Source organism: Aquarana catesbeiana, linkage group LG03 (genome assembly GCF_042186555.1).
Source record: "Aquarana catesbeiana isolate 2022-GZ linkage group LG03, ASM4218655v1, whole genome shotgun sequence".
NCBI lineage: Eukaryota > Metazoa > Chordata > Amphibia > Anura > Ranidae > Aquarana > Aquarana catesbeiana.
The window spans coordinates 495,988,043-496,132,221 of NC_133326.1; the positions used below are offsets into that span (position 1 = coordinate 495,988,043).

Consider the following 144,179-nt stretch of genomic DNA (forward strand, 5'->3'; position numbering starts at 1 on the left):
GGATGAAATTTAAAGAGTGCACACAGGAGGGAAGCCACCCCTTTTTCGCTCTTGGCTCATGCCTGATGGCTCTTTGGGCCTCATGGCTCTCTCTCTACCATTTTTGAGCCCAGCTGAGGAGACAATATCTAGAGCACAGCCTTAGCATTTTACTCTTTTCCTGGGAAATAAATAAGACGTCGTTTTACTAAGCAGTGTGTTTGTTTTCATAGCTAACCTTATATTATTGTGTTATCAAAAGTAACTATCAGAACTAGCTAACTATAGGAATAGACAAATTAATACATATATGGAATAAATAGAGGGTATCCGTAATCACATTCGGATAATATTTATTTTAGAATTTATTCCAATTCCAGATTTTATTTCAGTACATAAATAGATAAAGCAGCTAACTACTAAGAAATATATCAGCCAATTAGAATTTACTATTGTCACTCTAGAAGAAAATATTTTAACATTAGTTTATAAGTTTACTACACTGTGCACTTGTTGTGTTCTTGTTTTAGTGACCAAGTTCAATAGTTGAGTGTCAGCTTGCTTTGAAACGAGGCAAGCCAGTTTTCACCCTTTAACAGAATAAACAGCTTGTGGAGGGAGCTAAAGGCACCCCAGTGGGGACACTGTGGAACTGCATGCCTGAATCACAGGCAGGAGCTGCGGCCATGCAATATCAACCTGGAGAACCTGGCCAGCAGCGTTAACCCTTCCCTCTCAGACACCACTAGCTCACCAGGTCAACAGTGCAATATTAAGACATTGGGGTTGATTTACTAAAACGGTGCAAAATCTTGTGCAGCTGTGCATATTAACCAATCAGCTTCTAACTTAAGCTTGTTCAATTAACCTTTGACAAAAACCTGGAAGCTGATTGGTTTCCATGCAGAGCTTTTACAGATTTTGCACTCTACAGTTTTAGTAAATCAACCCCATTGCAACAATTTGCACCTGGCTGACCTAATTACCTTGAGGGCATGAACACAGCATGAGAAAAACTGTTAACTCCTCTGAACCTCTTGGAAGCACCTTTGTACAAGCTGAATGAACAAACAGGGAGTAACTGCTTCTTGCAGTTTACTAAACAGGTTCAAAGTTAGAAGCTATCAGTGGCGGCCTTTCCATTAGGGGCACAGGGTCTCCCTTCCCCCCAATCCATGTGCCCAGCCTCTAATCTACATGCAGGGCCCCGGACGCATGGATTTCCCAAAGGTGATCTGTCAGGTTGAGGTCAGGACACTATGCAGGCCAGTCAAGTTCCTCCACCCCAAACTCGCTCATGTCTTTTTGGACCCTGCTTTGTGCACTGGTCAAAATCATTTGGTGGAGGGGGGGTTATGGTGTGGGGTTGTTTTTCAGGGGTTGGGCTTGGCTTCTTAGTTCCAGTGAAGGAAACGCTTAAGGTGTCAGCATACCAATACATTTTGGACAATTTCATGCTCCCACTTTGTGGGAACAGTTTTGGGATGCCCCCTTCCTGTTCCAACATGACTGTACACCAGTGCACAAAGCAAGGTCCATAAAGACATGGATGAGCGAGTTTGAGGTGGAGGAACTTGACTGGCCTACACAGAGTCCTGACCTCAACCCAAAAGAACACCTTTGGGATGAATTAGAGCGGAGACTGAGAGCCAGGCCTTCTTGTCCACATCAGTGCCTGACCTCACAATTCCCTTAGACACACTCCTAAACCTTGTGGACAGCCTTCTCAGAAGAGATGAAGCTGTTATAGCTGCAAAGGGTGGGCCAAACAAAATATTGAACCCTACAGACTAAAGCTGGAATGCCATTAAAGTTCATGTGCGTGTAAAGGCAGGTGTCCCATTACTTTTGGTCATATAGTATATATTCACAGGGTGGTGTTATATATGGAGGTTAGATGCATTGGGGGTGATTTACTAAACCTGGTGCACACAGAATCTGGTGCAGCTGTGCATAGTAACCAATCAGCTTCTAACTTCAGCTTGTTTAAAGGGGTTGTAAAGGTACAAGTTTTTTCACCTTAATGCATTCTATGCATAAGGTGAAAAAACATCCGACAATACCGCCCCCCCAGCCCCCAGTTTTACTTACCTGACCCCTTGAAAGTCCCGCGCTCGCTCCCGACATCCTCTTCGCCGCTCAGCCTGACCGTTGATTGGCTAGAGTGGATGGATTGAAAGCAGCGCAGCCATTGGTTTGCGCTGCTGTCAATCACATCCAATGACGTGGCGCGCTGGGGGCGGGGACGAGTGATACAGTGAGCGGCTATGGCCGCCGGCTGTATCACGGGAGCGTGCCCACAAGCACTCAACACCATGCGAGGGAGCTCGCATAAAGGTGTTGAGTCCTTGCGGGGGGGAGCCGAGGCAGAGGGACCCCAGAAGACCAGGTTCGGGACACTCTGTGCAAAACGAGCTGCACAGTGGAGGTAAGTATAACATGTTTGTTATTTAAAACAAAAATAGCTTTAGTGATCCTTTAATTAAAGTGTTTGATACCCCAACATTTCATATTCCTGATATGTGGCTGCTGAACCATGTACTTGTGTGAAAAAGTATCCTGTTCTCTTTGTATTGCTTCCTTTGTGTGAAATCCCTGGTGTTCCTGCCAGTGCTTTTGCTTTCCTATTAAAAAAGCTGACCACACTAAGCAAGAGAGCACACCGTGATCAGTTCTCTAGCTATGCTGGGAACTCAGCCTGCTCTCCTCCAATGGTCAAACATGTCTTCTCCCCACAGCTCTTATGCAGCTGAGAACAGAGGGAATATGATCAGTTATAAAAAAGGGGGAAAAAGGTATTTATAATGTTTTTTTTAAATGTATACACAAATATTTTGCCTTTCATTTCCAATTTAAACCGAAAAGCTTGTTTTAATTGTTTAACAAGGTGATCGTTTCCAATCACTTTAAAGCTGAGTTCCACCCAAAAGTGGAACATCCCCTCATTTGTCTCCTCCCCTCTCCGGAGCCACATTTGGCACCTTTTGAGTTGGAGCGGATACTTGTGTTTGACAGGTATCCTGTCCCCACTTTCAGGAGACCGGGCCTCGGAGCATTACATCAGGTGCTCGGCTCCCTTCTCCTCCCTCCTCCTTTCCCCCGCCACCGGGCCAGTAGGAGAGCGCATGTGCAGTAGGGATGTGATGTGAAGCCGTAATGCTTCAGTACCGGGTTCCCTTACCAGCAATGGTGGCGGCAGCACCCGACAGCTGATGGAAACATCATCTGTGATGCCGACATTGCTGGACCCAGGATAGGTAAGTGTCCTATTATTAAAAGTCAGCAGTTGCAGTATGTGTAGCTGCTGGCTTTTAATTTTTGCAGGGGGGGGGCGGACCTCTGCTTTAAGCTTTGACAATAAAACCTGAAAGCTGATTGGTCTGTATGCAAAGCTGGCGCAGATTCTGTGTGCACCAGTTTTAGTAAATCTAGATTAGTAGATTCGTTTTGTATATGATTTTTAATTTTTTATGTATTTTTTGGGGGGACTGGGAGTGTAATTTTAGTATAAAGTTGGGTATTTGCAGCTCTACAACTAGGTTGTATATACATGGCAGTATTTTATTAAAAAGATACCTATGGCAGTTGTTAATGATACATAGGGGTTATTTACGAAAGGCAAATCCACTTTTCACTACAAGTGCAAACTACAAGTGCAAAATGCACTTGAAATTGCACTGAAAGTACACTTGGAAGTGCAGTCACTGTAAATCTGAGAGGTAGATCTGAGATGAGGGGAAGCTCTGCTGATTTTATTATCCAATCATGTGCAAGCTAAAATGCTGTTTTTTATTTTCCTTGCATGTCCCCCTCAGATCTACGGCATCTGAACTTCCAAGTGAACTTTCAGTGCAATTTCAAGTGCACTTTGCACTTGTAGTTTGCACTTGTAGTGCAAAGTGGATTTGCCTTTAGTAAAGAACCCCCATTGTTCTTTAGTCAAAAAAATAATCTAGTTAGAATTTATATTTACTTTAATATAAGCTATAGCATGCATTTTGTGTTTTATTTTAAGCTAGTGTGCTGCAATGGCAATACATTTTACAAATCTCCTCTCCACAGCTGAGATCAAGTCCCTATGAAAAAATGATGGGGATTAACTTGTGCTCCCTGCTGGGTTTAACTGCATTGTTTGTAATGGCTTTCTTGTTATTTAGATACCAAAGGAGATGATTGTGTAAGTCAGATTTCCTTCTACTGTACATCTTGTATGTATTCCTGAATTATTTTTCCTTCCTGATAGAAAAGATACAAAAGAGTCCGGGTATATAAATCCTGTATAATAATATAATAAAAATTAAAAATAATATAAAGATATAAAGCTTATGAATGGATTTCGTTTTTTACCCTAAAGCTGCTGTCCTTTATCTCTATTCCGTCATAACACACTTCATTTCATTTTTTTTCTCCTGACTCTTCTTTTGGCAATCCCTCTCTTTCAATCCTTCTAAATAAATGTGACTGCAGGGAGCAGACAGAATTTTTAGCACGACTTTGGAGAGTGTGAAATGAGCTGTGCTGCTTGGGGGGCCCCTTACTGTGCTCAATCTATAATACGCCTTCCCTCCAAGGCTTCATTGCTTATTCCATTATTTCCACACCTGTCAACCACTGCAAATCTAGAGGGTGACAATGGAGAGAAGTATTTAAATGTGTTCCCTAGAGGATAAAACCCATGGTGTGGCTGTACTGTGTGCTGGCAGCATCACCAGAAAGTCCACCTCCCTCTCAATTATGTTCTCTCTCTCGAAGCATCTATACATGCATTCGTCTGTTGGAGTGCACTTCTGTTGGACAGCTGGAGCCAAAGTATTCTTCACTGTGGTCCAGGGAGACAAGGATGTGAATTTCTACAGGTAACAGTCTGCTTTCATTCTTTTTTTTCTCATACACTTTTATACAGACAGATCTTTCCTGGAATCTCTAAACTGCAACCTCTTGACACATATGGATGAAGATGCTCTGTGATCAGAGAATACAGTAACCCTCTTATAGTCAACCATTTGTGTTTTCTTTTTTTTTTCTTTCTTTCTTTCTTTCTTTCCTTTTTTTTCTTTTAATCATTCTTTCTTTCTTTTTTTTTTTTTGAACCAAAAAGAGTCACAGATAGCCTCAGGCTAAATTATGTTTCTTGTATAAAGTCTTTACATATAGGCTTACATTTTTGTAGAATGTATTTCAGAGTGTTTGATTGCTATGTATCTGTGTGTTTCAAGAATCAGATCACAGTAGGGTAATTTTTTTTTTAAGTTGTACACATTCATTTATACTTGTAGCAATGTTGCTCAGTTTTAGGGATCAGTTCACAGTAGGATCATTTTATTTTATTTTTTTAAAGTTGTACACATTCATTTATACTTGTAGCAATGTTGCTCAGTTGTAGGGATGCACATGCTGGAGAACATGCATGTACGGAGGCAGTGGGTAAAGGATTGTTAATATTTTTAGGGACACAATGCAAAGTAAAGAGGCTGTATAGAGATTGCAGTATCTAATAAGCTTTAGGCATTCTGATTGAAATACTATAAACTGTAATATGATTGCTAGGGGTTACAGCACTTTGTAAAGCTTTATTACATGAGACTACATTTATGTATCTGCATCTGCTAAATTCATTAGGAAACGTTTGATTTCCATTGTATGGGTGCATTACTTACAAATAGTTTCTTCATGTTTTCTCAGTACGTACAATAGTGCACTATGATTTTATTACTGCCTTCATTTTCTACTGTAGCAGTCATATGGAGGAGAACAGGTGATATAGTAAAACTTACCTTGGATGAACGTAAAAGGGGTTACTATAATTTAATAGCAGAATTGTTGATGTCACTGGTGAAAATGCAGAAGATAAAGCTGTGCCACTCACCATATGAACAGTTTAGTGGCTTTTGATAGCATATGTCATTTATGACATGTAATCCACAGTGCAGTTGATTAACTCTTTGTGGACTAGAAAGTCTGTGGCTGATGCAAATTTGATTTCCATTGCTGTAAATTTCCAGGGTTTTTGCATTTGGCCAAAGCTGTCCTTAAGGTTAAGAAAACCTGTCATTATAGGAACATGTATGAAGATAAGGAAAATCAGAAGGGCATACTAATTCCACGTCAGTGACCTAAAGCTAAACTCTAGTCAGCCAATTAAAAATATATATTGTGCATTCTCCACCTCCCTTACCCCAGGTAATAAGGGTAAAAAGCTTAAAGCAGAACTTCACCCAAAAGAGGAAGTTTCATTTGTTTTCCTCCTCCCCACCTCTTCTTTAACATTTGGCACAGTTTTTTATTTTGGGGGGGGGGGGGGTGGATACCCGGTTTTGACAGTGGTACAACTTCCACTTCCGCCCAGATCACCTAGGTGATCCAAGCAGAAGTCTTGCTCCCCCCCCCCCTCCCACACCCTTTGCCTGCAGGTTTTTGGGACACATCATAGACCCAAGAAGACTGCGGGACCATTCACAAAGTGCAGTGTGGCTCTTGCATGAACAGTGGGAAGCCGGCTGTGAAACTTCAAGGGTTCACAGCCAGTTTCTCTTAGTTAAGATGCCGGTGCTAAGGACCCGCAGAACTGGCTCGGGTGGGGACAGGGCTGGACCCCTGGACAGATAATCGTCATATTAAAAGTCAGCAGCTACCGTATTTGTAGCTGCTGACTTTTAATTTGTTGGGGGGAGACTGAAGTGCCTCTTTAACATAGTCTAAGCTGGTGTGCAAAGTATAAGAATATTTACCTTATTCTTCTGGCCATGCGGCTTTCTCCTTGTCAGCATCATTACATATAATGGAGGACCAGCACTGTATGAGAGAATGTTGAGGGTCCACCCAAATTCTGGGAATGAAGAAGAATGCTGAATGCCAGGTGAGCAAGGAATAAGGTAAGTATCCTTTACTACACCCTCCCTAAGGCCCCATTAACACCTCTGCTTCTTACTCATGCACATTTTTTCGCCCTTATTTTGCATGCTTTTCACATGGCAGTTTAGGGCAGCTAAATCACTTTAATGGGGCTGCCCTACTGCGACTAATTCACCAAAGAAACCCCTACATCTTTCTTGGGTGCAGAGCTTGGCATGTTTTTTACTGCATGCTTTGGCGCATTTTTTATGTGTTCAGTTGCACTACAAAATACGCGCATGTTAGCCATGTTTGAGGTGCCATTAAGAATGTATGGCACAGCAAGCGTGATGCACGTTTTTCACGCGTTTTTAGGAACACGCGTTTCTGTATGCATTTATGCAACACTCAGGTGTGAAGGGGGCCTTAACTAAACAAGCATTTAACCCTTACTATTTTGAGAAGGAGGGAAACATACAATACCTTTTTTTAACCACTTGCCGACCGGCTCACGCCGATATACGACGGCCAAGTAGCACGGGTGTGCAAAACGACGTACCTGTACATCACTCCGTCATCGCGGCTAGTGGGTCCCGCAGACTCGATGTCTGCTGGTGGCCCGTGATCCTGGCACGGAGAGGCAGAACGGGGAGATGCCTATGTAAACAAGGCATTTCCCTGTTCTGCCTAGCAACATGACAGGAATCTACTGCTACCAGTGATTGGGAGCAGTGATCTCTGTCATGTTCTAGTGAGTCCATCCCCCCTACAGATAGAACATGCTAAGGGAACACACTTAACCCCTTGATCGTCCCCTAGTGTTTAACCCCTTCCCTGCCAGTGACATTTACACAGTAATCAGTGCATTTTTATAGCACTGATCGCTGTATAAATGTCAATGGTCCCAAGATAGTGTCAAAAGTGTCCGATCTGTCCCCTGCAATGTCGCAGTCACAATAAAAATGATAGAATCACCGCCATTACTAATAAAAAAAAATGAATAATAAAAATGCCATAAATCTATCCCCTATTTTGTAGATGCTATAACTTTTGCGCACACCAATCAATATATGCTTATATACATATTGGCCTAAACTGAGGAAGAAATTAGTTTTTTTATATATATTTTTGGGATATTTATTATAGCAAAAAGTATATTGCTTTTTTTTCAAAATTGTTGCTCTTTTTTTGTTTATAGCGCAAACAATAAAAACCGCAGAGGTGATCAAATAACACCTAAGGAAAGCTCTATTTGTGGGGAAAAAAGGACATCACTTTTGTTTGGGTACAACGTTGCACGACTGCACAATTGTCAGTTAAAGAGACGCAGTATCGTAAAAAAGGGCCTGGTCAGGAAGGGGGTAAATCCTTCCGGGGCTGAAGTGGTTAAAGGCTGACCAGAATTCAGATTTGAAACACTGAAGCCTATTGCTAAATCTTAGAGCCAGGCAGCTAGCATTTTTAGAAGGAGAGGTCTGCAATGGCAGTCGTATGTTTCTATCCTGACAATTTATTGGTACAAAAGGGAGGTGGGACATGACCACCTAGTGACATGTCTATTGCTTGTCTGTCATGTATGATTGTATACTCAGCTCATTAGAACATAGGAGGCAAGAGCCTGATACTAGGTCATCTCTGGAGAAACAATAGCATTTGGAGATGTTTTTAAACCTGTCAAATTGATTTTCTCCCCCAGAGAATAGTCAGCCAGGGGGCGCCAGTTGTTATCTAATGTAGAAAGATGTTCTGATTGAACAGCGATTACCTTATGTCTTTTGCAGCTTTAGCATTGCAAATCTATTTGTTTGATTACATCTTAAGAGCTAAACTACTTGAACGCTTTTGATATCATGCTACTGAGCTACTTAACCTCTACTTGGCTGTGATTTCATTAGCAACACACTGAAATCAGTCACCGTGAGGTTAAAGTGGTGTTCCGGATGAAATTATACTTTTTAAATAAAAATACCCCTATAATACACAAGCTTAATGTATTCTAGTAAAGTTAGTCTGTAAACTAAGGTCTGTTTTGTTAGTTTATAGCAGTAGTTTGTTATTTTATAAACTTACAGCAGGCCGTGGCCATCTTAAGTCTGGGCATCTGAAGCCAGACTGTATTTCTTCCTGGATCTCATCCTTGCAGATCTCGCACATGCTCAGTGCAGCACAAGCAGTGTAATAGGTTTCAGGTCAGGTTTCCATAGCAACGGCAGTGTCAGAGGAAGTTGCGGCCCCTTCCCAGAAGGCATTGCAAACAGGAAATGATGCAATGGGCCGCGGCCAGGGAGGAGGAAGCGAAAAATGAATACAGCAGATATACAGCAAGTGCTGAGAAAAAAAATAAAAAAATATCCAATTCGTTTACAGTGCACAGTTTAGTGAGGGATGCTGAAGAGTTGTAAAAGTGGGTGGAAGTCCACTTTAAAGTGGAACTAAAGACAGGACTATTTACCTCTGCTTCAAAAGGCCAACATCCATGAGGTCTCACCAGTACCTCCTTTTTTTCTTCAGCTTTTTCCAGGTGTCAGTCTTCACCCGTCTTGATTGGCTGGTGCGGGATGACGTTATTGCTGCAAATGCATGGTATCCTGCCTGTTTGGCAATTTTTATATTTAATGTAGTTTTACTTTAAATAATTCAGTAGCATATGATAAAAATTACCCATGTAGTTTATCCTTGAGGCTACAGTAAACTTGCACTCTTGCATTTAGCTTTTCCAAAAGCAGGAAAAGATATCTGGGAGGTATAAACAGACTTTTCCCAGCATTTAGATGTTTCTACTTTAAATGCAGGTTTAGCTGCTCTTAGAGTTTCTAATTGGTTCCTGTACTCACAAAATTCTATTTACCCTAAACACTGCTAAACTGATGGCACTTAAAAGCAGTAAAAAATAATTACATGCATATACAGTATATTGTATGCATTTAGACATGCCCTCCAAATGCATATGAATTACAGTTTTACACTGCCAATGTACCATACATTAGGCCTAACAAGGGATATATATATACTGTAGTGCAAACAAAGTGTACTATGTGTCTGTAAAGTTTTTTTTTTTTTACTTCTGCTGGTACATATGTTAAAGTATAGAGAAGATAATGGATTGTGTCCAGCAAGTAAAACATTTTCTCACATTGGCATGGAATTATTGTTATTATTCTTATATTTAGTCTTAGCAACAGCTGATTATTACTGTCATTGAGTTAAACATGTTAAAGCATAACTCAGGGTCCAAATTCCCCACTTGTCTTCCCTTTTCTCTGAAGCTCCCCAGCATGCTTAAAAAAACTAAATCATATAGAATGTATACTTTTTACAATAGGTCACTAGTTTGATTGTGTGACATCACAGGTCCTCTTTGTCCTCAGCGATGAGGAGGTCCTGGATGCTGCTCAACAGTAGGCAGCGCTGTTTTAGAAAATGGACTGGGTGACAGTAGGTGTCATTTACCAGGGAACATGGTGAATATCGCAGCGATTTTCAATACTACAGCAGGTCATTTGTATATTAACTACCTCCTGTCCAGGCCAATTCTGACATTTCTCTTACACATGTAAAAATCCTGCATTTTGTTGCTAGAAAATTACTTAGAACCCCCAAACATGATAGATTTTTTTTGAGGCCCTGCTGTTTATCAAACGCAATTTTTTAAGGAAAAACACACTTTAAAGAATTTTAGTGCATACAAACACAATATAATACCTTTTTTTGATAAAATATACAGTAAAATATGGTATTACACTGGGTAAATACCCAGCATGTCACGCTGTAAAATTGCGCACGCCCCTGGATTGGCAGCAAACTACGTTACATTAAATTATCAGCCTCTTGCATCTACTATACAGTCTGTACAACAGAACTCAGAAAGGGGAGAGAAAAGCAGCACAAGGAAATGGTCAGATGTGATTCAGTGCAAGGAGTCATACTGATAGGAGAGTAGAGCAGAGTGACATAGAGATAAGCTCATCAGTCTGCTGCTTATCCTTTTATTGTCCAGTCACAGGTTTGGGGAGGGGATGGGACTCCTAAAGCCTGGTACGCACTAATGCCCCGTACACACGGTCGGATTTTCCGATGGAAAATGTCCGATCGGAGCGTGTTGTCGGAAATTCCGACCGTGTGTGGGCTCCATTGGACATTTTCCATCAGATTTTCCGACACACAAAGTTTGAGAGCAGGCTATAAAATTTTCCGACAACAAAATCCGATCGCGTCAATTCCGACCGTGTGTGGCCAGTTCCGACGCACAAAGTGCCACGCATGCTCAGAAGAAATTCCAAGACGGGACAGCTCGGTCTGGTAAACTTAGCATTTGCAATGGATACAACACTTTCGTCATGGTGCAATGTTAAAAATGGTTTAATACAGCGCACTCTCTTCTTCTTTATAATGTGAGAAGAATTAAGTAGTTTTGCTGCTCATATTCACACAGACTTCTCACAAACTTCTTTCTTTATTCTGTATCGGGATTCCCTCAATATATTTTGATTTGTCACATCTGACAACATAATTTTTGTGTTGTTTAATTTTTTTATTTTTTTTTTCAGGCAGATTATTATTTTTTTTTTTAGGTTTGTATTTTTTTCAAGGCTGATCTTTGTTTTATTTTATTTTTAGTTTTACTCCAGAATATTTTTGTGTGTGTTTTGTGTGTCAAGTTACTACAACACCATTGATATCTTTTATTATTTAATCTGTAGGAGATTGTTTGGTGTTGGTGTCCCTTGTTAATTTCACATTGTATTTTGAAATGTACCTGAATCCTCAGAAACAAACTGTCCTTTTTGAATGAAAACACACATAGGCGAGTATAATTGAAAAAAAAATTAATTTATTAAGGGCTCACAACTAAACAAAGAGGGAGGCAACGCTGGAGAAACAGCAGAAATGGGTGAAGCCTTGGACCCCCAGGGCAGACATCAATTATTTTCAAACAAAATTGGGGGCCTGAGGAGTCCTTATATAAGGGAGTGCAGTCTGGTCCAGATGTCCCAGAGATCCGGAAAGCAGCAGATGACCAGGCTGTGGTCATACAAGAGACTGCATCTTTTGTCAGACCAGACTGAACCCAGGGCCATCACTCTCTGGTCTTCCTTCCACGCTGTGGCTCTGGTGGTGGAGTTGTGGAAGCAGGAGGAGGAGGAGGGGCCAACTCACTCAGGTGGGTATTGGGTGTTAGTTCCCCACTCACCCCCTTACTTAGGACTTTATACAGAAGGTCCTCACATAGTTTGCGTTGACCCTCCTGCATGCCCTGCAGTTTTGTGGCAGCCATGCAGGCAAAGGCCTCTTCAGGAGTGGGTAAGGCTCTGAGGGACGCAGAAGCCTCCTGAATGAGCCAGAGCGTAAATCCTGCATGTGAGTCGCCTTCCTCGCTCTTTTGTATGGAAGGCGGAGGGGAGAACCTGCAAATCTGTCAGGCTTCGACTTGTCCCAGGCTTCTCCTGGCTGACACTTAGCCCCGCCTCCTTCTGGCTGCCACATTCCACAGCCTCCTCCTGGCTGAGGTCTTCCTGTATATAAAAAAGGGACATAGTTTGAGTTTTTGATTCATCAATCACACACAATTGTCACTTCATGATTGTTGCAAATTGAATGTTAACAAATCTAACAGACTATCCTTCTGAGCCCAGCATTTTTCATCCTTGTCCCAATTTTTGGTGCCCACTACTGTCTATTGATATGTAAAACACTTTTTGCAATCAGCAATTAGAGATCAATAATGACATCTAGTAAACGTCATTTATTTATTGACCAGAAATCTGTAGAAGAATGCTATACCTGACTCCAGCTGGGCTCCTCCACTTCTTCCTGGCTGGAAGGCCCAGGTTGGACATCGGAAGCCTCAGCTGGGGTGGAAGGAAGAGTGGAAGGAAGGGTTGAGAGGGATTCCCTGACTTCAGTGTGGTCTGACAGAAATCGCAGTCTCTCATAGTACCATAGCCTGGGGACATAAATGTCATCTGCTGCAACTCCGGATCTCTGGGAATCTGTGACCTTCTTGCGCTCCCTAAGATAAGTGCTCCTCAGGCCACCAATTTTGGTCTTTAAATAGGGGATGGTTGCTGTGGGGACCACCGGAGCCACCAAATCCAGCAGTTTTTCCAGCGCTGCCTGCCTCTTTTGTTTATTGTTGTAATGGGGGTGTCTCACCTGCCACAGACAGGGCAGCTCCCTGTATTTGTCTATGAACAGGGGGTGGAAATTGTGGTCGTTGAAGCCATCCATTTTCTCTGCAAGACACAACACAAGACAAACCCTAATGTCAGGCCAAACTCTTCGAATCTTGTTACAATATAGGCTTCAATTTAGAAGCAGTATAGGCCCAAGTTTGTCTCTTACCTTTGTTATCACGATCGGCGCCTCCGATACTCCTTCCTCCGCTCACAGATCGTGCGTGTTACGCTTTATACACACTGCGCATGCGTGTAACTCCGCCCGCCCCTGAGATCTTTCTAGTCTATTCCCCGCCCCTTTTCGTTCGGCGCAGTGGGGGAAGAGCACATGGCACAGACACAGCAGGTGCGTGCTAATTATAGCAACGAGGAGGAGGAGGAGGAAAGCCCGGATCCGGAAACATCCCGATCCAGAAGGAGAAGATTTAAGGCCTCAAATATGTCCTTTGGGGAGATGTTGGAGATAGTGGACATCCTGAAGAAGGCCGACTATGATGGAAAGTATGGACCTTACCCCAACCCCAATGTCAGAAAGGCCAAGATAATGGCGAAAGTGGTCAGGAGTCTGCACCGGAATTTTTGGGTACGTTGATCGAAAGATCAGCTCAGGAAGCGGTGGTTGGACCTAAAATTAAGAGAACACGAGCTGTACAGAAAGATCCGGAGAGTGCTGCAAAAAAGTAAGTAGTTGTGCTGTGTTCCTATTCTTTTTGTCTTGATTACGTTCGTGCTGCTCCATGTGCTTTTCTTAAAAGTTTTGTACAGTTTAAAATGTCAACTTTCATGTTCATTGGCACATTATTCGTTCGTATCAAACATTTTTCTTTCGGCCTCTAAAACACCATTGTTTTGGCCATATGCATTTGCCCACATTTTTTAGGGCCTACTTGTATGAAACTAATTTGGTTGTGCAGATGGGTTTGTTACTAGAATGAAATGCAAACTAGATTCTGTGTAAGGAGAGGACACTCAGCAGCTGTTTTCACATCTGGATACTGGAGCACTAGTGTGGGACACAAGAACACCATTTTTATTTGGGGGGCCACACAGGTGCTCCAGTGTATACTATAGGGGGGGATACATCTGTGAAGCTTGTACAAAACAGGTAAAGTATTTAAGCTTGACAAAGGACACTCAAAATTCTACATCTTGGAACTCTGCCAAAATAGACAATTGTACCCCACTTCCAAGCAATGTTTCATCTTTAAAGTTCTGCCATCAAATATGTGTATGCTAAGTATACCATTTTTGTTTTACATAGGGGAGAAAAGACTCGGAGAACACCCCTCATCCAAGGAGACCAGAGCCCCCCCCCCTGGAAGAAGGGGAAATACCCCCAACACAAGAAGAGCAGGAGGAAGGAGACATGGTGGAAATTGTCACCACAACAGGTGAGTGTCTGTGACCACAGGCTCAGGTAAGAGATGGATGCCGGCATATTTATAATACCTGCTTTTTTTTTGTTTCTCTCTTTTTAGGTGATCGTAATGTTGTGGATCCTGATCCTTTCACCTCGGAAAGTGCCCAGATCCTGATTGGGGAGATCATGGGGTGTAATTTAGCATTGGAAAACCTCAAGAAAAACATCAATGATGTTATTCAAAAAAATAAGAACATCATTGATCTTTTGGGGAGAGTTTAAAACCCCTCCAAATCCCTTTGTTTTTTTGTGTGCTACAATGTTCAAAATGTTTTAGCGATTTTTAGAAAAGCCAAATTTGGAGGATGCACACAGTGTGTCAACATGTGCTATCTGCCATCACGGGAGATCAATGGAAGCGTTTTGGGGGTGCAACCCCTTCCTCAATAATAAAGTAGCTGTGAGGAAGGGGTTGCTCCCCCAAAACACGTCCCTTGATCCCCCGTGATGGCAGCTAGCACATGTTGACATTCGTAAATTGGTGTGCATCTTCCAAATTTGGCTTTTCCTGGGGTGACTTCACCCCAACTGAACGCAATATCAAACACAGTTCCTAAATACTCATGTCTGAGATTGCCTTCAAATTCTACCAAATGTGAACTTTGTAAGTTCAAGATTTGTGTCTTTCTTGTTGTTTGTTTTATTTTAAATGGACATTTCTATTTTTGATAATGCCACCCCAAAAATTGTTATACAACAAACATGTTGGTTTGTTTTAAAAACCTTTTCTAAATGCACATGTGATTGTGCAGCTATTACAAATATTGTTAATCAAGAATGTGTGGATTATTGTCTCAACGCTACACCACTTTTGTGGTGATGTAATTGCTGCTTTCTGTGAAAATGGGGGTTATTTCCTAAGGGCAAATCCACTTTGCACTACAAGTGCAGTTTCAGTGCATTTTCAAGTGCACTTGTAGTGCAAAGTGTCTTTGTCTTTAGTAAATAACACCCAACAGTGCTTTGTATAAGGTTACACAATCACGCCATTTTCAGGACTCACCACATTTCTGTCAGGGTCAGCTAAAACAAACACAAGCAGTAAATGTCACCAAAGATTTGCTTAATTTTTTTTTTTTATTTGATCAAGGTTTCACAAATTGTCTGGCATATTGATGGCCCCCCTACCCGCAAAGAACTCAAGGTATCTTAGCCGGACATCACGGGCACTCAGGGAGGGCAAGCCAGGACGGCCACTTTCTTAACTGTAGAGAATGCTGGCAGCGCTCTCCCAGGAGACTGGAGGGGGAGGGGGAGGGGAGCTGTGTATTGGAGTGGGGGCTGTGTACTGGATGGGGGGCTGTATACTGGATAGGGGCTGTGTACTGGATGGGGGGTTGTATACTGGATGGTGGGCTGTATACTGGATGGGGGGGTCTGTGTACTGGAAAGGGGGCTGTGAAAACATTTTTTCCTTAAACTTCCCTCTTAAAATTGGGGTGCGTGTTATACACCTGTGTAAGTTATACGCCGATAAATATGGTCGTTTTCAGAAATGAAATTCTGTGTATTTAGCTGTATGCTTGGCTTTGAACTTTGTTTGTTTCAGTTTATAAAGCAAGAAGAAAATAGAACCCTAGATTCTTAAAGAACACGACGGACTTTGTAGGCACAACATGAGGCAATGTATTTAAAATATATATCAATCTTTATTCCAAAAATTTGTTAAAAATGAGTGAACATAAAATCATTGCAGCACCCTCCACATTCAATAGGTTAACAATACCCAATGCCAAACGTGGAGATATAGATCCAGCCAAACAGTGAGTATAGTAGATGAAAGTTCATCAATGGAAAATGTATATATATGATGTCAGCATGGATATCATAGATCAACTTTGCAGTTCCTACATACTCACGGTATTGTACATACTCATTTTCTCTGTGACAAGGGGAAATATTGGTGTAGATGTATTGACTAGAGTGCAAAGATCAGCACTGATAGTGCAGTTACCCACAGCTGCCAAAAAACTAACACTATATTAATAAAACAAAAAAATCTCACACTTTAAACATCACAAAGGAAAAATGAGCCCTGAACTTCTTAACTTCTTTGGGTACTTCATTTTTTAATTTTGACTGTTATATACTTTTAAAGGATACATTGGCACTAGGGATGAGCGAATGGTTCGGCCCGAGCATGAGTTCGGCTGAACATTTGCCTGTTCGGCCGTCCGCCGAACACCCAAATTTGCAAAGTATTCGCCCGCCCCAACGAACACCTTGCAATGCACTGAGCGTTGCACAGTACATTCTGCACCCTGATTGGGCAAAGCTTGGGCCAATCAGGGCGCAGTGTAAGCTGGTTGTTAAGGAGCAAGGCCTGGAAGACGGCCGCGGAGTCCTTAACAACTGATGAGTCATCAGCTGTGAATGGCTTTCCCCGCTGACAGCTGAATTTAAAAAAAAAGTGCTGGTAAAAAAATAAAGGAAAAAACGGCATTGGGTTCCCCCCATCCCATGCCCTGTCCACCCCTACCATTCACCAAAAAGTGTCAAATAGTAATAAACACAAGAGACAAGTCCTTTATTAAAAAATAAAAAGACAGTGTCCCTCAATGTAAATCCACCGTCAATCACTCCTTCCACTGGACCCGAAAAAATAAAAAAAAAAATAAAAATTGCTTCCGCCTCCTGGGAGGTCTCCCACTGAATGCCTCCTCTGTGCTTTGCCTTATATAGGTAAGGGGCAGGGCCACCTGGCTATGTCACCTAGTGGCACCTCCCCTTGTGACATCACATTCCCAGCATGCATCAGTTCATCTTGGTTTCGTTTTTTTTTCTTTAGAAATGTCATTTTTGCTGCAGAATGTTTTTTTGCATGCTACAGATGCGCCACTTTACAGGCAAATTAAGGGGACCCCCCAGGCACTATATTTAAAGGAATTTTTCATTTTTATTGTTGCTCTTTATGCATAATTAAAATCACTACTCCCAAAAAAAACAATCGTTTTTTATTTTTTATTGATCCATGTCCCCCAGGGCAGTACCCAGACCCCCATACCCCTTCTAAAACACCATTAAAAGAGATTGTATAATCAGATTGTAAGGTCCATTTTCTATTTTAATATGCCTCTGTACATAAAACCAACTCCATAAAGGCACTGTTTCATGAATATGATGTGGTACTCAAGAGGTCTACATAGATACCTCTACAACATTGAACACCTTTCGGGTAAATTAGAATGTAAATCTAAAGGAGGTTGTACAATAAGTTCGTAACACATGTGGTGAGCTTAAAGCAAATGTAGCCTTCCAACATTGTGGCAACAGATTGGCAAAGGCAGTATTCTCTTCCAGAATGGCTGTACACCTGTACACAAACCAGCTCCAGAAATACATGGTTTGATGGGTTTGATGTGGAAGAACTTCTGGGGCAAACATGGAGACTAGACTTCAACCTTATTGACCACCTTTTGGGGTGACTTGGAATGCCAATTTTGAGTCTATCATTTGTCCAACATAGATAGCTGATCTCACAAATGCTTCTCTGGCTTCCCACAGAAACACACCAGAATCATATGATAGCAACAACGAGGGAGGGGAATGTCATTATTGCCCATGGATGTCTTGTTCCTCTGCTATCCACATAAGTTATTACTGACAGATTGTGCTGACTCCATTGGATGGAAGGGGACAGGGCACAAGGCCTCCAGAACACAGCCTGTGATTGGCAGCCTCAGCTGTGCATGTTTCCCTATGAGATTGTGTAGAGTGTGTGTGTGTGTCCCTCCACTTAGGTCTCAGATTACTTCCAGCTCTCCTCTCTAAGCCGTGCGGAGAGTGGTATCAGATCCCTGCCCCCTGCCTCTGGAAGCCCAGAAAAGCTATGTGAATTCTGCACTTTAAATTGATGTAGAGAAGAGAATGCTGCAGATAAAATGGTACATCTTATGTAGGAGGATTTGATTCTTCTCTGTGTATCACCTGAGGTAAGTTAATTCACTGGGTAGATGTAAGGCTTAACAGCCAAGTCTGACCATACAAATTGCAATTTAATGGCACATTTTACCCAGTTCTCAGATGCAAAAGCCATTGAACACATCAAGGCTAGCTACCACCAGTAGTTTCAATTGCTCCACTGCAATATAAACTGTTGGAGGTAGTTTACTTGGATGTATTTGGTCATATTTGCTGCAAAGTGTTTACTTGCCTAAAAAATGTGTATAAGGTTAACAGGCTGGCCAAAACATTAGAGGTTAGTCAGATGTGCATACATGATCCAACCATGCTACATAAACTTTCAAAGTCAATCAGCATTATGTCAATTCAGAGAGAGGGGAAAGAGGTAAGTGGTTCTTATAAAGACCACCAGTCCATCACCATAGACAAGAGATCCTGTTTCGTTTGCAACTCGTGTCTATATGGGCTGCTTAACAAACCAGATGCAGGAAAGATGTTCTGGGGTTTAATAGTCAGGTAAATTGCTCAGAAGATCTTCAAGCATGCTGGTTAATTAATGTTATCACTAATGCTGCATACACACAGGCGGACTTTTCGACCTGACTGGTTCGACGGACTTTCCGACGGACTTTCGACAGACTTTTGACGAACTTTTGAACAAACGGACTTGCCTACACACGATCACACCAAAGTCCAACGGATTCGTACGTGATGACGTACGACTGGACTAAAATAAGGAAGTTGATAGCTAATAGCCAATAGCTGCCCTAGCGTGCGTTTTCGTCCGTCGGACTAGCATTCAGACGAGCGGATTTTTCGGCCGGACTCGAATCCGTCGGAAAGATTTGAAGCATGTTTCAAATCTAAAGTCCGTCAGATTTTCGACTGGAACAGTCGCTGAAGGTCCGATGAAGCCCACACACGATCAGATTGTCCGCCGGACTCGGTCCATCGGACCAGTCCGGTCGAAAAGTCTGCTCGTGTGTATGCAGCATCAGTCTAAAGAAAATGTTTGTGTAAGTGGCAGTTAGCTGAATCTCCAAAATCATCATTTCACCGCATAGGTGTTTGCAATTGAAAAGAGACCGCATAGTAAGGGAGATCAGTATATCCAAACAGACTTTTTTGTGAACATTTTTGAAGGATTTTCATTTTTAACCCTCTATATCTGTTTTTAACTCTATAAGGTTGTAGCGCAGAGAGCCTCTTGTTATAAGCAGCAACAATGCTTGGAGGACTAGAACACATCAATCTAAATCTTAATTAAATTGCACCCAGCAAACTAATACAGTAGCTGACAACATACCCAAGCGCAGTGCGCCACAACACACAACATTTTCATTTGGACAGATTTTGAAAAGGAAAACTAGAATACTTTCTTAATTTTGAAACGTGTCATTTATATCTATGTTTTGAAATTTTTAAATCACATATTTATGCACCCACGATACATGTTTTGCAAAACATTCTAAACAGAGGGCATAGCAGTAGCTTTGAGACTGCCTCTCTCTAATTGAAATGCCGCACACAGTTGCACATAGCAGGGAGAGGCTGTCGCTCCTCTGATCTCTCGGCTTGTTGAAATTTGGGCTTCATATATTGCTCTCTTTAAAACAATAGGACTTTTTCAGTAATGTAGTTAAGGTTAGCTTGTTAAACATGTGACGTGAGCTCAGCGAAAATAGTAAATGTGCTAACTTCATATGCAATGCAAGAAAATCTTAATAGAAACACCTTCTATTCTTCCTTTCCTTTAGGGAACAATGTGCGTGAAGCACTTAGTTTTGTTTTTCTGTACTGTGGACTCTGATCTTGCATGATGGTCGACTGTCCTCAGCCACCCTGCCCCCTTCCTTTTCACCGCTGTTCATCCATGCTGCTCAGTGGGAGACAAATACCTATTTAGTTGTGAAAAGTGAGTGACAGGTACACAAAGGAAAGAGAGACTTTCAGCCTATCACAGTGATCACACGACCAGGAAATCCATAGACTTCGTCCTGTGTTACAGACTTTTTAAGAATGGCTCCCACCAGCTGGAAAGAGTTAAAGCTGAACTCCGCAAATTATTTAATATATTGCATACTTACATGGGTCCAGCTTGGCACAATGTAAGTATGCATGCCTCATAGCTGATAGGCTACCGGGTAGGCTAGAAATAAATGTAGTAATCCCTACTATTATTATTATACAGGATTTATAGAGTGATAGAGATGTTTTTCCAGGTCCTGCTCAGTTTTTACACAAGCCGCTGCCCCATTACACACTGACCACAGCGGGTTCCTCACTCTACAACCCCCTCCCCCATCATTTATAGAATGCCTTGTTTATTTTTCAATGAATACAATAAATGACTGAATGAATGAGTTCTCTGATTGAATGAGGTGGAGAGCAACATTGCCAACCCATTTCTCCACCTAATTCAGTCAGAGAACATTTTGAATTAATTGAAAAAAAATACAACAGCACAGAAAGCAGCTCTTCTCTTCAGTAGTTAAAGCGGAACTTCACACAAAAGGGGCAGTTCTGCATCTGTATCCTCCCCCTGTCCACTGCCACATTTAGCACTTTTTTTGGGGGAGCAGGCACCTGGTTTTGACAGGTACCCCCTCCCACTTCTGGTCAGCTCACCGCAGCGATCTTTGAGAGAAGTTTGGCCCTCCCTCCTTCCCCCCACAGCCTTCTGGGACACATCACAGGTTTCAGAAGACCGCTGGACCATTCACAAAGGGCAGCACAGCTCACGCATTCGCAATAGGAAACTGGGTGTGAAGCTGGAAGGCTTCACTGCCGGTTTCCCTTACCCAAGTTGCTGGCACCTGCACCCGAAGCTGATTGAAGAATCGGCTCGGGTGAGGACATCGCTGGATCCCTGGACAGGTAAGTGCTCTTATGTTAAAAGACAGCAGCTACAATATTTGTAGTTTTCTTGGGGAAGACTGGAGCTCAGAGCTGGTACAAGGGGGGGCGGAAGGGGCGGATGCCCTGGACGGTACAATTTATTGGGGGTGGGGGGGCGCAGTGAAGTGAAGAGCCGCCTCTGCTGACAACAATGCCGCTGCGGCGTTAAGCTCTGGCCAAGAGTGGTTTAACATTTCCTGTGTGCTCCATGGCCAGGTAGTAGAGAGAGAGGACTGAGCGTGGCTGTGTCTTAGGGAGGAGGTGGGGCCAGCGCTGTGTTGTCCGGGGTAGGAGAGGGGGAGGAGATTCCAGCAACCTGAGCAAAATGTTTCCCGCTGCTCCAGAGACACAGATCGTGCTCCCCCCCGCCGTCACCCCCCACCACTTGAGTGCACAGCGGAGCGGTCCCCGCACACCTGGAGGAGGCATCTGGCATGCAGTGGTGAGGACGGGAAAAGGAAGGTCCCATGGAGGAGGCCTCACAAGCGCTGTATGGAGCTGATTGAAAGGGAGGTAGGAAAGAAGAGGTGTCCAGACCGGGCCGCCCCTCTCTGGGGCTGTCAGTCAGTGCGGGGGGGAGGGGGGACCGGAGCTCCAGCTGCAGGGAGAGGCACAGCTGCCACCATGCCACAACCTCTTTCTGGAGCCAGCGACCACCAACACGAGAAAGAGCCAGCACCCCCCCAGCATCCCTCAGCCACAGACTGGCCTTTACCTCCACCCCCTGTCCCATCCCATCCATTCCACTCCCTTCCTCCTCATCATGTGTGTCTCACAAACAGTAAGGACAGCTCAGTCCCAGTGTGCCCATCTGTGATTGGCAGCCCTTGACCTCTCCCTCCGCCCTGCCCTTACCTCCACCTATGCGGGACTCCACTGCGGGGGGGGGTTGGGAGGTCCACATCCTGCGCTAGCACTGCCTGCTGATTAGCTTCCGCTGCCACTTAAAAACGGGGGGGGGGGCGCAGTTTGCCATCTTCGCCCTGGGCACCAAATGGCCTTGTCCCAGCACTACTGGAGCTCCTCTAAGAGATACAACAAGGTCCTAGAATGTAATTGAGAAGACAAGACTGGGAGAGGACATGCATGGCCTACAGGTATGACAATTAAAAGAGTCTCCTTTTTTAAAATTGGCCCAGTGATTTTCAATCTACTGGGGATGCTAGAACACATGCAAACTTTTATTGAAAAGGTGAACTTAACCTTTAAAGGTAGACCAGGCAATGATAATTAAAAATATGTGCTCAATAAAATTGTACTATTTCTTTTTATAGGTACAGTATAATGTGTGGTGTACTAAGGGCAGTACAGGTGCCTGCCTGGGGTTTCAGACTCCTTGGGGATCCACTGGAATTCTGAAAAAATACTCTTTATATTCAGTCACTTTCAGCTTTGCAAGATGGTTAGCGATGGAAGCCTTTGTACCCCTCTCAGTAAAATCTTGTTCACTCCCGATCTGTTCTCCTGTGCAGGCTAGTGGCCATGCTTCGGAGGGTAGTACTTTACACTTTGCGATGCAAGGCACTGTTGCTTTTTTTCCCTACTTTTTTTAAAAACGTTTTTTTATAACTAAAGGCCATTTTTTTGATGGAGTGGAGAAGGATTAGGGACCCCTGTTGGTTTGTATTGCTGTCTGTGCTCCTTTTAGGGAGATTCATCCTTTCTATTTGTCGTGTTTATCATGATCATTGAAAGTGAAAGTAAAAGAAAACCCCAAATTTTGGGCTGTCTCCAGAAAAGTAATTGAGGGGAAATTTTCCAATACAGACACTAGTTCTGGTGATCTGGGGGTCCCCAAGGAATTCCCTTAATTTGCTGAAATTTCCTTTTACTTCCTGTTTGGCTATGGAACAGGAAGTAAAGGGAAATCTCCGCAATGGGACACAGATGGCAAAAAATAAATCTGACAGGGGTTATAACCCTCCCTCACTCTATCCAACATTAAAAAAGAAATGTTTTGCCTATAGTTCAAACTTTAAATGTTGCAAAGTAACATTTCATTAATGTTTAAGTACTACAGCTGTTGTGCATAAAAAAGCACAGGCAGAGAGCTCCAGTGCAGTGCGAAAAAATGCAGACATGCTGCAGATTTCCGATGCTCTGCACCTGCCCCCTGCTTTCTAATGTGAACAGGGCACAGTTGTATTCTGTGCGTCCTTCAGGACAGCAGCATTGTTCTAGTACACAAAACCCCAGGTCTCCTCATAAATGTGAACAAGCACTAAAGGGTTCACACAAATCAAACATTTCTTCACAATACATTCGCTCACTCCTTGTACTTGGATTAGCAAAATGCATTTGTCTGTTGTCCAGTGGCGGCTGGTGCTCAATATTTTTTTTTTGGGGGGGGGGGGGAGGGCAAACAAACCTGCCCCCCTCACTTGCACTGCCAAAATTCCCCCACCCCCGCAGGTGACAGGGAAGACGGACGGGCAGGCAGGGATCAGAGGCCTTACCATAAGGAGGCAGATGGGATCCAGGGTGAGATGAAGATATGAGATGAGCTTGCCGAAGAAAGAGCTGGGGCTTCTCCTCCCGGCCGAACAGGAAGTGGGCCCTGAGACCCGATTGGCCGGGAGTCCTAAGACTACCTCGCCAATCGGGTCTCAGATCCCGCTTCCTGATTGGCCAGGAGGAGAATCAGGAAGACAAGCGAATATTAATTTACTATTGTCACACAACTGGGTGGGCTCAGGGCGCAGTGCTCTACATCCTGAGCCCACCCTTTTATAAAGCCTTCGGCTCTAATCATGAGTTGCCAAAAAAAAACATTGAAATCCATGCGTCTGGCGACCTGCATGTAGATTAGTGGCTGGGCGCATGTATTGGGGGGGCGGCGTCCCTGTGCCCCTTATGGATGGGCCGCCACTGCTGTTGACCTTTATGCATGATCCTGTTAAAGAAGCAGAGGGCCTATGAGTTGAAAACACCTTAAGTAACAATGAACCCACCGCTGGTTACAATATTGACAGAGCAACCCCATACTGACTGTCCTGCATACCACTACCTACTACGTCACTTGTATACATTCTCCTGTAAAACACTGCAAATGACAAATGTAAATAAAAATAGCATATGTATAATGTTCATTCCAGACATTTAATGACATAAGTAGTCTGGTGTTATGCCCAGTGCCTCCGTAATATTGATTTGTATGAAGACAGGTTATAGAGGTTGCAGTCAAAGGTTTCCAGGTTGTATAATCGCTCCGCTTCCAACGTTGTGTACATCACTTAGTATGACTCAATAAATGGCTTTAATGCAATTGTTAAAAAAAAAGAAACAGGTAAATTAAATTTGTTTGCTTAAGACAAGTCATCTTGCATGAGACGGGTCTTTTTTCCTGTGGTAATCTAGTCAGCGGTTCGTCTAATAGGTTGGGGAAGAGAGATGGAGCAGAAAATGGTAATAGCACCCGGGGGCAGGAATAGATGAGGGTTGGATTTACACTCTCCGCTGGAGTGTATGAAATTGTACTCGGAGATTTGTTGGGCTTTGACAGGTGATGTACAGGAGGTGTCTGTCATACCGATGTTATTCCAACAGACCGTGATAATGCTTGATAATAACTTTGAAACCGCACAGGGGTTTTACTGAACAAACCGTAAACTGTTAACTTTCTTAAAGCTGAACTAAACACAGCTATAAAAGATACAGATTAATGCAGCTCTGTATCCATTATCACATCAATAAGTGTTTTTTGTTTTTTCTTTTGTTCTGTTGTTTTTTGTTGTATTTAAGCAGCGTAAATAACGAGAATTTGAGTCGGTATCCGCCTCTTGTATTCCCTGTTACAGCAGGCTCAAAATGAGAGAGGAAGAAGCCAATTTATATTTAAATCCTTTTTTTGTTTACTGCACTCTCTCTGTGTCAGAGCAGACATGGAAGGCTGGAAAGCTGTCTTATTTCTGAGGTGAATGTTGGTAAGCATTAAAAATCTTTCAGAAAAACAAAAGCATTGTCAGGATTACTTAAAAGCAAACTAAAGGCTTTGTTAATTGACATTAATTATATATTCCCACACTTAGTATAGTAACCAATGTAAATTAACAAAAACAACTGCTGCTCAGTTAAGGTACTATACCTTTAAATTACATGCAAAGGTGTTTTGAGTGCTACCTGGTTACATAAAAGTGAATCCCCACTCATGAACTTGTAATAAATATGTTTGCAATAAATACTTAAACCAATTTAACAATAAACAGTTGAAAAAGTAAATGATATGACATTATGTGAGATAAATAAAACATGTGTCATTCATAAGAGGTGACTGCGGGTGGTGACGTAATTTTCAGCCGGTGAGACGTACACTATTGCTAACTTCTGGTTCAGCATTTTGCTTGCCACCCTCCATGTAAAAGTCTACTTATGAGTAAAAATACCGCGTTACAGCATACCCCTGGTAAACATAACCAGCAAGGTGGGACTACAAATTCCAGCACATCCAGGATAATATCAAATGCTTGTGACTCTTATAGTATAGGAGCCAACAACTATCGGTGAGTGAGTGGGGACAATGAAGGGGGGCACGATTTGCACTTTATTTAAAGAGACAGCACTTGGCATTTAAAAAAATTCGTACGATTGACCATCACGTTCTGCATGTATGAAGATACAAGGATATGGACTAACGTATGAATGGCACCTTTTATTTATTCATTTATTTCACATAATTGACTTTTTCAACTGTTTATTGTTAAATTGGTTAAACTGTTTATCAAACACCTTTGCATGTTTGTTAATTGACAGTCTAATGCCCCGTACACAGGATCGGACTTTCCGACAACAAAACCGTGGATTTTTGTTCGAAGGATGTTGGCTCCAACTTGTCTTGCATACACACGGTCACACAAATGTTGGCCAACAATTACGAACAGATCACGATCAGAAAGTCCAACAACAAACATTTGTTGGCGGAAAATTTGAGAGCCTGCTAGCCAACAATTGTTGGCGGAAAATCCAACAACAAATGTTCGATGGAGCATACAGTACACACGGTTGGACTTTCCGCCAACAAGCTTACAACCAAGATTTGTTGTTGGAAAATCCGATTGTGTGTACGGGGCATAAGGCAGGCCATAGACAGGCCGAATATCTTTTACCACGGCAGGACGGTGATTATTGCTAGTGGCTATAGCCTTTTCTCCTGGCTGCAGCATTTTGGCAGAAAAAATGTCTGATGCTTGTAAAAGTGTCTAACGCTTTTACAAACGTTTAGGCATGTTTACAGTTGCCAATCTCTTGGGCGTTATATCATTTCATTGGCCAGAATAATAATTTATTCTGACCATTGAAATAAATTAACGCTCAAACGCTAAATTTTCCTTTCATTAACACACGTGCGGATACGTTTAGAGGCATCCGTATAGTAAAAAATGGGGGGGGGGTTTAACTGACGGACCAACCGGGGGAAGGGGTGGAGGCAGGTGGTTTGTTTGCCGCTCTCCCCCCCACCCCAAAAAATGGAGCACCAGCTGCCACTGCATAAGACAATGCTCTTTAACCACTTGCTTACTGGGCACTTAAACCCCATTCCTACCCAGGCCAATTTTCAGCTTTCAGCACTCTCACATTTTGAATGACAATTGCGCAGTCATGCAACACTATACCCAAATGAAATTTTTATCATTTTTGTCACACAAATAGAGCTTTCTTTTGGTAGTATTTAATCACTGCTGGGTTATTTATTTTTTGGAAAAAAAACGAAAAACATACTGAAAATTTTGAAAAAAAAAAAAAAGTTTCATAGTTTGTTATAAAATGTTGAAAACAGGTAATTTTTCTTCTTCATTGATGTGCTTTGATAAGGCAACACTAATGGGCACTGATGGGCACTGATAAGGTGGCACTGATGGGCACTGATAGATGCCACTGGTGGGCACTGATATGTGGCACTGATAGGCACTAATGGGTGACACTGATCGGCGGCACTGATAGGTGACACTGTTAGGCAGCACTGATAGGTGGCACTGATGATGAGGCACTGATGGGCACTGATAGGTGGCATTGGTGGGCATTGATAGGTGGCACTGGTTGGCACTGGTAAGTGGCACTGGTGGGCACTGGTAGGGGGCACTTATATGCGCCTGTAGGTGGCACTGATGGGCACTGATGGGCACTGGCAGGTAGCACTGGAGGGCACTGCACAGCAGCAGTGCCTCATCCTGTCCGAGACCGATGTCCCTCTGTTAGAATCCGGTGATCAGCTTTTTACAGCGTGAGGGGGGGGGGGAAGCAGATTACTGATCTTCTGTTTACATCACGTGATCAGCTGTCATTGGCTGGCAGCTGATCGCATGGTAAGGGGCCGGGGATCTCATTGACTCGGTGATCACAGAGCACGGCGCAGGGGGCACGCAAGCAGCTCATGCACAGTGGGACGTCTATTGATGGCCTCCCAGCAATTAAGGCCCACTATGTAGCCGTCATTCGACTATAGCGTGGGCGTGAGGTTGTTAAAGGCCCTTTTGGCTTACCTGTGTTTGCAGCAACATAATACCAACAACCCTGAGCCTTTAACGCTTCTGTTTACTTCCTGGCTTGGGTCCTTCTTTGGGTGTTCTTGTCAGTTTCTGACATTTACACTTCTTATTTAATGGGATGCGGCAGGGTCCTCTCAGAATCAAAGAAAAGGCAGACTTTAGCAGACAGAACCAGTGGTCCTGGGGGGCATCACAATGCTAGATCAGTGGTCTTCTACCCAGAAACAGTGGTGGTGTGGGACCTTGATGGGGGACTTTGCTGAGTATACTACCTGGCTTCACAAGGTAAGGGGAGAAAAAAGACTAGAAGAATTGGCTAGAGATGGGTGGGAGAGAGGTTGATAAAAAAAAAAAGCCCAGAGTGGTACTAAACCCAGGGCCCTGCATTCACTATATCTGGTTTCCCACAGTTATTAGTTATTTCCCACAATTATTTTAGTAAATATAAACTGCTAAATACCTTTTCTCATCAGCAGTATATAGCAGTAACTTTCATCAGTGTCTGGTTAAAGCTTGTAGGAGGAGTTTTCATTCTCTTCTGACTGTCTTATGAGGCTGCAGGACCCCTAACCCTCTGTCTTGGCCCTGTGCTGATCACATGCACCCTCCCAGGAAAACAAAAAAATCTCTAGCAATACGCATAAAACTGAGCATGTGCAGAGTGGCTCCAAAGGCTCTGTTCTATTTAGGAAATGGATTGGGGACAGTGGAAGAAAGGGAGGGTCAGAGAAGACAGGTTTAAACAGCCTTTTTACACAATGCAGAAAATGAACCCCTTAGGTTCCACAGTGAGTATAACAAGCATGCTTTACCGCCTATACAGACTGATTTTACTGTTGTGGGTTTAGTAATGCCGTGTACACATGAGCGGAATTTCCGACAGAAAGAGTCCGATGGGAGCTTTTCATCGTATATTCCAACCGTGTGTATGCCCCATCTGACTTTTTCTGTCGAAAATTTAGACGGACTTAGATAGAGAACATGTTCTATATTTTTCCAACAGAACAAATTACTATCGGAAAAAGCGCTCGTCTGTATGCTGTTCCGACGCACCAAAAACGACGCATGCTCTGAAGCAAGTACGAGACGGAAGCTATTGGCTACTGGCTATTGAACGTCCGTTTTCTAGTCCCGTCGTACGTGTTGTACGTCACCGTGTTCTGGACGGTCGAAATTTGGTGTGACCGTGTGTATGCAAGACAGCTTGAGCGGAATTCCGTCGGAACTCCGTCGGAAAAACCTTCAGAGTTTTTTCCAACGGCAAAACCGGTCGTGTGTTCTGGGCATAAAACTTTAAGGATGCTTGCTATTTTTCTATCTAATCAACGTGTTACAATTGTGTTCACTGGAGTTTTATATTATATGCTGACAAAAGAGGGACTCTGACACTTGTCTACTCTATCCTTACTATATAGTTGGGAAGTTGGGTTTAAAGCCCCAATCCTGGATCTGGGTCTTTCCCTTCTTGATATTCTCCACCATGGTGGTGCTCCCTCACACTGCCTGTACTTTCAGGGTATCCTCAGTCCTTGGGAATTCTTTGACCTGAAAAAATGAAGACATGTAGTTACAGAAAGGAATTGTTGTGTGAAATAGTGCTTGAGCCACAGCTATTTTTTTTTTTTATTATTATTTTAAATTGAGTTGAGCTTTATGGTCACTTATTCTAGCTCTAATGCTGATAAAAAAAAAAACACCCAACAGAGGTAGCTGTCATCCACACATTTTCTGGATGAATACCTTTATGATTCCTTCAGTGGAGGATAGATTGATCACTTAGATCCTTTATATAGAAACTTTATCATAGGGTCCTCTTGTTGGATGAGACCCCTCCACTACCTGAACTGAATGGACAATCATGTAGCCATAGAAACAGAATCTATTGTATGTATGAGGGAATGTTAAAACAATGAGCCAGTAATAGTTTTGTTTGAACAATTTTAAGACATAGTACTGGGAAACGATAATCACTAGACTGGATTGATAGCTCACAGGCACCAGCAGAAAACTAATTATAAAATAAAGAGTTCAGCGAGGGCTATTTGTCAGAAGGGTCTTGTCTCTGCATTCTACGGGCCAATCATACATCATACACGTTACTGTTCATTTATCATGACTTATGAAAGAAAATCAATGAAGTTTATATAGCAGGTCTTGTTCTGCATTCAATTTATTTGCCTTTCATTAAGGAACCAATTTTGATACTGACTGATTACAAATAAATCTGGAGTGATTGCTTATTCAGACAGACAAGAATATAGAACGTGACAAGTGACAGTAAGATGATTACCTGACCCCTTTGAAAAAATTAGATGTCTCTGTTTAAGATGTTGTGATTTCCAGAATAATAATTTCATACAGAAAAAACACTTGTTATTGCAGTTAACACGTTGCTTGTTCAACAGCACTAAAAAAAAAACTTGCCTTTTTCATTATTTAAAAAGAAAGTGAAGAGTTTTGTCAGTGAGCATTCATTTGTATTGCACTGTTTATTTATTATAGCATTTCAACATTCTATTTTAGGATTTTACCAAAAGCTTGCGTTTAAAAGAGAAGTAAATGATTTTTCTTTTTTTTGAGATTTATACTTACCAAGGTGGATGCAGCATCGGTCTGATGCTGCATCTGTCCCCCGGCGCCATTGCACTGAGAACCGAGCGATCAGCGGTGTCCGATTTCAGAGCTCCGTGAGCAGAGAGCCGTAGACTGTCAGTCACAACTCTCTGCTCTTCCCCCTCCTCGCTCATTGGAGCGATGGGCTGTGGAAGGGGCGGTGAGAGGGCTGTCTCAGGCTCTCAGCGGCTCGCTGAGAGGCTGAGAGTGGTGTTAGTCCAGGCACCTGGTGGATACAGGCTTTATTATCGCGACGATGCAGTGACTAGACTGAAATCGGTGACGTGAGCAGAGAGCAGACTTCAGCCCGCTCTCTGTTGAAAACAGGTCACAGCACTATAAAACGGGTCAAGCACTATAAAAATAACAAACATGTTATACTTACCTGCTCTGCGCAGTGGTTTTGCACAGAGCAGCCCTTCTATTCTCGGGTCCCTCTTTGGCCCCTCCCTCCTGTTGAGTACCCCCACAGCAAGCAGCTTGCTATGGGGGGACCCGAGCCGATCTGCAGCTCTCTGTGTCCATTCAGACACAGAGCTGCTGTTCAACCCCACCCACTCTGTCTCCTGATTGGCTAACTGACTTTGATTGACAGCAGTGGAAGCCAATGGGGCCAATCGGGGGGAGGATATTCCGGACACCTGAGGCACTCATGTACATTGCTGGATTGAGAGGGGGCTCAGGTAAGTATTAGGGGGGCTGGGGGGCTGCTACACACAGAAGGTTTTTTTTTTTTTATCTTAATGCACAGAATGCATTAAGATAGAAAACCTTCTGCCCTTACACCCACTTTACTTTAGAGATTAGCCACAAGAGGCTGCTTTCTGTAGCTCAGTGCAGTTACAACAGCGCTTAAAGAGGGCCTAGACTCTGGAAACTGTGCCCAAAAAAGCAAGTAGAGGACAAAGGACTACTCACCAGCATTGTGATCTCTCTGCTGCTGATCTTTTTCGCATGACTGATATGTCATGCCTTGTTCTGCACTGTATTCCTGTGTACAAGTGGCCATCTCGGCAAAAGCAGGGCTTTGCTTCCTCATGTTAGAACTGCTCTCCAAATTACTTTTGATGGAATATTCAAGAAGCAGAAGGAGAGGTGCAGGAAGCATATATCCACAAAATGAATGAAGCAGAAGCAGGGAGATCTCTGTACTATTCATATACATCTATAAGGGTTGAGGCACAATAGTACTTATAGCCACAATAATTCCTTGGCAAACAGCTCACAAGTTCTGAATGTAATCCAAAACCCATTGCAGTCTATGGGAGCCAAAACTTTCAAATAAATTCTGACCATTTTCCAGGATAATAGGCAAGGGATCATCAATCTTGATAAACACATCCACTCCAAGTGGAGAATGAATGATAAATCTTAGGATGAGAGCTGAATTGTAAAAACACATTCATAAAGAAAAAAACCCTAAATCACAACTAAATAGGACTTTAAAGGTACCACAAAAAAAATATATATTCTGTAGAAACAATCACATTTTATTACATCATTTGATAAAAAATCCCTGAAGAGGGACTAGATTACACGTATAATGAGAACTGTACAGTTTAAAATGCTCTTATGAACAGTTTCACAATGGGTTACATTATGCCTTCATAGTGGATCCTTTCATAATTAAACTCCAAAATAGGAAGGCCTGCTTATGACATCTTGACTGTTTCTTCAACGCTTTTCACGGGACAGAGCCTGCTTTTTCAGGAAGATAACTTTTATATGTATAGCTGTCAAGGCTGTAAGAAGCATATACAGGCATATAAAAGATGATGCAAGACAACAAGCCACATAGATGGGTTGGCCAGAGACCCACAATCTTCAAAAAAGACAGACAACCAGTAGACTCATGTAATACAGTTAACAAACCATCTGGAAGCAGTTCCATAAAGTCAAAAAGATACAGCTCAGATAAGCTCCAGCTGTCTCCATCCACAGGTTAGGATGGAGATAACTGCAGCATATCTGTACAGTTTTCATTATCTGTGTTTTCTAGTCCCTCTTCAGGTATTTTTTATTGCATTATGTAATAAAATTTGTTTTTACATACTGTTAAATCCTATTTAGTTGTATATAGTGCCCCAGAAAGTTGTATATAGTGCCCCAGGAAGACGTCATGTGTGACGAAACATGTCAGGAGGGGCTACGCACTGACGCCATCGCGATCCATGTGACCCGGAAGTGCAGGTTTTTGTATTTGAAAATGTGCAGGCAAATTTGTTTTACACGTGAGATTGATGTTTTTAACTTTGTAAGTAGCCAATTGACTTTTGTTAGTTCAATAAACTGTCCAAATGATATCACACTATTGGAGTTCCCTTTTGTCCTTATGACCTTTATTCTGGCTGCTTTGGTCTGTCTGAGCGTGTTCACGGAGAGGGTCAGGTTCCATACTGCAAACTTCTCAGAGGAATTTCCGTTGCACACCCCGCAGAGGGATAATCTGCCTGCCTGTTTGACCATCGTAGCAATAGGTAGTCTACTACATCTGGTAAGTGTCCCTGCTCACTGGGTGTGAAGTGCTGTTCTGTGAAGGCTCTGTACGATTACTTGGTGGTGGATTCCCTTAATTGAAATTTGTTCTATTCACAAGGACTTGATTTATGAATTTATTCATCACAAGGACTTGATTTATGAATTTATTCATCACAAGGACTTTTTTGCACATGTATTGTTTATAGTTTTTAATGTTATTTATATATTGCACTTAATTGTCTATTAGTAGCGCAATTACTTTTTTGTATACACTGTTTTTCCTTGATTATGTCACTGGGATTAATTGCTGATGTCTTTTAAAAAGGATTTTTTCACGTATAGCGCTATATAACACTACACTTTGGAACTATTTAGTTGTATGATTAAACATTTTTATTTTATTTTTTTACGCACATGTAATTGTAAAGGATGTGGTACCAGTAAATTCATCAAACACAGGAGGAGACCTTGTTGTACTTCTCCCCCAACTTTAAGGCTTCATGTACACCTGATCGTGATGTACCGCGGCCGCGGGAAAGCGCAAAACGTGTCAAAATCGGAACAATATCGTGCTGCGGTTTTTCCATGTTTTGCGATTTCCAGTGGTCAAAGCGTTCCTATCCCGAACGCAATTCTTCCACGTTTAGGAGAGGGAGGTTGAACCTCCCTTAACTGCAGCAGCTCCTAAATGCTGCTAAAAGCCTATGTGTACAGTACATTGACACATCAGCTTTTATGGAGTTGAGTTTAGGAGCTTTGGCAAAGAAACACCAAAAGCTCCTAAACTCACATTTAGAAACTGTAGTGTACATGAAGCCTAATGGTTCGCTAAATTGTAAAAAGAGGTTCTGGAATGGTTGGCCAATGTCTTTGATCAAATTTGGTCAAACACATCAGCCATCATCACTACCTCTTTATTTACATTCAGGTGTCAGCTGAGTGGCTGGGCAGAATTCATCACTAGGAAGCTGGCAGCAACTGGCTCCATGCAGGGCTGCTCTTAGAAATCACAGGGCCCATACAACCTACCTGACAGGGCCCCCCAAAAAATATCAAAGGATTTTTATGCTAAAATGCCCCAGGCAAGATGTTATGCTTCGCAGCCATAGCAGAAATGATATCCCCGTTGAACAAGACCCATTCAAGTGAATGGTGCTGCTCTGCAAGCAGACTGCAACCCTGTGCAAAGCTAGTGCAGGGTTAAAGCAGGCAAGGAGGAGGCATTATACCTCCTCAATGCCTGTCAAAGGCTCTCTAAAGAGCAATCCAAATGCTGACTGCTCTTCAGAGAGCAAAGACCCCTGATGTTTCACATTTGAGACAGAGAAAGGGACTGAGGACAGAGATTCATCAGTCCCTTTCTCTGCAGCCTCAGCTGCACATATGAATGAATAGGAAGCACTATGAGGCTTTATTTTCATTCACAAATTGAAGAATAGTAAACACAGCTTGATATGCTTCAGTGATGAATGGATACAGGAGCAATCGGTACAGATCACAAACTGTGTTCCTTTAGGAAAGGAATGTCATATTTACCGGCCCCTTCCCCCCACTCTCCAAACTGAAACATTCCCCTGCATACCCTCAGCAGCTGCCAGTGGGAGAGGAGAGGAGAGAAGCTGGCAGCACTTTGGGGGAAAGGGGCACACAGGGGCGCCCAGACAGCAGGGGAAGAAGGAACAGATAATAAAAACATTCCCCCTGCAGCACAGGCAGGCAGCGGGAGAGAAGGGGAAGCCAGCAGTGCTGCAGGGGGATCCACAAGAGTCACAAGTGTCAGTAATAAGGCAGTACGGCCAGCCCTACTGCTTGGCAAGTGCCCGGGCCCTCCTCTTGAACAGATAGGGCCTAGGCCCAATACAGGAGGGCCAGCTGTACTGCCTTATCGACAGCCCTGGCTCCATGACAACCAGTCTGAGCAGGAAACTGTCACATTTAGTAGCAGATGTAACACTTAATTTCCTGCTGCATCCAGTGTTTCAGCTTGGCAGGTGTGCAAACTCTATTGAGTTTCTCCGTATAATGAAAAGTTCAACTTTGGTTCGAAACCAAAGCTCGTTTCTAATGATGACTGACTGCAGTATTGCCGGAGCAGCACAAAATATGCTTAACAGTTAGCAGATCAATTTGTCCGTTCAAGGATTTAACATGGATTGGACTATTTTGGGAATTTTGATAGTTGATTCTCTGCGCACCCCTTTACCAGCTCACTACAGAAGCATTGTCTGGGGCAGTCTCTTTGCTTTTCCCTCTTCACTAAGGTTAGCAAGTGAGTAAGATCCAGTGAGGATGCTTATTTTATTGAGTCAAAGATGGTACAGATGATTAGGGGTTGAGGTTCTCCACCTCATATGATTTAACTGAAGGAATTAATAGATATCTATTTTTTTTTACTAGGACAGTGTGACAAGGATATGGTACACTATTAGGTATGTTTTTCTCCTTACTGGGTCAACTACACCATGAGTATAGGGACTCTTACTTCATAATCACCTGCGCCCCCTTGTTAATAAAAGAGCATCCAGCTCACTTGCTGACCATTGGTCTAAAAATGGAGGATGGGGGCATCAAGCACCATATGTGAATTTTTTAGTCCGCCAGGCAACGTGAGTTCAGTCATCACTAATGCTTAGCTTTCCATGAATGGGAGACTGCCCGAGAAAAATGTAAATTTGCCTACATTTACATTCAGACACGAAAGCCTTTTGGTCAAAAGCCAAATTTACCAAACTGCCATCTCAGGCCTGGGGTTGAAAAACGAAGGATGAATCATTATTAATAAAAACAAGCATTCCTGGGGGCTTGGTATATTACAGTTAAAAACGATTACGTTTAAAAAGCAGGAGTTGTACATATGCTTAAAAAAAAAAAAAACAACACAAAGTGCGTCTGAAATGTTCTCTGAAATCTCTGTGCTCTGGCAATTGAGCTTAGGGCACCGGGAGGGGGGGAAAATAATTTACACAATCGGATAATATCTGAGCGTTGTTGACTGCTATGGCAAAATGCTGAGGATGATGGACAAGTGGAAAAAGACAAAGGGTGAAAGATCACAGAAATAGTGTCTATTTAAGCGGCAGCTCGCTTGCTGCCTTGTGTAATTGCACTGGCAGAAATGGCTTATTTAGTCAGAGGACAATGGGACTGATGAGGAGAAATTAGCGCTGCTGCTGTCATGTGCAGGTGAGGAGACGGGAAGTAGGAACTGAAAGCAATACAACAGTGGGAGATTATTATGTTCTGTGCTGGGGGAGAGCCTATATAAGGGGAGCTGATTTTCAGTTCCAGTTCTGACACCTCCTCTTAATTTAAATATTTCTTCAGTCCTCCCCCCATCGTAACTACCAGGTATTTTTAGTTCACATTCTCGGATAGTATTGTATAAGCTACCTGAAATTATTGTTTGCCATGTTTTTAACATACTTAAAGCGACCCTGTTGCTGACAAAACAATTAAGCCTAAAAGCACCTGTAAATGTAAATACTTATCTTATACTTACCCATTCATGGAATCTTTATTCCTACCCTCATTGCAGTCAAAAGCTATTCATTAACCATGAAAACATCAGACAACCCCCCGGCCCAACCCTTTGGTTACTTCAAAAAGACTTATCTAAGGGATATATATTTTTTAGGAATTAACCACTTGCCGACAGCCTAACTGTAAATGTACGTCATTACTTTGACATTAAATACTGTTGTTATGGCAGCAGCTAGCTGCCATAACCCCCCAGTATCTTTTTTTTTTTTTTTAGGTGGCCGGCTTTCCGATAAAAGTGATCTCAGTGGCACATTCATCGTGAGATCACTTTTATAGGCAGGGGGAGAGGTGCCATCAATTCCGAGCTTACCAGAGCTGTCGGTAAGCCTGGAACTGATCCAGTGCAGCCCATGGCTAGGAAGGAAGTTGCGTGAGGGCAAGATAGCCCACACTCAGCTCTGTGCCCTTTGGAGGACCGGAGCGACGTCTGACGTCACTTCCTGTTCTCGGGCAGGGACAGAAAGGATTTTTTTTTTAAAGGTAAATGAGAGATCTGGGGTCTTTTTGACCCCAGATCTCTCAATAAAGAGGACCTGTCATACTTATTTCTATTACAAGGGATGTTTGCATCAAAATAAATAAAGGGATAGTGTAAAAATAAAAAATAAAAAGCAAAATAAATTAAAAAAAGCAAAATAAATAAGAAAAAAAACTGTAAAGAGTCCCATCCCTCTGTGCTGGTGCACAGAAGTGAATGCATACGTAAGTTGTGCCCGCATCTGGAAACGGTGTTCATACCACACATGTAAGTTATCACCGTGATCGTTAGAGCAAGAGCAATAATTATAGCACAGAACCTCCTCTGTAACTTTAAACAGGTAACCTGTAAAAAATGTTAAAGTTTCGCCTATGGAGATTTTTAAGTACCATACCATAGTTTGTCGCCATTCCACGAGTGTGCGCAACTTTAAAGCATGACATGTTAGGTATCTATTTATTAGACGTAACATCATCTTTCACATTATCTAAAAAAAAGGTCTAACTTTACTGGGTTTTTTTTGTTTTTCTTTAATTCATTAAAGTGTTTTATTTTTTTTAAATTGCGTTGAAAGACCACTGCGCAAATATAGTCTAACATAAAATATTGCAACAACATTTTATTCTCTGGGGCCTCTGTTAAATAATATATATAATAAAAAAACAACAAAAGTTTGGTCCTGATTAATGGTGAAACACCCAGTATGAATGGCACCACATCCCTAAAGAAAAATTGAGTAAAGGTAGGGAAGAGCAAGGGATTTTAATGGTGCAAGAGAGTCCACAAAAAGAGTAATGATATTATAAATATTATACATTTTTAATAGATTCAAAATTAAAAAGACAAGCAAAGACAGATATTTCACAAATATTTGCAGTGTTTTACAATTATGGTGGTCACAACAGACAGGTAAATTTGAAATGGTAAAGTCGCACATTAATCTGACATGTTTCGCTGAAATGCTTCTTCAGGGGATGTGCAGACCAAAACAATGATATCAACAAAAACTGTACAAGCATGGAGACAGAAAAAATAAAAATAAACAAACAGAGAAGCTATACATATTTATATTGCATTTTAGACAAATATGTCAAGAGGAGAGCACACTGTATATCAGACACAGCGCAAAAAGTGCTTACCCCGCAGCAACCTCCACACAGCATAAACCACCGCATGACCCGCAACTAGCACCGTAACCCAGGGGAGGCCATCTCGGTGCAGTCACAGCGGACAGAAGGGTCAAACTAGGAGTAAAAAAGAATATGTGTATATATATATATATATATATATATATATATATATATATATATATATATATATATATATATACATATATATATATATGTAGCGCTGGTAGATTTTTATCTACAGCTGACAGGTAAATTTAGTGGGTCACTTGTTATAGGAAGTTAGATTTGCCTCTATTCCAGCTTGGCTGATGTTGCATGCAGTTCCGCATTGTGTCGGTGGGTGTCGTTGTCACCATCGGCAGGTGTTGGAAAAGCAACGTGTTGAAGCGAATGAGTGCTCCTCTTTCCCGGAGATAACTTGGTGGAGGTGGTCCTCCGAGTTGCATTCTGGGAGAGGGTATTTATGGGACAGACGCCATGTTTTAGAGTTCGTTTTCAGCCACCTGCTGGCCCTCTTGGCTGACGGGGGTGCACTGGGAGTGCCACCTCGTGGTCCTCCGTTCCTGCGGCGTATGGGTGGGCCCAGAAGCCTGTCTGGGGCCTACCATAGCAGCGGAGAAATGGTCCTGAGCTGTCTTTCCTGAGTAAAGAAGCTGGACAACCGAGAAGATCCCAGGGGGGACCCGTCATGGAAGGATCATGCAGAGTTCTGGTCTGGAGAGGGGCCTGGTGACTCGGTTGGAGGACGCATTCCGAAGTAATCTTACAATATAGTACTGCCGGGTTGGCTTAAAGGTTCAAGTACTGTATCTGACATTCATTACAAACCAATACATCCTGTGGCAGAGGATCGTACGGGTTTCATTCCAGATAAGTCTGTGGCAGAGACTTTTGTTCGTGCTACGTACTGGCTGCTAGGCAAGTGAGAGATGTCTATCCAGGCGATTGAATCCTACGAAAGGGGGACTATTCAATTGCAAGTGTTCAATTACAAAGAATGTTTTGAAGAAATACAACAGAAAGGTATTTGAGCTTCCCTGCAGCTTTCCTACTACCTCTTTCCTGCTACTTCCCTTGTTCGTTTTATTAAAGCATTGGTAAACTCACTGAAGTGTTTGGTGCTTATATCGTCCAGAGGTAAACTCAACGGAACCCTAGACTCGGTGCCGGTGAAACAGAGGTGTCGAGAGTGAAGGTAACAAGCCCGCTTAAACCAGCAGCTCCACCAAGAGTTAGTGCTACATATATATATATACATATATATATATATATATATATATATATATATATATATATATATATATATATATATATATGTGTGTATATGCATGGTACCCTGTACATATGTGATAAAAAGAAAAGGAAAATATATATAATGTTTGAGGGTTCTAAGTAATTTTCTAGCAAAAAATACTGATTTTTACTTGTAAACAACAAATGTCAGAAAAAGGCCCGGTCAGCAAGTACACTTCTTTAATCAGCTCCCTGGCTCCAGCAAGGTTGCTTGGATTAGAAAAGGATCCCCTAGCAATGGGTACCAAGGGAATGTCTCAAAGCATAAGGAATATACCAGAAGAGCCAACCAAAAATAAAGAGTCCAAAATTGTTTAATAGTTCTTTCACAAGATCCAATAAAACATTCAATGTGTTTGGGGGCCACATATTCTTCCATCACTAGGGCTTAAATGGAAACCTTACATGGACTCAGGGACCACATTTCGAAAAAAAGGTCTGTATTGCTAAATGGGGAAGGGGGCGTGTTTTGGTGGGGTGGGGGGTGGGAGTGGGGTTTTAGAAGAGGCTGATTCCAAGAAAATGTGGTTACCTCCACTAGTCCCTTCTAACAATGAATTGTGTGATTTTTTTTTTTACACCTTTTTATACCTATCTGGAGCTCAGCGTTGAGCACTTCAAGAACTGATTAGCATGGAAAGGTTGTAAAAATTACACTGCTTACCTGGAATGGCTCTACAAGAATCTTAACTTTAACACATTCACAAACATACAGTATCTTAAAATACCTTCAAAAGAATACAAAATGCATTTAAAGAGCTTTTAGCCCTCAGTAATTTTTTCCTCTGCGGGTTCTGGCAATTTTACTGGGTTACCAAACAAATGCAATATTTGCATGTATGGCTAAATCAGTGAAAGATCGTGTCACCAAACTTGACTTCCAAGTTTGGGCGAGGTGATGCAAACGTTAAGCTTTTTTATATGTTAATGTACTGGGCACTCAGCCTCAGGGTAACAGCTGGATACGGCCCTGGTCCTGGCAGAAACCAGATGTAAATTAAGGAAATTACAATGCTATTAACAAGTATGCAATTACTAATGCTGAATTTCATAAAGGCGGTCACAATTCATTCTACTAATTTACTTTATGAATTACATTAACATAATACATAATGAATTTGCCACAAAATAATATATATATATTTTGTCGAAATATTTCCCTCTACTTTAGGAATAAAATGTAATATACATGCATCTTTAATGAGCTGCAGGAAATGTGTGCAATATATTTTGGTGTCAGTATAATATGGTATATCATGATAAGTTACATACATTTTCCCAAGATTAAAAAAGTCTTGTGCCTTTATGCGGTAATTAGTATTTTCCAGTACAGTTAGCTGGTAGAGTGTAACTGCACATTTGCTAAGGAAAACACAGTCTTTTCTAGGTAAGCATGACTGATGGATTTGTCAGTTTTGTGACTCTCGTTGTCTGACCCCAAAGAATGACTTGTATTGTGTGACATGGGTTTTACCTTGGCCACAGAAGCCATTTATTCACAATAATTAGCAAATCCATAAATTACTGTCAACAAATAACCATATCAGCATAAATAATATACACAGTGGAGGAGATATACTAAGGCAGGCCATACAGAGTGCAAATTTCTTTACTGACAGTGATTATCGTTAGCGACTATAGCACCTGCTAGCAATAATTGCAAGAGAATCCAACAGGATCAACTTGGTACATTCAGCCTGCCCAGCTGAACCGGCTGAGTTTCAAACTGTGTATGGCTGGCCTAAAGTTGATGCACACAGAATTTGGTGCAGCTGTGCATAGTAACCAATCAGCTTCTAGGTTTTATTGTCAAAACTTTATTGAACAAGCTGAAGTTAGATGCTGATTGGTTGTTAGAGTTGATTGGCATAGCTGCACCAGATTCTGTGTATACCAACATTAGGAAACCTCCCCCATTGTAACAACTGTTGGCAAGTGTAAATTTACTCCTACAGTGTATTTATAGAAGTTTTTGTAACCACACAGGCTGGACTTTAAACATGTCTGCCTTTGTCTGTCTCCAATGTAGAGGGGCTAATGGGACCACTAAGATAGGCTTGTTTTTGCTTTCTGTTCAATTCAAAGGAAGTGACATGGACACTGTATTTCTGTCAAGATCAACAGATATTTTCTGTACTTGCTGAAAATGTTCTTTGCCTGAAAAAAGGAAACAATTACAACCTCCACTAAAAACTCCCAGGATTAGTATGCTGTAATATATTACATTTTAGTTTTGGGTTTAGCTACGCTTTAAAGACCTGTGCCGATACAGTGTGCTTTTGACATCAGTTTGAGACTCTTCTAAAATCATTCACAACTTATTAAAAGGTACATCAGATCTGCAGTTGTCCTAATTCTAACCTGAATTTGACCTGCTTTGAGCTGCTTTTACATCCTAATAGTGTTGTATGGAGAGAGAGGCAGTTCTGCGCAAAGAAAAGCCTGGTGACCCTAATGGGCTGTACACACGATAGGATTTTCCGACAACAAATGTTCGATGTGAGCTTGTTGTCGGAAATTCCGACCGTGTGTATGCTCCATTGGACATTTGCTGTCGGAATTTCCGACAACTGTTTGAGAGTAGGTTCTCAAATTTTCCGACAACAAGAATTGTTGTCAGAAATTCCGAGCGTGTTTACACAATTCCGACGCACAAAAGTCCATGCATGCTCGGAATCAAGCAGAAGAACCGTACTGGCTATTGAATTTCATTTTTCTCGTCTCGTCATACGTGTTGTACGTTAACGCGTTTTTGACGATCAGAATTTCTGACAACATTTGTGTGACCGTGTGTATGCAAGACAAGTTTGAGTCAACATCCGTCGCAAAAAAATCCATGGTTTTGTTGTCGGAATGTCAGATCGCATGTACATAGCATAAGATGTAGGTGGCACAACTTTTCTCTCCTTTGACCCTACAAGAATGACCTTCCCAGCATACCACAATTCCCATCTCTGTGGCTTATCCCCATATGATTGTCAGTTTTGATAAACTTTCAACACTATTAAAGCATGAACCCTTTCTGGGCCTATCCCTACCCCCACATTTTCCATCAATTTAGCTTCACCGACTATTTATTTTCTTGGGGTATAGCTATTGGCAATGCAAAATTTTTTAAGCATGATTTGCAGATTCATACCTTTCTCTGTTCCCATTAAACTGCTGTGTGTTTTACCATATGCTTTCCCAAAATTATTTCTAAATTGGACAGTCAGTTTTCATTATAATTATTTGTGCAATGCTAGTGTTGTAATGAGAAAAGCTGCACCCCTTAGGAAGTAGATGAGTTTTAACATCTTATCATCAATAAAACCTGTATCTCAGTTCAGACTTCTGCAAAAAAAAGTGGGCCAATAAGACAAGTAGAAAATTAGATTAGCATGGACATTCTATAGACAACTGCTATGTGCTTATGGGCATGTGTCTACGGGCAAATTCAGCTTGCTTTCAGGTGCATTCTGCTTGCATTTCAGATCAGTTTAAGATGGTTCTGAGATTAATTAGGGTTCATGCACATACTTGTTTTAAGCATTTTCTGTGCCCAGTGTGAATTTCCCATTGCTTTCCCAAACCCAGGGAGCTGCAGGTGCCAAATGCAGACATTTTATGTTTGGGAAATATCTTGTGCATGCATAGGTGGCTTCCTTGCATCAGGGTTTGCAAGAGTGCAGACGCAAAAGCCATTCAATTGAATGGCAGGTCGTATTCGGCTCCCTGGGCATGGGAAAGCACTGGAAATTTTACACTAGGTATAGAAAATGTCTAAATTTGTCCATATGCATGAACCTTTACAGTTCATAAACAGGTGCATTTGATCTGTAGTTGACTTCCTTCTGGCCTGCATTTGGCCTCCTTCTAAGCTGCATCAGCCTGCTTTAAGCTGCTTTTGTTTTACCATTGATTTGTATGTGGAGAATAGCAGTTCTGATGCAAACAAAAGTATTCTGACACAGGTTCTTATGCCGTGTACACACGACCTGATTTGTTCGACAACAAAGGTCCGACAGAACGAATCCGCTGGACAATTAGATCGTGTGTGGGCTTCATTGGACCTTTGCTGTCGAAAAATCAGACAGACTTTAGAAATAGAACATGTTTCAAATCTTTCCGACGGACTCGAGTCCGGTTGAAAAATCCGTTCGTCTGTATGCTAGTCCGATGGAAAAAAGGGACGCAAGAGCAGCTATTGGCTACTGGCTATGAACTTCCTTATTCTAGTCCGGTCGTACGTCATCACGTTCAAATCAGTCGGACTTGTGAAATCAGTCGATGTGAACGTGTGTAGGCAAGTCCGTTGCGTCAGAACACCGTTGGAACTCCGTCGAAAGTACGTAAAAAAAAAGTCCTTCGGAGTTCAGTTTGTCGAAAGTCCGCTCGTGTGTACATGGCATTACAGTTATGCCTAAATAAAAGTCAGAAGCACTGGGTAGTTAGTCTCCTTAATACATGTCATGAGTTTTTTTACTTTTTAATGTAATGTACCTTTAACTATCTACCCATTTTCTATTACTGTGGAAAATATTTTGTACTTCTTTTCCTTGCACTGTATTAGTTATTACAGATAAGAGATAAGAGATCTCTGTATTTGTCAAGTAAGCTGAAACAGCAAGAGGTGTCGAAAAAAAACACCTGCCTCTGGGTTTACTCCAAGCAACCAACATTACTACTGTGAAAGGTGTCTAGGTACTTAATAGATACCCAAGACAATCAACCAGGCTCATATTTTGACATATTTATCATATATATTATATTTATCTTAAGGCTAAAATCCTTTTTTTTGCAATTGAATTTATAACATGCAAATAAATTCTGACTTGACTCATTTAGGTAAAAGCAAAAGGTTTTATTGAGAGCTTGCCCCCTTTGTGCACGATTCTCCTTGTTTGTTCCCACCATTTCCCTGTTTGAATGCTGAAGCCCCACAGAAGCTAGTGTTTCTGGATATAAGGAAGCTTACAATTCTTCCCTTCTCGCATGATGCAGAACTCATCAACTGGTCCATTTATAGGAAGTGTCCTTCAAGAGAACCTGAATTATGAAAGCTGTACCCAAGGAAGGTTTGTTCCCACCATTTCCCTGTTTGAATGCTGAAGCCCCACAGAAGCTAGTGTTTCTGGATATAAGGAAGCTTACAATTCTTCCCTTCTCGCATGATGCAGAACTCATCAACTGGTCCATTTATAGGAAGTGTCCTTCAAGAGAACCTGAATTATGAAAGCTGTACCCAAGGAAGGCAAGCAGAGGACAAATAACTAATATTGCCTGTAAGCTTCCTTCAGCCAATCTTCCCTCTATTACTGACCATGCCTTATTTTGTACTTTGCCATTTTGATTGTAGGGCCTTACATGCTTATGTCAGAGTTGCCCTCCCTTGTCAGCCTGACAAGTTGCACTCTATTCAGTACAATGGAACTGTTCTAATAAGAGTGACTCCAGTCACTTCAAATTAGAAAAAGGTACCTGTACTACGTGGGGGAGACTTCGGAGTGGCTTGCATTGACTTCTATACAGAAGTCATTTTGCAGTCATACGGGAGTCGGACAGGAGTTGGGTGACTTTGAAGCCGCTCCTGTGTGAACCGGCTTACGCACTTCTCTTTCATTGTGCAGGCAGGGAGATTGATCTACTTGCCGGTGCCATATATATGTAGATACGCATGTGTGCTTGAGCTTTAGGGTACACACCCTAATGCAATAGGCTGGGCACACCTATGTTCTAATCTAGAGATTATCTATAACATAGCAAATCCTCTACATTTGAGTTCAGGTCCACTTTAACCCTGTCTAAGCAACAATCCAAAACTTACACAGGAATTAGCAGGTGACTGCAGTCCTGTCCCTGGTCTTGCTTCCCAAAGCAGCTTTGCACAGTGTCCCACAACCTCCAGGTCACATTCTTGACAGCAACACTTTGCAGCAAATAGACAGGGATAGCTCACATGATCTTTGCAGAATTTCAGCACACACCCCACAAGTAGCAATGGGATCACATGAACATTCAAAATAATTCTCTGTAGCCCTGGTTCTCCTGGCAACAGCATGTGGCTCAGCAACCAATCTTTGTCAGCCCCAAGCCCTCTACCCAGGCTCCCAGCTGCCAACGGCAACAGAGTCACTTTAAGTCCTGAGCCACCTTCCCAAACTCACTGCTTCAACTCCATCTTAGCTCAGCAAGAACAGTTGTCATTTTAGCTCAGCACACATACACATGGCTTAGTACTCACAACTCCTTGCAGCAAGTGGTCCAGTAGCACTTGCCCCACCACAGCGCTTGATGTTTCTGTGTCTACTTGCACACAGGCTCCTTGCTTTGGCCAGCACTGCACTGCACCAAATAGGAAGGAGGGGAAGTTGGAACACTCCAAGTGAGTTACTGCAGCCCCTGGGGACTCCAGCGCACACCATTCACTGGCAGTGTGGTGCACTGCAGTGCCTTCCAATGCACTGTAGTTTGGAGACTTAAATGGAATCTAACTTTGAACACTCTCAATAAAGCTAAAAAAATGTAAACAGCAGTGTGATGCACTGAATCGGCAAAACAGGCACCAGCCTGCTTGCTAAAACGGACCATTTTTCACATTTACTCTATCTACCTACTTTACTGAAAAATGTAATTGAAGTATAAGTGAAATGGCTTTGCAACAACAGATGAGGGAGGTTAAAATAAAAATAGGATTATAGGAGGGATGTTTTAAAGTGGACTGCCAGAAATTTATTAAAATAAACCTGTCTGCAGGAAATATGTACCAAAAAACCCTACTTCATCACTTACCTCCACTGCCCTACTCCCTGTGAAAAACCATGTGAAATACATGGTACTTCCATGTATGGGGCACACATGTACTTGTGGGCAATTGAAGGTATTTGTGCTGTACTTCGTCTGCCAGAAGCTTTTTTTTCTTATGTGTTATTTTTTTTTCTAAAGCCACTTGTCTTTGAGTGCGTCTGTTTTGTTAAAACAGGAACAGTAGGTAGCTGTGAATGAGCATAAGCATGCACATACAAACACACCTACATATTCTTCCACTATAGCCTTTTTGAGGCTTGGAGTATGCTTTGTGAGTGATTTTTGTAGTAATTGTTTTCCCCTGCCTGCTGTAATCAGTGAGCGGAAAAAGTGGCTGTCACGGGAAACGCAGAAAATTCTGTTTAGATTATTTAACCAGCCAGGCCAGCCTGCATGGCCCCATAATCCTTCAAGTAAATATTTACTTGGTGACAATTATCAGTCGCATAATATGGTTGAAGGAGCTTAACTTCCTTCTCTTCCAGGAGCACAGAGTTTAAAAAACAAATTTTAATCCCTAAGCACTACTCTGATTATTAGTAGCGTGCAGAGCAAATTGATCACTTACATCATTTCCAGCGCCGTTGTGCGCCGTGCTGTCCATAGTTTATACAATCTTTGCAAGCCAGGCAACCAGGTTTACATGAGAATACCAGCCAGAGGAAGGTAGCAGAGGCAGTCAGCCAGGGTGCAGTGAAGATAAGGGGCATATTGGGATAAAATAAGGAAAAATCTATCTAATCATGCATTGAAATTGCATGCATACAACTGAGGAATGAATACTAGAATTGTAAATAAATAGCAGGTAGAGTAAGTCTGATGGGATATAGGTACACATTAAAATGTGGCAACTCACATGATTTTATATAAATGGTTTTACTGATTTGAAAGTTCCTAAACATACACACATGTATACAATTAAATACAATGTACAGTATCTGGTAAAAGGGTTCTGCGTTTTTCTTTCTTACACAAACACGTGATGTTGTTCAACTATGTATAATGCTCACTTATACAAGCCCTCTCACGTCTCAATAAAATAAAGACTCTTATTAGGTTTCTCAGTGTGTAGGCCAAAGAGTAAAGTCCCCAGATACAGTACGTATTACAAAAATAAACAGCTCCATTTGCAGGACCTGCTTCATAATTTTGTTCAATGAACTCAAACCATCATAGGACCCAAAGTAAAATCTCTTTAGATTGCACCATAAGTACTCTAGAAAACTCTTAAAGGAAGGACCCGAGAAGACCGTCTAACGAGTTTCATTGTAGCTACCTCAGAGGGATGTGGTTGAAATTGGGGCTGTAGGGGCCATATATATATTGTCATAGTCACTAAAGCGCTGTTGCTATGGTTTATCTCTGCCATTAGACCTATGAATTCCTCCCTACCGGTTTCGAATTTGTATGAATTCCTTTGTGGGTGATCAGCTGGGCATTCATCTCATTCATAGAGTGCAGTGGCGACCCTTTGGAGATATGCACTCACTGACCACTTAGGAACACCTTGCTAGGTACACCTTTTGCCTTCATAACTGCCTTAATTCTTTGTGGCATAGATTCAACAAGGCGTTGGAAACATTCCTCAGAGGTTTTGGTCCATATTGACATGATAGTATCACACAGTTGCTGCAGATTTGTCAGCAGCACATCCATGATGTGAATCTCCTGTTCCACCACATCCCAAAGGTGCTCTATTGGATTGAGATCTGGTGACTGTGGAGGCCATTGGAGTACAGTGAACTCATTGTTATGTTCAGTTTGAGATGATTTGAGCTCTGTGACATGGTGCATTATCCTGCATGAAGTAGCCATCAGAAGATGGGTACACTGTAGTCATAAAAGGATGGACATGGTCGGCAACAACAGTGGCGTCGCTAGGGGGGGGGGGGGGGGCGGTCTGCACCCGGGTGCCACCCACTACAGGGGTGACACCAGCCTGAGGGTGAAGAAAGCCCTGTCTCCCTTTGGCAGTTTTTTTTCTTCAGCTGGAACACAACTTAAGCACCGCAGCTCTGCCTCCTCTGTCTCTGTCTTTAACTCCATCCCGAGGGTGACGAAAGCCCTGGCTCCCTGGTGGTTTGTCCTGGGGAGGTCTGTACTATTGAGGGGTTTGTCCTGAGGGAAGGGGGTCTGTACTATTGGAGGGGGGGTGGTTTGTCCTAAGGGGGGTCTGTACTAATGGGGGGGTGGTTTGTCCTGAGGGGGGTCTGTACTATTGGAGGGGGGTGGTTTGTCCTGAAGGGGGGGTCTGTACTAATAGAGGGGGTGGTTTATGTCTGAGGGGGTCTATACTGATGGAGGGGAGGTCTATATTGATGAAGGGAAGATCTATACTGAGGCAGGGGGGGTCTGTACTGAGGGAGGGGGGTCTGTACTGGTGGATGGGGTCTATACTGAGGGGGGTCTCTACTGAAGGGGAGGTCTATACTGAATGAGGGGGGTCTGTACTGATGGAGGGGGGTCTATACTAAGGGAGGGGGGTCTATACTGATGGAGGGGGTTTATACTTAGTGGGGGTCTGCACTGACAGAGGGGGGTCTATACTTAGTGCAGGGGGGTCTGTACTGAGGGAGGACTATAATTGGTACAGGGGGGTCTATACATAGTGGAGGGGGGTCTGTACTGAGGGGCAACTATACTCATATAGGCTGTGCATTTAAATGATGCCCAATTGGTACTAAGGGGCCCAAAGTGTGGCAAGAAAATATCCCCCACACCATTACACCCCCATCACCAGCCTGCCTGGACCGTTGATACAAGGCAGGATGGATCCATGCTTTCATGTTGTTTATGCCAAATTCTGACCCTACCATCTGAATGTCACTGCTGAAATTGAGACTCATCAGACCAGGCAATGTTTTTTCCAATTTTCTATTGTCCAATTTTGGTGAGCCTGTGCGAATTGTAGCCTCAGCTTCCTATTCTTAGCTGACAGGAGTGGCACCTGGTGTGGTTTTCTGCTGCTATATCTGCTCCAAGGTTCAATGTGTTGTGCGTTCAGAGATGGTATTCTGCATACTTTGGATGTAACGAGTTTTACTACCCCTCCAATTTTAAATGTGAACGAGCCCTAAATGTAATTAAGGGCTCATTCACAAGTGCAGCAGGCACCGTTGCTCCTCTGAAAAGTGATCCGAGTGCGTTTGACAGGTGGTGAGGAGGCGATATGTTGCCTCCTCATCACCGGATTTAAACCTATGATTACTGTGCAATGTACATAATTGAGATATGGTAGTGCACATCATTACCACTGAGCACTGGAGCAATCCCAAATAATTGAGCAAGTAAATCGGCACATTAATGCACATATTACAGGAGAGGGTCAGAGATGTCAAATAAACTGCAGGAGAGCATCAGAGACTGCGGACATGCTACAGGAGACAATCAGAGACTGCAGGCATGCTACAGGTGACAGTCAGAGACTGCGGACATGCTACAGGTGACAATCAGAGACTGCAGGCATGCTACAGGTGATAATCAGAGACTGCGGACATGCTAGAGGTGACAATCAGAGACTGCGGACATGCTACAGAAGACAATCAGAGACTGCGGACATACTACAGGAGACAATCAGACTGCGGCCATGCTACAGGTGATAATCAGAGACTGCGGACATGCTACAGGTGACAATCAGAGACTGCAGACATGCTACAGGTGACAATCAGAGACTGCGGACATGCTACAGGTGACAATCAGAGACTGCGGACATACTGCGGGTGACATTCAGAGACTGCGGACATACTGCGGGTGACATTCAGAGACAGCGGACTTGCTACAGGTGACAATCAGAGACTGCAGACATTATGCAGGAGATGGTCAGAGAACTTTCAGCAATGCACAGCTTTACAGTTGAATAACACAGCTAAGGGTTTCAGCAGTCAGGCATTTTATGAGTGTAAGGACATACCTGGCCATCCAAGCAAAATGCATACATTCAGAGGTCCGTGGGCGGGGCATCCACTCTCTGCTCTCACTACCACTGCTCCCCCCTAAGCATACAGGCTGTATGAGGCGGGGTTAGAGCATCAGTGGAGCTCCAAGCCAAGGAACTCCACTGATGCTCCCACTCCGATCACTGCTCTCACTACAGCCGTTCTGTTTCGAGCATACAGGCTGCATGGGATGGGGTCAGAGCGTCAGTGGAGCTTCCGCCCCCCCCTCTCTGCTGGTTAGCTTGGGAATACAGCCTACCTTGTCCTCTGTGCGCTCTGCAAAGCCATCATTGGGGCCCCAATTCGCGGGTAGCGTGGGCCCCTCAACAAATATTGGGCCCAGGGCAGGTGCCCCGTTTGCCTTACATTAAAGGCTGCTCTGTCCAGTGCGGCTTCTCACTCTTCTCTGCTAGTCTCATTCCTCCTTATTTCTGCTATAAAACTCCCATCCCCTATCTAATGTAACTTCTACTCCCCCTCTACACTGTCATCACCCCTTACACACTCCATTCCCCTCTACAAATCTCTGTATCACTGCTCAGCCACCACTATGTAACCCTTTACCAACTGATCTGGTTAATGTGTCCCATTTTTTATCACCTATAGCTTAGATCTGGCATAATAGAATTCTTAACTGAGTCTGAGCGCTAGTCCAATCGCATCCATAACTTCAGGTCAGTCCTATTCCCTCACCTATAATAACATTAAGACTGGGTTCACACTTGTGTAATCACAGACATCGCATGCGATTCGCATCACATTGCTATGCACATCACATGCAATGTCTGTGCAACTGTGTGGCTGAAATTCCATCACATTTACACCAGAATGGTGCAGGACTCTATTTTTGGTCCACACTGGAATCGAATCGCATGGCTGTTGATACCCATGCGATCCGATTCCTGTACCATTTCACAGTTCGCACTGCAATCTGCAAACCAATCTGGGGGTGTCATTAGCTTTCTAGCCATTATCCTGCTCCCTGTCCAGGATCTAACTCTCCCCCCCCCCCAGCAGACCCAAACCCGCTGTGCCCCCAGCAGCAGCTTCTTCTCTCTCAGCACACAGGGGGATAGTTTCAGGATAGGGGTGAGGGTGCATTCCTGAACCTTGCATTCTGTACAAAGTATCCTCCTGAGCCCTATACTCTGTATGTAGCATCCTCTTGAGCCCTACACTGTGTACGTAGCATCCTCCTGAGGCCTGCACTCTGTACGTAGCATCCTCCTGAGCCCTGCACTTTGTACGTAGCATCCTCCTGAGCCCTGCACTCTGTACGTAGCATCCTCCTGAGCCTTGCACTCTGTACGTAGCATCCTCCTGAGCCTTGCACTCTTTAGGTAGCATCCTCCTGAACCCTGAACTCTGTACGTAGCATCCTCCTGAGCCCTGAACTCTGTAGGTAGCATCCTCCTGAGCCCTGCACTCTGTACATAGCATCCTCCTGAGCCCTGCACTCTGTAGGTAGCATCCTCCTGAGCCCTGCACTCCGTAGGTAGCATCCTCCTGAGCCCTGCACTCTGTAGGTAGCATCCTCCTGAGCCCTGCACTCTGTAGGTAGCATCCTCCTGAGCCCTGCACTCTGTAGGTAACATCCTCCTGAGCCGTGCACTCTGTAGGTAGCATCCTCCTGAGCCGTGCACTCTGTAGGTAGCATCCTCCTGAGCCCTGCACTCTGTAGGTAGCATCCTCCTGAGCCTTGCACTCTGTACGTAGCATCCTCCTGAGCCCTGCACTCTGTAGGTAGCATCCTCCTGAGTCCTACACTCTGTACGTAGCATCCTCCTGAGCCCCACACTCTGTACGCAGCATTCACCTGAGCCCTACACTCTGTACGTAGCATCTTCCTGAGCCCTACACTCTGTACGTAGCATCCTCCTGAGCCCTACACTCTGTACATAGCACCCCCCTGAGCCCTGCACTCTGTACATAGCATCCTCCTGAGCCCTACACACTGTACGTAGCATCTTCCTGAGCCCTACACTCTGTAGGTAGCATCCTCCTGAGCCCTACACTATGTAGGTAGCATCCTCCTGAGCCATACACTCTGTAGGTAGCATCCTCCTGAGCCCTACACGCTGTACATAGAATCCTCCTGAGCCCTACACTCTGTAGGTACATCCTCCTGAGCCCTGCACTCTGTAGGTAGCATCCTCCTGAGCCGTGCACTCTGTAGGTAGCATCCTCCTGAGTCCTGCACTCTGTAGGTAGCATTCTCCTGAGCCCTGCACTCTGTAGGTAGCATCCTCCTGAGTCCTGCACTCTGTAGGTAGCATCCTCCTGAGTCCTGCACTCTGTAGGTAGCATCCTCCTGAGCCCTGCACTCTGTAGGTAGCATCCTCCTGAGTCCTGCACTCTGTGGGTAGCATCCTCCTGAGCCCTGCACTCTGTAGATAGCATCCTCCTGAGCCCTGCACTCTGCAGGTAGCATCCTCCTGAGCCGTGCACTCTGTAGGTAGCATCCTCCTGAGTCCTGCACTCTGTACGTAGCATACTCCTGAGTCCTGCACTCTGTACGTAGCATACTCCTGAGTCCTGCACTATGTACGTAGCATACTCCTGAGTACTACACTCTGTACGTAGCATCCTCCTGAGCCCTACACACTGTACGTAGCATCCTGCTGAGCCCTACACTCTGTACGTAGCATCCTCCTGAGCCCTACACACTGTACGCAGCATCTTCCTGAGCCCTACACTCTGTAGGTAGCATCCTCCTGAGCCCTACACTCTGTAGGTAGCATCCTCCTAAGTCCTGCACTCTGTAGGTAGCATCCTCCTGAGCCCTACACTCTGTAGATAGCATCCTCCTGAGCCCTTTACGCTGTAGGTAGCATACTCCTGAGCATTGCACTTTGTACATAGCATCCTCCTGAGCCCTGCACTCTGTACGTAGCATCCTCCTGAGCCTTGCACTCTGTAGCAAGTCTCGGTAGCATCCTCCTGAGCCCTACACGCTGTACATAGAATCCTCCTGAGCCCTACACTCTGTAGGTACATCCTCCTGAGCCCTGCACTCTGTAGGTAGCATCCTCCTGAGCCGTGCACTCTGTAGGTAGCATCCTCCTGAGTCCTGCACTCTGTAGGTAGCATTCTCCTGAGCCCTGCACTCTGTAGGTAGCATCCTCCTGAGTCCTGCACTCTGTAGGTAGCATCCTCCTGAGTCCTGCACTCTGTAGGTAGCATCCTCCTGAGCCCTGCACTCTGTAGGTAGCATCCTCCTGAGTCCTGCACTCTGTGGGTAGCATCCTCCTGAGCCCTGCACTCTGTAGATAGCATCCTCCTGAGCCCTGCACTCTGCAGGTAGCATCCTCCTGAGCCGTGCACTCTGTAGGTAGCATCCTCCTGAGTCCTGCACTCTGTACGTAGCATACTCCTGAGTCCTGCACTCTGTACGTAGCATACTCCTGAGTCCTGCACTCTGTACGTAGCATACTCCTGAGTACTACACTCTGTACGTAGCATCCTCCTGAGCCCTACACACTGTACGTAGCATCCTGCTGAGCCCTACACTCTGTACGTAGCATCCTCCTGAGCCCTACACACTGTACGCAGCATCTTCCTGAGCCCTACACTCTGTAGGTAGCATCCTCCTGAGCCCTACACTCTGTAGGTAGCATCCTCCTAAGTCCTGCACTCTGTAGGTAGCATCCTCCTGAGCCCTACACTCTGTAGATAGCATCCTCCTGAGCCCTTTACGCTGTAGGTAGCATACTCCTGAGCATTGCACTTTGTACATAGCATCCTCCTGAGCCCTGCACTCTGTACGTAGCATCCTCCTGAGCCTTGCACTCTGTAGCAAGTCTCGGTAGCATCCTCCTGAGCCCTTTACGCTGTACATAGAATCCTCCTGAGCCCTGCACTCTGTAGGTAGCATCCTCTTGAGCCCTGCACTCTGTAGGTAGCATCCTCCTGAACCCTGCACTCTGTAGGTAGCATCCTCCTGAGTCCTGCACTCTGTAGGTAGCATTCTCCTGAGCCCTGCACTCTGTAGGTAGCATCCTCCTGAGTCCTGCACTCTGTAGGTAGCATCCTCCTGAGTCCTGCACTCTGTAGGTAGCATCCTCCTGAGCCCTGCACTCTGTGGGTAGCATCCTCCTGAGTCCTGCACTCTGTGGGTAGCATCCTCCTGAGCCCTGCACTCTGTAGATAGCATCCTCCTGAGCCCTGCACTCTGCAGGTAGCATCCTCCTGAGCCGTGCACTCTGTAGGTAGCATCCTCCTGAGTCCTGCACTCTGTACGTAGCATACTCCTGAGTCCTGCACTCTGTACGTAGCATACTCCTGAGTCCTGCACTCTGTACGTAGCATACTCCTGAGTACTACACTCTGTACGTAGCATCCTCCTGAGCCCTACACACTGTACGTAGCATCCTGCTGAGCCCTACACTCTGTACGTAGCATCCTCCTGAGCCCTACACACTGTACGCAGCATCTTCCTGAGCCCTACACTCTGTAGGTAGCATCCTCCTGAGCCCTACACTCTGTAGGTAGCATCCTCCTAAGTCCTGCACTCTGTAGGTAGCATCCTCCTGAGCCCTACACTCTGTAGATAGCATCCTCCTGAGCCCTTTACGCTGTAGGTAGCATACTCCTGAGCATTGCACTTTGTACATAGCATCCTCCTGAGCCCTGCACTCTGTACGTAGCATCCTCCTGAGCCTTGCACTCTGTAGCAAGTCTCGGTAGCATCCTCCTGAGCCCTTTACGCTGTACATAGAATCCTCCTGAGCCCTGCACTCTGTAGGTAGCATCCTCTTGAGCCCTGCACTCTGTAGGTAGCATCCTCCTGAACCCTGCACTCTGTAGGTAGCATCCTCCTGAGCCCTGCACTCTGTAGGTAGCATACTCCTGAGCACTGCACTTTGTACGTAGCATCCTCCTGAGCCCTGCACTCTGTACGTAGCATCCTCCTGAGCCTTGCACTCTGTACTTAGCATCCTCCTAAACCCTGCACTCTGTATGTAGCATCCTCCTGAGCCCTGCACTCTGTACGTAGCATCCTCCTGAGTCTGACACTCTGTACGTAGCATCCTCCTGAGCCCTTTACGCTGTACATAGAATCCTCCTGAGCCCTGCACTCTGTAGGTAGCATCCTCCTGAACCCTGCACTCTGTAGGTAGCATCCTCCTGAGCCCTGCACTCTGTAGGTAGCATACTCCTGAGCACTGCACTTTGTACATAGCATCCTCTTGAGCCCTGCACTCTGTACGTAGCATCCTCCTGAGCCTTGCACTCTGTACTTAGCATCCTCCTAAACCCTGCACTCTGTATGTAGCATCCTCCTGAGCCCTGCACTCTGTACGTAGCATCCTCCTGAGTCTGACACTCTGTACGTAGCATCCTCCTGAGCCCTATACTCTGTACGTAGCATCCTCCTGAGCCCTACACTCTGTACTTAGCATCCTCCTGAGCCCTATACTCTGTACGTAGCATCCTCTTGAGCCCTACACTGTGTACCTAGCATCCTCCTGAGGCCTGCACTCTGTACGTAGCATACTCCTGAGGCCTGCACTCTGTGCGTAGCATCCTCCTGAGCCTTGCACTCTGTGCGTAGCATCCTCCAGAGCCCTGCACTCTGTACGTAGCATCCTCCAGAGCCCTGCACTCTGTACGTAGCATCCTCCTGAGTCCTGCACTCTGTACGTGGCATCCTCCTGAGCCCTGCACTCTGTACGTGGCATCCTCCTGAGCCCTGCACTCTGTAGGTAGCATCCTCCTGAGCCCTGCACCCTGTAGGTAGCATCCTCCTGAGCCCTGCACTCTGTAGGTAGAATCCTCCTGAGCCCTGCACTCTGTAGGTAGCATCCTCCTGAGCCCTGCACTCTGTAGGTAGCATCCTCCTGAGCCCTGCACTCTGTAGGTAGCATCCTCCTGAGCCCTGCACTCTGTAGGTAGCATCCTCCTGAGCCCTGCACTCTGTAGGTAGCATCCTGCTGACCACGCCCACTTGCTGGGCACACACACTTTTTGGCCACACTTACAGGTGTCTGCAGTAGCGTGCCGCATTAGCAGCCTCACTTTTACCTAGAGCACCACCATAGAAACAAGATAGGGGTGGTGCTAAGTTGGTCTAGAGAGTAGGATAAACCCACATCCCAAATGTGTCTAGGCAAATGGAAAATTGTTCCTCTTGCGGGACTTTAAAAGGAGAACTTACTCGAGAGTAATAAGGAGTATGAGGAGTGTGAGTTTGAAATGAAATTAGGTGTTTATTAGGGTATAGACCTAAACAGGTCTATGGTATACAGGGTAAATGTAACAGGAATACAAAAGGGGGGTACAGGATGCGTGATACAGACAAAGAAATTGCAATACAATATGCAGAGATACACAATCATTGAACTCCGGTACTTATGGAACACACATACGGGGAGTACCCGACGCGTTTCGAGATACACTCTTCGGGGGTATCTGATTGGAATTAGCATAAACAGAGGTATGTCCATAATTTAAAAAGACAGTTATGAGCCAAATGTAAAACATTACATATTCAACATCAACATGAGAAAACATATGATCAAGTGATTACTAACCATGTGGTATTGCTTGGGAGAGTGTGTATGTTAATGCATCAATTTAAAAGCATTCAGGCAGAGAGGGGGGGTGAGTGGGGGCATGTCGCCACATACACACCAAGGTATGTGCTCTCTCCTGGTCCAGGTCGGGCGGGCCGTGTGTACCTCTTCCCAGTGGAATCACCAGGGGGGTGTTCCCCAACAGAGGGTGTCAAAAACACCAATGAGTATGGTGGTCCTGGGATAGGCTCCAATCTGCATGGAAAACAGGGGGTGTAGGAAGAAGTCAGGGCGGGATTAAGTATATGCCTGGGAGGGTATTGGGGGTCACAGGCATAGTGCGTGCCCTGTAATATACATGGTTTGTATACCTGTATATAAAAAGAAATACCTGGAGTGGGTAGTAGATGCTGTGCCGTTAGGTCCTGTTTAATGTATGAGAGGAGGGGCAGGCACAAGCCGGGAGGGGTTTGGAGTTTAGGGTATCCAGCCTAGAAAAGAGTATGGAAGTGAGATCCAGCCTAACAGTGGGATGGAGATGTGTCTATGTCTGGGGTTGCCCAATAGAGGTCACCACAGAGCCGTGTATGGAGAGAGGTTTACCTGAGGCAGGTCCTGGGATTGGAGTGGTGTACACTGCTGGCGTGTGGATGTGGAGGGGAGCCTGGGAGTGAATGCAGAATGCCGAGTTTAAATGGTGTGGCCGGGCACACGATAGGTCGCCAGTGCGGCCAATGGGTGAAAAGTAAATGCCCCCCGGGCCTGGGGCGCGCGCATCGGTCCCCATGGAGACCGCAGCCAGAGTGTGTGTATACCTCCGGGCGCGGTGACGCATGACCCCCGGCGGGATGACGTGTAGTGCACAGGGGCGGGAACCCAGACCCGCACCGAAGACCCGCGACGCAGAAATGGGAAGGGGGTCGGGTCGGAATTCCGCTTGTGGGGACGCCGCCTGTGACAACAACAGTTGCAGCACCAACTGCAAGCACCACCATAGCACCCCCCAAAAAATTGTCTGGAGCCGCCCCTGCCTGGATTAGATTAGAATTTTGCCACCCTATCCCTCCCTCCAAGTTTTTTTCTCTATCTTATCTTCTTAACATTTAGTAGTCCTATCCCAAAAAAATTCTAAGAAGCATCTTTTATTTATCTCATGGACGAAATGTGAGAAATAATGTATATATTATACATTATTGCATAAACACATACCACATACACTGCATATATCATTTGAGGAAAAGTAAAATATGCTTATAAAGTAGTTATAAAAAAAAAAATATATATGTCCCCGGATTTCATTTAAAAAATCTGGTCACCTTACCATTACATCACTAGGGGATTTCTAAAAGGGGCCTAACACCCAATTACCCAATTCCCTACCACACAGCACCACTTAGTGGCAGACAAGCTGACTGCACCTGTCAAGAAGCATTCTATGATATGCAGCAAATAGCCATGCTGATGGAAGACAGGAAACTGCATTCTACCAACCCAGTGAGATGAATTTCACATTTATAGGTTCAGGCGATCTTATTTAGATTATCAACCATTGTGTTTGCATCCACTGGTTTCCAATGTCATAAGCCCAACACAACTATCTTGATGCGAGGAGTCCACAAAGCCTTAGAAGCAATGTTCGTGCTGCAGGGGGGTTTGTAATGCATTGAGTTTTCCTAATGTGTTTCTTCCTTTATACGGGACTTCCTCAGAGATGGCTGTCATGAACAAAAGAGGAAACACATTGGGATAACACAAGGCACTTCATGCTCTCCTTGCTGCATGAACATATTGCTAATGAGGTGCCACACCCCAGGGAAATGGCTTATGTATGGTGCATTTAGGAGAGATTTGGGAAAATAATCATTTGATCCCTCTGTAGATTTTGTAAGTATGCCCACTTACAAAGAAATGTAGGGTCTATAATTGTTATCACAGGTGTATTTTAAATGCAGACAGAATATCAACCAAAAATCAAGAAAAGCACATGATATACATGTTATACTGTAAATGGAGTTGCAGTTCAGTGAGTAAAATAAGTATTTGATCCCCTACCAACCAACAATAATTCTGGCTCCCGCAAACTGGCTACAGTATGTGCTTATGTGGTGCACAGATTAGTTCTGTCAATTTAAGAAGGTGTTCCTAACAACAACTCATTATGTGTATAAAAGATGAGTAATATTAAATCACTCTTCAGAGGGTTTTTTAGTGTAGATTCCTCTTGTGACTACTACAGGGCTTTTCAAGGGAGAATACCGTAAATTATTGGGTTTTTTATGTTTATTATTTATTTTTTAATTATTTTATTCTACCTTAAGGGGAATTGCAAATATAACCCCCAATTGGAAATGAGTTTAACTCGTCTACACTCGGAATCTGTCCGTTTTGAGTGGGTTTTATTTATACTTGCAATCTGTCCCCTTTTGAATAAAGACGTGTCTTTTTGTAAATATGTCAATTAATTAAAGTTATCTTGTTTTATATGTTCCATATGGAGACGTTCTTTGTTGTACCACATGTTCTCGCTTAGCTTCTTCCATTGGGAGTGCAATAGGATCCAGATCAAGGCTTGGCTTTCCTGCTTCCTGTATCTAAGTGATGTCCAGCGTTGTCTCCATGCCCCAGATGATGTCAGGTATGACGGAACACGTAGAGTAGAGCCAGCTATGAGAGCCAGCTAGAGACCGTGCTCTCACAACTGTGTGTTTAAGTAATCTTCACCCCAGCCTCTACCAGGAAACACTATTTAACCCCGTGCACTGCAAGCCAGACTTGCCCACGCAACAATTGTGTGAAGGCTTCCCTGGATGATTCTTGCCTTATGCTCTACTTTTAATTCCCATGTACCGACTTTGGCTTGTTCTCCTGACCATCCCTGTCTGTTTGTTGCCCCGACCTTCGGCTCGTCCTTCTGACCATCCCTGTCTGCTTGTTGCCCCGACCTTTGGCTTGTCCTCCTGACTATTTATTGCTACCCTGGACTGCTGCTTCCTCTCCATCCCCTGGAGCCAGCCATGGGTGTGAACTCGGAGGCCCTGGGGGCCGGGACCTGGAGTCAGCTGCAGCCATGTCCATCCTCACCATCAGAGGCCCAGGTAAAAACCTGCTGGTTCTTAGACTCCACACCCTGGGGAATCTTATGCTCTAACTCCCTGTCCGGGACCGTGGCTGTGACCCTGTGTAGCTGCTTTTCTGAACCATCGACCCTCAGCAGTCAGCCATTGGGTCCACAAACTCCACTGTGTTCATAGTGCTAGTTCTCCTAGGTGAGTTTGCTTGTGCCATGGACCCAGATGATGTGCCTCTACCTACCAATGATCAGCTGCAGGGCATAGTGCGCAGATTTGAGACCCAGGAATCTAATAAGACCCAGGTGATGTGATTCTTTCAGGATTTGGCCTCCTGCTTTGAACAGCTTCAGGCCTCCTTAGGACCCCCGGTTCAACAACCTCTATCGCAATCTGCTGCTGTACCTATTCCGGTCACAGTTGCAGCCACAAATTACACTGGGAACTCCAAGGCCTGCAGGGCATTCCTTAGCCAGTGCACCATTCATTTTGAACTTCAGCCCCAAAACTTCCCATCTGATCGGGCAAAGGTAACCTATATTATTTCCCTCCTCTCTGGCGAGGCTTTAGCCTGGGCTGCCCCTCTGTGGGAGAAGAATGATCCAGTGGTTTCTAGCCTGTCTAACTTCTTGAAACTCTTTCGGAATATCTTTGAGGAACCGGGTCGTGTCTCTACAGCGGCCAGCGCCCTTTTACATCTCCGCCAAGAGTCTGATTCAGTGGGACAGTATGCTCTTCATTTTTGTATATTAACTGCTGAGCTGAGCTGGAATAATGAGGCCTTAGTTGCAACTTTTTTACATGACCTCTCTGACAGAGTGAAGGATAAATTAGCAGGAAAAATCATACCCGCTGATCTGGACAATGTCATCTCCTTGTGTAACCAGATCAATATTCGCTTTCAGGAGAGGACCCTAGAAAAAAGACACCAGCTATCCTTGGTCCTGAGCTCCCCTCTCTTCGACCCGTGGAGCATCCCTTGCCAGCTGAGGAACCTATGCAGTTGGTCGGACCAGGCTATCTCCCAAGGAACATGCTAGGTACAGAACTCTGGGCCAGTGTCTCTATTGTGGGGACAAAGGTAATTTTCGTGACACCTGCTCGGTCAGGGAAATGCTCGTGTCTAATACATCTGGAAGCACTGGACCCAGAAATATCACCTTCGCCTTCTCATCTCCTTCTTTCTGTGTTCCTCCATGTTGGCGCTTCCTCTCATTTGGTCTAAGCATATCTGGACTCTGGAGCCGCCGACAATTTTATGGACTGGGGAACTGCATCTTCCATTAAACTTTCCCTTTCACCCCCCCCACCACCACCACCACTCTTCTGGTGGTCTCGACGATTGATGGCACTGTTCTTCCAGGGGGCAATCCACTTCCAGCGCCTTAGAAAGAATAATCTGTATGCCAAGTTGGAAAAGTGTTCTTTTGAATGTTCTGAGGACCTGTTTTTAGGCTATATAAACAAATAATGGTGCGCCTATTCAATAATATAGCTGGGAAAACGCAATCAACCTTCAAACTGAATATATGATACAAAATAAATACAAAAAGTGCCAATGCTAAATAAATAACATGTGAATCCATATCTTGTAAAATAGCAAACAGTATATCCAGATAGCTATCCCTTTGAAGAAGTCACATGACAAGTGACGCAACGAGTCGGATGGAGCTGGTGACGTCATTTCCGGTGTCTCGTACAACGGGATTGCGGTGAGGAGGCGAGGAGCTCGCAATCTGGATATACAATTTGCTATTTTACAAGATGTGGAAGTGTGAGTGCAACATTCATATGTTTTTAAACAATAAATCATTTTAAATGATATTGCGCAATGATCTTTCCTTATATATTTTGAGTACTATTAGAGAAATTGTTTTGTCCAAAGAGAGCATGTGTGCTATTAGAGCTGGCGTTCTTGACTACAGAGCATCTTCCTATGTTTAAAACAAGGCTTGATTAGACTCAGTGGGTCTTATTTTGAGGTGAGCGGCCAATTTACGTAAAGATGGTGGTGGTGACTACATTTTATATTCAAGCACGTATTGGAATTTCACTTTTCAGTGAGAGGGACTTTTTGCTCACTTTTTTGAACTATTAATTTTTGGATTTTTTCTGGATTTGTCTGCATATTCATGGACTTATAAAATGCACTCTTTATGGATTCACATGTTATTTATTTAGTAGGGTTGTCCCGATACCAATACTAGTATAGGTATCGGTATCGATCCCGATACCGAGTATTTGCAGGAGTACTTACTCAAGCAAATGCTCCCGATACCTAGTCTCATACCTGGTCACTCAGGAACAATCGGTGCAGCGACGGGGAAGCTATAATCACTGATCTTCCTGGCTTTCAATAAAGCAGCTGAAAGCCGAGGAGGGGAGAGGAGGAGAAGCACACAGGGAGATCGGTGATTATAACTTCCCCGCACTAATTGTTCCTGAGTGTCCCCTGTATCCCCCTACAGCTCCCCTCTGTGTCCCTTCGTAGGCTACTCCGTTCCCCCCCCCATCCTACTCTGGTCCCCTTCGGTGTGCTCCTCTGGTCCACCCTCCCTCCTCCACTCCTCCAGTCCCCCCCTGCTCCTCTGCTCCCCCCTCCGTGTTCTCCTCCGGTCCCCCCCCTTCGGTCCCCCCCCCCCTCCCAGATCTTTTAGGATGGAGAGCAGAGGAAGGAGCCAGTAAATATGCAGTGCAGCTGAGGCTGCTGAGAAAGGGACTGGGGAATCTCTGTTCTCAGGCCCTTTCCATGCCTCAAAGGGGAGAAGTCAGGGGTCTGTTTAGACCCCTGCCATCTCACCAAAGCCCCCCAACCTCCAACAGGGGTGAATAAAAAAAAAAAAAGTTAACATTGTAATAAATAGTAAAATTGTAAAAAAAAAATAGAAAAAAATAAAATAAAGTAGACACTGACTGTCCACTCCCCCCTCCAAAAAAAAGAAAAACAAAAAAAAAGAAAAAAAAAATGATAAAGAAGCTACTGACGCAGTTCACACCTCATCAGTGCCACCTATAAGTGGTATCGGGACAACCCTATTATTTAGCAATGGCACTTTATTTTTAATTTTTGTATTTATTTTCTATCATATATTCAGTTTTGAATTTTACAGCTATATTATTGAATAAGTGCACCATTATTTGTTTATATATTCTTATGAGTGTGAGGTCACTTTAGAATGGTAGCAAGCTGTTCCCAGTTGATTGTAAAATTCACAGTAAAAGGTTCATTCACATAGTAACGCACAAGATATTCAATATTACATAACCTGTTTTTAGGCTGTATTTTCTCTAGTTTGGGTCTTCGTTTTGATCCTGGAAAGCTCTTGGCCATTACTAACTGGCCTCTCCCTGCCAGACTCAAGGCGACACAATGCTTTCTTTTGCTTAATATCTATGTATTTATGATGTTAAAAATCTTGATCACACCAGTTATTGGTCACATATTTTTAGACTCTGTAGCTATACGGAGCTTCTTCACTAGTGCTGCACATATGTTATAAAGGTGATGGACTGGCCAAGCATGTCTCCAGACCTAAACCCTATTGAGCATCAGTGGGGCATCCTTTTCACTTAGGGGTGTACTCACTTTTGTTGCCAGCAGTTTAGACATTAATGGCTGTGTGTTGAGTTATTTTGAGGGGACAGCAAATTTACACTGTTATACAAGTTGTACACTCACTACTTTACTACTAAAGCAAGGTGTCATTTCTTCAGTGTTGTCACATGAAAAGATAGAATAAAAAAATAGCAAAAATGTGAGGGGTGTACTCACTTTTGTGAGAAACTGTGTGTGTGTGTGTATATATATATATATATATATATATATATATATATATGTATATAAATATATATACTCACAGGCCCCTTTATTAGTGCTGGGTTGGACCCCCTTTTGCCTTCAGAACTGCCTTGATTCTTTGTGGCATAGATTTAACAGGGTGTTGGAAACATTCCTCAGAGGTTTTGGTCCATATTGACAAGATAGCATCAGGCAGTTGCTGCAGATTTGTCGGATGCTCATCCATGATACGAAGCTCCCGTTCCACCACATCCCAAAGGTGCTCTATTGGATTGAGATCTGGTGACTGTGGAGGCCATTGAAGTCCAGTGAACTCATTGTCATGTTCAAGAAACCAGTGGTGAGATGATTTGAGCTTTGTGACATGGTGCATTATCCTGGTGGAAGTAGCTATCAGAAGATACACTGTAGTCATATAGGGATGGACATGGTCAGCAACAATACTCAGGTAGTCCATGACATTTAAACAATGCTCAATTGGTACTAAGGGGTTCAAAGTGTGCCAAGAAAATATCCCCCACTCCATTACACCACCAGCCTGAACCACTGATACAAGACAGGATGGATCCATGCTTTCATTTTGTTTATGCCAAATTCTGACCCTACCATCTGAATGTCGCAGCTGAAATCAAGACTCATCAGACCAAACAACATTTTTTCCAGTCTTCTACTGTCCAATTTTTGTGAGCCTGTGCAAATTGTAGCCTCAGTTTCCTGTTCTTCGCTGACAGGAGTGGCATTCGGTGTGGTCTTCTGCTGCTGTAGCCCATCTGCTTCAAGGTTCGATGTGTTGTGCATTCAGAAATGGCATTCTGAATACCTCGGTTGTAACAAGTGGTTTTTTGAGTTACTGTTGCCTTTCTATCATCTCAAACCAGTCTGCCCATTCTCTTCTGACATCAACAAGGCATTTTTATCCACACAACTGCGCTCATTGGATATTTTCTCTTTTTTGGACCATTCTCTGTAAACCCTAGAGATTGTTGTATGTGAAAATCTCAGTAGATCAGCAGTTTTTGACATACTCAAACCAGCCCGTCTGACACCAACAACCATGCCACGTTCAAAGTCACTTAAATCCCCTTTCTTCCCTATTCTGATGCTCGGTTTAAACTTCAGCAAGTCATCTTCACCACGTCTATATGCCTAAATGCATTGAGTTGCTGCCATGTGATTGGCTGATTAGCAATTTGTGTTACCAAGCAATTAAACAGGTGTACCTAATAAAGTGGCATGTGAATTGTGGTTTATTAATTAGTCATCTCGGCCCCTCTGCATGAGTCTGGACCCCCTACAAGTAAAACACAAAGTAACTTAAAAAGCAATGTATTATTCTGCCACTCACCTTCTCCCTGCTATGCCTGGCTTCCGCCTATAAGCCATGTGACATAAGGATATACAGCAATGCTACTGACATTTGTTAGACAAGCTAAAAACGTAGGCATTTAAAAGCCAATATATCAACAAAAGTACAGAATATTTTTGCAGATGTTTTCTATATATACTAACCCTCTAATCTTTAAACTGAATAGTAAGAAATAAGATATAGTGATTTAATACTGAAATATAAGCAAACAATCTATCCTTTTCCTGACCTAACTTTTATATTATGCAACATAAAATCATATATAAAACATAATATAATCTAAACATGGAATGGCATACTAAAAAAGAAAGACAAATTAAATGTATGCAATACAGAAAATAAGAACAATTTATTTATAATGATGATAAAAAAAAATCTGTCTGTCTGTCTATCTATCATTCTGAAGCTTCCCTCCAACCACTTTGCATATTTTATATATACTGTGATTCTGTACTTGCCAAATATGCTGCAGAAATCTCCCTCCACTGAGTCTGGCTGCATCCATTTTAACTATGGGCAGCTGGAGCTGCTGCCTGTTCACTTCCTGGATTTACACAGACACACAAAAGGCACACCTCCAGCTCTGCAGCCCTGCAGCTCTCATTGGCCCTCTTATGACTCATTCCCCTCTCTTCCAGGAGAGAGAGCTGTGCATGTCAAAATGCCTAGGCTTATTACCAGAAACACTTGGGGTGAGTACTTTCCAAAATGGTGTAATTTGTGGGGGTTTTGTGCTATCTTGACATTTCAGGGCCTCCGTAACTGTGATAGGTAGTGAGGAAGTGAAATCACCATTTTACGCCCTTAGAAAGCCTGAAGGCGGTGATTGGTTTTCGGGGTCCTGTACACGGCTAGGCTCCCAAAAAGTCTCACACATGTGGTATCCCCGTACTCAGGAGAAGCAGGAGAATGTATTTTGGAGTATAATTCCACATATGCCCATGGCATGTTTGAGCAATATATCATTTAGCGACAACTTTGTGCAAAAAAAAAGTTTGTAATTTTTCCGCAACTTGTGGCAAAATATAAAATATTCCATGGACTCAGCATGCCTATCAGAAAGTAGCTTGCGGTGTCTACTTTCCAGAAAGGGGAGGATTTTGAACTGTCCTGGCATTTTATGCACAACATTAGAAGCTTATGTCACACATCACCCACCTCACCCACATCACCCACCTTTCTGACACATTTGTTTACATGCACAAATATTTTTTTTTTGGCTAGAAAATGACTTTGAACCCCCAAACATTATATATTTTTTTTAAAGCAAAGGCTCTACAGATTAACATGGTGGGTGTTGCATTTTTTTTTTTACACAGTATTTGCACAGCGATTTTTCAAATGCAATTTTTTTGGAAAAAAACATCTTTTTTAATTTTAATGCACTAAAACACACTATATTACCCAAATGTTTGATGAAATAAAAAAGATGATCTTATGCCGAGTACATGGATACCAAACACGACACAAACATGCAGCGGCGACAAACTACATACATTTTTAAAAGCCTTTAAAATCATTTACAGGTTACCACTTTCAATTTACAGAGGAGGTCTACTGCTGAAATTACTGCCCTCGATCTGACCTTCGTGGTGATACCTCACATGCATGGTGCAATTGCTGTTACATATGACACCAGACCGACGCTTGCGTTCGCCTTTGCGTGTGAGCACAGGGGGACAGGGGTGCTTTTTTTTTTAATTATTTAATTTTGCTTTTTTATTTTATTTTTAAACTGTTCCTTTAATTTTTTTTAACAAATTGTATTGTTATCTCAGGGAATGTAAATATCTTCTGTGATAGGTAGTGATAGGTTTTTTTTTTGAAAAAATTGGGGTCTATTAGACCCTAGATCTCTCCTCTGCCCTCAAAGCATCTGACCACACCAAGATCGGTGTGATAAAATGCTTTCCCAATTTCCCAATGGCGCTGTTTATATCTGGTCATGAAATGCTCTTAGCTTCCGATTTCTTAGGCCATAGAGGGGATTGGAGCCATTCTGGTCTCCGATCAGCTCTATGGTCATCTGACGGAACCACTGGCTGCATTCTCGGGTTCCCTGTAGGGACAGGAGAGCCCAAGAAAACAATGGAAGACAGTGGGGGGGGGGGGGTTCCCTCCCACTGCTTGTAAAAGCAGTGTAGAGGCTGATTAGCCTCTAGGATTGCTTTTACATGAAAGCCGACCGCTGAAAAAAAAAAAAAACAAGATACCAAGATGAAACCTAAACCTACAAGGCATCATTCAGGTATAACCACTCAAAGTCCAGCAACATACCAGTACATTGCTGGTCCTTGTTGGGCATATATTGTAATCATTTTTTCATGCAGCCTGTGGGCTGAATGAAAAAAAGATTGATCAGTGGGTATGCCCACAATTAGAATACCGCCCTTCATCCACCCACTTCTAATGATGGGCATACATGCACCATTTTTTTTAACTGTGGTTGTGAAATCACGCTGTTGCAGTTAAGATAAATAAATCAGTGCTGCAGCTGAATGGTGTACCTGCTAAACAAATGATGGTTAACAATAAAACAAAGTAACATTACAGTATAACAGTAAGACATACCATACATGCAAAGCAAATACAATAAAACATAGTAAAAATAAAACATTTTTTAACGCAATCTGTGTCTAAAAAATATGCCGAAGCATGGGGGCAATCCACCCCTAATGTTAGGAGCAAATCGCTCCTCCACCCCTGCCCATTGCTGTGCAATATATATGTGCTTTTTTTAACTGTGGTGGTGAAGTCACCTTCTACGGTGCTGGAGTCACGGCTTTATGTATCGTGGGGGCAAATGCTGTTGCTGTCAGAATAAATAAACCCGTGCTGCAGCTGAATGGTGTACCTGCTAAGCGAATGATGGGTAACAATAAAACAAAGTAACATTACAGTATAACAGTAAGACATACCATACCCGCAAAGCAAATACAATAAAACATAGTAAAAATAAAACATTACAGTTCTAAAATACAGGAACAATAGAGAGAGAACAATAGATATAGAAAAATAGAGATCCAACAATAGAGCGGACAATTGAGAGCGAACATTAGAGAGAGAACAATAGAGAGAGAAGAAAAATAAAACCACAACTATTTTTGGATTTTTTTTTGTTTTTTTTTTGCACTTTTATATAAACTGTAAACGGTAAATGTTCCAGATTAGGGTCTTTCAAAATGTGATGGCCATCTCATCTTTCGAGACCCTGTGTAAGTGTGCCCTAGGACTGTGTAGTGCTGTACCCTACGCTAATACTCCACTAGTGTGTGGTAGGTAGAGATAAGCTTCGAGTTCGAGTCGGACTCATGTTTGACTCGAACATCGGCTGTTCGCAAGTTCACTGAACAGCAAACAATTTGTGGTGTTCGCGGCAAATTCAAAAGCCGCGGAACACCCTTTAAAAGTCTATGGGAGACATCAAAAGTGCTAATTTTAAAGGCTTATATGCATGGTATTGTCATGAAAAGTGTTTGGGGACCTGGGTCCTGCCCCAGGGGACATGGATCAATGCAAAAAAAGTTTTAAAAATGGACGTTTTTTCGGGAGCAGTGATTTTAATAATGCTTAAAGTGAAACAATAAAAGTGTAATATTCCTTTAAATTTCGTACCTGGGTGGTGTCTATAGTATGCTTGTAAAGGGGCGCATGTTTCCCGTGTTTAGAACAGTCTGACAGCAAAATGACATTTCAAAGGAAAAAAAGTCATTTAAAAGTACTCGCGGCTATATGAATTGTCGGTCCAACAATACACATAACAGTTCATTGATAAAAACGGCATGGGATTTCCCCACAGGGGAACCCGAACCAAAATTTTAAAAAAAAATGGCGTGGGGGTCCCGCTAAATTCCATACCAGGCCCTTCAGGTCTGGTATGGATATTAAGAGCAACCCCGCGCCAAAATTAAAAAAAAAAAAAAAAAAGGCGTGGGGGTCCCCATCAAAATCCATACCAGACCCTTCAGGTCTGGTATGGATTTTAAGGGGAACCCCGCGCCAAATTTTTTTTAAAAAATGGCGTGGGGTCCCCCCAAAAATCCATACCAGACCCTTATCCGAGCACGCAACCTGGCAGGCCGCAGGAAAAGAGGGGGGGAAGAGAGAGCGCCCTCCCTCCTGAACCGTACCAGGCCACATGCCCTCAACATTGGGAGGGTGATTTGGGGTCGCCCCCAAAGCACCTTGTCCCCATGTTGATGAGGACAAGGGCCTCATCCCCACAACCCTTGCCCGGTGGTTGTGGGGGTCTGCAGGCGGGGGGCTTATCGGAATCTGAAAGCCCCCTTTAACAAGGGGACCCCCAGATCCCGGCCCGCCCGTGTGAAATGGTAAGGGGGTACAAAAGTACCCCTACAATTTCACAGAAAAAGTGTCAAAAATGTTAAAAATGACAAGAGACAGTTTTTGACAATTCCTTTATTTATATGCTTCTTCTTTCCAACTTCTTTCTTCTGTCTTCTTTCTTCTGTCTTCCTTCGGTTTCTTCCTCCATCTTCTTCTTCTTCCTCCAATCCTCTGCTTCTTGCTCCAGTGTTCTCGTCCGGCATCTTCCTCCGTGGCGTCTTTTTCCCTTCCTCCTTCTCGGGCCGCTCCGCATCCATGATGGGAAGCTCCCGCTGTGTGACACTTCTCGTCTTCTGACAGTTCTTAAATATCGGAGGGCGGGGCCACCCGGGGACTTCCCTGTCCGCCCCCTCTGATGTCACGGGGAAAGCCTCGGGGAACTCCCCGTGCGTCCAATATTTAAGAACCATCAGAAGACGAGAAGTGTCACACAGCGGGAGCCTCCCATCATGGATGCGGAGCAGCCCGAGAACGAAGAAGGGAAGAAAACGCCGCGGAGGAAAATGCCGGACGAGAACACCGGAGCAAGAAGCAGAGGATCGGAGGAAGAAGAAGAAGAAGATGGAGAAGAAAATGAAGGAAGATAGAAGAAAGAAAATAGAAGAAAGAAGAAGCATTTAAATAAAGGAATTGTCAAAAACTGTCTCTTGTCATTTTTAACATTTTTGACACTTTTTTTGTGAAATGGTAGGGGTACTTTTGTACCCCCTTACCATTTCACACAGGGGGGGCGGGATCTGGGGGTCCCCTTGTTAAAGGGGCCTTCCAGATTCCGATAAGCCCCCCACCCGCAGACCCCCACAACCACCGGCCAAGGGTTGTGGGGATGAGGCCCTTGTCCTCATCAACATGGGGACAAGGTGTTTTGGGGGGACCCCAAAGCACCCTCCCAATGTTGAGGGCATGTGGCCTGGTACAGTTCAGGAGGGGGGCGGTCTCTCATCACCCCCTCTTTTCCTGCGGCCTGCCAGGTTGCGTGCCCAGATAAAGGTCTGGTGTGGATTTTTGGGGGGATCCCACGCCACTTTTTAAAAAAATTTTGGCGCGGGGTTCCCCTTAATATCTATTCCAGACCTGAAGGGTCTGGTATGAAATTTAGGGGGACCCCCACGCCAATTTTTTTTTAAATTCTGGTTCGGGGTTCCCCTGTGGGAAATCCCATGGCGTTTTTATCAATGAACTTTTATGTGTAATGTCAGACCGACAATTCATATAGCCGCGAGTACTTTTAAATGACTTTTTTTCCTTTGAAATGTCATTTTGCTGTCAGACTGTTCTAAACACGGGAAACATGCACCCCTTTACAGGCATACTATAGACACCCCCCAGGTACGAACTTTAAAGGAATTTTACACTTTTATTGTTTCACTTAAAGCATTATTAAAATCACTGCTCCCGAAAAAACGGCCGTTTTTAAAACTTTTTTTTGCATTGATCCATGTCCTCTGGGGTAGGACCCAGGTCCCCAAACACTTTTTATGTCAATAACTTGCATATAAGCCTTTAAAATTAGCACTTTTGATTATTCATGTTCGAGTCCCATAGACTTTAACGGTGTTCGCATGTTCGAACACATTTTTTGCCTGTTCGCATGTTCTGGTGCGAACCGAACAGGGGGGTGTTCGGCTCATCCCTGGTGGTAGCGTTTGAAACAGTCACTGATGCAGAGACCAAATTGGTTAGAACAGGAGGGACAATAAAAGTGGGTTTCACGCCTAAAATCCGCATTTTCTGCAGATACGAAATCTTCTTTCGGGTGTTCTGTGGGCAGGGGTACCAGGGAGGACATATGGAAAATGCCTCCCATGCAGCCGGCTCACTGCATTTGCGTTGGGAAGGTGGGCCATAGCACCGTCTGTAAACACAAGGGCTGTGACAATCTCTTCCTGGAATTTTAGGAAGGATCCAGTTCATCCTGAAGCTTTGTATAGCACAAAAGCATTCAGCAGAGCCAATTAGAATAAATATACAGACACCTTTTTATACCAGTGTCTGGCATTACGGGCAATTTGGTACAGCCCCAACAACTGGTCGTTGAGGTCCATCCCTCCCATGTTAAGGTTGTATTCGTGGACACAGAGGGGTTTCTCCACAACACCAGTCGCTGTAGGAATTTGGACTGTCATTCTATGAATCCCTCCACTTCACTGCTAACAAATTATTACATTTCAAGTAGACTCTCTACCCCATCTAAGTCGGGACTCTACAAGCCATTGGGGGAAGCCCCGGCTATTAGATCGCACTGTGCCACATGCGCCAATTCCACAATCAAAAAGATGACTAAAAAATGGCACACTTGTGTAATAATTGTCCACGTACAAGTGGTACCCCTTTCCGAATAAGGGTGACACCATGTCCCATACAATCTTACCAGCGTTCCTTATGTAGTCTGGGCAGTTCTCTGGCTCCACGTGACTATCTCTTCCCTCATAAACCATAAAACTATATGAATAGCCTGTTGCCCTGTCACAGAGCTTATACATCTTGACCCCATATCTGGCACGCTTGCTGGGAAGATACTGTTTGAAAGACAAGCGGCCAAAAAACGTAATCAGGGACTCATCAACGCAGACAACTTGACTGGGAGTAAACAAGGCTGCGAACTGCTGGTTGAAGTGGTTTATGAGGGGCCGAATTTTGTGGAGCCGATCGTATCCGGGGTCACCCTGAGGACAACAGAGTTTATTGACATTGAAATGCATGAACCGCAAGATCTGCTCGTATCGTGTCCTGGTCATGGAGGCAGAGAACACGGGCATATGGTGAATTGGGTCAGTGGACCAATATGACTGCAACTCACTCTTTTTAGTTATGCCCATGAAGAGGGGTAGGCCCAGGAAGGTCTTAAATTCGGAAACCGTAATATGTTTTCAATCTCTGGCAAGGGTCAACTGGGGATTAGCGGTGATGAATTGTCCAGCATACAAATTGCTTTGGTCCACAATAGATCTATAGAGATCTTCCATGAAAAACAGCGAATAAAAATCAAGTGACGTAAAATCAACTGTTTCCACCTGAATTCCAGGTTGGCCAGTGAATGGGGAAGTATGGGTGCTGCAGAAGTGGTGGGCTCCGAATTCGTATTGGCAAATGCAGCAGGAAGGGCACTATGAGCTCGACAGCCTGTGTTTGTCTTTTTCTTGGTGGCAGCGGGACACTACTTGTGCTTGCCACCTCACCAGCTTGAACTGCACTTATGGGACTCGCCACGTCACCAAGTGTTACTGCAGTGCTGGATGCACGACCAGGGTGTACTAGGCCGCTGGTGCTTGCCAATTCACCAGAAGGATGAGCAGCACTAGTACTGGCTCTCTGCTCCATACAAGAGCCCTGCGGTTCTTGCACCTCAACAACAGAAGAATGGAGTCAGGTACGCCTGACCTTGGCAGGGACCACTACTCCATTGTCAGAGCTATCTGTCAGGGTGCAGCTGCTGTCTACTGGTTCGTATTCTGAGCCAGAATCAGACAGATGGGTGACTTTCTCTTCACTCTCATCTGTCAGGCTCAGAAACGTGTAGGCCTCTTCACTAGTGTACCTTCAATTGGACATTTTGGCCTCTAAATTTACTGGTACACTAGTGAGACTCAAAGGAAAAAAGAGCACCTGACTGTCAGCAACTGCTTCAAACGGTACCAAAAAAACTGTTAGCATTCACAGGTATCAGGCCTGACTGCGAACGCTGCAGTTATGTGTTTTGTGTTTTGTAAGTGACAGTGATCAATTGATACTGCACTTGGGTGGGCTGGGCTGGGCGGAGGGGCTAAATGCATGTGTGCTAGCAGGTATCTGGGCTGATACCGCTAACGCTGCGTTTTTGGAAACCCTAAACTACTGGGGACGCTAGTATAGATCTTATCAGATCAGATATTGATCCTTTCAGACACTATACTACTAAGGGAGGTGAATAATGCATGCGTGGGTGTTAGCGCTACTGGCACTAATCTGACGCTGCCTGGGGCGACGCAGACCCTGACTGACGCTAAAACCTAACTGATATCACCCGCCGGGTGATCAGGGGGTTAAACCTCTATTTAGGTAATATACGGCGGGTGCGCTGACGCTATAAAAAAATAACTAGCTAACCAGCATCACCCGTGACACTAATACGGTGATCACTGGTGACAGGGGGTGACCAAGGGGTTAAACCTTTATTGGGGGGGTTTAGGGAACACTGCACTGAACACTGCACTGGGTGACAGGGAGTGAAGGGGTTAACTGGGGGGGGTGATCAGGGGGTGAAAAGTGTGCCTATGTGTACTGTGTCAGTGTAGTGTTGCTGCAACTTACTCTGAGATGTCTTCTCTCCTCTCTCTGGAACGGAAAAGAGTTCCACGAGGGGAGATGACATCACTTCCCCTGTCTGTGTTTACACTTACACAGGCGGGGGAGGATTACATTCACCAGAACTGATCAGCAGGTCCAGGCCAGAAATCATTGGCCTGGGCTTGGAGACTGATCGGTTCTGAAGCAAATCCGATCTTTGCGGCCGCCGTACAGCTATGACACTTTGCCCAGCCGAGCCAACCTGCCGCAGTATAACTGCGGTGGCTGGTCCAGAACTGGATAAAAAGACATAAAAAAACAAGTTGTAACACTAACCCCTGAAGGAGCTGCTGATTTAAATCAGGCTGTTACCGTCACCTCTTTATCCGTAATTTCACCAATACCAGAACTTAGAGTCCATGTTGAGCTTTGTATCTGACAATGTAGGCACTAGTCACTTTAGTACTTTTCCAATGCTTTAATGAGAAATAACTTGAAGAAGTAGCAGGAAAGAGGTAGAAGAAGAGTTGCAGGAAAGTTCAAATACCTTTTCTTAAGATCTCTGAGGACCTAAATTCTCGTGGACGAAAATATCTTCAATCCAAGGTTTAATCTTTGCCCACCGGGATAGGTCACTCTCACTAACCTAGCAGCCGGAGTGTAACACGAACATAAGAAAAGTCTCTGCCACAGACTTTAGAAGAGCGATGTAACTGTACAATCCTCTGCCACAGGACGTAGTAGTTTTAGATGAATAGCAACACAGTACCAGAACCTTTAAGCTGACCCGGCAGTACTTGTGTGGTAGGTTAGATATAAGATGCGTCCTCCAATCGAGTCACCAGGCCCCTCTCAAGACCAGCCTTCCACATGGTCCCTTCCAAGATGGGTCCTCCCCTGGGTCTTCTCAATTGTTCGGCTTCTTCCCGCAGGACAGACAGCACAGGACCATCCCAGCAGTAGTAGGCCCCAGACAGGCTTCTGGGCCTACTTGCATGGCTGCAGAGTCGCAGCCCTCCAGCCTGGAGGGCCACGAGGTAGAACTGACCCTTAGCACATGGCGTCTGTCCCTTAAATTCTCTCTCCCAGAATGCATAGCAGTGGACCACCTCTGACGAGTTACCTCAGAGAAAGAAGAGCACTCAATATACTTCAGCTTGTTGCTTTCCAACACTGACCTATGGTGACAACGACACCTACAGGCAACAGTGTCTAACTGCAGGCAACACAGCCAATTCTGGAACAGAGGCTAATTTGCCCATAGATTATATTTGAACTATGTACAGAACAGATGACTCACTAAATTTACATATAAGCGGTAGATTAGAAATTAAATTAAAGTAAATTACCTTGTTAAAAAATTGTATATGATATATAGTGCTTTAGTAAACTAAATGGTATTTTGCACAAACATTTTAAATTGATCTACTTCAAATAAATTTGTACCCACCGTGTAAAAATATGAAAGGACATCAAAAACTACTTTAAGGTAACTAAAAATAAGTGCACGGAAGATACACTATAAATTTTCTTTCAGCTGTTAGCCATTTACTGCAGTCAAATCAGTAAAATATGATTTCTAAATGGTTTTACAGGTTGACTGTGCTTTGCAAATTATTCATTGCTTCATTTAGTAAAGACCTTTAAGGATACTCTACAATTACAGCCCCAGCAACAAATAATGATATCTTCTCATGTGGCTTAGCGATACTGTTGTCAGTCAGATGGTTTGGATAGTTCCATTAGGGGATGTCAAAATGAGAAATGCTGAGGTCCTCAGTGTCAATGACTGTATTGCTGACCTCAGAAAGATCATTTATATGTCAACTCGGTTTTACAAATTTCTGCAAAGAAAAGTTATTGACAACCACCAGGTGGGGGAGAACTATGTGTGATGAAGCTCCACATCAATATGACAGGGCCCCCTGGCTCTCCGTCCTCCAGAATTTTCAGCATACTAGACAAAGCTAACAGCATCACATCATAGCCAGCATGCAGGGCAATGCTCACACCAGCATTCATTGTGCCTTGCACACTGGACCCAGCACACAGCAACACGCAGCATAACAAAACAGAAGACACAGCACAGAGCAGCATGCACTATAGTCAGCACACTGGACACAGCGCACAGCAGTATGCACTATACCCAGTGCAATAAAGACAGAATACTGGACACAGCAGTATGCACTAAACCCAGTGCAATAGAGACAGAATACTGGACACAGCAGTATGCACTAAACCCAGTGCAATAGAGACAGAATACTGGACACAGCAGTATGCACTAAACCCAGTGCACTGGACACATTACACAGCAGTATGCACTATACCCAGCACAGTGTTGTCAACCCCCCAAAGCGAAATTTACTGGCAAGATGCCAAAATTTACAAATAGCACCAAGTTTTTTTTTTCTGACACTCCTGTCATTTACTGACAGAGCTGCATTTTTTTACTGGCACTGCAAATAAGTACCTAAGATGCAGCCTCACCTGTACTCAGGTATGCAGCCTCACCTGTACCCAGGAATGCAGCCTCACCAGTGCCCAGGAATGCAGCCTCACCTGTGCCCAGCAATGCAGCCTCACCAGTGCCCAGCAATGCAGCCTCACCTGTGCCCAGCAATGCAGCCTCACCTGTGCCCAGCAATGCAGCCTCACCTGTGCCCAGCAATGCAGCCTCACCTGTGCCCAGCAATGCAGCCGCACCTGTGCCCAGGAATTCAGCCTCACCTGTGCCCAGCAATGCAGCCTAACCTGTGCCCAGGAATTCAGCCTCACCTGTGCCCAGGAATTCAGCCTCACCTGTGCCCAGCAATGCAGCTTCACCAGTGCCCAGCAATGCAGCCTCACCTGTGCCCAGCAATGCAGCCTCACCTGTGCCCAGCAATACAGCCTCACCTGTGCCCAGCAATGCAGCCTCACTTGTGCCCAGGAATTCAGCCTCACCTGTGCCCAGGATTGCAGCCTCACCTGTGCCCAGGAATGCAGCCTCACCTGTGCCCAGGAATTCAGCCTCACCTGTGCCCAGCAATGCAGCCTCACCTGTGCCCAGGAATGCAGCCTCACCAGTGCCCAGGAATTCAGCCTCACCTTTGCCAAGGAATGCAGCCTCACCAGTGCCCAGGAATGCAACCTCACCAGTGCCCAGCAATGCAGCCTCACCTGTGCCCAGGAATGCAACCTCACCAGTGCCCAGCAATGTAGCCTCACCTGTACCCACCCAGGAATTCAGCCTCACCTGTACCCAGGAATGCAGCGTCACATGTGCCCAGGAATGCAGCCTCACCAGTGCCCAGCAATGCAGCCTCACCAGTGCCCAGGAATTCAGCTTCACCTGTGTCCAGGAATGCAGCCTCACCAGTGCTCAGGAATGAAGCCTCACCTGTACCCAGGTATGCAGTCTCACCTGTACCCAGGTATGCAGCCTCACCTGTACCCAGGAATGCAGCATCACATGTGCCCAGGAATGCAGCCTCACCAGTGCCCAGCAATTCAGCCTCACCTGTGCCCAGGAATGCAGCCTCACCTGTGCCCAGCAATGCAGCCTCACCTGTGCCCAGGATTGCAGCCCCACCTGTGCCCAGGATTGCAGCCTCACCTGTGCCCAGGAATGCAGCCTCACCTGTGCCCAGCAATGCAGCCTCACCTGTGCCCAGGAATGCAGCCTCACCTGTGCCCAGGAATGCAGCCTCACCTGTGCCCAGCAATGCAGCCTCACCTGTGCCCAGGAATTCAGCCTCACCTGGGCAACTAGAGCTGGAGGAAACTGGGGGAGGGGGGCGAGGTAGAGCAGGTGGGGACTCCCAAATCCTTTACACCAGTGGGAGCCTGGAGACAGAGAGCAGACTATTTCTTCATTTTCGGGTATAGGCGGATTAATTCAACACATCGCTCCTGGCCAGCCGCGGTGTATTCATATTGAAGAGGCCGGGCTTCAACTGTGTAGCTCGCTGCGGTGGATTAATCCGCCTATACCCGAAAATTTAGAAATAGTCCGCTTACTGTACCCCGGCTCCCATTGAACACAGGGGGCCCGGAGACGTTTGTTTTCTAAATAGCTGCACCGCGGGGGATTAGCTTATTGGTGGACAGGATTTGGGAGTCCCTGCCCGCCCTACCTCCGGGCCCCCCCACTGAGATGACAGATCCGGGGACAAATCTGGGGACAGACGGGCTCCAGGGACAGTCCCCGGATTGAGGACGCTGTCCTCAACCGGGGAGGTCTGGTCACCATAGGTCAGAGACTGCGGACAGGATAGAGGAGATGATTAGAGGTTGTGAACATGATACAAGAGATGATTAGAGGCTGCAGAGAGCATACAGGAGATGGTTAGAGGCTGTGGACAGGATATAGGAGGTGGTCAGAGGCTGCGGACAGGATACTGGAGATAGTTAGAGGCTGTGGACAGTATAAAGGAGATAGCAGAAAGACAGAAGACAGAGATTATATACAATGATTTTGTAAAATCTCACCACTGCCATTTTTGTCTGGAAACTGCTGCCTGTGCCTGTCTGTCAAGCAATGGATGGATGTTGCAGGTCAGGGGTCCGGTGGTGGGACTCCGTTCAAGTTGGCTTGTATGCATGCACAGCTACACGCCACTCACTCACCAGGGGGCTGCAGCCAGGCCAGGGTGTGCTCAGTGCTGGCCAGTGGCACTGGTCAGGGCATTATGTGTCCATCCAGGGGGTTGGCCCGGCCGGGTCAACGCAATCCACCTCTCGCGGCTCCATTGCACTGTGACACTGTCCACTCCGAGCCCGAGGCTCCTCCGTCAGCCAACTCGGCTCCTGGCATTTTAGGCCGGCTGCGGCTTGCGTCATGACATCATCAGCGGGCGCCAGATGGCCTATTTAAAGGGTGCCCTGACTCCTGAGCAGTGCTGACTGGTCTTCAGCTGTGTCCTGATATCCAGAATCCTGTTATACCTTGCTTGATACCTGTTGCTGAACTTGGCTTTCCTCGGCCCTGCCTTTGGACTCTGTTATATTCCTGATTACTGGTTCCTGATCCCAGCTTCCCATCCTTACCTGATGCTCTGCCTGAACTTCCAAGCCTGCAACTCCACCTGCAAGTTCTGCAAGCAACACTTACAGGCACTCGTGTTCATCCTGACCCTAGCCACCATCTGTTCCACCTTCAGTACGGCTTGGGCTGGAGATACAAGAGAGGCCGACCTCGTCATTTCAGACTCCTACCAGGTACGTGACAACACAGCAGCATGCACTATACCCAGCGCACTGGACACAGTACACAACAGTATGAACTATACCCAGTGCAATACACACAGCGCACTGGACATAGTACACAACAACAGTATGCAGTATACCCAGTGCAATAGACACAGCACACTCAACACAGCACACAGCAGCATGCACTATACCCAGCACACTGGACTCAGCACACAGCAGCATGCACTACACCCAACACACTGGACACAGCACACAGCAGCATGCACTATACCCAACACACTGGACTCAGCACACAGCAGCATGCACTACACCCAACATGCTGGACACAGCACACAACAGCATGCACTACATCCAACACACTGGACACAGCACACAGCAGCATGCACTACACCCAACACGCTGGACACAGCACACAACAGCATGCACTACACCCAACACGCTGGACACAGCACACAACAGCATGCACTACACCCAACACACTGGACTCAGCACACAGCAGCATGCACTATACCCATCATACTAGACTCAGCACAGAGCAAATTCATATGTGCTGTGACCTTTAAAGCAGATATAAATATCTGTAAGACTCTGAAAGTGTATTTCCTGAGCATGTTCGGTGTACTTCTGAATACTGTATTTATTGGGGTATAACACTCACTTTTCACCATGAAAATTGGGTGCAAATAGTGCGTGCGTGTTATACGCCAATACTTAAATTTTAGCTGCCTCGGAGGGGACAGGGAAGGGGTCGGGACGAGCGCCGTCAGATTAAATACAGCAAGAATCTCCTGTTTAATTGGCAGCCTTTGTAATAGGAAGTCCCGTCTCCTGGGATGCCATTGGACCACTGTTCTGTCTATCATAGGAGATTCTCACTGTATGTAATCTGTCGGTGCTAGTCCCGCCCCCCTCCCTGTCCCCTCTAGGCTGCAGATGGGCATCGATCAGGCTGCATTGATGGCAATGGTGAGGCTGCTGCATTGATGTGGACTGATGAGGCTGCATTGATGGCACTTGTGAGGCTGCAGATGGGCATTCCTTATTTAAAATTTAAGTTTTTATCCTGAAACTTCCCTCTTAAAATGAATGTACGTATTATATGCCTGTGCGTGTAATATGCCGATAAATACGGTATGTTCTTTCCTCCTTTAAAATTTCCCTACACAAGTTACACTAGTCTCACTAGATTGGGTCTACATGGACAGTCTTGTGCAGTCTTAATGCTTTTCCATTGCAGACACACTGAACAGCCCATTTCATGTCACAGCAAATGGGAGATTTCTGTCAGATTGTAAGCGTAGGGTGCAATTCAGTCTTTTAAAGTGTAATATTTAAAATTGTTAATATTATTATACTGTACATTAAATCTCAACTGCAAAGTGTGCGAAAAGTGTGCAAAGTCTAATAGTTCATTCTTCTTATAGTCCATTCACACGGGCGGTCCACACGACGGACTCCGCTTTACTCAGCGGGGGATCGATCAGCTGATCCCCACTGAGCAGGTGGATGACAGGTCCGTCTCCACTCAGTGTACAGAGACTGACCTGTCAGAGCCCCGCTGTCCTTTACAGGGAGATCAGATGAAAGCGGTCTGCCTGTCTGTTTTATTCCGATCCTATCCTCCAGACGGCACAGTCCCAGGGCATGCTGGAACTGTGACCTCATAAGGGGGCAGGGTCGCCGGGTGACATCACCCGGTGACCTGCCCCATGCCTATATAAGTCATTGAGCACTGCTCACACAGCATTACAGCGGGAGAGAGCGTCATGTCTACATCGAAAGAAGAGAAGAGGGAACAAGACGACGGAGAAGACCGGGCCACCGCTAGCAAAAGAGCGGCAAAGGAGCAGAAGATAGCGGAGGAGCCTGGCAGGAGAACCAGAGAGCGGAAGAAGAACCAGACACCAGGAGAAGAGGCCGGACACCGGGAGAAGAGGCCGGAGAGTGGGAGAAGAACCAGACACCGGGAGAAAAGGCCGAAGAGAGCTGAGAAATCGGAAGAAGACCCCCAAAGTCGGAAGAAGACCCTAATAAATTACTTTTAAAACCTGTGTAGTGATTTTTTTTATTGACACTTTTTTCCCCAGGTGAATGGGTAGGGGTACAATTTACCCCATAATCATTCACATAGGGTGGGGGGCTGGGATCTGGGGGCCCCCTTACTAAAGGGGGCTCCCGAATTCAGATAAGCCCCCCGCCCGCAAACCCCGACAACCAACAGCCAGGGTTGTAGGGAAGAGGCCCTTGTCCTCATCAACATGGGGACAAGGGGCTTTGGGGTGGGGGGCCGCAGGGCGCCCCCTCCCCCAAAGCACCAACCCCCCATTGTTTGGGGCATGCGGCCTGGTACGGTTCAGGAGGGGGGGTGCTCGCTCGTCCCCACCCCCTTTCCTGACCGGCCGGGCTGCGTGCTCGGATAAGGGTCTGGTATGAATTTTGGGGGGACCCCACGCTGTTTTTTTGGCGTAGGGGGTTCCCCTTAAAATCCGTACCAGACATTGTCGCCTCCCTCTCGCGCTCACTGCAATAGGAAAATGTGTTTTTCCTATTGCAGCGAGCGCGAGATGTACAGTACCCTGTTGCCAAAAACCAGCACGATAGGATCGCGCTGGAAACATTCTCGCGGGCAGGTCCTGTAGCTGCCCTTGCGTCGTATTTGGTCTATCGGACCAGCATACAGACGAACAGGCTTCCCGATAGGAACTGGGTGCGGCGGGAAGATTTGAAACAAGTTTCAAATCTAAAGTCCGTCAGATCTTCGACCGAAACGGTCCGTCGGAAGTCTGATGAAGCCCACACACGGTTGGATTGTCCGCCGGATTCGGGTTCGTCGGACCAGTCCGGACGAAAAGTCCGCTTGTGGGTATGCAGCATTAGAAGTAGAAAACCCTGTTTCCTGTCAGCATGAGAAGGACCATTGTTGCTTCTGTATGGAAGCAGTGGTCTGTCTACAGAGGTCTGAAACGCCCTCTGCTGAGTCAGCACTAGAGCTCACCATTTAGCATTGAGCAAGAGAAACAAAGGAACCGCGCTCTTATATCATAAATTACATGTCATGAATCACCATAGTGAATAAGCAAATAAATCTTCATATAGGGGCACTTTCACACTGAGCCACCCCGCTCGACGGTGGTAAAGTGCCGCTATTTTTAGCGGCGCTTTACCGTAGTTTTAGCAGTGCTTTTCGGCCACTAGCGGGGTGCTTTTAACCCCCGCTAGCGGCCGAAAAGCACCACTAAAACGACGGTCCCTTTGTGGCGACAGTTTCCCTTCTATCTCCGACCACTGACCAGCAGAACCGTCACTTTTGGTTGGACTGCAAGCCGCAGACCCAACCCTGAGCTGCCCTCTTACGTCTGGATAGGTCCTCACACAGCCTGGCAGCCAGATGCCCCAGGGATAGACCCAATCTCTGGCCTAGCAGCCCGGAGCAGACGACACACGTCCACCCAGACGGCAGTCTGGGTGGCATAGAACACAGATCACCTGACCTCACCCGAATATATAGGCTCTCCCAGCAGGCCAATGGATTAAATAAAACCCCTGCCCATTGGCTGGGACACCCACATACCCATAACCTGACCTTGGGTTGCCATTCTCGTAGCTAGTACCCGGCCACCTAGTGGTAGAAGAGAAAAGTGCAACAAGGCCAAGCTTAGGGAGAAATCAATAGATCCCTATCAATCGACCAAGATAACTACTCTTGGCAAGTAAATTTGTGAGGAGCTCCCTGACTAAACTCCAGGGAGCTACACAGTGTATATATATATATATATATATATATATATATATATATATATATATATATATATATACACTGTGTAGCTCCCTGGAGTTTATATAGCGTATTCAAAGCTTCAGTGTTGCCATATAGAGAGGGAGAGGAAAGGATACTATGGTGCAGTAATTCGAATCATTTATTTAAAAAGAAGGTTGTATTGCACTTACATCAAAGAAGACAAGTATCAGCATATATTGTATATGTATATTGCGCCACCTGTGTTCCAGATGTGTTCCAGATGACCGTAAATGACGTATCTCAAACACTACCAAATGCTGTTTTGTCAGCCTATATCTGACATCTTCAGAGGTTACTTTACACTTTACAACACGCAGCTCTTTATTGTGGTTTGTTTGTTTGTTTTTTGGTCATTGATTTGTGCCGGTTTGGAACCTATTGGTTCCTATATTTTCTTTCAGCATTGGGAAAGAGCCTTGCAGATTGCAGAACTTTAAGCTGCATTTGCACTTGAGCGTTTACAGCTCGTAAAAAAACGCATGAAAAACGTCCAACAATCATTTGCCATTCATTTCAATGGCACCTGTTCACATCTGAGCATTTTGGCACCTGAAACAAAATGCCTGAAGCTCAAAAGAGTACATGAGCTTCTTTTTAGGCAGATTACAGGCGTTTTTCTGCTTTTAACAATGGTGACCTTTTGACCTGTACATAACCGCGGCAAAATCGTGTGACTTTCTGCCTGAAAAAAAATACGCTCAGGTGGGAATGCAGCCTAATGGCATGTACACATGATCCGAAAATCGGACGAAAAATACCACTTTCGATGCAATCGTACGATAATCAGATAGTTAGTACAAAGCTTTTGAGAGCCGATCATGGCAGTTCATCCGATAGGACACGCACGAAAAGTTTTTCCATACGATACCAGATCATACGATTTTCGTTTAATCAGCACAGTTGTCGTCCGAAAATACAATACAAATACACTACAACACATGACATCACTTCCGATATTTTATTCTGTCATACGAGAATTTTCGGAACTTTAGTAAACTCTTCAGGTTCGTTATACGACTAGCATGCAAAAAAAAACAAAAACAAAATGATCTGTCGTCTGATTTTCGGATCGTTTGTACGGGGCATTAGGCTGGGTTCATATCAATGAGATGCGCCAGTGTGTGTGCTTTTCTGGGCATTTCTTACATGGTATAATTACCATGCAGTGCAGTAGGTCAGCCTCTTCATTTGAATGGGCTGCCTACCACATCTAAATTACACCAAAGTGTGTGACCCTTTGTTTTCAATCACGCTGTACCAATGGTACATTGTTACTATGCATTTTGACATCCAATGTTTCACACACTTTTGAATTAATGGCACCACAGCGAGCCTGTAAAAAATATGTATGTGTAGCGATGTCCCCGTAGGGGTTGCTGAAAGTTGTGGTTCACCCGTCACCCTGCCCAGCTCAACGTCCATCTTACAGTCACTCGGTAACCCAGACCAATCCATAGTTTGTTTTGTTTTGTTTTATTGAGGGTATTAAACTCAGATGGGTATTAGGGAATTATGAGATGCCCAGGATTTCAGAACAAACAATTGGGAATTGTAGATCATCAATTGGGACTACTATGTACACTCCCTGTACATACACCTCAATCTTCTCTCCAGCACTTCACTTGCTGCAGACTATCACTCCTCTGGACTAGCTAGCACCACGTGGGTAGGCCTGATACGACTCCAGCCAGGCATCAATGAACTGCCTTTTATGGGCAGGGGAGCAGGCCCCTGTGGTTTAGAAAAGTTCAGGTGCTAGCTGTCCTCTGCTCAGCTACCACTCCCAGATAGCTCTGTTCAGGCCCTGCCAGCCAACCTGGCTGCAAGGATCCCTTTCCACTGCCCTTCTCCACAGTCTTTTCTCCACTGGTTCTGCACCCATCCCTCAAACTGCAATCTCCCAGTTCTCTCAGGCTTGCCTCCCCAGTCCTCCAGACTGTGCTCACTCACCAGCCCTCCTGGCTGTGACCAGTAGTCCTCCTGGAGACCCTAATGCCCTGTACACACAAAAGGATTTTCTGACAACAAAATCCATGTTTTTTTTCGACGGATGTTGACTCAAACTTGTCGTGCATACACACGGTCACATAAATCTTGTCAGAAATTTCGAACATCAAGAACGCGGTGACGTACAGCACGTACGACGAGCCGAGAAAAATGAAGTTCAATAGCCAGTGTGGCTCTTCTGATTGATTCCCAGCATGCGTGGAACTTTGTGCATCGGAATTGTGTACACACAATCGGAATTTACGACAACGTATTTTAAAATTTTTTGAAAATTTGAGATCCAGATTTCAAATTTTGTGTGACGGAAATTTCAATGGAAAATGTCCGATGGAGCCCACATACGGTCGGAAAAATAGAGTAGTAAAGTAGAAAAAATGGGAAGCTCGGAAAATACTATCGTGTGTACGGGACATTAGAGTGTTCTCTCCCGCTGTCCTCTTCCCTGCTCTCTCATGTGCCTCTGTTTCCAGGATCTCTTCACTTTCACCTGGATGCACCCGAGCCTCAGTCCAGGGTCCCCCCCCCATGGACTCGACAGCTTCCACACTCTCTCACTCCAGCTACTCCACCCAAAGACTCCTCCCCAGCTGGGCTGACCACAGGCATTTAAGCAGGCCTGCCCCCTGCCAATCAAACTTGGGGATTGGTTAAGGCTACCCAAATATCTCAGGCAGTTACACCTCTCCTCCCCTTCTCTCCTTCCAAGACCTTCTAGCAGGAAGGGGGAGGTGATGGTGATGCCACCTGTCAGTCACCCAACTCTCCCTGAGCCATTCCCAGCCCAGAATGAAAACAAACAGGCTTAGCCACCAGCTAGGCCTGCCTACATTTTCCTACCCTGTCAAAAATCACTTCTAGCACTCACTAAGTAGAGGGTGCTACACATGTTTTGGATGGCCACGGGAATGTACACAATTTTGCTTGCATTGATGAATTGCAAAAATGTGAACGGAGCCTTTATGATTTTTTTTTTTATGAATGCTTAACCAGACTAAAGCTTTACCTTTATTATTATGCATCAATAGAAGGTTCAGATCCAGATGAAGAGAACAGGACCCTTTCTTTTATTCCCAGCTATGCAACTACAGAACACAGCATAATTATGTTTTTTGGTTTTTTTTGAAAGCCCGCAGTGTGTGAACACACTCCAAAAACTCCACCCGGTGCCAAAAAAAGTGCACACACATAAACAATGATACACAAAACGTGCAACGGGTGTACTATGGTCCTCGCAAAGAAGGATCTTAACCTGATCCCCCAGGGCGTTAGGCTCCAGATGGAGACTGAGGTACCTACTAAGGTCCATCTGGCCGAAACCAGAAGGACCCCTTTCTCTGGAGGGTCTGTCGAAACAGACCCACCCAAGTACTGGGTGGGACTCCCCCAAACGGAGACCCCATGAGAGAGGACGAACCAAGCCAGAAGGCCATGTCCACCCCCTCCCAAGACTTTCAGGGCAGGCCTGAGGACCCACACCCTACCAGTCACACAATGACAAGCGTGTACACATCAAACAAAACACTACAAAAAAATGACAAACTCAGGGTAATAAATAAAAGAAAGTGGGGAGAAGGAAGTGGAGAGAGGAAGTGAAAAATGACCATTGTGCAATACAATGGTCGGCATGGTTCAATGAGTTTGCCAAGAAATTATGAAAACCATTGAACTGATTGAAGTAGTGCAAATGTGGTTAACACCTTCCTTTCCTGCGCTCACAGTTGGAAAATCTCTTTTTGAGATAACATCTTCTGATGGTTGGAAGCACTTGGTCCCAGGAAAACACTAAACATCCCAATTTTCATTCAAGCCTTGGCTCCAAATCAGAGGTGGGATTGGATTAAATTTGGCCATCCTATGGTGGTAAAGTATAACTGTGGCCAGCCTATTTACATTTAAGTATTTACATATTCTTAACAAGCAGTCAATTAGCATTTAACAAGCACTCACTGACCTCTGTAGGTGCAGGCACTATTAAGTGATTTGTCTTTATCCACTACCATCATTTGTTTATGAATGACAAAGTGGTGGGCGTCTTTTTCTGGAGTGCCTCTTATAAACTGGACTGCAGAAATCACCTTTGGGCAGCCAGTGAATCTACTAATGGCTGTGAACCAAGCCCTCATTGGATGGCTCAGCTTAAAAAGCACAGCATAAAAAGCTGGGCCCAAGCGATCCAAGTGTCTCTGTACTTTTTCGATTGCTGTGATGACCAATCACAAATGAAAACAGTGTATTGCTTACATTGGGGAGCTCACCCTTCCTCTTACAACAGAGCAAGGGGAGGGAAAAGGAACTAATGAATGAATTTGTTTCAGATCAGTGGCAATAAATATTTAAGGTTGAAGGATCCTTTTTTGACCCTTTTACTTCAACTTCCTTTCCTGTACATCTGACCTTCATGCCTTTATGTGACCTGTATATTAACCCTTCCACCTCGCCTTACCACCTTATCCTGCACATATATAAACTCCTTCACCTCCTCCTCCTCCCTCTGTGCATGACCCATACATTTAATGTATTTAGTGCACGATTACTAAGCTCCATGTTTTATCCACCTCAGTACTAGAATGCTTCTTCATTAATAAAAATTGATTAAAAAAAAATATATATTAACCTTGGGGTGTCCACTTTACAAAAAGGGGTCATTTTGGGAGCATTTGTACTGTTCCAGCATTTTTTTTATATGTTTTATAAAAGAAAGTAAACGTTTTGTTTAAAATGTGTGGCCTTTTTTTCTTTTTGTATAGTAGAAAATTAAATAAATCCAGCAGTTTTCAAATTCCAAAATTTGAAAACTAAAGCACTGAAAACTAAAAAATGGCCATGTAATGAAGGGGCATACAGTATACAGCACTCAAGTGGTTATAGTTCACAGCAAAAGCACTGAAGGTGTTAAACAAATGTTCGATGGAGCATACACACGGTTGGACTTTCAGCCAACAAGCTCACATCCAACATTTGTTGTCGGAAAATCCAATCGCGTGTACGAGGCATAAGTGTTATATAGTATAAAGTGCAACTTGGCGAAGCAGTGACACCAGTGACTGGGAATACCCCAATATGCAAGGTCAAAAACAGGTTTAAGAAGTAAAAGTGTGAAAAATAGATTTGTACTTACCAAATTTAAAAAAATGCTAACCAAATATTGAGTGTCCAACCTCCTGGGAGGCTTTGCATAGACTGGTGTTTGAGCCTTCCTTTTTATAGCTCCCCAGACCCATCAAAGGATCCCGCCCAACACCGTGTGGTCGACGCCCAGGGAGAGGGTGGGACAGATGGCTAACCCCACCAGCCCTGGTCTCCATAGGGAAAAGGACAAAGCAAAGATGCGAGCCCCTCCACAGCATCATGTGACGGAAGTCACATGATCCGGCATCATGACACGTCAGCTAGGCCGGTGCCATGTGTCAGACGCTGTAATGGACGTCGATGCATTCACTGGCTCCACCCATCCAAATCGAGATGAGCGGGGACAGTGGATAATGAATCAGCATCGCAGCTCCCGGGAAAGAAAAACCTGCACAGTCACCGGGGGGGGGCAAGACACGCAGCACACCTGCAAGCGAGCAATACCACATAATACAAAGCAGACATGAATATAATGATGTCCTAATAAAGGACTGAGATAACGGGTATAACCAACCAAGACTGGGAAAAAAGTCAAAATGCCAAACAGTTGGCCCAAATGTACATATCCATTACGTCGTTACATGCAGTCATAAAATAATCCATAGTAGGTGTGTCATAGCATCTATGGTGACCCAAGATGTTTCGTGAATTCAGTCTCACTCTTTAGGGGTTGATGCATAAGCATGATCTATAAAGTAAAATAGTAACAAGAAATAACATAGTAAATGGAAATATGTAAAATAAATTGAGTTATGGGAATCAAACTGAGGGATGCATACTCACAAAGATGCAGGATGCTGCATGCCAAAGGCGGGCACCGGATACCTCTCACCTGGGAGCTGTGGGTAAGCGCCGGTTCACATTAGAAGCGGCATGACTTGCAGGTCGCCTCACCGAGGCGACCTGCACACGACTGCCGCGGCGACTTGCAAGACGACTTCTGTATAGAAGTCTATGCAAGTCGCCCCCAAAGTAGTACAGGAACCTTTCTTCTAAGTCGGAGTGACTTGCGTCGCTCCGATTAGAACGGTTCCATTGTACAGAACGGGAGGCGACTTGTCAGGCGGCTAGGTCGCCTGACAAGTCGCCCCCGTGTGAACCGGCTCTAAAGGATAGGCCAGCAGAGCAAAAACAGGCAGATGGAAAACAGGCAAACAAAACCATCCAGCATGGCCTACCAGGATATTGGCTAGAAAAAAAAGTATATGAAAATAATGATGTGCACTACTGAATTGAAAAAGCTGTCACAAAAGTGATACAAAAACACTTGCCTTTAAAAGAAGAGTGTAAATACTTCTCTTAGATGTGTTGGTTTACCAGCAGACTTCAGGGGGAGGTTTCTCATCAAATGAGACGAAAGCAGGAGAGATCAGTATAGTATTTACATTTTTCTTTTGCAGGTAAGTGTTTTCGCCACTTGAATTTTTATGACAAGGTCCATTTAAGTCTGTTTTTAGGAAAAAGACAACCTTAAAATGTGTCCTCAGGACAGAATAGGGAAGGAAAAAAGAAAGATTTTTGAAATTATTCAAAAAAGAGGGTGAACTTAAAGTGTTGTTAAGCCACTGCGTCCTCTTCATACAATCCTCTCTGTTTCCTAATGATAGGTGCCCCTGTGTGTGTTCTTTATTTAAAAAATGCCTTCTCGGCGCTCACGTGACCGTCCGCCTCTCTTGATCTGATAGCTACAGCGGGAGGGGCCGAGAATCCCCCCACTGACATCAGTCAGGAGAAGGGGAGGAAAGGTGGAGAGAGGTGGCCAGTCATATGAGCGCCCCTCTGAAATAAGTTATAGACGGCATTTTTTTTGTTATAAAGCACACACACTGGGGCACCTATCATTAGAAAATAGTGAGGATTGTATGAAAATGTAAAAGCAAATGTAGCAGCAGAAGGGGAGGGGCGGGCACTGTCATTAGCTGACAGGCAGTTAGAGAGAGTGGGAGAGGAGGACAGAGTAGAGAGCAGATGATGGAGGTACATAAACTGACCAGGGTATCAGGGCTCAGCAGCCATGATAAACGGTGGTCAGTCTACAGGTGGGGAGGCAGAACCAGGCAGGGTGAGCCAGGTATTTTAGGTGATACAAGGGGCCAAATTACAGAGCACAAGCTCTGTTCTGTTATTAGTGCTTTAAAGGAATAGGATCCATATATTAAATTTATTTTTTGGTAATAAACGCTTTAAATTAGGTTCTACGAGGGAGCTGTCGGTATATTCATATATGAGAAACGGAAAAAAAAAGGGACATAAAAGCCTGACTGAGCTCAACCTCAATTGTGCACACTTTGTGCTGTATCCATAAATAGGTATAACAAGACCCAGTGATCTGACACATGTATAGAAATATAGAAATCAACTTTATTAAACACAAATATCTAAACAGTACAGAACCCACTATCTATTTCCTAAAAACATGATTGGCCAATTATTTAAAATCCCATAACCATGACAGCTGCAGGATAGTTGTATGATACAATTTGTGTCAATTTGTGACTGATATACCTTGTTTTTCTTTTGTCCTCTTTTTGGGAGAGGAGGTTGTTCATACAACTTCCCCGCAGCTGCCATGGTTATGTGTATTTTAAATAATTGGCCAATTATGTTTTTATGAGATAGATAGTAGGTTCTGTACTGTTTAGATATTTGTGTTTAATATTATTATTATACAGGATGTATATAGCGCCAACAGTTTGTGCAGCGCTTTACAACATGAGGGCAGACAGTACACTTACAATACAAATCAATACAGGAGGGATCAGAGGGCCCTGCTCGTTAGAGCTTACAATCTAGAAGATATTAATAAAGCTGATTTCTTTATTTCTATATATGTGTCAGATCACTGGGTCTTGTTACACCTATTTATGGATACAGCACATGTGTACAATTGAGGTTGAGTTCAGGCAGGCTTTTATGTCTCTTTTTTTTGTAATGCCGCGTACACACAATCGGATTTTCCGACAACTAATGTTGGATGTGAGCTTGTTGGTGGAAAGTCCGACCATGTGTATGTTCGAGCATTTGTTGTCAGACTTTCCGTCAACAAATGTTGGCTAGCAGGTTCTCAAATTTTCCACCAACAAATTTTTGTTGTCTGACTTTCCGATCGTGTGTACACAAGTCCGTTGCACAAAAGTCCACGCATGCTCGGAATCAAGTACGAGCCGGAAGCGTTCGGTCTTGTAAAACTAGCGTTCGTAATGGAGACATCACATCGGCACATCATACGTCTTGTACGTCACTACATTCGTAATTGTTGGCCAACATTTGTGTGACTGTGTGTATGCAAGACAAGTTGGAGCCAACACCCTTCGAACAAAAATCGATGGTTTTGTTGTCGGAAAGTCCGATCGTGTGTACGGGGCATAAGTCTGTTTTTAGACCTTATCTGTATTGGGAAGAGCACTGTTAAAGGTAACAGGCCATCTAATCTGAGAGCTCTGTTTTTGCCTTTGTGAGGTGTGATAATTTTCCCTAAACATACATCTTAAGCAGGCCATATATTAAGCAATTTTATTTTCTTCAGCCATGGGTTAAAGGAAAGAAAATCTCTTAATTCCCCCACCAACACATTCAGTGTGGATGGGGTAATTCCTCCCGCTGCACTATTGTATTCTGACAGCAGGAGGTATCCAAACCATTAGAACACAATGATCACTGCTGGCAGCTGTAGCTGTTGGCAGTGATCAAACAAAACAAAACAAAACTCTGACAGGCTGGTTGTACAGAAGTTAATCAATAGATTGACTTCTGTACAACCAGCTTGCCTATAGATGGGTGAAAATTGGGCCGGTTACTGCTGAACCGACAGAATTTTGAACTGTCTATAACTGACTTTACACTAGAAAAAAATGGTATGTCTACCAGTGAAGGCGAGGCATTGCATTATTGTTTGTACGTCCTAACCAACTTAGAACCCAAAAAGTGAGCAGCATGAAAGGAGAAAGTCATAGGTCCCTCGATTTGTATGCACCGTAAATGTGTTAGCCTGGTGTTTTTGGGTTGCTGTAGCTTTAACACCAGAAAATGCTTTTATGATAGTAGCAAAGTTGATGTTCCGCTGATAATGATTCAATCAGTAGAGCAAACAGGAACATGAGCTTGTGTTTGCCTATGTCATTTGCATACGCTTCAATTAAAGGGGCTGCGCAAGTAGAAGCTGCAGAAGCAGCTCATTCTTTTGGACGAGCTGATGTTTGCCGCAATGTTGAATCTGGTACAACTCAGAAACAGCATCCCAGTAAATGATAAAGCAATAACACGAGAAAAAAACAAACGCAAAAACATGACAAAATGTAGAGAATTTTTTTTCCAGCAGCATTAAAGTATAATCGGAAAAATATTTAGATATTTCTGTTTTGTGGCAGGGAAGTCATAGATGGTTTTAAGACTTGGTTGCGTGAAGACCCTTTTTCCATTTCCCCTCCATAATTAAAGATCTTGGCGATAACGCTAGTTAAACAAAAGCTTATTGGTGGCAGATAATAACCTAGTTATTTCTGCCATTGAAAGTGACCTGCAGTTCAGCATGCTGTATAGAGACTGCTTAATACAGAGCAAAATCATTAATCCCAAGCAGCTGAAATGTGGTTTTCTTGTAGAATAGGGGAGGATAAAAGATTCCAGAGGAATGTACGTACAATGGTGATTTATGAGTTGTGCTATTTTTACAATGGGATACAGTGTATAGACTTCCAAAGTACATTGTCAAGAGATTATCAGAAAAATAAAGTGACAGCCCACTGAAATCCAATATTTAAATTACTGGTGGATACTGATAAACTCAATCACTGAATAGTTCACTATGTTGGCTTGGGACTACAGCTGCCAGAGAACCATTAATAGTTCCAATAGGAATTACAAAGATTGGTTGTAAGGAGGCTGCAAAGCATGTAGAATAGAATGTAAGAATGTAGAATGTAAATTTGTAAAAGAAAAAAATTTAGAATTGGCGGGTGGAAAAATGGCTGGGTCTCACAGCACAGGTCAGGTTTCTTTGCTATCTTGTCTCAGAAACATTGGCATCTCACTCCTGACCTTTGTACAAGGAGTCTCCCATGTAGCTCCCCCCTGGGACTCCATGGGATCTGAATCAAAAAAACGGACCGTTTAGGGGGTGGTATTTATTGTTTTTCAGTTATTTTGAGAGTATATTGTTATTATTTTATGTGGATAAGGCTTTTTTTGAAGTTAAATTAATTTTTGTTTGCAGCAAAACTTCTCTTTAAAAAAAAACATGGGCTGTTGTTGCAGGGTTGATATTGCCGTGTTTTAATTTATTTGGTTTTAAGATTTTTATTTCCTTGTAGCATCCTCCTAGACAAGTGCTAGGATCAGTTTGATTTAGTGCTGGCTCATGGTGTTCAGTGTTTTGGTTAGGTAAATTTAGCTTGCTTCATTGTATCCAGTGTGGCTGTAATTGATTAGTTAGGTCTGTTCAGTGTTCTCAGCTGCTGCCAGTCTGATAGCTCCATTTACTTTCCAGAAATCAGTAGAACTTTTTGGATTATAGGTGTGGGGCAGATGGCAGCATGAATATTTTTACAGCCCTGGCCAATCCCAGGGAGCAGGGTCTTGAAGGTTGCTGAGACACTGTAAATCTTCTTATAACACACTGAGCTTGGGGTCTTTTCCCAGGTAGGATTAGTCCAAATCACCAGTAAAAACACCACTGGGAAATGCACTAGCCACAACAGTGGGTTTTGAACCCGCCAAGGAGGATGATACCAGCGGCGTGCATGGCCACTCTCACCATACTTGACACAACACAGCTGTCAAAGGATCAGAAAGGAATAGGCAACAACATGCTTCAAGGGCTCCGTCCCCTTTATCAAGCCAGCCCCAAGAGGAAATAGAGTTGGCTTTATAGCTTGGCTCAGAACAGGAGTGAGAGAGAGAGGGGTGCACTGCATGGGATTGTTGGGCAGCACACACAGAGAGACAACAAGACTCAGCAATACTACTAAAACACTGCTATCAAAAAATGAGACAATCATATACGTATAAAATGAAGTGACATAATATAGTATAAACATAATGATGATAAAAGGAGGAAGAGTGGAAAAATATGCTATAAAAGGCAATCTGGTTGTGCTGATACAGAACTACAATAACCACAATTGCTAAAATGGACAAACAATTCATCCAAACAATACAAGCATGTGGTGTGTAAAATACATATAATTACATCCACACATGAAATTCCTAAATTCATTTGAAATAACTTCACATGATATGCGTATCCTAATAAAGATGTACATTATTATGATATGTATAAAAATATATATATACATATAAATATATTTAACCGTAGTTATTGTAAAGGGATATACAACTGTACAAATAAATTATCAAAACAAAATGAAATTAATAATTTAAATGCATGATAAAATACATAAATAAATAGATCCCATCCCCATCCCACCATAAAAATGTAATAAACATAGTGCGGGTCTTAAGGAAATACATCTTGGGGATATAAATCAGGATATAAAATCTAGGCAATATAGCCATTTTAAGGTTATAAATTCTTCTTAGCCAGGTTTAATGGGTCCTGTTCCAATCCTCCACATCTTTTTGAATCCTTTTATCTTGGCTGTTAAAGAAATACCCAAATAGGTGATAGAATGAGACTGCCATTGAAAGGGAAAAGAACTCTCCAAATTCCTTCTATCAACCTTAGGAATCACAGTACTTATTATTTATTTCTTACAGGTATTTATATAGCACTGTCAAATTACGTAGCACTTTATACATATATTATACATTCAAAGTCCCTGCCCTCAAGGAGCTTACAATCTAAGGTCCTTAACTCACATTCATACATACATATACTAGGGACAATTTATACAGGATCCAATTAACCTACCAGCATGTCTTAGGAATGTAGGAAGAAACCAGAGTACCCGGACGAAACCCACAGAGGCACGGGGAGAATAATAGGCAGAATGTCTGATTTGCCTAAGTTTAGCTTGTCATGATCTTGGAATATAAGGGGCTAAGTGATAGGAGGGGGGTTTAAGTGCCCAGTAAGCAAGTGGTTTTAACAGGATAAGGCAGGACAAATGTAGTTTTGTCCAATGAATCATAAAGATAGTTTCAACCTATCTGCCAAGATTTTTGCCAAAAAATAGGGTGGAAGTTTTGACAGTAAGACTGGTCCTTGCCTTCATTTGGTAATAGCATAATATACAGTAAGTCATCTGAGCAGCTTCGGGGGTAGTCCCTCCTGTGGTCAGAGAATTAAAATAGGTCACCATGTAAGGGATAAAGAGGTAAAATTATTTTAAGTAATAGGCTTGAGTCAGCCAATAATACCCTGGACTCTTACTTTTATACTCTATACTTTTAAACATAGCTACAATTTCAGCAGGGGCCATTTTCAGCTCCAAGGACTGTTGTTTTAGGGATCTAAATTAGGATGTTCAACCTTTGCCAAATATTTTTGAATATGTCTATGACTGGCACGCTGTGTGTTGGCTAGTGTCTCTTAAATAATATATTCTACTGCTTATTTCAAGGTAAAACCTGCCTGGTCTCTCCCTCTTAAATTTCAGCATAATTAAATTGAATCAATCATGGTTCTCGCTGTAACTGTGCCTGTACTGTTTTTGTATTTCATTGGTGGAATAGTGTACTGTATACCTTAATTTAATTCCCTACTCTGGGTCTACACAAGTTAAACCTAACTGTTAGAAGAGTAAGGCATCAGGTTGTGATACTGTTCTAAAAATTAGCAGGCTGTCTCTTTCAGATTCCCTGTCCACAGCAACATGCCTTGTGTAACTGTGACATTCAATGTTTTCTTTGTGCCGGTAGAATGCGATAGAAGGGGAGTGACACTAGACAGTTGAACACTAGCAGGAAGTATAAATCTGGCCCTGGTGAGACATAGTTCAGCTTGTGTATGCAAGCTTAGCTGATGCACCTTATTGCACTCTTGCACTGATGCACTCATATTGCATGACCCTCCTCCAACACGACTACACACTACTATCACCACTGCAGATATCCTGGGTACCTAAAAAAACATGACAGATGCATTAACACAACACCAGCATCCACGGCTGAATTCCTTTGTTATTCCTTCTGATATAGTTGCTTCCAAGAACAATTTAAAAATTACGAGAGGAAGATTCACAACTTTAGGTGTCATTTTTAAAAATAATTATTTACTTTATAAGCATCTTTATATTTTGTGTGCTACATGAAACGTGCATGTCATATTTCTTTTCGGATGGGTCTTATTTTATATTCTTATTTTATCTTATTTTATATTTAGCTAATCTTTTTTCACATGTAAACATTTCAAAATTGTTAAGCTGCTATATGTCTCTTTAAAGAGAGCATAAAAAGAATTCAATTTTATGGAAACTAAGCCAGAAGTCTAAAGTTCCACTTTTCCCATGAGATACTTGGGTGAATCAACTACAAGTGATCTCTCTTAATTGCTCAAAGTAGGTGTTATTTGCTAAAATAGCACATAGTTAACATTTCTATTGAAAGTGAAAATGAGATTAACTGCAGGAAAGCCTATAACAGCTCTAGAAATGTATCTCGCACCTACTAATGTTAAATTGGATCTGAAAAAGTGAAGATTTGGTATATTATTAAGAACATCTAAAAATGTTAATTGAGCCTAAATTGGCCATGCATAGTTAGGTTTTTTTTTTGTTCAGCCAGCGAGCTGAATGAAAAAACATGCACAGTTTCCTCCATTTACAGTAACAAGGTGGATGGAGGAATTCCCCTTGCCAGGACATTGTATTCAGACAGCAGCACCCGCTGTCAGAAAACACTAATTAGCAGCTGCAACTGATTGGGTTGTGATTGAGGAAAATTTTCCAACATATGCCTTCAACTGAAGTCAATCAAATTAGTGAAAAAGCCAACACACTGATCTAAATTTGGCTGATCTCTGTTGATCTCTGCTGAACTGGCCGAATTTTGACCTGTGTATGGCTAGCTTAAAGGTTAATTTCACCTTTTCAGGCAGAATTTCACATTTCATAATAAATAGAATCCTTTTGTGATATCATTTCTGCCCCAGCAAGCCCAATGTTCTTGTCTCTCACTTACCTTATCCAAAAAAAGGTTTGTAATTTTTCTCTCTGAAGTTTAAAACATTCTTCCTGTAGGTCAGCTCCCATTATTCTCTGTGTTTTTGCATCACAGAAATGGGTGTGATAGGGGGTGTATTACCAGTCTGGACCACACCTTCCTCATTTTAATACCGCCACCTACTTCTTGCCTTAAGGTGACCATACATATTAAAATCTGATTGTACAGTCTCCTCTAGATCTACCATGAGCTATGTAGTGCAAGGGCCTGCCTGATTTGATACAAACTGATTGATTGTTCAGGTGGTTCATCCTATTCCATAGTTCTCGTAACTAAAAAGGAAATTGTACAGAAATTGTACAATCATCTTTATACAAGTAGATAGGAAGCAGTGGATGGAGACACTCAGCTGTCAGACTACGTTCACATCTTCACATAGAGAGAGGGGCCTTTTGTAGCATTTCATCTCACGCACCTGAAGCATGTTTTTTATACGTGGATGGACTCCACTGAATAATGAGCACTGTCATTCATATTGATGCACTATTACTATGTGTTTGATACAGTAGATAGATTGCTACACAATATCTGGGATTTTATGTAAGTTTTTATCAATAGGCTTGGTGTACAGGTCCATATACAGATAATCCCCAGATCCGAACATCAGTGTATCCAGAAATGGAGCATTCTCTAGATCCACATTTAGATTGAATTGAATTGTTGGGTCAAAATTGTTTGATTGTTCAAGAAAGATGGAGAGAGGTCCAATGTCACAGCCACAAACCAAAGCATCATCAATGCAGCACCACCAATGCCGGCTGAAAACACAATGGCTGGCTAAGGCTACATTGAAATAGATGAACCAGTTCATGGTCCTTGCAAAGAACAGAGCAACATTGGATCCCTCCGCTATCAACTTGGACTGCATGTAGAACATATTCTACAATACAGAGTAGTTATTAGATATAATCAAATCAATCGCTTATCAAACAAAAAAAGTTGTTCTTGTGTAAAATGTTCACTAGCACTCATAAGATCAAGAAGTAAACAGATGCCCTTCTTCTGTTTAATGTATAAACTACTAATGTCCAAGGTCACCAATAATATATTTTCAGCCATGTTTGTAACTGTTTTCAAATTACATAAAAAAAAAAAAAACACCTGTATCTTTGATATATGCTTTAGTAGTTTGAACTAGGGGAGCTAGTAAACAGTTCAAAAAAGTAGCAAAAGGGATGAAAATCATTAACAGTCCCAATAAGATAGGACAACTCAGTGGATGAACAGGTCCTTGTGGATGTTAATTAAAAACACATACAGTGTAGAAATCCAAGGACGAATAGCTTGTAAATCTGGCCATAGGTGGTTATTTTTTTTCTTTCCTTCAGTCAACAGATTTCTCAATCGACAAAAACAAGGTGGGTGGAGGAATCCCCAACTAGAACATTATATTCCAACAGCATTCTCCTTCAACAGAAGTTGATCAAACGGTCAACTTCTGTTGAACAGGGACAGCCACACGTTGAATGAAACCAGAGACCAGTCTCTGCTGAATAAATCCTTTCATATATATCCTACTTGAAGGGTCTTCAATAGAACTTCCTTTATCTTACTTTTAATACCCCAGGTTGGGTCACTAGGCAAGTACCTATAAACTGTGGGGGACAAGTTATGTATTAATTTCAGATTCATATGCTACTGGATCATATCCTTGTTTGCTGGCCATATTATAAGATCTGAAGATCTGTTTGTTTTCTTGTTTAATTTAAGGTGGCTCACTCCTGGGCCAATAGATTATGTGATTACAAAAATCACATAGTTCAAAACAGATATATACCCTGAATGACCTAATATATAAACATTTCCTCAGGAATATATATCTATATATATATATATATATATATATATATATATATATATATATATATATATATATCTATACACACACATATACACACACACAGTATATATATTGTGACAAGTTGGGGGTTTTGTAGCTCATTGGTTGTTCAAAACAGTGAGTTTATGCCATGCCAGAAGCACATTTTAGGGCTTTTTCTGCCCACTTTTATTTAAAAGATAGCAAAAGTTCACAAACGAAAAGCATCCCACACAGGGGGGTTCTCACCATCTATATGACAACAAAAAACAATATTTGGCCCTGAGGCTCTCTTTGCAGCTTTACTGCTCAGGCCTCATGCCTCAGTCACCCAGACCATTCAACACACAGTTCCAGTGTTTGTGCACAAAACGCTGTACCTTTGTCAGCTTGACTTCTTATCCTGCAGTTCCCAGCTGCTACATCTTTCACAGGCGCGTGCCTTGTCTGTCCTTACCTGGACAGTACGGTGCAAATGTGCACTTCTCACTGCTCCCTTCACAACCTGGCCCCCTCGTTAGGGTGGGACCCTGAGCTCTAACTGGCTTCAAGATGAATGCAGCACACACTTGCATCATTAATGTGTCTGCTTTCTGCAAAATCTGTCCCAGACTGCCATATTAAACAGTGTTAGAACCTCACCCTGCCACATATCCCCCCCTTGTTTCACATCAGAGGGAGAAACACACCCATTCCTCACACTGGTACCTTTATGCATGCTACCATCCCCAAGGGTCCGAACCTGTCTGACCTTCTTTCTAAAGGGGCACTCTACCCACACCTTTTTTCCAGGTGTGTTTCCAGAAGCACTTCTTCCTGACCCACTGGTCTCTCTACCATTGCTCTTGCTACCTGATTCAACCCCAGCCATCACTGTCTGTTTTTCAGGATTGCTAATACCTGGATAGTTACCCTAGTTACATTCCACAATGAATTATTCAGCTCATTGTTGTCACCATCGCCCTGAACTTTTGTCCCATTGTTTCCTAGGACAGTCTCTGAGGAGGGACCACATACAGGCAAGTAGTTACTATCTATGGGACCTTCTCAAACCTTCACATCGCCCCCTGTTGTCCAACACTCCAATAGCGACTGTCCTACCAACAAACGTTGTTCAACACAATCTTTGTTCAGATCAGTTACACCCATCTCTTTAACCATTTCTATATCCTCTGGTAGTTTAACTAATCCCTCTGACCTGCCCATCAGTGCTCCAGAGTGCTTCTCATAAACACCAGTAGGAAGCAATCCAGCGACACACTGTGAAACCACTTTAAACATTATCACAAAACATTGCATCACATGATTCCCATATTGGCAACCTATGCCCAGTACAGCCTTCAATATCCAGCTCAAATTGGCAGTACCCTGTGGTACAAGTTCTCCTGAACCAGAAGACGGCAAGATATACACTGGCTGTACACCCCAGCATTCTAACATTTCTTTCAGCGTGCCTGTCATAACAAAACACACTACACCATAATTGTTTTTTCATGCAATGTGGGCAAAACTTTTGTCGTGCATTCAAGCTCATTCGGACCTTCTGTCATGAGAGAGTTAACCTATGCAGCATCCAACGAGCCCTTGACTACAGATTGCTCTGCAGACGCTTCTCCTGACATAGCAGCAATAGTGTCCACCTCACTTTTACACCCCGACACTTTGTCCAGAAACTCAAGTACTTCCTTGCTCCAACTATCCCAGTCGGTTTTAACATCACATTGCAATACTATGTTTTCAGGCATCACTGGTGGCAATACCACATTTTGACCCTTAACAGTCCTCAGTCTCGCTGCAGGTTCAGCATTAATCTGTGTTTCCCCACTACACAGGATACTACAGAGCAGCAAGTTTCTCTTGGAAGCAGATTTCCTCACCGGGCTTGATACCACTTCACCGGTATTAGACTCATAATCAGTCTCTCTCACATTTGTCACATTTATATCTTACCACTCCAGTAGTGGTATATCTTACCACTCCAGTTGGCAGGTGTTGCAATCTTCCTTTGCGTGCGTTGCTTCAGGAACCATTCCTCTGCTGCACTTTCACTGTTGCATTTCCCCATGCTGCCACAGGGTGAAACAAGAGATGCCCTCCTCGATATAATAAAAAATTTACGCCCTTAGAAAGCCTGAAGGCGGTGCTTGGTTTTCGGGGTCCCCTACGCGGCTAGGCTCCCAAAAAGTCTCACACATGTGGTATCCCCGTACTCAGGAGAAGCAACAGGATGTATTTTGGGGTGTAATTTCACATATTCCCATGGCATGTTTGAGCAATATATCATTTAGTGACAACTTTATGCAAAAAAAAATGTGTCTTTTTCCCGCAACTTGTGTCACAATATAAAATATTCCATAGACTCGACATACCTCTCAGCAAATAGCTTGGGGTGTCTACTTTCCAAAATGGGGTCATTTGGGGGGGGGGGGTTTGAACTGTCCTGGCATTTTATGCACAACATTTAGAAGCTTATGTCACACATCACTCACTCTTCTAACCACTTGAAGACAAAGCCCTTTCTGACACTTTTTGTTTACATGAAAAAATTATTTTTCTTTGCAAGAAAATTACTTTGAACCCCCAAACATTATATATTTTTTTAAAGCAAATGCCCTACAGATTAAAATGGTGGATATTTCATTTTTTTTTTCACACAGTATTTGCGCAGCGATTTTTCAAACGCATTTTTCTGGGAAAAAACACACTTTTTAAAATTTTAATGCACTAAAACACACTATATTGCCCAAATGTTTGATGAAATAAAAAAGATGATCTTAGGCCGAGTACATGGATACTAAACATGACATGCTTTAAAATTGCGCACAAACATGCAGTGGCGACAAACTAAATACTATTTTAAAAGCCTTTAAAAGCCTTTACACGTTACCACTTTAGATTTACAGAGGAGGTCTACTGCTAAAATTATTGACCTCAATCTGACCTTCGTGGTGATACCTCACATGCATGGTGCAATTGCTGTATACATTTGACGCCAGACCGACGCTTGCGTTCGCCCTAGCGCGAGAGCAGGGGGGGACAGGGGTGCTTTTTTTTTTTTTTCTTTATTATTTTTTTGCTTTTTTAATTTATTTTTAAAATGTTCCTTTCTTTTTTTTTTTTAATCATTTTTATTGTTATCTCAGGGAATGTAAATATCCCCTATGATAGCAATAGGTAGTGACAGGTACACTTTTTTGAAAAAATTGGGGTCTATTAGACCCTAGATCTCTCCTTTGCCCTCAAAGCATCTGACCACACCAAGATCGGTTTGATAAAATGCTTTCCCAATTTCCCAATGGCGCTGTTTACATCCGGCGAAATCTAAGTCATGAAATGCTCGTAGCTTCCGGTTTCTTAGGCCATAGAGATGTTTGGAGCCACTCTGGTCTCTGATCAGCTCTATGGTCAGCTGGCTGAATCACTGGCTGCACTCTCAGGTTCCCTGTTGAAACAGGAGAGCCAGAGAAAAACACAGAAGACGGTGGGGGAGGGGGGCATTCCCTCCCACTGCTTGTAAAAGCAGTCTAGAGGTTAATTAGCCGCTAGGATTGCTTTTACATGAAAGCCAAAATGATACCAAGATGATACCTAAACCTGCAGGCATCATTCTGGTATAACTACTCAAAGTCGTGAATGGCGTACCTGAAGACAAAAAAATGGTTAACAATAAAACACAGTAAACGGTAAAGTATAAAAAATTGCATACCTGAAAAGCAAACATGGTAAAACATAATAACAATAAAACATTGCAGATTAGAATACATTAAAAAAGAGCAGAACAATAGAGAGAGAAGAGAGAGAGAGAGAACAATAAAACAACAACTATTTTTTTATTATATATATTTTTTTGTGTTTTTTTTTTTTTTTTTACACTTTTTTTTGTAACTGTAACTTTTATAACTGTAACCAGTTCCAGGTTAGGGTCTCTCAAAATTCGATGGCATCTTGGGAGACCCTGTGAAAGTGTGCCTAGTCTGTGCAATGCTGTACCCTACGCTAATGCTCAACTAGTGATGGGTAGCGTTCAAAACATTCACCAATGCAAAGACCAGGATTGTCAGGACAGGAGGGACAATAATAGCGGGTGTCATGCCTATATCCGCGCTTACTGCAGACACAACATCTTTTTTGGGGGGGTTCGTTGGGTAGGGGTACTCGGGAGGACATAAAGAAAATGCCTCTAGTGCAGCCGACTGCCGGGCGGAGGGGCAAAACGCAGGTGCTAGCAGGTATCTGGGCTGATCCCACTAACACTGCGTTTTTGTGAACCCTAAACTGCTGGGGACGCTAGTATGGATCTGATCAGATCAGATATTGATCCGTTCAGATACTATGCCACTAAGGGAGGTGTATGGTGCGTGCGTGGGTGTTAGCGGTACTGGCACTAACCTGACGCTGCCTGAGGCGACACAGACCCTATCTGACCCTAAAACCTAAGTTATATCACTGCCGGGCGATTAGGGGGCTAAACCTTTATTCGGTATACTATTCGGTACTATTCGGTACACTATAAAAAATAAACGAACTAACCAGCGTCACCCGTAACAGTTATACGGTGATCACTGGTGAAAGGGTTAACTAGGGGGCAATCAAGGGGTTAAAACCTTTATTAGATAGTATATGGGGGTCCCTGACGCTATAAAACGCTGACGGCGAACCTAAATATTTACCTCCCTAACTAGCGTCTCCAGTGACACTAATACAGCGATCAGAAAAATGATCGCTTAGTGACACTGGCGACGGGGGGTGATCAAGGGGTTAAAACTTTATTAGGGGGGGTTAGGGGGGTACCCTAGGCCTAAAGGGGGCTAACACAAACTGCCCTACCACACTAACTGTCACAAACTGACACCAATGCAGTAATCAGAAAAAAAAACTGCTTGGTGTCAGTGTGACGGGGGGGGGGATCAGGGGGTGATCGGGGGTGTAATGTATGCTGGCGTGTTCTACTGTGTGTGTAGTGTTTGTGCACTCACTCGGATGTTTTCTCTCCTCGGCGCCGGCACGGAAAATAATGAGCCGAGGAGAGATGACATCATTTCCTCTGCTGCTGTTTACTATACAGCAGCAGAGGAAGAATCTGATTGGCTGGGAGCGATCGCGAGGGGGGGCACGAATGGATGGTCTCCCCCTCACCTCTCATCGCTCCCAGACACAAGCCGACCGCCTCGGGCACCGGCGGGAGGCAGATCACGTACCAGGTACGTGATTTTGCCTGCCCGTGCCATTCTGCCGCAGTATATCTGCGTTAGGCAGTCGGCAACTGGTTAATGTACACACAGCACCCCATATTGACAGAAAAACACAGAATTGTTGACATTTTTGCAGATTTATTAAAAAAGAAAAACTGAAATATTACATGGTCCTAAGTATTCAGACTCTCTGCTGTGACACTCATATATTTAACTCAGGTGCTGTTCATTTCTTCTGATCATCCGTGAGATGGTTGTACACCTTCATTTGAGTCCAGCTGTGTTTGATTATACTGATTGGACTTGATTAGGAAAGCCACACACCTGTCTATATAAGACCTTACAGCTCACAGTGCATGTCAGAGAAAATGAGAATCATGAGGTCAAAGGAACTGCCTGAAGAGCTCAGAGACAGAATTGTGGCAAGGCACAGATCTGGCCAAGGTTACAAAAAATTTCTGCTGCACTTAAGGTTCCTAAGAGCACAGTGGCCTCCATAATCCTTAAATGGAATACGTTTGGGACGACCAGAACCCTTCCTAGAGCTGGCCATCCGGCCAAACTGAGCTATCGGGAGAGAAGAGCCTTGGTGAGAGAGGTAAAGAAGAACCCAAAGATCACTGTGGCTGAGCTACAGAGATGCAGTCAGGAGATGGGAGAACGTTGTAGAAAGTCAACCATCACTGTAGACCTCCACCAGTTGGGGCTTTATGGCAGAGTGGCCCGATGGAAGCCTCTCCTCAGTGCAAGACACATGAAACTCAGCATGGAGTTTGCTAAAAAACACCTGAAGGACTCCAAGATGGTGAGAAATAAGATTCTCTGGTCTGATAAGACCAAGATAGACCTTTTTAGCCTTAATTCTAAGCAGTATGTGTGGAGAAAACCAGGCACTGCTCATCACCTGTCCAATACAGTCCCAACAGTGAAGCATGGTGGTGGCAGCATCATGCTGTGGGGGTGTTTTTCAGCTGCAGGGACAGGACGACTGGTTGCAATCGAGGGAAAGATGAATGCGGCCAAGTACAGGGATATCCTGGACGAAAACCTTCTCCAGAGTGCTCAGGACCTCAGACTGGGTCGAAGGTTTACCTTCCAACAAGACAATGGCCCTAAGCACACAGCTAAAATAACGAAGGAGTGGCTTCACAACAACTCCGTGACTGTTCTTGAATGGCCCAGCCAGAGCCCTGACTTAAACCCAATTGAGCATCTCTGGAGAGACCTAAAAATGGCTGTCCACCAACGTTTACCATCCAGCCTGATAGAACTGGAGAGGATCTGCAAGGAGGAATGGCAGAGGATCCCCAAATCCAGGTGTGAAAAACTTGTTGCATCTTTCCCAAGAAGACTCATGGCTGTATTAGATCAAAAGGGTGCTTCTACTAAATACTGAGCAAAGGGTCTGCATACTTAGGACCATGTGGTATTTCAGTTTTTCTTTTTTAATAAATCTGCAAAAATGTCAACAATTCTGTGTTTTTCTGTCAATATGGGGTGCTGTGTGTACATTAATGAGGAAAAAAAATGAACTTAAATGATTTTAGCAAATGGCTGCAATATAACAAAGAGTGAAAAATTTAAGGGGGTCTGAATACTTTCCGTCCCCACTGTAGTATGTATATGTGTATATATATATATATACACACAGTATCTCACAAGAGTGAGTACACAGCTCACATTTTTGTAATTATTTTATTATATCTTTTCATGTGACAGCACTGAAGAAATGACACTTTGCTACAATGTAAAGTAGTGAGTGTACAGCTTGTATAACAGTGTACATTTGCTGTCCCCTTGATATAACTCAACACACAGCCAATAATGTCTAAACCGCTGGAAACAAATATGAGTACACCCCTAAGTGAAAATGTCCAAATTGGGCCCAGTTAGCCATTTTCCCTAACTGTCATGGTCTGGGGCTGCATGAATGCTGCCGGCACTGAGAAGCTACAGTTCATTGAGGGAACCATGAATGCCAACATGTACTGTGACATACTGAAGCAGAGCATGATCCCCTCCCTTCAGAGACTGGGACACAGGGCAATATTCCAACATAATAATGACCTAAAAACACACCTCCAAGTTGACACCTCCATGCCCATGGTGTAGGCAGTGCTGGAAAAATAATGATGGCCACACAAAATATTGACACTTTGGGCCCAATTTGGACATTTTCACTTAGGGGTGTACTCACTTTTGTTGCCAGCAGTTTTAGAAATTAATGGCTGTGTGTTGGGTTATTTGAGGGGACAGCAAATTTACACTGTTATACAAGCTGTACATCTACTACTTTACATGGTAGCAAAGTGTCATTTCTTCAGTGTTGTCACATGAAAAGATATAATAAAATATTTACAAAAATATGAGGGGTGTAATCACTTTTGTGAGATACAGTACTGTATATTTACATACTGCATATACTGTATTACAAAAATACTATACATTCCCTTTAAATTGCTAGTCTTGAGAAGTCATTATGGAGGAGGCAACAAGAGTATTAAGACAAAAAAGGAAAAGGTGCACACTCACACTCAGTCAAATTTCATTCAGCAATTCAAGCAAGACAGCTCATCCCTGCCTGAAGGCCATCCCTCTCTACAAGCACCCTCCCCTTCCTCAGCAACCAATGATGTTGCGCCTGGCCCTATTCATTTACTGGCCAGGAGTCACCAACTATTTAAATAAATGGGCAGGAATTGTGTGACATCTGCCCGGCAGAAATAAAATCCCCTATGCAAACTGACACTGAATGATATTACTGCAGGAAATCGCCATATGGTAGGACCTTCTATTTATCTATGGGAGTGTTTTGAACTAATATGGTTATGTATTGTACTTGATTCCTGTAGACTTCAGCCTATCTGCTGGGACATCTTTTAGCTTGAAGTCATAACATATGCAGGAGAATATGTATTTCAGTAAGTGTATACTAACAACAATAAAGTTTTCGATTTACTGACATTGTATTAGCACAGATATAGATTTTATATTGTATTCTGTCATATATAACACCTCTGAGTTCCTGATGAAGCCCTCTGAGTAACGCGTTAAACAAAGCTATATTTACCTAGCTACAGAATAACAATTATCCACTGTATAATTGATGAATAATCTTAATTTATGGGAAGAACAGTACATTTATAGACAATAGATATGTGTGGGTAAGTCCTAAGCAGAACAAGAGCAGGTTTAGGTTATCAGCGGTCCTCATATAGCATACTGTATATTGTTATACATATTATTATGGTATTATGTGAGATCTTTTATGGTAGTTTTGAATGAAATGTTGTATAATAAACTTGTTAAACTGTTTGTAACAAAATATTGGTGTTCAGTGTTGCTAGTTAAAAGTGGCACCAAAAAAGTCCCAAAGTCATCTTTCTATTGTTTTTCAAATGAGTTCAGCTTTAAAATCCCTATTTCTTTAGTGATAATTGTGAATATAATTTGCATATATTTGAAGACATTTATACTTATCATTTTGAAGTAATTTGTGATTTTTATACAAGCTGTGCCAGTGAATTAAGATATTTCTATTAAACACCCTAGCGTGTTCCCTGCAGATTTCTTTTAATTTTCATAAATCTCAGTTCTCACATTATAATAAAATATTTGTATGTTTTGCCAATACAGCTAAAAAAAATATTTAATAAATTGATATATCTATACTTGTAAGCATTTTCTGTTGGAGATGAAAGAGTTTTGAATTAAGAGCTCTAAGTAGGACCTAAAATTAAGTTTGGACTTAGGAGTGTGGTTTTAAATAGAGAAATATTTACATATAAATTTATGTGAGCAAGCTATTTCCAGTTTTCATCTTGATTTGCAAATCATTTCCACATCCATCCTTAAAAAAATGTAGCAAACAAAATAAAATGCTTTTATACATGTAATATTGTATTACATTGATATTATTAGTAGAAATAATTAAACCTTTAAAAACAAGAAAGCTTCAGAAATAATTAAACCTTTAAAAACAAGAAAGCTGCAGAAAGATAAAGTGTACACACCAGCTTTATTGCTGTCTCCCAACTTCATACATTTATTTTAACTTATCACCATGATTGGCAGCCTCAATGCCTGAAAAGAAAGACTGGGTAGGCAAGTACCAAAGTCAATTTGAACAGACCAGCATTTGGGCAGAGCAAGTAGAAGTCTAATTAAAACACTCTTTTAGCATGGGGAAGTGTTTTAGCAGAACTTTGCCTTTTAGCTGCTGGTACTAACTTATTGTCTTTTAGATTTTAATTTATTAATTCCTGAAACCATACAGAAGTTCCATGAGCACTTTTAAGCCCTGATGCCTGTTAGAACATGTGAAACACATTGGGTTATCCTCTTTAAAGTTTTACCGTGAGATAACCTCTTTAACAGCCAGTCTCCTGCATTAATGGGATTTTAACTAAAGAACACTCTAGTCTAGAGGGTTCTTCCTGGCTGTGAGCTGCCTACCAAAACCCTTGTACTTTTCAATACAGTTTATACCCATGCTGTGGGATTAATCTACCTTTGGATCCAGTGCCTCATATCCTAATTTTTCATGTTTGTACAGCTGTGTGTCCCCACTGTGAAGATTTCCCCTCACTTCCATTCTCAAGTTCCTAAAATATTAGAAATAGAAAAAAGTTTTAATCCTACATGATACCATTATGGTTGTCATTTTAAATGTAACCTGCTCATAATTGTCAGAAGGAATCTACTGTCAAGTTGGTGTCTAGGTTCAAACAGTGACCAAATATGTGATCATATGTGATCATACAATCAGTTCCCCTCCATCATATTAAAGCCATTAGCCTTGGTGTCAAATATTGGATGTTACATTTATAACCATACTTATAACCATACTTCTGTGACAAATTCAGTCATAGTAGGCTGTCATAGTAGGGTGCAAAGTTATAGAGACAAGTGGTAATACAATGTTTGCTTTCCATATTTCCATATTCTGTTTAATGATCATTATTTTTTCATTCAGTTCTAGGTAAAACCAAGGGATGTTTTGGCAAAAATGGGAACAATAAAGCAAAGCAACATGACACAGGCACTTGGCTCACAGGGGTGGCATTCAAAGAGTACGGTTAACCCCATACAGTCTTTCCATGGGACTAGCATCATGATGGACAGCACCAATATCCTGGGAGTTCAGGTGATTCTCATTACAGCATATTCCTTAATTATTCTCTTGGGCCTTGTTGGCAACTCCTTGGTCATTTACATGATTGTAAAATATAAAAACATGAGGACAGTAACAAACTATTTCATAGCCAATTTGGCAGTGGCAGATCTCATGGTGGACAGTCTGTGCCTGCCTTTTACTTTGGTCTACACGCTGCTGGATGAGTGGAAATTTGGCTTAGTACTCTGTCATCTCTTTCCTTATGCCCAGGCTATGAGTGTCAACGTCTCCACTCTCACCTTGATTGTCATAGCTTTAGATAGATACTGGTGCATCGTTTTCCACCTCAGTAGTCGGATCTCAAAGAAGTTTAGTTTCTTAATTATCACCATTACATGGGTGGCAGCTTCCATCTTTGCTATTCCCCTTGCTATCTTCCGAGAGTATAGATTTGAGGATTTACCAACCATCAATCTCACAATAACTGTATGTACTGAAAAGTGGCCCTCAAATAACAGTAGGGATGCAGCCATCTACAGCGTGTCAATGCTTCTTCTGCAATACATCCTGCCTTTGGTGGTAATCTGTTACTGCTATATCAGGATCTGGCTGAAGCTAAAGAATCATATAAGCCCAACACCCAGAAGTGAAACACACCAACGAAGAAAAAACACAACTAAGATGTTGGTGATGATGGTGGTTGTATTTGCAGTCTGCTGGCTTCCCTTCCATGTTTTTCAGGTGGCTATAGACTTTGACTGTGGCCTTGTTTTTCAAGAGTACAAGCTTCTCTATTCTATCTTTCATGTTATTGCTATGTGCTCCACTTTTGCCAACCCACTCCTTTATGGATGGATGAATAAGAACTACAGAAATGGATTTCTTTTGTTTTGTGGTTGTAAAGACAAACTTCAAACCAGCCAAAACGATGGGTCACTGCGAGGCCACTCATATACCTTCCGCGCCACCACGTATCATGGAAGTTTCCGTCATGCTGGAGAAAATGGGCAGCCGCCAACACATGTCTAAGTGGTCCTTGTTGAAATGTGCTGTGTCCAAAATGGACTCCCTGCATTTAAATATTACACAGTATTTGTATATAACATATTTTATGGAAAAGAAACTGGTACTAAGAAAGACAAAAAGGATAACTTATTTTTAACCAAATATTGTCAAAGAGGGACACAGTATTTAAAAAGTAAAAATGATAATTTCCCTATAATTTAGGTATACCTGATATTCAAATGTCACTAGAACATTTTTTTTGAAATATGGAAATATGGAAAAAATTGAATAAATCTCAGCAAAAATTTGTAAGGGGCATATTTATAAAGCAATGAATTTGACATTCACTGAACATTCATTGGTGAATCAGGTTCTATATTGTTAAAACCCATTCACAAGGAAGCGTCACCTGCACATTCACATTTTTTCTTCTTTTAAAGTAGGTCAGGTTGTGCCCAGCACACAATCATGTAAATACAAACACCTCCAGTACAATATGACAGACGGTAACTAACTCTCTGCAAGAATACATCTAACTTTTAGAATTTTGTTGAAATTATGTTTTATTAGGTGAAGTAGTGCCCTTGTAAAATACAGGTCCCTCACAATACATCTAATCTAGTGAGTGAGCAGGTGAATCTCCCCGATGAATGTGTTTTTTAAATGCAGTAAATGATTCAACAGTGAATATTTGGTGAACGTTCAATGAATATCACATTTGCTGCTTTATACTGTTTCAAAGGGATGGATTTCCATCACTAGAGCTGGTAGGTCCAAGTAACACCCCTCTGCTAAGACCACCTCTTCCATTCAGAGTATTTTCTTGTTTTACTGGTTCTAACCTGGTGTGTAACATTGTAATAAAAAGTAAATAAGCTTATATAAAATGATTGTATTTGTGCTGATAATGGGACAATAATTCTCAGCCAGTTACAAAAAAGGAAAATACTGTCTTTTTCTCTCTGTTGCCTATATGAGCATGTGTACTCTACCTAATGGTAAATTTGGTCCTGCATTTACTTCAACTCTACAACACAAGTATAAGCATCTTCCTTCTACAGGGTAGTTAGTTTAGGAGCTGGAAGTGGGGTTGGAGCAGTTTTATGCTTAGTTAGTTCTAGCCTGGACTCCTACTTTAACGTTCTTGCACCGTTTTGACAAAAATACCTATCTATCTAGAAATTCTTTATGAATTATTAAATTAGGGGCACACCAACAATGGTTCAGAAATACTAACCAAAATGAATAGAGAAGTGAGTATACAACAAGCTTAGGACCAGTGTTGGTGCATAATGTTCGCAATATAAAGAAAAAAGTATATAAATTGTATTAATTCATACCCTAAAAATACTTACAAAAAGAACTCCATTAAAAACAAATTACTCTACATAAGCAAAACCCTATCTTGTTGGTAAGTAGACCAAGCTGTCACAAAGATCTAAGACCAATGTATCACAAAACCATCATGTATCAAACAAACACAGATGTATACATAGTATCCGTAAATTCATGATTAACTTGAAAGTGCTTGTCAAATGTGATAGTATACTATTACGTAATCATCCAAAACATTATCACTTAAGCTGGCCATACATTATACAGCTTTCTTATTCAATTTCCTTTAGATTTACCTTCAATAATGTAGTGCAAGGGCCTGCTGACTGCATACAAATTAAAAGTGTTAGGTTTGACCTCATATTATATGGTTTTTGGAATTCTAAATGAAAATTGTACAAGAAAATTGTATAATGTATGGCCAGCCTTAGGCTTTGTACACACGGTTTGATTGTTGTACGACCGAGCGTCTGATTTTTGTCAAAAGCGCGTGTGCAGGATTTTTTCTAGCTTACTAACTACCTGCAAATTGTGGTTCTACAAACATGGACGTAGTGACATACTATGAGAGTATAAAGAGGAAGTTCATTTCTCAAGCGCCACCCTTTGGGCCCCTTCTGCTAATTTCATGTTAGTAGAAGTTTGGTGAGCGTTGATTTGCGATTTTCAGATCGTACAAAACAACAACGATTTCTGTACTGACCATCCGAAAATCAGATGTTGAGGTCACATCTGACAAATATATACTGAAAGATAGAAGATTGACAGTGTGTGTATGGCTTGGTCTGGCCAATCCAATAGACAAAAAAACAAACCTAGTGCTCATAGGCACAGCATAACCCCTCAGGATTTTTAGGATAGACCAGGTGAGTATTTAAAAAGTATTGTTTATTGAAAACATTTAATAATCTATACAGTAGAAATAATGTATGAAATCAATTGCAGTACAAAAATACAGGCATGAATGTAAGAGCCCTATGTTACAAAGGGCTATTGCAAGTGGCTATAGGAGATGGGCAGTTAAGTGAACCTGCCACGTTGCACTGCATGGGCACTTTAAATTAAACCTGTCATAAAAAATAGAAAGGCTACCAACTCTAACCTCTCTTAAAGTGTATTTAAGACACTTGGGTAGAGTGGAAAAGGTTAGACCCTTTGTTTTTATTGCTGTGTCCCTGCTCGAGATATTCACTCGCTCTGACTGTCCTCAAGGCCATTGTCACTGAAACAAAATGTGAGAGAAAAGCCAAAAGTCTATAGCTCTCAACAGAGGTATAATAAAATCCTCCCATGGGGACAACTGGTCCTGTGACAACTCTCCAACATGAAAATTCCATTAACTTTGAAAAGAACTCCTCTCACTTCCTTTTGTGCCTTCAGTTCAGGAATTGAAGAGTAATCTTCTTAGTGGGACACAGACAGAAAAAATAACCCAGAAAAAGTTTTAACCTTTGCCTACACTTTCTAAAACAACATTAAAGTTGTGGTTTTACATGCAATGTATCATACATTTTCTTCCAGTGTCTTTGTAATCTGAACTGAAATCTCAACAATTTTATCAGCCTTCCCAGTTATCTTCTGTGAGCTACAAAACACCCATTCACAATATAATGGAGCTGAGGAGGTATTTGGAGCCCAAATAAGGAGATCAGTCTAGTGTGACAAGATGTTCTCCATAGAGGTTTGTTACTAAGAATGAGCCAAACATCTCCGGTTCGGTTCGCACCAGAACATCCGAACAGGCAAAAAATTTGGACAAACAAACACCGTTAAAGTCTATGGGACACTCACATGAAAAATCAAAAGTGCTCATTTATAAGGCTTATATGCAAGTTATTGTCATAAAAACTGTTTGGGGACCCGGTCCTGCCCCAGAGGACATGTATCAATGCAAAAAAGGTTTTACAAATGGCTGTTTTTTCAGGAGCCGTGATTTTAATAATGCTTTAATAATGCTGGGTACAAGGTGCTTTGGGGGGGCTACTCCAAAGCGCCCTCCCTATGTTGAGGGCATGTGGAGTGGTATGGTTCAGGAGGGGGGGGGGCGCTCTCTTGTCCCCCCTCTTTTCCTGTGGCCTGCCAGGTTGCATGCTCAGATAAGGATCTGGTATGGATTTTGGGGTGGACCCCTACGACATTTTTTTTAAATTTTGGCACAGGGTTCCCCTTAATTTCAATACCAGACCCAAAAGGCCTGGTAATGGACTGGGGTGGAACCCATGCTGTTTTTTTCAATGAGTTTTATCTATATTGCCGAGACCCAACAATTCATTACAGCCACGAACAGTTTTAAATGACTTTTTTCCTTTAGAAATGTAATTTTTCTGTGGTACTATTCTAAACAGGGGAAAACTGCGCCACTTTACAGGCATACTATAGACACCCCCCAGGCACAATATTTAAAGGAATATTTCATTTTTATTGTTTCACTTTAAGTATTATTAAAATCACTGCTCCCGAAAAAACGACAGTTTTTAAAACTTTTTTTTGCATTGATACATGTCCCCTGGGGCAGGACCCGGGTCCCCAAACACTTTTTATGACAATAACTTGCATATAAGCCTTTAAAATGAACACTTTTGATTTTTCATGTTAGTGTCCCACAGACTTTAACGGTGTTCCGCGGCTTTCGAATTTGCCCCGAACACCGCATATTGTTCGGTGTTCGCAGAACGTCCGAACAACCAAAGTTCGGCCCGAACTTATGCTCTGCCTGAACCCTTCGCCCATCCCTATTTGTTACTGGCAGGATCACCGGGTGAAAATAAAATAAAAATAAATTAAGGCTAAAAAAAGAAAACAAATGGACTGGTAAGCTGCAATACATAAACTTTTTTGTATTTAGATACAGTTTACTATTTAAATTCAGTAATGTCATCATATTTATGAAATCTCATTTAGGAAATGTTCCAGGCCAATTCATTTTTTTCAGTAAAGAGATTATATTAGTAGCATCTGATTCAAAGTGGATCGTTTTTAAATACCAATGAAGATTTTCCCAAGTCTTTGCGTGTAATTAGGGTACGCAATACAAGGTAGGGTAGAAGCAATGTCATTGCAAGGAACATTCAGTGGCCTTTTGCTAGCTTGAGTTCTTAGGCTTGGGATATGGGCCAGACAACTGATAGCATGACAGTGCACCAGGGATGGGAAAAAGGCAAGGAAAAAAGAAAAGTAGGTAGAGGGGATATTATGGGGATAACAAACAGCCTATTTTTGCAGTGGTATGTTACAAGCTCAACAACATTGCAAGGGATGCCCTGGCTCTTTTAAGAACTTAGCAAAGCTCTTACTAAGCACAATCAAATACCGCAGCTCCACAATACAATTTTCAATGAATTGAGTGTTTATTCAACAAAGTTCCTGTAAAATGAAATTGCTTCTTTCCCTTGTTTGCCTTGCTTAACCACAAGATTTATTGTGACGATCTACAGATATGCACAGATAAAAAGACATCAAAGGAAAAAACCTTGATGCTTTTTTAGACAAAGTGCTTAATCATAAAGATAAGAATAAATCACAGTCCAGCAAGATAAACAAGTGGTTCATTTTACTAGAATTTTGTTGACTAAACCAGGACCAGGCAAGGTCTAAAAGCTGTGATTCTTAACATGTGGGGTATGTAAAGCTGGCTCCCTTTTGGCAGAAAAGTTTCTGTCTAATACCCCTTTCACACTGGGGCATTTTTCAGATGCTTTTGGGCTAAAAATAGCGCCTGTAAAGCGCCCGAAAAACACCTCCCCTGCAGCCCCAGTGTGAGAGCCCGAGTGCTTTCACAATGGGGTGGTGCGCTTGCAGGACGTTAGAAAAAGTCCTGCAAGCAGTATCTTTGGGGCAGTAGAGGAGTGGTGTATACCCCCTTTTTTACGAAAGGCTAGGTTCGGGTTCACACTACTGCAATCCAATTTTGATCAGTGAGATTATGTAGTGCGACTTGGTTGTGTTTTGGATGCAGTTTGCTTATTCTGTGTGGCCAAAACCGTGCTGGAATCGCACTAAAGTAGTACAGGACACTTTTCCAAAATTGCGGCACTGATGTGAATAGGCACAATTGAAAATAATGTGATATGCATTGTCATGCGATTTTATGCAACTCAAATCACATCTTAAATCGCACTAGTATGAACCAGGCTTTAGAGTTAGGCTTTTCTTCCACTTCAAGTTGTAGTCATGGAACAAGTATGCAAAAAAGGACTTCTGACTTCACTGATCTGCATACTTGCTCCAGGTCAGTGACTCAGAAAATATCAAAGCAAGACGGTGAGCATGATAACCAGCTAACTAGCATTTTTATAAGAACAGAAATGTCAACCCATGTATTTCTCTTATGGCAGGTTTCTTCCTAATCTACATGCATATATTCAAGAAAAATACAAAAAAGTATGATTTGAAAAAAAAAATGCAGAATATACAGTTTGGTATTTGGTTACACTTGATGTATTAAATAATTATTTAGAAATATTGAATTATGTATCTTAAAGAAGTATACAGTATATTATGTTATAATTTTCATTGGCAACAAAGCCCTGGACCATATGTACATTTTAATAAAGCTGAGTTTTAATGACTATTTTTATGTCTTTGTCAATAAATCAAAAAAGCATTGGTCTGATAAACTTTCAGTAGCACTAAGTGAGATATTATGACAGGAATCTTATGTACCAAACTGTTGCAAAAAAGTTGCAACTAGTGACAAATGATCTATTATGTCATAGTGGCCATAGCTTATAAAAAGTCCTGCCCCACCTACTGTTGGAACTGCTTAGTACTGCAAATGCCACCCAGCCAAGTCTTCTCCCACTCTAATCAGTGTCTTAATGGTGAAGTATGTCCACTTAGGATCATCGACCCAATATTTCTCATTAGAACAGCAATTTCCCCCAGTCAAGTCTTCTCCCCACTCAGATCAGTGTCTGATTGGTGAAGTATCTTCACTCAAGGTCATCAAGCCAACATATCTCAAAAGAATGGTAAATGCCCCCCAGCCCTGTGTTCTCACAACCCAAAAAGTATCTGAATGGTGAAGTATCTCTACATAGGGCCATGGGACTAATGCATCTTATTAGAACTGCAAACGCACTGCAGCTCAGTCTTCTCCCACTCTGATCAGTATCTCATACGTGAAGTATCTCCACTCAGGGTCATTGGTCCAACATGTCTCAAAAGAACGGCAAATTTCCCCCAGTCCAGTCTTCACCCAACCCAAAATGTGCCTGAATGGTGAAGTATCTCTACTTAGGGCCATGGGACTAATGCATGTTATTAGAACTGAAAATGCCCCGCAGCTCAGTTTTCTCCCACTCTGATCAGTATCTCATACGTGAAGTATCTCCATTCAGGGACATCGGACAAACATATCTTGTTAGAACTACAAATGCCGCCCAGCCTAGTCTTATCCCACTGTGATCAATGACTCAATTGTGAAGTATTCTACTCAGGGCCACTGGACAAACACATCTTGTAAGAACTGTAAATGCCCTCCAGCCCAATATTCTTCCACTCTAATTAGTGTCTCAATGGTGAAGTATCTCTGCTTAGGGCAATTGGCCCAACATATCTTATTTGAACTGCAAATGCTCTACAGCCCAGTCTTCTCCCACTCTGATAAGTGTCTGAATGGTGAAGTATCTTAACTCAGGATCATCGCCCCAACATACGTCGTTATTTAGAACAGCTCCTTCCTAGAGCTGAATATGTCATTAGCATTCACAAGTATGCACAGGAAATGTCTGGTCCTTCAATTTCCAGTGACAGGTTCACTTTAACAGTGTTGCTTCATGGTAAGTCGGCATTGTATATATACCACAGATGAACATTCTGAAAAGTCTGATTCCAGGAAATGAATACATACACTACAGTTACGCCCCAGACAGGTAAGAGGTGCAAGTGCACTATCTACAGACAACACCTTTCCTCATCACGCTGAGCAGTGTTGAATGGTGAAGCGTGTCTACTCAGGGTCAATGGCACAACATATTTTATTAGAATGGCAAAAGCCCCCCCCCCCCCCCCCAGTCCGGTCTCCTCCTACTCTGATCAGTGTCTGAATGGTGAAGTATTTTCACTCAGGGCCATTGGACAAATGTATCTTGCTAGAACTGCAATTGCCCTCCAACCCAGTCTTCTTCCACTCTAACCGGTGTCACAACTGTGAAGCCTCTTCGCTTAGGGCAGTGGTTCTCAACTCCTGTCTTCAGGACCCACTAACAGCTCAGGTTTGCAAGATAACTGAAATATATCACAGGTGATATAATTTGCTGCTCAGTAATTGCAGATTTCTAGTCTGCATCTCCCCAAGGTAATACTTAAACTCTGGCCTGTTAGTGGGTCCTGAGGACAGGAGTTGAAAACCGCTGGCTTAGGGCCATAGGCCCAACATATATTATTTGAACTGAAAATGCCCCCCAGCCCAGCCTTCTCCCACTCTGATCAGTGTCTGAATAGTGAAGTATCTTCACTGAAGTCCATCGGCCCGACATGTCTTATTAGAATTACAAATGTCCCCTTGACCAGTCTTATTCTGATGCAGATGCATAACTTATCTCCATCCTGGAGCTGAATCTGTCATTACCACTCACAAGTACGCACAGTGACAGGAGCTGTGTGGAGGCTGTCATTACTGTGGCCTTCAATTTCCAGTGACAGGTTCACTTTACCAGTGTTGCTACATGGCAAGTCTGCCTTTTATATATACCACATATAAACATTCTGAAAGGTCTGTTTCCTGGAAATGAACCTACACACACTACACCTACGCCCCAGACAGATAAGAGGTACAAGTGCACTATCTACAGAGAGCACCTTTCCTCATCACGCTGAGCTTAATTATCCACAGAGCTGCTGCATGTGGAGAGCGCACATAGATTGGCCATGGGTTTTAATACATTGGATAAACAGCTTTGCTGCTCCATCGCACTGCTGTAATCAAAATGTGTCAGCAAAGACAGAAAATATAAACATATTTAAATTATAGTAATTGTACTACAGGCCATACTTTTAAAAAAATATTTTCCTAATGCACAGATTAAATTACATTTAAACCCAATCACTAATTTCTCATAGAAGCTTTAATATGTTAAAGTAATTTCAAATTAATTTTCAAGATTTTTAATCTGCAGGCAAGGCAAAAACAAGTCTTTCATTAAAAAAAAAAAACGTTTATAAACAGTACTTTTGCATACTGAATCTAATTCAGTCAGAGTTTACATCTACTTAACTAACAAAATTAGTTATGTATTATGATACTTCATCAACCTTTCCATACACAATTGTTTGAATGTCTCTTTTTTTGCTACATACAGTCAGGTCCATAAATATTGGGACATCAACACAATTCTAATCTTTTTGGCTCTATACACCACCACAATGGATCTGAAATTAAATGAACAAGATAAGCTTTAACTACAGACTTTCAGCTTCAATTTGAGGGTATTTACATCCAAATCAGGTGAACGGTGTAGGAATTACAACAGTTTGTATATGTGCCTCCCACTTTTTAAGGGACCAAAAGTAATGGGACAATTGGCTGCTCAGCTGTTCCATGGCCAGGTGTGTGTTATTCCCTCATTATCCCATTTACAAGGAGCAGATAAAAGGTCCAGAGTTCATTTCAAGTGTGCTATTTGCATTTGGAATTTGTTGCTATCAACTCTCAATATGAGATCCAAAGAGCTGTCACTATCAGTGAAGCAAGCCATCATTAGGCTGAAAAAACAAAACAAACCCATCACAGAGATAGCAAAAACGTTAGGTGTGGCAAAATCAACTGTTTGGAACATCTTTAAAAAGAAAGAACGCACCGTTGAGCTCAGCAACACCAAAAGACCTGGAAGACCATGGAAAACAACTGTGGTGGATGACCGAAGAATTATTTCCCTGGTGAAGAAAACACCCTTCACAACAGTTGGCCAGATCAAGAACACTCTCCAGGAGGTAGGTGTATGTGTGTCAAAGTCAATAATCAAGAGAAGACTTCACCAGACTGAATACAGAGGGTTCACCACAAGATGTAAACCATTGGTGAGCCTCAAAAACAGGAAGACCAGATTAGAGTTTGCCAAACAACATCTAAAAAAGCCTTCACAGTTCTGGAACAACATCCTATGGACAGATGAGACCAAGATCAACTTGTACCAGAGTGATGGGAAGAGAAGAGCATGGAGAAGGAAAGGTACTGCTCATGATCCAATGCATACCACCTCATCAGTGAAGCATGGTGGTGGTAGTGTCATGGCGTGGGCATGTATGGCTGCCAATGGAACTGGTTCTCTTGTATTTATTGATGTTGTGACTGCTGACAAAAGCAGCAGGATGAAGTCTGAAGTGTTTCGGGCAATATTATCTGCTCATATTCAGCAAAATGCTTCAGAACTCATTGGACGGCACTTCACAGTGCAGATGGGCAATGACCCGAAGCATACTGCGAAAGCAACCAAAGAGTTTTTTAAGGGAAAGAAGTGGAATGTTATGCAATGGCCAAGTCAATCACCTGACCTGAATCCGACTGAGCATGCATTTCACTTGCTAAAGACAAAACTGAAGGGAAAATGCCCCAAGAACAAGCAGGAACTGAAGACAGTTGCAGTAGAGGCCTGGCAGAGCATCACCAGGGATGAAACCCAGCGTCTGGTGATGTCTATGTGTTCCAGACTTCAGGCTGTAATTGACTGGAAAGGATTTGCAACCAAGTATTAAAAAGTGAAAGTTTGATGGATGATTGTTAATCTGTCCCATTACTTTTGGCCCCTAAAAAGTGGGAGGCACATATACAAACTGTTGTAATTCCTACACCGTTCACCTGATTTGGATGTAAATACCCTCAAATTAAAGCTGAAAGTCTGCAGTTAAAGCACATCTTGTTTGTTTCATTTCAAATCCATTGTGGTGATGTATAGAGCCAAAAAGATTAGAATTGTGTCGATGTCCCAATATTTATGGACCTGACTGTATGTTCCAAGGTAAGAAGATTTATTTTTAACTTTTGTATACCCCCTATAAACTGGAGTCCTTTCTACTTTCCTGTTTTGACAAATGTAATTTTAAAACAAGTAATTTTATTATAGATTAAAAGTATACAGTTTTTCTGTGATCTGTCCTTATAATGACACCAAAATGATGTTTCTGGTACACAGCAGGGCAAAGTTATTTAATAAATTAAGTAGAAATAAGGACAACATTTTTTTTTCTTTTAATTTTGGATAGAGTAAGGGAGTGTTATAACCCCTGTAAGTTTTATTTTTGCCATCTGTGTCCCATTGAGGCGATTTCCCTTCACTTCCTGTTCCACAGCCAAAACAGGAAGTAAGAGGAAATCCCTTACAGATGAGGAAATCCCTTGTTGTCACCAGGGTCACCAAAACTAGCATCCCAGTGGGACAATAACCTTACTATTCTTGTTCTGGGGACCCAAAATTTGGGATTTTCTTTTATTTTTACTTTTGTTGATAATGGTAAACAGGAGAAATAAGGAGGATGAGTCTCCCTAACAGGGGCACAGACAGCAATACAAACCTGACAGGTGTTTTTTTTCACTCTCTGCTTTATCCAAAACCAAATATAAAAAGAAAGAAATTGGCTTTAGTTATACTTTAACCACTTCAGCCCCGGAAGAATTTACCCCCATCCTGACCAGAGCACTTTTTGCGATTCGGCACTGCGTCCTTTTAACTGACAATTGCGCAGTCTTGTGATGTTATACCCAAACAAAATTGACGTCCTTTTTTCCCCACAAATAGAGTTTTCTTTTGGTGGTATTTGATTGCCTCTGTGGTTTTTATTTTTTGCGCTATAAACAAAAAAATAGCAACAATTTTGAAAACGCATTATTTTTTACTTTTTGCTATAATAAATATCCCCCAAAAATATATAAAAAAAACTTTTTTTTTTTACTCAGTTTAGGCCGATATGTATTCTTCTACATATTTTTGGTAAAAAAAAAAAAAAAAAATCGCAGTAAGCGTATATTGATTGCTTTGCACAAAAGTTATGGCGTCTACAAAATAGAGGATAGATTTATAGCATTTTTATTATTATTTTTTTTTTACTAGTAATGGCGGCGATCTGCGATCTTTATCGTGGCTGCGACATTATGGCGGACACATCGGACAATTTTGACACATTTTTTGAACCATTGGCATTAATACAGCGATCAGTGCGATTAAAAATGCATTGATTACTGTAAAAATGTCACTGGCAGTGAAGGGGTTAACACTAGGGGACGGTGAAGGTGTTAACTGTGTTCCCTGGGAGGTGATTCTAACTGAAGGGGGAGGGGACTGACTAGAGGAAGTAACGGATCGTGGTTCCTAGCTAATAGGAACACACAATCTGTCACTCCTATCAGAACAGAACAGGGAAGTGTGTGTTTACACACACTCATCCCTGTTCTGTGTCTCCTGGTCACGATCGCTCGTGGCCGGCGGTCATCGCGACCGTCAGCCACAAGCATCGGCACCCCCGCTGTGCAGCAGGCGCGCCTCTGGCGGCGCGCACACGCCTGCTATCTGGACGCCACGAGCCAACGTACAGTTACGTGGTTTCATGCAGGGGAGCCAACCTGCCGCAGTAAAACTGCGGCGGCTGGTCCGGAAGCAGTTTAACCAGGGGGATCCAACCTTTTAAATTTCCTAGGCCACACTGGAAGAAGATGAATTGTCTTGAGCCGCACATAAAATACACTAACAATAAGAAGAGCTGATGAGCAGAAAAAGTGGAGCAGATCACAAGTAAACGATCACTGATATAGATATAGTGCAACATAAACCTAGTGCAATATTTGACAGTGCTTTTGATAAACTAACGGATCAATATCTGGTTCGATGGATGTAGTAGTGATTCTCAATGAATTCTCAAGGTGCTCATCAGGTATTTTGGTTCTAATTTTGCCCTTTCTGTGCTACATCACAGAAAATGTTTACTCACAAATATGAGTGCTGCTGAAAACCGATGACATGAATAAAGATTGATTGTACAAAGTGGGATATTTTTATTTGGGGGAGATAAAACTTATAAAAGTCCAGTAAAGAGACATTGTCAAATATTTCTTCAGCCACATGTGTTTGCTAAGTGTAAGCACATTTAAAAAAAAAAAAAATCCCTGAAAAAGTCAAAATTTTTAAGTACGTTTATGATTTTGTGTTGGGCCGCATTCACAGCCATCTTGGAAGGCAGGTTGGAGATCCCTGCTTTAAATATAGTTTTTTTTTTCTTTTTTTAAAGGTAATGCTAAAAAAAAACATAAAAAAAAAAAAAAAACTTACAAACTGAAAAAAATAAAATAAAATCAGCAAAATACTGACCATCACACACCTATATGAACTTGTTGAACATCCGATTCCAAAACCACAGGTGATTAAATGGAATTGTACAGGGTGGATCATCCTGTTGCAAGGAAGCAAAGGAAAGTTGATTCTGTGCTGCTGGAAAGGGAGAATTAATGTCTGTTTAGACAAATCTTTGAATATTGGAGGCAGACCTTTCAATCAACCACCTGTCTTTCATTCATAGATCACATTTTATTCATAAAAGCTGTAGTAACAGCTTTTATGAATGGAGGAGCTGCGTAGAAAGGGCAGGCATAGTCACACTCTCTTGGTGAGTGCCTTTGACAGATTCTTAGTTCTATTAACCCTTGCTGCATCTGAAGATTATGGGGAAGGGGCATCAGAGGAGGAAGATTTCTACTGAAATAGAAGCACAAGAGACACATTACACTGAAGGTAAGTAATGTCCATTGCTCTTATTTTGTATGCTTTTTTTAGGCTTTAAAATGTATGATTGAAAGGATCAGCAGCAGATGATTCATGCTGAGGGGTTAAAGGAGAAGTGTGGACTGTAGAAAAAAAACATACATACATACATACAGACTTATCCTAATGCTGCAGCATCGGTGCTATGCTGCAGCTGTCCCACGTCGGCTCTAACAGTGAGAATTGCATCACATGGGTGCTGATCGCTTAGCACTCAGTGTTCTTGGAGCAGAGAGCATTGACTGTCAGTCACTGGTCTCTGCTCTGCTCTTCCAGAGCTCACTAGAATATTGGACTAGGGAGGGGGTGGGCATGGCTGGCTCCAGCTCTCAGCCACAGTGTCACGTACCTGATAGTAGACTGAAATTACGATTTTGGCCTGTCTTGTATTTCCAGCCTGGGCCCCACTGAAGGTGGAAAAGAGAGTACAGAGGGACAGGATGAACACGAGTGCCTGCAGATGTTGATGGGAGAACATGCAGCAGGAGATGCATTCCAAAGAAGACTGGCAAACCAATGGATCAGAATCAGTAGTAAGGTTCAGAAGTCTAACCCAGGTTAAAAAAGCAGAATCCAAGATCAGGTCAGGAGCAAGCCGGGTCAGCAACAAGGAAATTATACAGGAAAAATGCAGGACACAGGGAACAGTTGAACATCATTTAGCACAGAACATGGGCATGAGCATGCTTTAAATAGCCCCTCTGGCGCCAAGAGGAATTGTGCATGTGCGCACATGTGTGTATGATCTGCGCACTAGGCATCCCACAGGGAATCCCTGACACACCCTCTGAGACGTGGAGCCTGCTGCCAAACAGGCAGCCAGGTGGATGACAATATTGTCAGGATCCTTCTAGAGCCTGGAGTAACTCTGCTACATCAGCTAATAGCAGGCAATAGCCCTCTATTAGCTGTCTCTGGATCACAGGAAAGCAAAGGAAAGGGCACTCCTGTAACTCACAAGAGATGTATAGCCAAAAACTTCTCTTTTAATTGAGGGGCCCTTTTTATTTATTTTTTGCATCCCCTTCAACCTCTTCTCTCCTGTACATCCCAGCTACATGCTGTTTAACCTGTATATTATTCTCTTCACCTACCTAATTTTGCACATTAACCCCTTCATCTCCTTCCTTACACTGTATATGTGGTAGCACAGTGGCTAAGTAGTTAGCACCTCCACCTAGCAGCACTAGAATTGGTTCAAATCCTAACCGTGACACTACCTGGAATTTGCATGCTCTCCCTGTGCCTGTGTGGGTTTCCTCTCACACTCCAAAGATATGGAGTGGGTGACTGGGGACAAGGAGAAGGCTAATTTATTAAATACTTTCTTCAGCTCTGTATATACAAAAGAGCATGGGGAAGCTCATGTCCATAAGGGGGGTGGTATTGACACAGCCCCCAATGATCCACAATGGCTCAAAAGGGATTTGGTCCAGAAATATTTAGACAGAATAAAGGTGGATAAAGCACCTGGACCTGATGGCATCCACCCACGGATCCTAAAAGAATTGAGCTCTGTAATTTCAAAGCCATTGTATCTAATTTTTAGGGACTCATTAATGACGGGAATAGTACCGCTGGATTGGCGCAGGGCGAACGTGGTGCCTATATTTAAAAAGGGATCAAAGTCTTTACCAAGTAACTATAGACCTGTTAGTTTAACTTCTATAGTCGGGAAGATACTGGAGCGTTTAATAAAAGACCACATAGACGAGTTCTTGCTGGAAAAAAACATTTTAAGCAACAGACAGCATGGGTTCATGAAAGACAGAAGTTGTCAGACAAACCTGATTTCTTTTTATGAAGAGGTAAGTAAAACCTTGGACAGAGGGGTGGCTGTGGACGTGGTTTATTTGGATTTTGCAAAAGCGTTTGATACAGTTCCGCACACACGGCTCATGTGTAAGTTAAAGTCTACAGGCTTGGAAATATCAGTTTGTAAATGGATAGAAAACTGGCTAAAAGACAGAATTCAGAGAGTAGTGGTTAATGATTCTTACTCTGAATGGTCTAAGGTTATCAGTGGTGTACCCCAAGGTTCAGTGCTGGGACCCTTACTCTTTAATATCTTTATAAATGATATTGGATCTGGGATCAAAAGTACCATTTCTGTCTTTGCAGATGACACCAAGCTATGCAGTGGAATAACGTCCTTACAGGATGTCTCCAATTTACAAGCTGACCTCAATGCTCTGTCTAATTGGGCGACTATGTGGCAGATGAGGTTTAATGTTGAGAAATGTAAAGTTATGCACTTGGGGGCTAAGAATATGCATGCATCATACATGCTAGGAGGAGTACAACTGGGGGAATCTGTAGTGGAGAAGGATCTGGGGGTTTTGGTAGATCATAAGCTCAATAATAGCATGCAATGCCAAGCTGCGGTTTCCAAAGCGAGCAAAGTTCTTTCTTGTATTAAGAGAAGTATGGACTCCAGAGAGAGAGATATCATTTTGCCCCTGTTCAAATCATTAGTAAGACCTCATCTGGAATATGCAGTTCAGTTTTGGACACCAGTTCTCAAAAAGGATATCGGGGAACTGGAGAAAGTGCAGAGAAGGGCAACCAAACTGATAAGAGGCATGGGGGAGCTCAGCTATGAGGAAAGATTAGAGGAACTGAATTTGTTCACTCTTGAGAAGAGGAGAATAAGGGGGGATATGATCAACATGTTTAAATATATAAGGGGTCCATATAGTGAACTTGGTGTTGAGTTATTCACTTTACGGTCAACACAGAGGACAAGGGGGCACTCTTTACGACTGGAGGAAAAGAGATTTCATCTCCAAATACGGAAAGGTTTCTTCACAGTAAGAGCTGTGAAAATGTGGAATAGACTCCCTCCAGAGGTGGTTCTGGCCAGCTCAGTAGATTGCTTTAAGAAAGGCCTGGATACTTTCCTAAATGTACATAATATAACTGGGTACTGACATTTATAGGTAAAGTTGATCCAGGGAAAATCCGATTGCCTCTCTGGGATCAGGAAGGAATTTTTTCCCCTGCTGTAGCAAATTGGAGCATGCTCTGCTGGGGTTTTTTGCCTTCCTCTGGATCAACTGTGGGTATAGTATTGGGTATATTGGATTGTACGTTTTTTTTTTTTTTTTTTTTTTTTTATGGTTGGACTGGATGGACTTGTGTCTTTTTTCAACCTGACTAACTATGTAACTATGCTGGTAGGTTAATTGGCTCCTGTCTAAATTGACCCTACTATGAATGTAAGTTAGGGACCTTAGATTGTAAGCTCCTTTGAGGGAAGGGACTGATGTGAATGTAATATATATATATATATATATATATATATATATATATGTAAAGCACTGCGTAAATTGACAGCTCTATACAAGTACCTGTAATAAATGTGACCTGCATATTAACCCCTTCACTTGTTCCTCCCTCTGTGTTTGACTTGCACATTACTTTATCTAGTACACCATCAACAAGCTTCATGTTTTAACCACTTCAATACCAGCATGTTTCTTTCATTGCAAAAATTATGGCAAAAATTAGATTACCTTTGGGTGTCTGCTTTGCAAAGAATGGTCATTTGGGAAGATTTCGTACTGAGCTGGCAAATGACCTGGTAATGAAGGGTATTACAGATTAATCAAATACAGTGGGGACGGAAAGTATTCAGACCCCCTTACATTTTTCACTCTGCAGCCATTTGCTAAAATTATTTAAGTTCATTTTTTTCCTCATTAATGTACACACAGCACCCCATATTGACAGAAAAACACAGAATTGTTGACATTTTTGCAGATTTATTAAAAAAGAAAAACTAAAATATCACATGGTCCTAAGTATTCAGACCCTTTGCTCTGTATTTAGTAGAAGCACCCTTTTGATCTAATACAGCCATGAGTCTTTTTGGGAAAGATGCAACAAGTTTTTCACACCTGTATTTGGGGATCCTCTGCCATTCCTCCTTGCAGATCCTCTCCAGTTCTGTCAGGCTGGATGGTAAACGTTGGTGGACAGCCATTTTTAGGTCTCTGCAGAGATGCTCAATTGGGTTTAAGTCAGGGCTCTGGCTGGGCCATTCAAGAACAGTCACGGAGTTGTTGTGAAGCCATTCCCTGTGTGCTTAGGGTCATTGTCTTGTTGGAAGGTAAACCTTCGGCCCAGTCTGAGGTCCTGAGCACTCTGGAGAAGGTTTTTCGTCCAGGATATCCCTGTACTTGGCCGCATTCATCTTTCCCTTGATTGCAACCAGTCGTCCTGTCCCTGCAGCTGAAAAACACCCCCATAGCATGATGCTGCCACCACCATGCTTCACTGTTGGGACTGTATTGGACAGGTGATGAGCAGTGCCTGGTTTTCTCCACACATACCGCTTAGAATTAAGGCCAAAAAGTTCTATCTTGGTCTCATCAGACCAAAGAATCTTATTTCTCACCATCTTGGAGTCCTTCAGGTGTTTTTTTTAGCAAACTCCATGCGGGCTTTCATGTGTCTTGCACTGAGGAGAGGCTTCCGTCGGGCCACTCTGCCATAAAGCCCCAACTGGTGGAGGGCTGCAGTGATGGTTGACTTTCTACAACTTTCTCCCATTTCCCAACTGCATCTCTGGAGCTCAGCCACAGTGATCTTTGGGTTCTTCTTTACCTCTCTCACCAAGGCTCTTCTCCCCCGATAGCTCAGTTTGACCGGACGGCCAGCTCTAGGAAGGGTTCTGGTCGTCCCAAACATCTATAGGATTATGAAGGCCACTGTGCTCTTAGGAACCTTAAGTGCAGCAGAATTTTTTTGTAACCTTGGCCAGATCTGTGCCTTGCCACAATTCGGTCTCTGAGCTCTTCAGGCAGTTCCTTTGACCTCATGATTCTCATTTGCTCTGACATTGCACTGTGAACTGTAAGGTCTTATATAGACAGGTGTGTGGCTTTCCTAATCAAGTCCAATCAGTATAATCAAACACAGCTGGACTCAAATGAAGGTGTAGAACCATCTCAAGGATGATCAGAAGAAATGGACAGCATCTGAGTTAAATATATGAGTGTCACAGCAAAGGGTCTGAATACTTAGGACCATGTGATATTTCAGTTTTTCTTTTTTAATAAATTTACAAAAATGTCAACAATTCGTTTTTTTCTGTCAATATGGGGTGCTGTGTGTACATTAATGAGGAAAAAAATGAACTTAAATGATTTTAGCAAATGGCTGCAATATAACAAAGAGTGAAAAATTTTAGGGGGTCTGAATACTTTCCGTTCCCACTGTAGATAACAACAAGATACATCCCTCGACGCTATGCAGTACATATGCAACATAACCTGACCAGAGAAGTATCATGCTACGATTTTGTTACAATCTGTACAGATACAGAGCTCTACACCTATAATATGATCAGACCATACCAGGATAATAGTACAGTTGTTTTAAACCAACTTTTGATGTGATAGAACAAAGCATCATCAATATGGTTTTACCATTTTTAGAATTGTCAAAAGCCTTTAGAGAAGATGTATCATACATACGTGACTAATGTTTACCACAAGGCTATGAATTTGGTATTCTAGAGTAACAGAATTTCTTGGCACATCAAATTCAAGTTCAAGGACTGGCCACAAAGGCAGTCACATCTTTATACAGCGAGCCACATTTTGACAGATATTCTGTTAGTACAGCTATGGAAAAGTCTGTGCAGGTCTTTGATCTTCTATTTGATTTGTGTGCTCAAGGGCAGTGTAATCTGCTGAGGCTGCCCACCATCTTCCACGAGGTTAAAACCCCTGTCAGTGTTTTTTATTATTATAATTATCTATTCTTCTTGTTCATCCTAAGTAACAGAGCAAGAAGCAAAAGTAAATCTCTCCAAAGTGAATGGAAATCTCTTCTTGGACAGTTGCCACCAAAATAGGTGTCCCTATTAGACAGTTTGGCTTTACATAAACTTTACATGTTTTCCACATTTCAGTGACAGAATGGCATATATAATGAAACCATAAAAATGATTTAGGGTTATGTAGCATAATTGTTCAAAATTCTGGCTGAGTTATTCTTTACTTGCTTTCTCAGTAATTGAGTATTTTACAACTGATCCTTTAAAGTAAAAGAAAAATGATTTTAATGTCCAGGTGTGTAATTTTAAACAAGTATGCATTTTGGTGTTTGAGTAATTTCTATAAAATTGTGTTATTATGATGTACAGAGGTCAAGGTTTTGTCAGAGGTGTAGCATTATATGTGCGTACAAAGTGCGATAATGTTCAGCTATCGGGTCATGTTGATAAAGGTGGTATTCTATGACCGGGCAGAGTTTAATAGAATTCCATTGTTCATTATAATCATATCCTGCAGACATGCATTTTACCTTTTATTCTTGTAATAGAAATATGATCTGTGAGGTAAGTTTTCCTGGTTAATGACAACATAGGGTGTTACTGTGATTTCATTAGGAGTGTTGGTTTCTTTGGGGGCATGTTGGTTTGGTGGAATTTAAGGATATGTAATAATCCGTAAAAGTGGTATTGATAGCTACAGGGTCTGGCACAACATAATGCAGGTACATTTAATAACTATGCCAGCAATTTCTCTGTCTGGGCTCCCTGCTCATGGATATATTGTGCTTGATGTGGGAGAGACTTTGGATTCACTGCAACTTATTTTAAGTGGACATGGGCTTTAGCTCTACTTTACTGCCAGCCACTGCAGTTGTCTATATTTACCTTTCCTTTACTTCTCAGTTGCCCCTATTGGTCACCTGGAGCAAAGAGAGGAAGAGCTGTGTAAGCTTCAGGTCATGACTTAGAGCTTACACAGGATGGAGGATTCTGTTCCCTCCCCCCCCCCCCCATGTGACAGCCCTCTGTGACTGAGTGGCCAGTAGCCATATCTCAGACCTGTCAAGGTGGGAAGGACTGAGGCACATGTTTGCCTATTCCTGGAATTAATGGGTATTTTTCTGCAGCTAAATTCTATGGTAGGTGAGTGAAGGAAAAATTAGTAGAAGCTTCTGCAGGGGCCAACATTAAAATAAACCTGTTAATTTCCCTGTTCTCAATACAGTCCGACACACATTACAGACTTCCACTGTATTAATCACAGTTTTAAAAAAAACAATGTTTTAGAGCACATAGCCCTTCATTAGACAAACAGCGGTCACCTAATAAATCAACTGGTCCCTACAGTACAAATAAAGAAAACCATTCACAGACGCTAAACTGAATTGGATAATTTCTCTAATATGTGTCTTTTATAATTTGACCAATCAGACTCACTTATAGGTGGTGTGCAGCGTGGTGCGTGACTATAATTCAGACAGTCAGGTGCAATGCCAACCTTGTATTGAAGCAATGCAGCAACAGTTCACAACAATCCCAATGGGAAGACTACCCAACCAGCAGCATGACCAGGTTCCAGCCAGAATGACAGCATCTGTAGAGAGGGTCAGAATGTGGCCTGGCGGTTTCTTGCCCAATTGAGAAGATGTCCAGAAGAGATGCAACCCTATGCTTTTCCTCCTCATCAGGAACCTCTCCCTACTGCTAATACTGTACCTAACAAATGGGGTACCTTTCTCTGCACTACCCACTCCCATAAAGCACACCAATCCTCCCCTCCTCCTCAAAAAACTTTACTCCCTCGGTCTCCGTGACTGTGCTCTTCAGTGGCTCTCATCCTACCTATCCCAACGCACCTTCAGTGTCACTTACAATTCTACTTCCTCCACTCCTCTTCCCTTCTCTGTCGGGGTCCCCCAAGGTTCTGTTCTTGGACCTCTTTTATTTTCAATCTACACCTCTTCCCTGGGTCAGCTGATAGCCTCTCACGGCTTTCAATATCATTTCTATGCTGACGACACACAAATCTATCTCTCCACCCCTCAACTCACTCCATCAGTCTCCTCACGCATCACTAACTTACTAACCGACATATCTGTATGGATGTCACACCACTTCCTCAAACTCAACTTGTCCAAAACCGAGCTTATAATATTTCCTCCCCCACGTTCCTCTTCCCCCGACTTCTCTGTCAAGAGCAATGGCAAAACCATCCACCCGTCCCCACATGTCAGGGTACTAGGTGTTATCCTGGATTCTGAACTCTCCTTTCAGCCCCACATCCAATCACTTTCCAAAGCTTGCCGCCTCAACCTCCGCAACATCTCTAAACTACGTCCCTTTCTAACCAATGAAACCACAAAGCTCCTGATTCACTCCCTGGTTATCTCTCGCCTTGACTACTGCAACTCACTCCTCATTGGCTTACCTTTAAACAGACTATCCCCCCTTCAGTCCATCATGAATGCTGCTGCCAGACTCATCCACCTTACAAACCGCTCAGTGTCTGCTACCCCTCTCTGCCAATCCCTCCATTGGCTACCACTCGCCCAACAAATTAAATTCAAAATACTAACAATAAGTTACAAAGCCATCCACAACTCTGCCCCCAGCTACATCACTAACCTAGTCTCAAAATACCAACCTAATCGCCATCTCCGTTCCTCCCAAGACCTCCTGCTCTCTAGCTCCCTCATCACCTCCTCCCATATCCGCCTCCAGGACTTCTCCCGAGCCTCGCCCATCCTCTGGAATTCCCTACCCCAATCTGTCAGACTGTCTCCAACTTTATCCACTTTTAGGCGATCCCTGAAAACTTTCCTCTTCAGAGAAGCCTATCCTGCCTCCATCTAACAACTGCACTATTTCCTCCATTAGCTCATCCCCCACAGCTATTACCCTTTGTATAACTTGACCCTCCCTCCTAGATTGTAAGCTCTAACGAGCAGGGCCCTCTGATTCCTCCTGTATTGAATTGTATTGTACTTGTACTGTCTGCCCTAATGTTGTAAAGCGCTGCGTAAACTTTCGGCGCTATATAAATCCTGTATAATAATAATAATAATAAAAATCCTGGGAGCCAGGGCCTTAAATAAGCTCTGCCTGAGCCAAGGTGTCTGCCAGAGTCACACGGGGCAACAGCATCCAACCGGATCGCTTCCCCAGTGACCCAGGAAACCATAGAGAAACCAGATTCCGTGTCCTGCAGTGGAGGAAACAAACTGCACCTGCCTACACACTGCTGTGTCATCCAGGGCCAATCCTTTCTTGGCTGAATGATGCCTGGTGCCATCTAAACTACTTTCTGTGAACTTAGATTATCATGGATATACACCCTGGGGTGTTCGCCTTCAAGCCAGCTTGGGCTTAGAGTATTGCTATCCATAATGGAGTTTAAATGTCATTATGTGGGCATAGCTCTGTCCAGACTCCAGCAGTAAAGACCACAGCTGATGCCAGAGGAGAAGAGAAATGGACTTGTGAGGTCATGTGACTGACCAGAAGACTGTTGGATTTAAACAACATCTAAAACCTGTACTTGGGCTTTAAAGTGAATCTAAAGGCATGTCAAATATGCCAGCAGTATGTATTTATAGGCATCTAAAAGTGTCTGCACCAGTGGCGTCTCGTCCATTACGGGCGCACGGTACCCCCCATCCCCCACCCATGCGCCCAAACCCCGATCTATATATAGGGTGCCAGACTATGGATTCCAATGGCGGGAGTGTGCTTTTTTGAAGCCTGCAATTATAATGGGCAGCACAGTGGTGTAGTGGTTAGCACTCTCACCTAGCAGCAATAGGGTCGCTGGTTCAAATCCCGACCACAACACCATCTGCCAGGAGTTTGCATGTTCTCCCTGTGCCTGCGTGGGTTTCCTCCAGGGACTCCAGTTTCCTCCCACACTCCAAAGACAACCAAGGCCTGCCCGGAGCCTTGAGAGAGAGGCCAAACAGCACGACGGCCATGGACAATAACCTGACTCTGATTCCTGCTATACCCTGCACCACTATTGGGCCATTAATGTTGAGTAGTCTCCATGGTGGGAGGTAGAAGGGCCAGTCTAATCATCACTGAAAACTGGTTGATATTGGCCAGATCAATTGACTAAAATCAAACTGATGGCAAACTATTAGGCAGGTACCTAAAAGGGTATCTATTACTTACCACTGAAGATCTACCATATTTAACCACTTCAGCCCCAGAAGATTTTCCCTCTTAATGACCAGATCATTTTTTGCGATACGACACTGCCTCGCTTTAAAATTGCGCGGACGTGCGACACTGTAACCAAACAAAATTGATGTCCTTTTTTCCCACAAATAGAGCTTTCTTTTGGTGGTATTTGATCACGTCTGCAGTTTATATTTTTTGCGCTATAAACAAAAAAAGACCGACAATTTTGAAAAAAAAAAAACTATATTTTTTACTTTTTGCTATAATAAATATCACCCCCAAAAATTTCAAAAAACGAATTTCTTCACCAATTTAGGCCAATATGTATTCTTCTACATATTTTTGCTAAAAAAAATTGCAAATACGCGTATATTGATTGGTTTGCACAAAAGTTATAGCGTCTACAATATAGGGGATAGATTTATGGCATTTTTATTATTATTATTATTTTTTTTTACTAGTAATGGCGGTGATCAGCGATTTTTGTGACAATGCTGTGACAGATCGGACACTTTTGACACTTTTTTGGGTCCAGTGACATTTATACAGCGATCAGTGCTATATAAATGACACTGGCAGGGACGGGGTTAACACTAGGGGGCGATCAAGGGGTTAAATGTGTTCCCTGGGAGGTGTTTCTAACTGTGGGGGGTTCCATAGAGAGTTCCATAGAGATCACTGTTCCACCGGACACAAGCATCAGCTCCCCTGCCGTGCAGCAGGCACGGACCTGCTTTAGCTGTTAAAGGGACCGACGTATAGCTACGGCGATTTGTGGGAATGAGCCGACCTGCCGCAGTATAATGATGGCGGCTGATTGGCAAGCGGTTAATATGACCTCAAGATCACATTAAACTGTCGTTAACTATACTCTGCATGCATGCATAGCAGGGAACCTCTCTGTTCAACTTATCAGTAATTTGGTCAGTTAGGATTGCTTATTTCTAATAAGGCTTCCAGGTTTTTCCACTGTGTGTGTGGCTGGCTGACAGTTTGACCAACACCATCACTGAAACTGACTGCCACTCATATAGTGAGCAGCAAAATAGAACAATCATTATGGAGTCTATCAAGGGCTTAACAGGCTTCAGTGAACAGTGATTGGAACAAGCTGCTGAAATGGACCTTTCACAGCAGTGATTTCAGTATATGAGATGTCACTTTAGGAATGTGATTTACCATAATGTTTTATTGCAACAATGTCCGAGCGTTTGAGTGTCACAGCTGTCAACGTACATCACAATGATGAAGGCATCGTTCATACAGGAGCATGATCAGTTGTCATGGCTTCAGAATATTAACCTGCCTAGTCTAAGGACAACCATTACAGTTATAGATGAACACTGCTAGGATCTGTTATGGTTATGTAGACCTTAAGCTATAAAGTTTAATGAAAGAGCGACTCCAAACAGAGAATACATTTAGCCAGTGAAACGCTGGTGTTATTGTGGAAACACTTCAATGGAAAAAGAAGTTCACTTGGGTTATCTTAAAATATATTTGAAGGCATTTTTTCTTTTTTTGGGATAGAGTAGTGGAAGAGTTTTCTGCCATTAGAGAGACTTCATTCCACTTCCTGTCCTGTGGACTCAACAGGAAGAAAGAGGATATTTTTGTAATGGTTGGGAAAACCCCTCTTATGCCGCGTACACACGGTCGGACTTTTCAACCGGACTGGTCCGACGGACGCTGACGGGCCAAATCTGGCCGACAATCCGATCGTGTGTGGGCTTCACCGGACCTTCAGCGGACTTTTCCAGTCGCAAATCTGACGGACTTTAGATTTGGAACATGCTTCAAATCTCTAACTCCGCCGGACCCAGAAATCCGCTCGTCTGTATGCTAGTCCGACGGACAAAAACCGACGCTTAGGCTGGATTCACACCTATGCATTTTTAGAGCTTTTTGCATTTTGCAGATTTCTACTATGGTTCATTCAACATGGTTTCCTATGGAACACATTCTGTAGTGCAAATCTGCAAAATGCAAAAAGCACTAGAAATGCATAGGTGTGAATCCAGCCTAAGGCAGCTATTGGCTACTGGCTATCAGCTTCCTTATTTTAGTCCGGTGTACGTCATCACGTACAAATCCGTCGGACTTTGGTGTGATCGTGTGTAGGCAAGTCCGGTCGTTAGAAAGTCCGTTGAAAGTCCGACCCAAAGTCCGTCGAAAGCCTGTCGAAAGTCTGTCGGACGGGCTGTCGGACTTTTGTAGCTGAAAAGTCCGACCGTGTGTACCCGGCATTAGACAAGTGTTCTCACTGGAAGATTTCCCCTCTATTCCTGTTTTGGTGGCAACACCAACATTAGGGATGAGCTTCGTGTTCGAGTCGAACCCATGTTCGACTCGAACATCGGCTGTTCGATCGTTCGCCGAATTGCGAACGTTATGGGCCGTTCGCGCTAAATTCGTGTGGCGCGTCACGGCCCATAATTCACTGCGGCATCGCAGTGCATTGCTGGCTGATGATTGGCCAAGCATGCACTATGACCCGCATGCTTGGCCAATCACAGCGCTGTCAGTAGAGAGAGCTGTAATTGGCCAAAGCCAGGGTGGCTTTGGCCAATTATGGCTCAGGGGATTTAGTACACACCCCACACTATATAAGGCCGCCTGCACGGCGGCCCTGTGTAGTGTGTGTTCCGGTGTGCTGAGAGATAGAGAGAGAGAGAGACAGTGTCATTTGATTTGAGTTAGATAGATTAGGCAGAACAGTCAGTCAGTTAGCTGCACTTACAGTGTATTGTGTATATATATGCATCCCAGGTGTTGCATATATATATATACACTGTATTCAGTTTAGCTAGATCCGTTCCTGTTATCTTCTATCTAGACTATTTACATTTAATGCAGTGCGTCCTGCTCACAGTGTTCAGCTAGATCCGTTCCTGCTATTTACATTTAGTGCAGTGCGTCCTGCTCACAGTGTTCAGCTAGATCCGTTCCTGTTATCTTCTAGACTATTTACATTTAGTGCAGTGCGTCCTGCTCACAGTGTTCAGCTAGATCCGTTCCTGCTATTTACATTTAGTGCAGTGCGTCCTGCTCACAGTGTTCAGCTAGATCCGTTCCTGCTATTTACATTTAGTGCAGTGCGTCTTGCTCACAGTGTTCAGCTAGATCCGTTCCTGTTATCTTCTAGACTATTTACATTTAGTGCAGTGCGTCCTGCTCACAGTGTTCAGCTAGATCCGTTCCTGCAATTTACATTTAGTGCAGTGCGTCCTGCTCACAGTGTTCAGCTAGATCCGTTCCTGCTATTTACATTTAGTGCAGTGCGTCCTGCTCACAGTGTTCAGCTAGATCCGTTCCTGCTATTTACATTTAGTGCAGTGCGTCCTGCTCACAGTGTTCAGCTAGATCCGTTCCTGCTATTTACATTTAGTGCAGTGCGTCCTGCTCACAGTGTTCAGCTAGATCCATTCCTGCTATTTACATTTAGTGCAGTGCGTCCTGCGCACAGTGTTCAGCTAGAGCCGTTCCTGCTATTTACATTTAGTGCAGTGCGTCCTGCTCACAGTGTTCAGCTAGATCCGTTCCTGTTATCTTCTAGACTATTTACATTTAGTGCAGTGCGTCCTGCTCACAGTGTTCAGCTAGATCCGTTCCTGCTATTTACATTTAGTGCAGTGCGTCCTGCTCACAGTGTTCAGCTAGATCCGTTCCTGTTATCTTCTAGACTATTTACATTTAGTGCAGTGCGTCCTGCTCACAGTGTTCAGCTAGATCCGTTCCTGTTATCTTCTAGACTATTTACATTTAGTGCAGTGCGTCCTGCTCACAGTGTTCAGCTAGATCCGTTCCTGTTATCTTCTAGACTATTTACATTTAGTGCAGTGCGTCCTGCTCACAGTGTTCAGCTAGATCCGTTCCTGTTATCTTCTAGACTATTTACATTTAGTGCAGTGCGTCCTGCTCACAGTGTTCAGCTAGATCCGTTCCTGTTATCTTCTAGACTATTTACATTTAGTGCAGTGCGTCCTGCTCACAGTGTTCAGCTAGATCCGTTCCTGTTATCTTCCTACTGACAGGCAGGCTTGTCTGGTTACAGTATATAAAGCTACCTGAAGAAAATTACAGGTGTTCTGTTTGATCCTATTAGTACCACGGTCAGGCAGCTAGACTATTTACATTTAGTACAGTGCGTCCTGCTCACAGTGTTCAGCTAGATCCGTTCCTGTTATCTTCCTACTGACAGGCAGGCTTGTCTGGTTACAGTATATAAAGCTACTTGAAGAAAATTACAGGTGTTCTATCCCAGCTTAGTGCAGCTACAGGCCATTAGTATGTCTGGAAGGCCAAGAAGGAGAGGCAGACAGTCACAAGCCAATAAGAGAGGGCAAGCAGGCTCTGTGTCTAGTGCTGGTCGTGGAGACGGTGCATCCTCATCAGCACGTGGCCATGGGACACGCTTGGCCTTTTTTTCGGCAGCTGGCCATGTTGAGCCGCAACATGCGGAAGACTTGGTCGAGTGGATGACCAAGCCGTCCTCATCCTCCTCATCCTCTCTCACCCATGCCCAGGGTGCTTTGTCTGGCAAAGCAGCGGCCTCTTCCCTCAGCTCAATGTCATCAGTGACTCCTTCCCTAGCTCCACCATGTCCTCATGAGGATTCCCTCGAACTGTTTGACCACAGTGTTGGGTACATGCTCCAGGAGGATGCCCAGCGTTTGGAAGGCTCTGATGACGATACTGAGCTCGATGAAGGCAGTAACATGAGCGCGGACAGAGGGGGTGCCCAAGAAGGACAGCAATCTGGCAGTCATGCTCCCCCTGCTGCAGCATACTGCCAGGTTTGCTCCAGTGATGAGGAGGGAGGGGATGATGAGGTCACTGACTCAACGTGGGTGCCTGATAGGAGAGAGGAGGAGGAGGAGGAGGAGGAGGCGGCAGCACATCACCAACGAGGCAGGATGCCCTCCAGGGGCCAGCCTAAGGGCAGCACATTGACTGCATCACACCCCAAAGCTCCACATGTGCAGGGCGCTGCAGTCTCTGCGCGTTATTCAAAAAGTTCTTTGGTGTGGGCCTTTTTTGAGACGAGTGCATCAGATCGCACCGCTGCTATTTGCAACATATGTCTCAAGCGTATCTCGCGTGGCCAAAATATCTCCCGCTTGGGTACCACATGCTTGACCAGACATATGTTGACCTGCCATGCAGTTCGTTGGCAAGCGTATCTAAAAGACCCACACCAAAGAACAAAGAGGATCTCTCCTTGCTCCTCATCAGCTGAGATTTCCAACCCCACTAGACCTTCAGTCCTCTCTGAGACCTGCAGTGAGAGGAATGAAGGTGTAGAATTAGGTGTGTCACAGCCAAGTACTTGTGGGCAATCTGCTTTTGGTACACCGACGTCAGATTGTACCAGGCAAATTTCCCTGCCCCAGCTGCTGCACCGCCGAAAGAAGTTTGCTCCCAGCCATCCACATGCCCAGCGGTTGAATGCTAGCTTGGCAAAATTGCTAGCACTTCAACTGCTGCCTTTTCAGTTGGTAGACTCTGCCCCCTTCCGTGAGTTTGTGGAATGTGCGGTTCCTCAGTGGCAGGTACCCAAACGCCACTTTTTCTCACGGAAGGCGATTCCGGCTCTCTACCGGCATGTGGAAGGCAATGTCCATGCCTCGCTGGACAGGGCGGTCAGCGGTAAGGTGCATATTACCGCTGACTCATGGTCCAGCAGGCATGGACAGGGACGTTACCTAAGTTTCACGGCGCATTGGGTGACTCTGCTGGCAGCTGGGAAGGATGCAGGACAAGGTGCAGTAGTGTTGGAGGTTGTTCCGCCACCACGCCTCCAAAATGCTGATTGTGACACACCTCTCTCCTCCACCCCCTCCTCTTCTTCTTCCTCCATGGCCTCTTCCTCGGAACCAGCGGTGCTCCGTAGGCGTTCAAGGGGCTACGCAAGTACGCAGGCCAAAAGATGCCATGCGGTGCTTGAGCTGGTGTGCTTGGGGGACAGGAGCCACACTGGGGCAGAGGTTCTGTCAGCTCTGCAGGGGCAGGTTCAGAGGTGGTTGACGCCACGCCAACTTAAGGCAGGAATGGTGGTTTGCGACAATGGCACCAACCTCCTCTCTGCCCTCCGACAGGGACAAATGACCCATGTGCCCTGTTTGGCTCACGTCCTTAACTTGGTGGTGCAGCGGTTCTTGGGCAGGTACCCGGGCTTACAGGATGTCCTGAGGCAGGCCAGGAAAGTCTGTGTGCATTTCCGCCGGTCATATAATGCCAGTGCTCGGCTGACGGACCTCCAAAAGGAGTTTAACCTGCCCAAGAACCGCCTAATCTGTGACATGCCCACCAGGTGGAACTCAACGTTGGCCATGCTGCAGCGGCTGCACACGCAGCAGAGGGCCATCAATGAGTACCTGTGCGACTATGGCACCAGGACAGGGTCAGGGGAGCTTGGTTTTTTTTCCCCACGCCAGTGGGCCATGATCAGGGATGCATGCACTGTCCTGTCACCATTCGAGGAGGCCACGAGGATGGTGAGCAGTGACAGTGCATGCATCAGTGACACTGTCCCCCTTGTCCACCTGTTGGAGCACACGCTGCGTGGAATAATGGACAGGGCACTTGAGGCAGAACAGAGGCAGGAAGAGGAGGACTTCCTTAGCTCTCAAGGCCCCCTTTATCCAGACAGTGTTCCTGCGTGCCCGCCGATCACACAGGAAGAGGACGAGGAGGAAGAGGAGGAGGAGGAAGATTGTGTCAGTATGGAGGTGGAGCCTGGCACTCAGCATCAGCAGCAGTCTTTAAGGGATCAGTCCCAAGAAACACATGGACTTGTACGTGGCTGGGAGGAGGTGGCTGCGGACCATGTCGTTCTTAGTGACCCAGAGGACTCCGGACCGAATGCCTCAGCAAACCTACGCTGCATGGCCTCCCTGATCCTGCAAAGCCTGCGTAAGGATCCTCGTATTCGTGGTATCAAGGAGAAGGACCAATACTGGCTGGCAACCCTCCTTGATCCACGTTACAAGGGTAAGGTTGCGGACCTTATCTTGCCATCGCAGAGGGAGCAGAGGATGAAACATCTTCGGGAGGCCTTGCAGAAAGGTCTGTGCAACGCGTTCCCAGAGACTGGGAGGTTACAAACTCCTGTTTCTGGACAACGTGTTGCTGAGGCTTCGGTCAGTCAAAGAAGGAGCGGTGGAGAAGGTGGCCGTCTGACCGATGCGTTCAGACAATTTTTTGGTCCGCAGCCCCAAGGTATGATCGGTTCCAGCAACCATCGCCAGCGTCTGTTTTACATGGTGCAGGAATACCTAGGGGCAAGATCAGACTTGGACACCTTTCCCACCGAAAATCCTCTGGGTTACTGGGTCTTGAGGATGGATCACTGGCCAGAGCTTGCACAGTATGCAATTGAGCTACTGGCCTGTCCTGCATCCAGCGTTCTTTCGGAACGCACATTCAGTGCTGCTGGAGGCGTGGTAACCGATCACAGGGTGCGTCTGTCCACCGACTCGGTCGATCGGCTGACCTTCATAAAAATGAATGAGTCTTGGATCACCACCAGCTACCAAGCACCTGATGCTGATGTAACCGAATAATTTTTTTTGAAATCTCAGATCCCTTCAAAGACTGCCTATGCTGATGCTGAGTGACTATCCCTGAGTAATTATCCTCTTCCTCCTCAATCATCACGCTGATAGCTTGTAAGAACATTTTTGGTTCTGGGCGCCACCACCAGTGCCTAAGGCACAATTTTTCAGCCCCTGTTTAACAGGGGCGTGTAATTACAATTTTTGATGTAATACTTTGCAGCAGGGCTCGTTCCTGCATTCCAACTAGAGTGTCTGTGAGGGGTTGCAGTGTTGTGGCACCAGCACCAGTGCCTAGGGCCCAATTTTTCTGCCCCTGTCTAACAGGGGCGTGTAATTACAATTTTTGATGCAATACTTTGCAGCAGGGCTCGTTCCTGCGTTCCAACTAGAGTGTCTGTGAGGGGTTGCAGTGTTGTGGCACCAGCACCAGTGCCTAAGGCCCAATTTTTCTGCCCCTGTCTAACAGGGGCGTGTAATTACAATTTTTGATGCAATACTTTGCAGCAGGGCACGTTCCTGCGTTCCAACTAGAGTGTCTGTGAGGGGTTGCAGTGTTGTGGCACCAGCACCAGTGCCTAAGGCCTAATTTTTCAGCTCCTGTTCAACAGGGGCATGTAATTACAATTCTTGATCTAATATTTCACAGCAGGGCCCTGTGAGGGCTTACAGTGTTGTGGCCACAGCAACACCTAAGGCCCAAATTTCTGCTGAGTATATAGGGCAGGACCCTACTTTCAAACATCTAACTTACAAACGACTCCTACTTGCAAACGGAAGGAGACAACAGGAAGTGAGATGAAATCTACCCCTAGGAAGGGAAATTCTCTCCTGTAAGAGTTAATATGGGAAAACAAGTTCTCCTTTCCACTGATGCTTTCCAATCCTTGTTCCACAAAAAAACCCAAATTTTCAAAAAACATTTTTCATTGGGACAAAAAAGTGAGGTGAAATCTTCTGAAGAGGAGGAAAGACAGCAAAACAAATGTCACAGGGGTGATAACCCTTCCCTATGTTTTCCAAAAAGCTTAGAAAAGATTTTTTGGCTGGAGCTAAACACGTTAAAAATGTTCAAAATTACAAACAGATTCTACTTAACAACAAACCTACAGTCCCTGTCTTGTTTGCACCGCCTGTATACTGCTGTTCAGAGTATATAGGGCCTGGTGGCCCCACACCTTTCCTTATTTTAATTTGGGTGCGGGGTTCCCCTTAATATCCATACAAGACCCAAAGGGACTGGTAATGGACTGGGGGGTACCCATGCCGTTTGTCTCACTGATTTTCATCCATATTGCCATGACCCGACATGACATTAAACCCGCAAGCAGTTTTAAATGAGATTTTTTCCTTTAAAAATGACATTTGGTGCAGGGACTGTTCTAAACATGGGAAACACGCGTCACTTTACAGGCATACTATAGACACCCCCCAGGTACGATATTTAAAGGAATATTTCACTTTTTTTTTTTTACTTTAAGCATCATTAAAATCACTGCTCCCGAAAAAACGGCCGTTTTTAAAAGTTTTTTTTGCATTGATACATGTCCCCTGGGGTAGGACCCGGGTCCCCAAACCCTTTTTAGGACAATACCATGCAAATTAGCCTTTAAAATGAGCACTTTTGATTTCGAACGTTCGAGTCCCATAGACGTCAATGGGGTTCTAACGTTCGTGCGAACTTTCGGTCCGTTCGCGGGTTCTGGTGCGAACCGAACCGGGGGGTGTTCGGCTCATCCCTAACCAACATTTGGATTTACCATCACTTTCATTCCCGGGGACACTGATGATCAGTACAATTAGTGGGAGCAAACACCCCTGATGGAGATACAATTAGCAATAAAAAACATGACAGTGGTTCTAACCCCTCACTTCTCCATCCAAATAAAAATGCCTTTATTTGTACTTTAATTATGAATTCATATAACCCGCTGCAGCTAGATTTAACAATCTTTACACAGTATATCTGGGCAAGCCTGCAACCCATTGTCACATGACTCTGAGTTTTTCAACCTCCCTTTTTAAAAACTACACAGGGCAGTGGTTGGAACATGCATGGCTGTCCATTAAAGCAGTATAATAAAACCAGTTTCACAGGTGCACACTGTATTAAAGTAGATATAAACACAGTCACTAAACTCTTGTGTAATCTTTAACATGCTAACATAAATGTTCTACATATGCAATTTTTCTTTTTTAAAACTGTATGTCGCACCGTGTCCTAACCAGGGGTGCTATCTAAATTTTGTCATGTTGGGTGGTAGTCAGGTTAGCTGATTTATAGTGGGTTTGCTCATTTGGTTTTCCCCTATATGCATCCTGGTTGTCAATTCTCCCTTCTGCCAGTAAAGGCCACTGGTACCTATCACTAGTGTGAAGATACACAGCGGGGTGGGGTTATGACTATTCATATAATTTCTTTTCCATTGGAGCAACATGGGAAAGGGTATAAATATTTGGGAAAAATCAGGTGTTGCGACCTGGGGAAGGTGCATGTTGGGAACAGCTGGGTGATTAGGTCTAAGCCTTAAGCTGGCCATACACCATACAATTTTCTTATTCAATTTTCTTTCAACTATGTAGTAGAAGGGCCTGACTGATTGCATACAAATTGAAAGTGTTTAGGTTTGACCTCCTATTATATGGTTTTGGTAAATCTAAACCAAAGTTGCACAAGAAAATTGTATAATGTATGGCTAGCCTAAGAGTCCTATGCATATGCATGTGTTCTGAGCAGAAGGAGCTTGTCTGTCCAGGGTGCCCTGTTGCTTGAGGCCCTTGGCTCAGGGGGCCTCACAGAGAGCAGGAGAGGAAAATATGATGTCTGAGATGACATATCAGAGGTGACTCTGCTGCTTGAGGTCCTATGGAGAAGGAACTTATGGAGAGCTTGGGTAAAGATGGGATCATCGAAGTGCTGCTAATGGGAGAGATATTGTTGGCAGAGATAGATGTTACTAACAAGTTACAGGTTGCTGGATTCAGATTAAAGGCCCTCTTTCTCTACTGGAGTCTATTATTGTTCTATGGAGTCTGCAGGTCAGTTAAACGTGCTCTGAACTCCCTTCTCCAATTTTCCTGGAGTTTAAGGCTCCATTCACACCTGAGCATTTTGTAGCTTGACGCCTCAAGCTACAAAACGCTGGAGAGGAAAAAATCAATTATTCTCTATGGAGATGGTTCACATCTCCACTCCAAAACACCTGAAGCCCTACGCCTGAAGCTCAAACAAGTCCTGGACACTTTTTTTTCACGCGAATCGGGCAGATTTGGGCGTTTTCCTGCTTTTTACATTGGTGACCCTGCACAAAATCGCGGCAAATCATGGTGAAAACCGCTGCAAAATCGCGGTAAAAACCACCGCAAAAAACGCTGCAAAATCGCGGTAAACTCACGCGATTTTCTGCCTGAAAACGCCAAGCTCAGGTTTGAATGGGGCCTAAAAGTGAGTCAATAAACTTCTTTTGTTTTGCATCTTAAAGTGACTGGTGCCCATCTGTTCACCTTTTCCATGATTGCCTGAGAACTACACCCTGAAGTGAAATGTAATCCCACTCTGTCTCTGCGGGTACCACCATCTATCCAGGGGTCAGGGGGGTGCTAAGTATAGCTTTCAGTAAAATATTACTTGGCATTCCTGCCATTAAGATCCTTGTTCAGGAAATTACTGTTGATGGCAATGCTGTGTCTCTGTCTCCCACTTGCTGTCCTATGTTGTCATCCTATAACATATGCTTTCAGTGGAGGCTGTAAACAGCCTTACCAGTGCTCATTCTGCAGGCATGTTCTATTGTCACCATCATACAAAAAAGGATGAAAAAAGGTGATAATACATTGCAACTGTTTATGATACACAGTGATTTAGCAAACTAATGGTGTCCATACACTTAATACATTTTT

General features: G+C 43.4%; 1 protein-coding gene across 1 annotated transcript; it reads left to right on the forward strand.

Moving 5' to 3' along the window:
* The first annotated feature begins 4,458 nt into the window (after nt 1-4,458).
* LOC141132526 (neuropeptide Y receptor type 2-like) lies at nt 4,459-115,582 on the forward strand. The gene is made up of 2 exons (XM_073621069.1): nt 4,459-4,835; nt 108,535-115,582. Exon 2 carries the CDS (start codon nt 108,568-108,570, stop codon nt 109,702-109,704), a length of 1,137 nt encoding a protein of 378 aa, XP_073477170.1. The 5' UTR covers nt 4,459-4,835; nt 108,535-108,567; the 3' UTR covers nt 109,705-115,582.
* Nucleotides 115,583-144,179: the final 28,597 nt, after the last annotated feature.

Bases quoted from the DNA above. Each gene is read 5' to 3' on its own strand.
- LOC141132526 (XM_073621069.1), top strand. From the start codon at position 108,568: ATGGGAACAATAAAGCAAAGCAACATGACACAGGCACTTGGCTCACAG.